General features: G+C 41.4%; 1 protein-coding gene and 3 long non-coding RNA genes across 4 annotated transcripts; all 4 read right to left on the bottom strand.

Annotated features, from left to right (window-relative positions):
• Positions 1-31800: 31800 nt before the first annotated feature.
• Positions 31801-34934, bottom strand: LOC146434944 (uncharacterized). Its single transcript, XR_014853315.1, has 3 exons — positions 34749-34934; positions 32562-32706; positions 31801-32015 (listed from the first exon to the last, which is right to left on the bottom strand). It is a non-coding gene; the product is annotated as an uncharacterized LOC146434944 (long non-coding RNA).
• Positions 34935-52857: 17923 nt separating this feature from the next.
• On the bottom strand, positions 52858-60286 carry LOC146434943 (uncharacterized). Its single transcript, XR_014853556.1, has 4 exons — positions 59805-60286; positions 57801-58003; positions 56263-56346; positions 52858-53036 (listed from the first exon to the last, which is right to left on the bottom strand). It is a non-coding gene; the product is annotated as an uncharacterized LOC146434943 (long non-coding RNA).
• A 19346-nt stretch (positions 60287-79632) lies between these two features.
• On the bottom strand, positions 79633-94335 carry LOC146434942 (uncharacterized). The gene is made up of 2 exons (XR_014853555.1): positions 94177-94335; positions 79633-81187 (listed from the first exon to the last, which is right to left on the bottom strand). It is a non-coding gene; the product is annotated as an uncharacterized LOC146434942 (long non-coding RNA).
• Positions 94336-97072: 2737 nt separating this feature from the next.
• On the bottom strand, positions 97073-137526 carry LOC146434941 (uncharacterized). Its single transcript, XM_085065638.1, has 6 exons — positions 137423-137526; positions 136903-137033; positions 134289-134463; positions 110934-111082; positions 106768-106805; positions 97073-97579 (listed from the first exon to the last, which is right to left on the bottom strand). The coding sequence occupies exons 1-6, from the start codon at positions 137484-137486 to the stop codon at positions 97564-97566; spliced, it is 573 nt and encodes a 190-aa protein (XP_084921764.1). The 5' UTR covers positions 137487-137526; the 3' UTR covers positions 97073-97563.
• Positions 137527-144179: the final 6653 nt, after the last annotated feature.

Here is a 144179-nt window from a genome sequence, read left to right as displayed (position 1 = left end):
TAAATGGCTCTACATTATCTAAATGTTCTAAGTGGCTGAACTTTGGAAAAAGTCACCTCCTGGCTGCACAGCACGGAAGCAGACAGGGCTAGTGAGAATGGAGCTAGAAAGTACCTTTAACATGTGGAGCTAAATGTTACCACATTTTACAGGGATTTTAATTGAGAAAGTAATGTGCACAGAGGCAAAAAAAAAGTGTTAGGTCTCTTTTACTTCTCCCTTGTAGACGGAGAGCAGGAAAAATGGCTGAGTAAAGCAACAGCAATGTCTTTGCATAGTTTTTCTGTTGTGCTTGATTTTGCTGAGTATTTTTCCATGCTTTGGGTTTGCTGGTGTTTTTTACCTTTGGAAAACAGACAGAAACTTCCAAATATCTCTCTGGAAATTCATGGTCTTGTGCAGGAGGTCCTGCTGGCTGTTCCTTCAGAAGAGCACACACAAGAAAATGATCAGGAGCATTTCCTCCTGGCTCTCCCTATCACATCTTTAATCTCTTTGTGTGGTTTGTGCCTGTGGCTTTCTGAGGCTGCATCAGCACCTCCAGTTACAGACCAGAAAAGAGAAGCTGCAAGGTAGGCTGGTAAACCATCCTCACCACACGTGTGACAGGACTGATAAAATAAATAAAATAATATCTGTTTTCACAGTGAACCCTCACCTTTCAGTCTAAGACCTACTTAAGGAAGAAAGGAACTTCTTTGGGGCTTTAGGTAGTTCAGGGTGGGGATTTCTGGCTGAGATGTAGGACAGGCAGAGCTGCATGGTCTGTAAAGAGAGTTGGGGTTGTTGACCACTTGGAGGATTGCTGTGAGGGACTTAAAACAAATTTTGGGGAGGTTATCCCAAAGTGAGGGAGGAAAGTGTGAACAGGGAAGACAGAAGTGAACAGGAGCAGAGGGGAAGTCTCTCACCTCTCTGCCCAGCATGGAGAGTGCTCAGGTCTCACCTTCCTCACCCACACACTGACCTGAGGCTGTGCACAGGCAAGAAGTGACACTCAATGCACTCTCTCAGGGTGGTGGAACAGATGGATTTATTTTTTCCCTGTGGGGAAAAAAAAAGCCAAAACCAAAACCCAGGTCAAATATATAAAACATTTCTCAAAAATACGTAATGTTCCTATTTTCATGTGTTGGGTTTGACACTGAGGTATTGTCTTTGCATGCAGTTTTCAGCTTCTGCCACACTTTGTGTCACAAGTAAAATTTCCTGCTTGGAAACTGGATTTTTTAGGATTTTGCTCATCTGCCCAAAGGCTTTTACTCTCTCCACTAAATCTACTGCTGATCTCTTCAATACAGTAAACACATTCACCTTCTCACAGGGATGGTGGATCTGTATCTGCAGAAGCACAGAAGAGGTTGTCTATTTTAGAGAGTTCACCTTGGAAACTGTTGTGCTGTTCTTTAGGGGATGGATTCTTTCTTCCTTTCTCCCACAAAGCTGTAAGAGAATAAAAAGAAATTACCTTTCACTGCAAGTCGATTTGTGGGATGTAATGGCACAGTTTAGAAAGGAATATTGCAGACAGTTAGACCACTTGGATTAGAAATCTTGAATCAGTTTGTGGGGATATATATTTCCATAGTCCTGTGTTTTGTTGTGTGGGGAATTTAATAAGAGATGTAAATCTGCAAACTGCAATGGTATCACCATAAAACATAAAAGATTCATGTATTATAAATAGGTATGACAAATAAATTATTTATGTGAATGTATATCTGTGTGTGTGTGTACATGAGCTCACGTTCACTTTCTTTCCTTTTTTAAATAATTAGTGGCAAAGTCTTTTATTGTGCTTTGCCCTGCGACCTGTGCAAGAGCTTTAATGACATTTCACACAATGAGCTCAAGGTAGAGCTTGCCCTGTGCTGAACTGGAGCCTCTCAGACTCATTAAGGTGGGAAACATCACAAGGCATGTAAGGAACAAAAAAAATCTCAGCCCAAGGAGGCTGAGGATCCCTCTGGAAGTGTCCAGGCACCCCTGAGAGCTCCGAGCCAGCAGTGTGCAATGATGTAAAGGATTGCACAGTCTCCCTACATCCCTGCTCGGGACGCTTCTGCAGGTAAATTTGAATTCCATCAATCTGCTGCTCGTGTTGTGGCAGGTTTTGGCAGCCACGGTGACAACCTTTCTGTGATGGCTTCTTTTCCCAGCTCTGACTGACACCATCCCGGTGTATTACTCATTGCATGAAGTCACATGAGCTGCACAGGAGGCACTGGGAGCTCCAGATCTCTCCTCAGTAACCTGTGCCATCTATAGATAGCTGGCTACACAACAGCCTATTTTTAAGCCGGGGTGGGACACTTCTAAATTAAGGCATGAGTAAAACGAAATTGTAGGAGAGCTCCAGAACATTAGAGAAAAATCCTGTGTGACTTCAGTTATGTTATTAACTTTTCCACTTTTGCTGCAGAAGTTGTTTCTGTCAATATTTTACTTTAACGGTGCTGAACGGGAGGAAGGAGCAGGGTCCAAGCAGATGGCTGTCAGCAAACTGATGACGGCAGTTGAGAATTAGTGTCCAAATACAGTATTTAAAACTTGCTACAGTACATAGTTTCCTGCATATGCATGCCAAAATAAATCTGGTTTGGAGAACCTTTCAGGATCCTTATTTTATTTTTATTTGGAGCTTATTCTATTAAGATTAAGCAAACAGGCAGAGTACCTTAGCTTAGCAGGGGACTGGATCCATCAAGCAGTGAGTGCAGAGCTGGATGAACCACAGAGACCTTTCCAACCTTTGTTCACTCCAGCTATTGACTTTCTGAACATCACTAAGTACCAGAACGAATGATAACATTAATATCATTAACAGCATTAATTTGTACCCGTTTTTGCCTACCTCATGCACACACACTGTTAAAATCCCTCCTTCTCCCACCAGCTGTGTTTTTTCCCTCTGGAAAATCTTCCTGAAGGAGTTGGTAAGGGATAGTTCTATGACACTGGGAATATCTGGTGTCAGATAATTCGAGGCACCTGAACCAGATGCATTTTGAGCAGGGCAGGACAGCAGCAGGTAGTGGCTATTCCACTCTGCACACGTATTTTGGTGTAAGTGTGACTAATCTGTGGGTTTGGATACCTGGCTGCAGCGGGGTCAGAGCAGGGGCAGCCTGTCTCTGCTGCAGTGAATTAGAGGCTTACATTCATTATCTCCCAATACCTCATTAAAACGACTTTAATGTGGTGAACATTTGATGGTAGACAAAAGCTTTAATCTTGTGAATATCAAACACACCTGTGTTACATTTCCTCTTGCAGCAGTTAGCAGAAACAGGTTAACAAGCTATTTTAACTCCTTAATCTGCTGAATTTGTGTGGAAACCAGACTTTCACCAGTCACCTGAGTTTGAACTCGGAAAAAAAAAATCCTACATACACCCCTAATTTATCAAGCTCTTTTTTCAAACTCTGCCTGCTCTAGACACTTTTAATCATCTGTTTAATTTTGCACCTTTTTTTTTTATCCTGATATATTATATGCAGGTTATACTTAAGGCCCAGATTTGCCCTATTTTTCTTCCTCATCTGACCTAGATTCAAATTTACACACTGTGAAATAGCTAATAAATCCCCATTAAGGTTGTAAAAGGTGAAGGTTCAACCAATGTGCAAGTCATCAAGTTCTAATGTAAAACTGAATGAGCCTTGATATTAGCAGCAGTCTCAAAAAGTGAGGCTGAAAGGCTCTACAGGTTTCCAGCTTTTTTTATGGCAGGCTGTGCTTAAAGCACCTCACCTCTGACAACACTGTTAAGCCTGTACAACAACAGTGACAACAACAGGCCTTAAGAACAGTAAGAAAAATACACTGCCGTCTCCAAAAATGAAATATTGAGGGTTTTTTTTTTTGAGCCAAAATTCTGCAACTGAGACATGTTCTATACTCCACACGTTCTGAATATTTTGCAGCAAGTAAACACAGTTCAATAGATATTTCCCAATAAGCATTACAACCTCTAAATGCAAAAAATTCATATAAAAGCCCTCATAAAATACATTTCTTTTATGTATCTCTCCGTGTCAGTGTTGCCCTGCTGAAACTGGGGGGTTTTGCTTTGCTGTTGAAGTCTTGGAAAAGTGGTTTGTCAGTCCAACTGGAGAGTGCTGCTTTTTTTTTCCACTAGCCATAGATAGTATTACAATGATTTACAGAGACACGCTGAAAGTAAATTATGTTGTAAACGCCTGTCCCTTGGGCCGACAAAGAATCACAGGGAAAAAATGCAAAAAGTTTGAAATTCCCAACAGCAAAGGTTGACAGGAAAATATGGCGTTGTTTTTCTATGAGTAAAAGTAACTTTTATGTTGTGTTTTCCCATGAGAAATTATAAACTTTCAAAGGAATTTTAGTCTCTTGTATGCACACATAAGAGCAATTTATCTGGTACTGCCCCAGTGAAAACACTGTTAAGACTTTAAAGCTGTTAGAACTATGGCTGAACTTCATCTAGGCTGCTACTACTTATTTGTTCTTGCTGCCTCTTCTTGTCAAAACATTTACTCAGACTTCGAAGAGTTGCAAGTTGGCAACGTGTTAATAATATTAGAATGCATTTGTGTCGGCCATGTGGCCGCAATATTTAAGTAAATTCATCACTTATTTAATGAATAATGAATTCACGAGAGTAGCTATGGAGACGTGGAACCATATGTAGTAAATTAAATGGGAACTTGTCAACGTACGGTAACAGTGAATGTCACCAAAGAAGTTGTGTCTGTTTTATAGCAGTGGTGATGCACATTCACCCAGCCTGGGATGGATTTCTGACTAGGTATAGGACAGCCACGTTTTTTCACACCTAAGTTGCAGCAGTGATTTCTAACAGGTGTGGTAATAAAGTGAGAATTTACACGAGTTCCTCGTCGGTGTGTGCAGGAGAGGTGGAAGAATCTCAAGTTATTCAGCCTGTAAATTACTTAGCAGCATTTTGAAAAGGAAGGTAGAGAACTGCAGGAGCTTTTTTTCCGATGGGAAAATGTCACCAAGGAAAGGGGGGTGGGTGTTACTCAGCTCAGTTCTCATCTGCCCTACAGCATAATGAAAATTCCAGACATCAAGGATGATTTCCAAGATAATTAACGGCGAAAATCAGACCTGAAGAATAGTAAAGGATATACAAGAAGCTCATTAACATGAAATCAAGAAAAGAGGGTGGTGCAAAAGTTCAGAAAGCTAAGTCCATCTTTCTGTTTGGCTTCAGAGCCACAAGCATTCTTTTGGACAATGTGTCAGAACTCACCAGCCTCAGAGTGCCATCCTGGTGGAGATGGGAGATGGTGGCATCAGGCAGGCAGGTAAGGAAGGATTTCAGTGCTGGTATTCAGGGAACCATAGAATCCCAGAATAGTTTGGTTTGGACAAAGACCCTAAAGGCCATCTCATTCCAACCCCCTTCCATGGGCAGGGACACCTTCCACTATCCCAGGGTGCTCCAAGCCCCATCCAACTGGCCTTGGACACTTCCAGAGATGGGGCTTCCATCCCTGATTTTGCAATATGCAGATAAACTGTGTTCAGAGGCTCCACTGACGAAACAGTGCAAGAAACCTAATGATTAATGAGACTGATGAGCCAAGTGTAGCTTTGAATTAACAAGAGCCTGATCTTTTGTTGTAATTGTGACTAAAGGTGTTTCACCAACCCGAAAAACATCTCCTGTGCAATCTTGTCAGCTAAGGAGTTTGGGATCTTCCAACATTGAGGGAATTCCACATTTTATGTTTAAGTGCTGTATTTAAGTGGAAATATCCTGCTGTTGGTGCAGCTGAAGATCCTTTGTGTCTGTACACAGCCATTGCTTTGCTGCAGTCAATAAGAACAGATAAGATACCATATAAAACAAACATTGCACTCCTGATTTTCAAAACACAGGAAAGGAGATAATTGTTAGAAAACAAGGGCAGAACTCGTAAAAATTGCAACCATCTTTGTCTGAATTATGTTAGAAGACTACATCCAGCTAAATCCTGGCTTAAAGTCATATTTATGCTTAGGACATCCCCTGAGGTTTCAGAAATTTTAAGAGCTCTGAAACACTTAAAGACATGCAGTCTTTCAGGTCAGAGACAGTTCCAGTCTTGTCACATTTCAGGCATTAAGGCTTATCTTTCCAGCAAGTTTTCTTGAAGAACTCACTTTTATCACCAAGCCTAACAACTGACTCCCACCATCATCAGAGTAACTACTCACTGCCTCTCTACCCCGAGTAACTCAGAGCACACTTTCATGAACACTAAGTCACTCAACTGCCCCATTCTGCAAACTTAGCTCCTGGGCTCTTCCTGAAGCTCATTCCAGTGGAATTTTGGGGATCCATGTCGCACCTACAAAAGTTTCCCTTTGTGTTTTCAGCCGTTGAGTTGCGTTACATCTCGTCGCGTCACGTCGTGTTGAGTGGCACTATTGCCTTCAGAAATGATGGGATAGAGCGTGACTTGATGTGTTGTGAGTGATGTGACACGATGTGACATATGTCATAAAATCATTGTCACCCATCAAAAAAAAGTGACAGATCAAATTCAAACAAAGCTTACCATATACTTTTAGTGGCTACCCAATCAACTAAAAACAAATATTTCGAATTGTGAGCCAAAAGCGTGGGAGTGTGACTCATTTTTGGTCAGTCCTCACATGCCTAACTTGGCATTTTACATTTCTTCCACTTTCCTTCACACTGTATTATCCAGTTGGTGGGGAGGAAACTTGTTCAGTTCATTTATATTATTCAGACTGCATATTTGTCAGACCATTACTTCTAAATATGTTCTCCTAGTCCTTTTCACGAATCATCCCCATTTACCTTCTATTTCTTGATGCATTTGAGTTATTATCATGTTATGAAAGTAATAATGTACAGAAAAGGTTGAATTTGTCATCCTGCAACGTTGTACAAGCCAAACTATCAAGAACAAGCAGATAATTTTCTGTAATTTTACATCTGAAGAACACACTATCTATTCAAAAATATCACACTGCTTTATTTCCAGGCTACATATCTGCTCATTAAACATTTCTAATAAGGAATGTAAGATAGGAGGGAGAAAATAAAAAGCACTTTTGCCTTGTAAATGAGTTGCTGCATCTCTGACTAAACCAATATCAGTGTGGGAATAAGCCCAAACAGCTTTTCAAGACTGGAGCTGGGACAACTGGCAATATGCAGAGAGTGGTACCCAAGCACTACCATTGCTCTAATATTCATGGAGTCAGAGAGTGAATTTCCAAATTTCCCAGGGTCCAAAGGGGACAGGCAGCGCCGTTCCGCGCGGGGATGTGAAAGATGATGTGGGTGAGATCCATCGCTGTGATCACATAAGGGAACCCTGAAATGTCATAAAATCCCACTCGGATCTGTTGTCACTACTGCTGCTTGTATGGAAAATTAACACATTTAATTAACTGCCTGACCAAAGCAGCTGTTACCTTATATAAAACCTTGAGCAGCGATGCCCGGCGTATCCCATTAGGTGTTCCAGTGTGCCAGTGGCATAAGACTGATTATCGATTTGTACCAAATGGCACAGCAGGACTCCTCTTGCAGCACGCTCAAGTCAAGATCTTCCTTAAATTCTTCATGGGGCATAATGATGCTCCAGCCCAAATTGCTTAATAATGTTGTCTTTCAGGACGGCCAACAAGATACACCATGCACAGCAAAACATGTCCTGGCCAAAGCAACTCCTTTCTCTGCCTTTGTTCCTGACATCTGAAAGTGTTCCTGCTGCCTGAGCTGGGGATGAGTTTGGCATGTGATTTCCATCAGAATACTACAAGCACTATTTTATTTATATTCCATTTCTATCATTTATGGCAGATGGTTACTTGCCTTAAATTTTTAAATAATATCTTGGCTGCAGAATTTCAAATTAAAAGTAAAGTCTCCAAGTCAGAGGCAAGGGTAAGTTCAGTTATTTTTGACAAAGTTGGTTGGAGGATTTTTTTGGTAGTGCTTATCTTGTACATGACAGTTTGCCTGCATGTGAGCATCTAGATTTGTGCATATTTTTCTCTGGAAATTCTTTTCTCCAATAAATTTGTGTGTATATAGACTTCAATAATTAAACACTTGAGAGGTAGGCCTTTTCTTCCCAGCTGAAATAGCTACAAGTTATTTCATTATAAAGTAGACTATTTTGTACATATCTAAACATTTTCTAAATGAAATCCAAGTTTTGAATCAAGATTTGGAATAGAACAACCTCTAGACATGGAGAATTTCTACTCTTGATATTTTTGCTCTTAATTATCTTTCCAATACCCTTTTTATGCTGTGATAGTAAAAAAAGTGTTGCGTTTAGAGAGTGTAAACTACACACAGAAAAGGACAGGACAAACTGGCACAGCCCCATTATTTCAGCAGAAAAATTCAGATTTAATATTTGGCCATTAAGAAATACCCACCTTGCACACAGCATTTTCTACCGTAGGTTTCCAATCACTGCGAGAGAAATAGAGCCCAATCCTGCAAACACTTATGTGTGTGTAACTACACATATGGGAATAATCCCATTAAATCAATGGGATTACTCGTGTGCATAAAGTTAAGCATGTGTGTAAGTGCTTGCTGGAGCTTGGCCGGAGGGAGAAGACAGGATTTTTGAACCATTGGTACAGTGGGTGTGAAGGTTTATATTCCATTTGTGTGGCTTCAAATGCTCATTTCCAAGTCAAAAGGTTGGAAGGAAGAATTTGACCTCTTTTGTATCAAACCAGGATGTTTTGACTCTGTAAACCATCCACTGTCATAGCACAAGGACCACTTTTAAGGTGGTCTCTATAAAGCTGAGCAAATTTAGAGCACAAAAATCCCCTGACACCTGTGGTGTGTTCCCTGCCCGCATTCTTCTCACAGGTCCTTTCAGATTTGCAAATTTATGTAAACAAATTCAAATCTACAAGTTGTAAACTGTACGTAGCTGTTTTTCACGTGTTTGGGATTTTTTCCTTGGTGATCTCAGGTGAAAGGATTCCTGAGCTAGATATTTGAAAATGCATAGAAGCAAACAGAAACATGAGTTATGGACTCAGTTAAAAAAAGAGCTCCATAAGTAAAAGAAAACCAGTTCAGCTAAGGTAGAGGGTGCAAAATTTCCTTGTGTAGGAAGGAGATGGTTTAGCCAAAAGTATTTTGAGAAAAGAGCAAAAATACAGACAATACAGTTCTCTTCTTTAAAATGCTTATTTTCTGTCCAAGGAACAGCTAAGGGATCCATCAATTTTGTTTCAGATGAGGAGAGATCTTTTTGCCTAAAACTGCTCTTGTTTACCGTGTTCCCAGTCAAGTTCCTCACACACTAGGTTAGGAAAAGTTCAATAATGGGAAAGAAAAATCTTCAGGTACAAAGCATTTGTCAATAATACCCTGGGGAGAAAAAAAAAAAAAAAGAAAAGAAAAAAGAATTTTTATAACCAAGTTTCCAACCAGAAGAATGTCTAAGAAATCCCAGATGACTATTCCCACTGAAGCTGACTGTACCTAATCCTGGATATATATTCTCAGCCAGGATTTCAGCACTTCAGCTCTTAGGGTTGTTCAGAGACATATTTTCACATACAAGGGAAGATCTGCACATCAAATTCCCAGTTCTGTATCTGGGTGATGTTAAGAACATCTCCTTTATCCTCCACAGATCAAGAACTGGTAACTGAAACTGAAGAAACAGCTTATCCTTAGACCATCTTGTTACTTTTTCACTGAATAAACTGAGAATTTATACCACAGCTTCTCAGATCCTCCGACTCCTTGGAAAGAGTTGTGTTTTTAAAATAAAACCAAAATTATTAATATTTCATTGAATCAGTTAGATTGAAAAGATCCTTAAGATCATCAAGCCCCCATTAAACCATGTCCCTCACTGTCACATTCACACGTATTTTAAATCCCTCCAGGGATGGGGACATGGGGACTCCACCACTGCCCTGGGCAGCTGTGCCAGGGCTGGACAACTCTTTCCATGAACAAATTTTCCCAATATCCAACCTAAACCTCCCTTGATGCAACTTGAGGTCATTCGTCTTGTCCTGTTGCTTGATGCTGAGGAGAAGAGATGAACTCCCTCCCGGCTGTCCCCTCCTGTCAGGAGCTGTGCAGAGCCACAAGGTTCCCCTGAGCTCCTTTTCTCCAGGCTGAGCTCCTTTCCCAGCTCCCTCAGCCACTTCTGCTGCTCCAGACCCGTCCCCAGCTCTACTGCCCTTCTTTGGAGATGTTACTATGAAACATCAAGCAGAAATGTTTCTTGTGCATGTATGAATTCCAATAGAACTCCTGATATGTGGCATTTGAACCCTGGTACTTCACCTTCTTGTCAAAGCTGTCGAGAGCGGCAGAGCAAAGTCTGTGACAGCAAAAAGCACGGGGACTATAACAAGCCTGACCCTTATACATTACAGACATAAAGCTGGAGAATGGTGTGTGGTCTTCCTCTGGTGCCATACTCAAGATTTTTATTGCAAACACCTTCCTCCCAACATCCATTTAACATGCATCCATCTGTCAGGCGATGTTTTCCCCAGCAGTGTTAATGTGCATGTGCCCCTTCCACTCTGGTAGTTCACACCTTTAACTAGGGCTGGAGCCAGAGTGCAATAAACAGCCTTCCACAGTTTGGAGTATAAAAGGCTCAGAATGTGAGAGACACTTCATCAAAAAAACAAAAGGCCAAGACAGAGCAGTTCAGAGCTCTGGAAGGCATGGGGAGTGGTGGGGTTTGCAACCCTGCTTGCAAATCTCCTAAAGTAAGAATTATGAATAATAGCTCAAAAGAGAGGATAGAAGGTAATATCTGATGGGAAGGACACAATCACAAGTTAAAAAGAGAAGCCCTCGCCTGGCTCCCAACCAGGTGTTGTGTCTTAGGTTGTTTAAAAATACTTCTGGTTGTGTTTAATTAGTTATGACAAAAGATCCTCAAAGAATGCATCAGTTCAAGGCTTAAGTTTGCCTGCAATGTTTCACCTTTGTTCAAGGAAAAAATTATCATTGAGATACAAAAACTTGAAAAAATATAGTATGAAAGTTACTGCCTTAATGAAATATTAAAAATGCATCAGGAATACTGTTCTGGCATTAAAAATAAACAATAACATTTCTTCCTAGTTACGGTTCACTTCAATTCTTTAAAAATTAATTATTACCTCTTTAAATATTTGATTAAATTAGATTTGGGTGGGTTATCACTATCCACAAAATCCACGGTGTTGTGTATAAATTTGCTTTCTTCAGTCTCTGACATGTACAGGCACGTTATACAGTTGTTTGATTATTAGAAAACTAAATCCAATGGCTCTGTTTTGGCAGTTTGCAAAATATATACTATTGAATCTTGCCACTTGGAATGAAAATGCAGCACTGTGCTAGAAATCTCTAATAAAAGAGGGAAAGCAAAGCAGCAAAATTACACTCCATGATATTTGGGATTTTCACATCGTATCTTATCCTGCTGCTATATCTCACGTTCTAAAAAGGACACATTATTTTTAATAATGGTTAATTAGGATTTGGGGATAATAGCTTAGAAATCATAAGAAATTTCTAGGCATTTAAAGTCTATTCTGTTCTCAATGCATGAGGATTTATAACTACTTAGATAGCAAGGGAAGAATAAACCCTCCTGCATGTCCTAAGAGAGGTAAGACAATTATTTCTCCAGCATTATGATAAAAGTAATTTAGTATGACCAACTGGATAAATAAGAAAAGTCTCTGGATGAGCACAGGGGCTGATAGTGTTAAAAACATTAATTTAAGTGAACACCTGGAAGTGTCCAAGGCCAGGTTGGACAGGCTTGGAGCAACCTGGGATATTGGAAGGTGTCCCTGCCCATGGCAAGAGTGGGATGGGATGAGCTTTAAGGTCCTTTCAAACCCAAACCATTCCATGATTCTTTCTCTCCTCTTGACCAGGTTATTCCAAACCCAATCTGCACTGGTGGATGTATAATTTTTGATGCATGAATATTTTTTTTTAAATATCATCTGATGTGGCACTTTACCTCAAATCCAGTGTGCTGAGATTCACAGTGGGTTTTTAATTTCATTAAAATTTGTCCAGGAAAAAATGATTGAGTTTGGAGCAAACAGGAACATTTGGGCTTTGGGGGTATAACTCTCTTCTATCAACGATATTGAAAATATCCAACTTAATCCTCAAAAAGCCAACATTAAAATAAAAAAAATAATTTAACCTTCCCTTTATATTAATATCACAATATCACAATGCCAACATCTGGCTCCTGAGCATGTGTGATGGCTGCTTTGAAAGGATAATTGACTTTGTGGGAAGGAGCTCTGCTCATTGTTCAGATATTGTGGATGACACTTCCCCTCTGCTTGCTCTGCAGCCCGTGGGAGTCTCCCACCTCACAGACACTGGGATAGCACAGGGAGTGCTTTCCTGTGGGCTTAGACAGAAGGCTTGCCATGCAAATTGATCATTCCCTCAGACTGCATAAAAAATTGAGACAAACTAAATGAAAAATATTGTAAAAATTAATTACTTGCTGAAGTTCAGGTATTTTCCTTAAAAATTTAAAATGGAAACTTTTATGGATTTTTTTAATAGCTAGAGTTCAGGTTTTTGCTAATTTTATATGCCTCAAAATACTGCATAGAGCATTAAAAATAAAGACACAAAAATGAGGTTTACATCAGAATAAAAATATATGTTTTCAGATAATTGTTCCTCCACATCTGTCATCATGATCCTATCATTTCCTTACTGGCTGTACAGAATTCAGACTTCAGACTTCAAATGTCTGTTTAATTGCTGAGATGGGCAGGATTACCTGATTCATTGGGCATCTTTTCATTAATTAAAATGCCCAAGTGAACTTCATCACTTCTACCTTGAAGGGTGGTAAGGCCCTGGCACAGATTCCCAGAGAAGCTGTGATCCCTGGAAGTGTCCAAGGCCAAGCTGGACAGAGCTTGGAGCAGCCTGGGACAGCGGAAGGTATCCCTGCCCATGGCAGGGGTGGAACACAATGATCTTTAAGGCTCCTTCCAACCCAAACCATTCTGGCATTCAGGAAGTACACTTTTTGTCACCTAAACCTGACTCCAGGACTTAGTTCCCTGCACTGCATCGTGTAGTTTCACTTTTCACTTTTTTTCCCAGCCTGAGATGCTGAACTTTACAGAAAGATTGAATTATTGGCAGGAATTGCTCCCACTCTCCAAGTAGCACAGGCTCCTCAAACTAAAATAGAACTAGAGTGGACTGAAGAGGCTGAACGAGGCATTTATCTCCTCTTCGCTCTGAAGTAGACACATCCAAATTACAACAGTGAAATCCGGAGGAATAGCGACTATCTTGTGGGGAATGAGAAAGAAAGTGTCTGGAAAAGCCATCGTGCAGATTGAACTCTCTTCCTGCTTCAGGAGCCATCCCCGGGTGCTTCAGCTCAACAGCTATAGACAGTGCTGAGGCACTCAGAGCAGTAGGGCAGGAAGCTGGGCACAGGCAATAGTGCAGGAAAAACGTTTGCATGATTATATATGTGGTAATCCAAGCTCGATTTGCATATTTTGATTCTGCTATTCACTAAAGTTGGGTCCCTGAGGCACTTTCTAAGGTCACTTGGGGGGCACTGGGAAGTGGCAATGGGGAGAGCTCGCCCTTGGCCAAGAAACCAGCCCAAAAGTGGAAATAAATTGTTCCTGTTTGGGAAAAAATATAAAGGAAAGGGAAAAAGAAAAAAAAAGGAGCAGCTTTGGATGGGAAGACAGTTTCCACAGCCAAGAGGAATTATTTAAATTGGCTAATACAACACGGCCAGTTGATCCTTTGCCTTTCATATTCCTGCTTGCCTGTCTGCCCCCTCCTTGGGACTGTCTGAAGGAAGGGAAGGAGCAGACAGATGTTCCTGGCCTGTGCTGGTGGGGAATCAGGAACACATCTGAGCTTCTTGTCTCTCTTCAGAGCCACCCAGCTGGGAATGGTGACTCACAGCTGGGTCACGAGGGCCTTGCCATCAACCTGGGAAGATGATGGATTCTCAAAACATTTGCAACTGCAAAAGGAAGTAAAACAGGAATTAGAACAAATAAGCAAAAAAAAAAAATTACAAAAAAAGGAGAAAAAAAGGGAACAAATTTGCATTAAAGGAAAAATTGTTAAATTGGTCACCATGTCTGCCCCTTCTGTTACTTTTTATTGTGTTTGGAGAGACAGGCTGGTAAGGAGATGGTTACCTTGTTTTCAGTTTCACTGTGAAGACACATCCATGATAAGTGGAATAATGCCTTGCACGGTACTTATAGTCTGGATGAATAAGAAGCATCTAAAATTTTGTGGGTTTATTTAATTTTTAAATGGATTTAAAAGTCCTTGGGCTGCTGGAGGAAACAGGATGCAGCAGGTCAATGGGGCTTTCTCTTCTTTTCCCATTACCTTCACATACAAAAGGAACTGGAGAAGAGTTACCAGGAAAAATATTCATTCAGCTCCTCACAGGCCAGTAAATGAGTGGCACTGTGGAAAAACTCACCACATGGCCAATGCTAATGACTCAGGATACAGCAGCTCCCCATTTTTTACCCTCCACTCTCCTCTCTGACTGTTGGTGTGTGAAGCACCAGCCCAGACTGAACACACCATGCCATTCCTCCTTGTCTCTGCAGCTCGTATTTCCTTCATTCTCACATAATACTTAAAATCAACACATAATTATCATTATTATTATTGCTTTTTGTAGGAACCCTTTTGCTCTGCTGCATTCATCCCAGAGAAGAAATTTTTTGATGTAATATTTTCAGACAGTGTTCATTCTCATATCCTTTCCTTTCTGCAGTGACAGGCAGGTTTCCTCTGAACCATTCAGAAATAAAACATAAATGGTATCACATCACAGTTACTAGTATTTCCTTATTGAAATATTTCCTTTTTATGGTCTTTTCCCTTGGGACCTCCTTTTCCAACAACATGTTCAGCTACCTGCAGGTTAGATTCAGGGATAGAAAAACAGTCAAGACACCAGAACTTAAAGTCAGTGGTCTTTAATAGAAGTGCACACAAGGAACTCTGTGTCATGATACACAAGGATTAAGGCATTTTTAAAAATACAAAAAAGGTAGAGCTAAAAATGTTCTTTCATGCAATGAATCTGCAGGGGTTACTCACCACAATGCTGAAGAGATTTTCAACCTTACCTATTTTCTCTTTCCTCCTGTTGTCCTTTCCATCCTTCCCACACACATTCCTTCTCTTTGCTGCAATCAAAACTCACCTCAGTTATTTTGTCCCACCAAAATCCAGCACAAACCCCCAAAACCCATCTGCAACCTCAAGTCCCAAAGGCCATGAGAAGTGTGACCTTCTCTGTTTGAAGGACTGAGATATTTTTGCTTATTTATTTCATTTTATCCCTTTGAGGATGGGACTATTTTCAGGGGATATCACTGAGCGCTGTATTAATCACCTGGGTTAGCTTGACGCAGAATTTTTAATTTTACTGGATAGTAATATTAAAGAATTTGAAGTCAGCTCAGAGATCCAACTCTGTGTCTTCTGGAAGTGATCTAACTGTTGGATCAGTGTGTCCCTGGCACATTTGTAGAACAAACTCATATGTCGGTTTCCACAAAGCACTGGTAGTGCCTGAGCTTGCCAGCTCTGCCGTTCTACTGCGAATGAAACAAAATTCAGACTTTCAATCCAGCCTCTGCACCCTGTTCCAAGACTGAAATTGAAGTGTGGGGATCAGAGGCCACCTCTTCAATGTTGGTTCTGGTTAATCACAGCCTTAAATTGACTCCTTTTTCAGACGAAGATTGGATATTGTTGAAACCTTGCAAGAGAAGTAAATTCTTTTGGAAAAAAAAAATCTATTCAATGTGCCAGAGACGTTTGGAAAAGTATTGATCTCTTGTGGTTTCCATAATTTAAAACACCTCCTGGATCAGGTAATCTCAACAGACTGGCACATCCACCTGGGCCAAAATTTCATGCTTTATGTGTATATATATTGCATGAAATGAAACGTGTTCACAACAGATTTGCTTAGCTGGCCCCACATTAATTGCTGCTGTGCCTGCAGAAACTTCACCAGGCACAGACTTAACACCAGTCTTCATTTAATCAAGCTCCTAATTTGCATCTTGTACAAAGTTTCAACTTATGAGCAATCTGAAAAGGCTGCCCGGTCCCTGGAGGATTGATACAAGATATTTCACAGGGCATGATAAATAATATTTTTAAAACTTAAATAAACAAGGTCTCCGAGTGTTTTCCCCTGAAAAGTTTTATTACATTTATGACAATTTAAATATGCCTCTTGAGAGGCAAACCATGAAGATAAAGGATGCAACAGGGCCAGACAAGAGAACACTGGCATTCTGAACATACAGACGTTTTAAAAGAACAAAAAGCCTGACATTTGCCCCATTTCTGGATGATCCAAAAATAGATAAATAAATTACTAAACAAGCTCATTACAGACTCATTCTGCTTTTTCATATACCTACAGCAAAACACAAACCACATTTTAATGCATGAAAACCAGGTGACAACACATTTGAATTCTGTATAAAATAATGAGCTGTATTTTCATTTGAGATGTGTCAAAATAAAATACCACTGGGAGAAAGTGTGTCTTACTGAATCCTTTATAATAGGCAACATAACCAGCAATGTGTGAAACCAGAGAAATTCAAACCCACACACTCAGAGTCACCTTTAAAAGGTGGCAAGATTGGCTTATATTTTAATTCTTTTTGGCTCTTCCTCTCAGGGAGAGGAGAACCCTCAAAAAGATTTTGGGATCCACTAGGAAAGCAGTTGTTTTATGGTACATATTGGTATTTTGGATAATATAATTACCACCAAAATGTACAAACCCAGAGTGGAGATGCTTCAGGTTTGGGTTGAGCACAGTCAGGCAGATCTTGAAACTCACTCTGATATGACCAAAAGTATTTTAGGGTATTGTACTCATTACAAACTCCACTGATTTTGCATGGGGGGAAAAAGGTGTTGTACATGAACAGGTAACCAAGAATGAATGAAACACGTCTGGGGATCACTTATTTTCTCATGGCAAATGTGTGACCATGGAATACCCCACCGAAGTGGAAAAAAAAATCCAAAAAATGAAAGAAAAAGGAGGAAAAGGTGGTTTATTTTTTCAAAGTTAACAGAAAGGAGCAGAGGTCCACGATAAAATTAATCTAAAAACTGAGCTTTATCTCTACCACCTCCCTGCAAGAGGGACTTTGGCAAATACACCTCATGCCTTTGGAGAGCATCAAGAACTTCCTTTTCCTCTTGATCCAAGTCTATATTTCCAGCAAAAGCTTCAGCCAGTGTTTGGGATTTTGCAGTGAGAGTTCACACTTCTGCAGCAGATGTTGTCTTTAGCTCCCATCACACCTGCACTGCAGGTCACAGCCATACCTGAAAAACTGCTGAACACTTTAAAAGCTTTCTCCCCTGCTGAAATTCTCAGATCAGCACTCAGCAAGTCAGAGTTCATCTAAGAGGTTCACTCAGTGGGAATGAGTTGAATTTTATGCAGTTTGGCCTTCCCATGCAAGCTGCACTGTAAGAACTACCTGTGCTCCAGCTCTGAGCTCTCACCTCCTACTTTCAGTTCAACAATAATCAATTTAGAGTCAGCAAGGAGATCCGAGGCCAAATCATCTTCCTTCAGCATTCAGCATCCCTCCCTTTCCCACCTCTGCTCACCTTCCACCCCTTTTCCAGCAGCCAGGTGTGCTCATGCCTCACCCCACGGTTTTGAGCAGAGCCTCCTGGGCACAGCTGGGCTCTCCCTGTGCTCCACCAGGACACTCCAGAGACATCCCTGCCCCTCCTGCACTCCTCACTCTGCCGTGGCCTCTCTCCAAACTCAGATGGGTGACAGATGCTTTTTCTCCCCCACCCCGTTTTGTCAGCAGGATAAAAATAAGTGATTTAAATCAGTCTCTCTTTAGTACCCAACCAGCTAGCCCTGCCTAATATTTGTAGTCTAAATAATCGCCATATGTGGCAGTGGAATACAAGTTTGTGGCCTTTTTTTTTTTTTTTTTTAAATAGAAGTTAATCCAGCTTTGAGCTGGATTAATTCCCAATGAGGCTTGGGGACAGACAGCTGTTTCTCCTCTTTGGCCTGAGAATACTGCCCTCAAAAATCCACCTATACTTGTCAGCATCCCTGATGGACACGAGTTGTGCTCATTTTCAGACCTTTGCTCAAATTCAGGGGCAGCATTGCACCAGTGCCTGCTTCTCAAAAAAAAAAAAAAAAAAGAAAAAAAAGGTATGACATTTGGAAATGTTTTGTTGACTATTTTGCCATGGAATAAGAAAGACTTCAAAGCTCCCATCTTCATTTGGAGAGTTGGGAAGGAAGAATATTTGCAAAGGAGACATTTGACAGGAAAATCAGTATTAGCCTGTAGGGCAGTAGTGGAGTCAGATAAATCCTGTGCTGGCTCTTAAGGCTGAAACCTCACAGAAACAGTTTTAAGGAAACAAGCCCTGAAGTGCTTATTTACCCTGTGCCACATGACAAGCAGTGGTGAAACAAACAGCAGGAAAGAGAAGCAAAAGAATAAACTAAATAATATTCACTTGTATTTTTCGACCTGTTCATCTTCAAAAAAAAAAAAAAAAAAGTTCTACCTAGGTTATGCATTCCCTTATTATTCTTTGGCCTGAGTGCCCCAAAAACTATACCCACAGAAAATGACATGCAGACCCTTTTTTGGCTGGCAAAAACAGGAGTTATATCATATCCAATATGCACATTAGTCAGGGAATATTATTTCTAAAACAAGGCTAAAAATCATACCTGAGGTCTGAAGGCAAAAGCAGTTGCTTGGCAAGATTTAAATCTCTGTCTCTGCGGTTTTGTTTTCTCACACAGATTATATAAGCAAGTCACCTCACACCTAAAATGTGTCTCAATTTGTGTTTGTTCTGCTTTTTTATTGCCACGTTTGAAAATTAATAATTCAATGTCCTAATATTAGCTGTCATCTTAGCTGTGATAAAATTAATAATTCATCAAACCGAAATCAAACAAATGGCACCTTTTTATGCTGGATGAGGAATATACTTTTCTGCATTTGCGGAGCTAAATTTGGGGAGATTCACCACTTTATTTCGAATGCAATCCTATTTTACCAATTAATATATCATTTTATCATCTTCACTCTCTTTGAAATGATCTCCAAGGAAGGGTTTTGCACAGCCACACAGGTTGTATTTTTACAATGTATTTTTTTCCAGATGAGCCGCAAGAACAGTGGTTCAAAAAGGCAGGGAATTTTCACTCACTTTTATGCCCTTTCCTCCTGATCTTGCACTTCCAGCTTTTCCAGGGAAAGTATCCACTGTACCTGAAGTGCTCTGGCCAAATTCCAACCTGGCTAATTACACTCAGCCTGTCTAAATTCTAGCTGGAGTTTGTTTTTTGGGTTTTTTTTGGAGAAGGAATCTCCCACTCCCTGAGTTGCTGGGGAGTGCTGTGAGTGCTGCTGAGCAGGTGCTGCTCCTCCCAGCAGGAGCTGCCTGGGCTCCAGGAGGAGGTGAAGGGATTTCCAAGTGTGGAGAGCAGCCTGTGTTAAATCTGCAAAGCGTTTGGAGATCCTTTGGGGTGAGAGGTGCTATGTAAATGTGAGGTCACCGCCGTTATCTGGGGTGCAAATGCATCTGGGGCTGTGGTTAGGAGCTTAGGGGGGGAAAAAAAATGTAAGGAAAAAAAAAAGAAAGGAGGGGAAAAAAAGACTATGGAAAAAAAAATAGGGAGAAAAAATAAAAAGAAGGGGGAAAAATGAGTAAAAAAATAAAAAGGGGGAAATGAAGGGGAAAAAAGAGCAAAAAAGGGATAAAAGAAAGGGGGAAAAGAGTGGGGGGGAAAAGAAGAAAATATGAAAGGAGAGGAGGGAAGGGAAGGGAAGGGAAGGGAAGGGAAGGGAAGGGAAGGGAAGGGAAGGGAAGGGAAGGGAAGGGGAAAGGGGAAAGGGGAAAGGGGAAAGGGGAAAGGGGAAAGGAATACACAATTTCTACTCATGCTGTGCCAGACTGTGGATGCCAAAGTTGCCCTTTTCTTGTCTTATTGTAAAGTAAGAGCATTAATCATTAAATTTCTTGGTTTCTGCTTTTTAGACTTTCCCAATCATTATGTGGTTTACAAATGCTTCTCCCTTCACCAGGAAATATCAACTCAGTCCACGCAGAAAACTCCCTACCTTCCACCACGAGTTGCAGCTCAGAAACTCCTGATCCCCCTCTCTGAAGCTGGTGCTACCCCTTGCTGTGAGTTCACCTCCACATTCTTCCATCTTTTCTTCCTGTTTAGAATCAGAAAATCACAGAATAGTTTGGGTTGAGAGGCACCTTAATGATCATCTCATTCCAACCCCTGCCATGGGCTGGGACACCTTCCACCATCCCAAGTTGTTCCCAGTTCCATCCAAACTGGCCTTGCAGGTACAATATTATATAAATCACATTCCATATTGCTTCACTCCCCATGTATCTCCATAACTCACCTGCCTCTTCCCAATACCATAACCAAACTTCCATATTTTCACTCGGTTTTTCTTCCATTTTCATTTTCCTCTTCCTCACCTGACTGGATGATGTGGAATTGTGATTCCTGTCACTTAACCACCCTTAAAGGGACAGACTTCCTAATGGAAATTGAATAGGAAAGGTTGGATTCCGTGGGGAAATTTCAAATTGACAAATTTTCTGAATGGATCTCTCCTAACCTTGTTGCATATAATATATGCATGTATTGAGCTTAATTTTTGGTTAGTATCAAAATGTATTGATCTGCAAGATAAATATTGACTTGACCTCGCTTTCGCTCAGTCTATATTTACTTCTTGAGTCAATAAGTCTAGAAACTGATCTGACAGGAGTCAATAATGGCTTCAAATTCTCAAAACAGCAGCTTTGCTCTAAGGTTGCAATTTTTTATTTTAAAGTTACTGCCTTAAATACATAAAATGCTCAGGAGGACTTAACACTTTACTGCACAAAGCCATTGGGGAAACACTCAAATGCCAGAAGACCTTGATGTGACTTCAGGCCAACTCTGCCATTTCAGCACTGGCCAAGCCATATTGCAAATATTTTAATACTGACCTACTGCAGTCCATCTTTTGCCCAGTGTATCCTCAAAAACTTGAGCTTTGCTCTGGAGGGTATGCCTGAGTATCACTGATTGGATTTGTCAGGGCTAAATTGTCTTCAGCCTTGGGAAAATGCAGAGCTTGCTGTTGGGTAGAGTTTGTCATCATGAGAATGCCCTCCCTGCCTTCATTTCTCTGCTTAGTGAGGTGGTAATTAACCCAGCAAGATTTTTAGTGTCAAATGGGATCATGTTCTTTCCCTTTCCCCCTCAGTGGTGGACAAATCTCCAGCGGATGGTGTCCTCATCTCTAATTTTCTCATAGCAGTGTTACAGCAAAAATCTTCATGATTCAATAGCCCAGTTTCTAATTTTTGGTTTGATTTTCTTGTTTTTTTAATGGAGAACTTTCATTAGGAAGCAGTTTAATAACTCAGTTATTTGAGCACCTGAGAAAATGCTGTAATTTGATTTAAGGAAAACATTGTCACTGCCAAGTATTGCTCTGTCCCCTAGAGATCAGTCACCCTTCTGAGAAGTACAGGAAAAATTATTAAAATGAAGAGAAAACAATAAAATTAAGAGAAAACAGATGAGAAAAAGGCACAGAAGATTGACCTAATATCACTTTTTAGAATGAAATTGAAAAAATATTCGCTTCCTCTCACTGTTAAAGGAACCAAAGAACGTGTCAGATGTTTTTAAGTGTTGCTGGAAAAGGGTAGGAAAAAAAGATCTGTCTATGGTTTTCCCCAGGAAATAATCCAAAATTTGGAATCAGTAATTTTCTTTTAGGTTTTTGCTCTTTTGAGGGTTTTTTTGTTGGGTTTTTGTTTGTTTTTTGTTTTTTTTTTTTTAATTTTTACATAGCCAGCCTTTAGAGAAGGTGTTGTACAAGACTCTGGGCTTGTATTAAAATAGTCTTCTGCTGATACTCATTTATCTGCATGTTTTAAAAGTGGGTGAAGCATGAAGCGAAGCATGTAATAGACTTAAGAACACATAGGTACAATTAAATGGGGAGGAAAACAATTACTTGTCATTCTTGCTGTGCTAATATTACAAAGAAAAGACGACCAACGGCTGGGAAACAGTTTTCCAAAATGAAGGGGGGGGGAAAGGAAGATGAAAAACTCCCGTTTCTAAATTCCATGGGTGCAAAAACCCATGGAGCATGGGCAAAGCAAAATTCCTAAAACTAGAGCAAAACAGCCACGCCAGCATCCTTAAAGAGCCAGGAATCTTTGCATGGATAACATGATATATTTTTTTCCAGGCAACTCGAAGGAAGATTCCCCTCAGTCATCCATCCCAAAACTGTTCCATGGTGCTTTTTTTGCTTTAATTAAACACAGAGTTTCAGAGCTTTCCCAAGTTCCTTCATCCTTGGGTGAAACCTTCAGTTTTTGTATCAAGAGTTAGAAGAGTCAGGAATGGGATGAGTCCAGCTGAGAAGAGGGAAAGGGAAAAAAAGGAGGTAGGGCAAAGCTGAGAGGGGATAAAAAAGGGGATGAGATGGATTTGCCCTTCCCACCAGCCTGCCCTTGAGCTGAGCTGAGGAATCCTTTCCTAGAACTAAAAAATAAAGTAAAATAAAACAAATCATTCCTAGTCAGAATAGGCAAATTTTTATGAAAAGAATGCCTGATTTCAGGAATCTGCAGTCTCCTGATGCAAAAAAATGTCTTTGCTGAAAACTTTCCAGCCAGCCTCTGTGATTTTAATTAAATAGCAAAGACCGTGTGTCGAAATTCACAGTCTCCATCCCCATTTACTAGTGGGTGTTGAAAAATAACCTTAAAAAAAAAAAAGTATTAAAAAAAAAAATTCTTACTCTTTACTCAGCAACTTGAACAGATTTCAAGTCATTTTGTAGTTGGGAGGAATGCTCACAAAGACAGAGATTTTCTTGACTGAGATCATCAGAGCCCAGAGCTGAAGCAATTGTGCAACTGAGAAATGTATTCAGGCTTATTTCACAAGAATTATTTACTCTTTAAACTATTCATTCACACCTACAAGAAAAAAATTATTTAAGAAAAAAAAAAGAGAAAATAAAAAGGGGATTTTTGTCAAACTATCTCCCCAGATATCTTCAAGATGTTTATCAGAGCAGGGACCTGATCTCCAGCAGCCAAAGGCAGGAAAGTGCTTGGCCAAAGCCCTTTAATTCAATAGGCTCCCAAATTGTGCCTTTGCATCCTCATAGCCTGATACTCACTCGCAGAAGGGAGAGGCTGATTTTCATTTTCTGTGCTCTAACTTTCTAATAAACAATAAGCAGATCGCAGCCTCCCTCTTTTGTGCGGGTGAAAATAAGCATTTTTTTATTATTATTTTTTTAAATATTACAAAAAGGGACAATATGCTAAAAATATGCAGCGAACAAATATCATCTGTACAGACTGGAAGAGAACCTTCATAAATTAACCTTATTAGTGCATTACTGTAAGCGAATGCCAAAAAAGCTCCTAATTTGCATTAAGATAGATTTTTCAGGTTGGCTGCATGATTTAATTAAAGAAAAGATTAAGAATCATTAAACAAGCTGCTCTACCTTGCAATAACAGAATTTATATCTGATTCAGGTTAACGAAAACACAGATGGTGATTCAGTAACTGTTGAGTTGCTGTAACAGAATGAAAATGATCCCATTAGTTCTCTGGAAATGTGAGGGAATTTGAAAATTAGCATGCAGATACATTGTATGGTGCTAGACAGCTTGGTCTGCTTGGATCATCACTGATTACTCTTTGTTTGGGTTGGCAACACTGAACTTAATAAATGAAAAAATGTTCCAGTATACCACAGTTGGAAACTGTTCAAGGTTGAAATAGGTGTGCAGACTTTCAAGAAGAGAGAGTTAAGTAAACAAATGTCAATCAATTTGGGGCTGGCAACGTTTTTTTCTTCCAGAATGTCTGTTCTTGAGAAGCAAGTGTCATCAAAATTGAAATCCTTTGCTTGATACATATGTTCATGTGGTATTTATTATTACAAAGGTATTTTAAATGCGTGTCGTTCGTTTACAAAGGAGCCTCGGCAGCGTTTGGATGCTAAAAGTGGAGAAGAGCTCTTAGGGAAATGGGTTGGGGTGAGTGTGGCACTGACAAAGAAACCAAACTTGCTGCAAAGGAAGGTTGTAATGGGAAGAGATGGAAAATACAGGTAAAACACCTTCTAAACATTCCAGAGAATTGGATAAGGCTCGTAAGTGATCAGTGTCACCCGGTGAGGGAGAGCAGAGTCGTTTTGTTCAGCAGGTGACGTTTGCAAGGCTCTGCCAGGGAATGATCCTGGATCCAGGGAATGGTACAGGATCCAAGGAATGATCCTGGATCTAGGGAATGACACCTAATCCAGGGAATGACACCTGAATCCCAGGAACCTTGCCACTCGGAGCAGGAGGTTTGCATGACAGATCTTTCTCAGAACAGTGGACAAGCTCAGATCAACACCAAGCTTTCCAATGTGACTCATCCCATAGCATTAACACTTAGACAGCAGGACAGGAGGGTGTCTTCTCCTTCTAAGAGGTTATTTTTCCCTTTTCTTTCTGACTTCTTCATTTTATGGCAACTGACTTCCAGGCCAAAAGGTTGTGCATAGGGTGTTACAACAAAAACGAGGTTGTAACACTCAGACTTTTAGGTTAAAATGTGCTTTGCTTATCACGTGTTAAGATCTTTCAGAGATGATGTAATGCACCAGGGACTGTGGTGCTACATTTGCAAACCACCTTTTTTTTAATCATTAATTGACATCATATAATAATGTCCAGCTCACTACTCCCAAAGTGATGGCAATTAATCTTGTGGGGAAAAAAAACGACATTTTCAGCTTTTAGCATAGAAAGGTCATAAACAGGTTGTCTTTGGTTTGACTGGATTTTAACCATCTGATCAAACTTTTTTCCTTTAACATTTCTTGAACATTACCTTGTTTTTTTTAACACTTACATATTTAAAGTTTGCATTTAGGAGAGATAGCCTCAGCAACTTGGCAGCATTTAAAAGCACACATGTTATTGCAAACAAGTGTGTCTTAGTTACAAAGGAAACCTTTGCTGTTCTTCCATGACCAACATTTTTTTATTTATTTTTTTTTAGTCTTTAGAAACTGTTTGGTGCATGATGAGTGACGGCACTGCAAAACATTGATTTTTATTTCTTTTTTTTGCTTTCTTCTCTCACTTAGGAGCCAGGATTTGTTCTCAAACAAGGTGAACCACAGGGAAAAATATCATTAAATATTTTCTCAGTACTCCAGCTTGCCATAGACTGGTTAAGCATCCTGTCTTTGTACTGATCACGCTGCTTGCAGTTTTCATATAATTGCAAATCCATCTCCCTCCTTGGCTCCTCGAGCAGGGATGTAAAGGACTGTGAATTGTACAGAGTCTTCCCTGTGAAATTGTACAAGCGAGGAAGATGCTGAGGGGTTATGCTGTGCATGCCAACGTCGAGTGTGAGCTGGAAAGGACTGGATTACTGAGGAAAGAGAATAGATCAGGATATTAACTGCCAGCTATCGAACGATCACAGGATATTTTGGTAGTTGCTGCAGCAAAACTGAGCAGATCTTTTTAATATTCTGTCCTGTTTCTGTGAAAGCTGCGAGGAGTGCAAGAGGATATTTGATTTATATTTGTGCATTTTTGTTTGGATGAGGACTGTGAGAACCCAGCGGTTTTTTGGTTCGTGGGAGATCTGGCACATCGCTCTCTTGGTTTGGATTCAAGCGGGTTCACATCCCCCGAGTTTCACTTTGACTTTTGATTTTGAACAAATCCAAAAAAAGGCAAAACAAAGCCCTGATTAACCAGCTAACTTTCACATGGTTTCCACCCAAAATTATAAACTTTGCCCCCTTCACAAGTGGAAGAGTACATTCAAAACCATAGGCTTTCCAAATGCCATTAACTGGAGCTATTTTTAAGCCAGCAAGGAAGATAACACAAATTCTTTTGATTTTTCCAGGATGATGGGCTCAAACATCCAACCAATCTTCTCAGAAACCCTATTTACCAGAGAGGTAGTTCTATGAGTAGAAAAAAAATCAGAGCAAGAGCTTGAGGAGTCTCCTGGCAACTTTCTTGATAAAACACAAACTTCCCATTCCTACCTCCACCCTTGAATTCGTTGCACTGGGCATTTCAATAATGGGTTAAGCACAGCAGAATTTCTGGATATAACTCTGGCCAGAAGATGCCATTCCCCTAAAAGAAAGCTTTCTCACATTCCATGGGGTCATCTAAGATGGAAGCTTCACAAAGACTTTTGGATGCTTTTCAGGACCTTCTTGTAAATTCTGTGTCCTTGGCCAATTCAAGAATACCTCCCGTGTGAATCTCTCACAGAAAATCAGGCACATGGTTCTGGCCCTTGTTAAGGAGAAAAAAATAAAATAATGAAAAGCAGGGAAATCTCTGAATATTCAGGAATTACTTGCAAATTTCCTCAAAGCAGAATCACGAAATAGTTAGGGTTGGATAGGGTCTCTGGAGATCTTCTGGTCCAACCCTCAAGAAGGTTACATAGCCCAAATCAAACACCTCTGAGACCTTCTTGTCCCAGTGGGTGCTTTTTAAAAAAATATTGATGCATAATAAAAATTTATTATATAATAAAAGGGTTTTTTTAAAGCATTAATTGTCATTTTCAATTTAAGTTTCTGCTACATCTTATTTTATCATTGTGCTTATCTCAGCTGATTGGACTCAAATAAGAGTTACATTTGTATTCTTCTCCTTGTTTTATATGGGATTTATGCATTTGCTCCAAAAATTATTCAATGCTTTTCACAGTGGAGGTTTCTTACTCACATGAACTACCTTACCATTCTTTGGTGTAAAATAATAATGCTGCATTTGCTTCTCCTGTAAGGAAATAGAGGTAAACTCTACATTTTAAGCATCAAACTGCAGTGTTTGGACACTTTATCTTTCTCACTCTCCTTATTTTCTCCTTTACATTTTCCTTTCTTCTTTTGGCAGACCTGTCTTGGTAACTTCAGGGTGTTTGGTACTCCCAAGCAAGAAATTACAGCAGCTGGCAGCTGTACCCAGGTTATCTGCACACATCTAGCACTGGATATTCAGCTGACGTTTCACAGGATGCTGGAATGTGCTCCATTATCTCTGTAGAAGCACTTTGCAAACTTGGATGGGATCCAGTTAAGGAGCCAAAAACAACACCGTGGAAATTACCTGACCAGTCAAGTCTATAAAAAGTGAGTTTCAAACAGCATAAGCTGAAAGCCAATAATTCTAACAAAAATTCCTTGTGCATCCTGTAAGTTAAAATGAGAGTAATGAGGACATTTTAATGCTTTGACTTGGATAAATAACAAAAATATTAGCTTTCTTTGTCTGAAAAATTGTCAGATATTCATACTCAAGCCAGGTTAATTGTAAAATTGGTTGGGACCTTGGATGTTGGCAAACAGAGTGCAGCTTTAAGCTGGACTCTGAACAACCTCGTGGGTGGATTATGAGACCCCCGAGAAGCACCAGGCAGCACAGAGAAGTGCTACTGGATCAGACCTCAGTCTGTGTTCCCATGACACTCAAAGGAGGCAAAAGAGGAACATTTTCCACAAGTTTGTAAACATAACAGCTTCCAGCAGAAGCGGTGAGAAAATTTCGGGGATTTGGTGGTTTTCTTCAGGCATCTACTCGGTGTCACTGGTGGGAGCTGGGAAAGTGGCTGTTGCAATAAAATGGACCATAGGCTCCTTACAAAACAGGATGAAATGTTTATATTTGGCAATTATGGTGATGGATGTTAAAAAAGCAAGCTAAGATAAATAAACATATTAATTATGTGTCAAACCACAGGACATCTCTTAGGACACTGTGATGGGAAGGCTCAAATGCTAGAGATAACTTTGCTTCATTTCAATGTATTTCTTGATGAGCTTTATTAACCTTTAGGGACAAATGAATCTCAGAAATAGTATTTGTTACTGTGACCTTCTGTATTTCCTCCTCATACTTAAAGGCAGGATGAATCCATCCAGAGAAGAATCTAAACAGTGGAAATATATATGATCCTAGTGACTTAAATACATCCCTATGCTGAGATGGGACCCAGAAATTAGTGTCCCTGTGTCTGAACTGCACTGGAAGCTATTTAGTTAAGGAAGGACAAATATTTCTCTCCTTTCCTACTCCTACTGAGAGAATTTTAAAGTCACTCAGCTCATTCCCCATAATTTCTCTCCATAGCCCAATAAAAAGGATAATTCTCTGTTTCTCAAAAATCAAAATTCAGAGGGAAACTGCAGCCACATTAGAAGGGCAGAAATAACTTTCTGATTCCTTGCTCCAGTGTATAGAATAAGTCCTTTAATTAAAGCAACTCTCTGGTCAAGCCGACACTTCCTTTTTTTTTAATTGCAGTCTCCTGTCACTCCGAAATTTATTTTATTTTAATCCGTCAGGGTGTGTGAATGTTTCAGAGTGCCCCAAACGAAATCGGGGCTGTCAAGAGATGCGATGCTGCGTCATCACGGAGCCCATGGCCAGCAGCCAGCTCTGTCAACACTTGGCTTTGTTCTGTCCGGGGGAGAGAAGCTGATTCTTCAGCAGTGTCTAATCAGTTTAAAACAAATCTGGAAGATGTTACTAGAAGACAAGATGAGATCCAGGCCACAGCAGCCTCTGCATACAAAGAAGTGAAGGATTTTGTTTGAGAATGAAATTAAAGAGGTGGAAACGACTCTTGACATTTTCAACAGGGTTTTAGCTGTGGGTGAGAAGGAGTGAACTACTGGTTTGGGAAAGGGGACTGCTGGTACCTAGAGAAAGGACCTTGGTGTGTCACCTCTGCTGTAGCTACAGAGATATCAGGGAAACAGATCTCCTAGGAAGCAATGGGAAAGTTCCTGTATGTTCACAGCATCGTTCCAGTGCACAAAGAGAACTTACAGAAGGCTGGAGAGCAACTTCTAACAGGGGCCTGTAGTGATAGGACCAGGGGAAATGGTCTTAAATTGAGGAAGGGTAGATCCAGATTAGAGATTAGGAAGAAATTGTTCCCTGTGAGGATGCTGAGGCCCTGGCACAGGGTGCCCAGAGAAGCTGTAGCTGCCCCTGGATCCCTGGAAATGCCCAAGAAGAGGCTGGACAGGGCTTGGAGCAGCCTGGGACAGTGGGAGGTGTCCCTGCCATGGCAGGGGATGGAACTGAATGGTCTTTAAGGTCCTTTCTAACCCAAAGCATCCTGTGATTCCATGATTCATCATAGCCTGGTTAATTCTTGAAAGGAATCCAAATAATTCAGAGGGTAATGATGACAAGAAACAGTTACCTAATAAATCACAGGAGGTGTATACAGAAAAGTTAAATACATACTTTAGATTTATGTAACAACTTCCATCTGAGTCCGTCAGAAGGTTTCCAAAACCAAATGTTTCCATTCCCAACACAGATATCAGGGAGCTCCACATTCATCTTTCAGTGCCTCATCTGGAAACCTCCAGCAGCCCTCGATCACACAGGTATCCTTGAAAAACAGAAACTCTGAAGATTTTCTTTGGGATTTGTTCCTGGAAAGCTCTGTTTCCTTCTGACAGCATGCAGTGAAGGAATAAAGGTAGAAAGACAAACTTTTTTTCCTGTCTGTTGGAACCTGACCTAGCCCACAGGGCAATACCCAATAACGTGGCCAAGGCACACTTTACCCTTGCAGGATTCAGCTGCAAGGACAAGTGGGTCATTTCAGCACCCAGAAAGGGAATGAAAAGAGTTGGAAAAGTGGTAGGGGAGCTGCTGGAACATCCTCTTGCTGCTAACTGAGAAGGTGTTGCAGGGGTAAGAGAAGGATGTGTCTCTGGGAAAGTCATGTGCTGGATTTAAAGCAGAAAACAGAAAATTCCCCCTTATATTAGTTTAAAACCAATCAGATAAGGCATTTTATAGAACAACAGTCACTGGAAAAGGAGTGGAGGATGGGTGGGAAGAGTTGTAGACCCACAGGAAATTCCTCCACCGAGCTGAAGGAAGCCTTCAGTATCTATCATGATTGCAAACTAGAGGGAAGGAGTCAGGAAGTAGCAGGAATGTCCTGCCTTTCTCACAGCTGCCAGTGGGACCTGTGAGTTTCCATTGTCTGCACCAGCACAGATAAACCCTCAGGAGTCCAGGTATCTTCAACCCCAACAGATGCCCCATCAGCCCTTTTCAATTCAGTCCTCATCCATGTTAGAAAGATGAGATTTAAGTTATTTTCTTATTATTAAAGGGGAGAATAATTCCCAGTGACAATGCCTTCCTTATTGCAGGAATTCAGAGTACCAGGATGTATTCCTCATCCTTATCATTTCAGAATAAAACCAACATCTTTTCCCTACAATATTTTGTCCTTGCTGTCTTCTCTTGGAGATCTCTTCCCTCATTCCCTTCACTTTGATCCCTACTTTTGTTTCTGATGGTCATTGGCTCCAAGGGAGCAGAGTTCATCCCCTGCCCTATAGGGCTGCATCTATTAAACCTCCCCAACTTTATTCAAGTAAAGCCTGATGAAACATTCTTTTGCCTGGCATAGGAATTAACCCAATATCTGAGTTGAGACAAATTCCTCTACCTCTCTGTAATTCATCTTTTTCACTTTACATGAGGATTTTTCTCATGGTCTGTGAAGCAGGTCAGATTACGTTAGATACTTTGTCAGTAGCTGAATGGATAGGGTATTATAAACTCTAATTTTCAGTCTCCTGTAACTTATTGTGTATAAAATACTGAAAGATTACAGATCCACTTCAGCTAAACCCCTAAATATCTGCAGCTTAGCTGAGTTTGACCACAGAATCATTACTTTTAGGGCCTGCAGGAACTGGGGCCTGGTGTCCCCTGAGCAGTGTGGGCCACAGAGTTTGAGCTCCCCCTGTTTACCCAGTGAGGTCCTGGGTGACACCTGGATGTTTTGGATTCTTGAATCTTCCTCCTTATACTGCCTGACCCCACAGAACATGTTGAAGCTTATTGCAGCAAACTCTACAGACACTGGATGCAAACCTGTTCAGGTCACTGAAAAATTGGTGTTCTAGCACCATGGTGCATTGTTTTAATTAACACAGAGCATTGTAACATTTTTAATAAAGGCTTTCAGCCTCTTTTCTTTCCTAGAATCATGGAATGGTTTGGGTTAGAAGTGACCTTCAAAGGCCATCTAGTCCAACCGCCCTGTATTGAACAGGGACGTGGTTAACTTGACCAGGCTGCTCAGAGCCCAAGGTCCAAACTGGCCTTGGATGTTTCCAGGGATGTGGCATCCACCACCTGTCTGGGAAACCTTTGTTCATTCCTCCTTCCAAATCAATGATTTCATTTTCTTTCTTCTCTTTGATTCTTTCCCCACTTCACTGTTCCATCAGCAGCAATGGACAGGAAGATCTGGGTGGCCTGAAATGCTCTGTTCACTCTTAGTTTCTCTACTCCCTTCACCCTCAGCAAGATTTCACTTTGCCCACCACAGAAGACTCCCTAACAAAAACTAACACCACAACAGACACTGATTACAATCCTTGCTGCTAAACTAAAATTGCTAAGCTAAATTGCATCCTTAGCTGAGGGAGCAAGGAGAGAGCAGACACACATTGTGACAGGAAAACCTTTGGCTGTTCAAGTTCATCTCATCCCAGCTCAAAACTCTCATGGCTGAAGCCATGCCAGCTGCACTGCTTACCTTGGGAAGAGGAAGAGGGGATGCTGCAAGCTTGGCTGCATCTCTCAGTTTGACTTCCACATCTCCTTCATCTTTGGGAGATGATCCCAAGCAGCTGCTGAATTCTCCATGATGAGGAGCATGGGCTGATTTATCCGGCACTTCCCAGCATGGAAACTGGTCTGCGGATAAGGACCTGAGCCTGCAGCATCTTCCATCAGCACAAAGCATACAACTGTGCGAGAAACCTTTTCATAATCATGAGGAGAAAGAGAGAGAGAGAAAAAAAACAACCCAAATTCTTAAACGTATTCAGACTCAGCTGGAATTCGGACCAAGAGATGGACTAGCTACTTACTTATCCCTCAGGCACATTCACCCCTCTCTATAATTAAGCTCTTGGGCTGTTTTGTTAGTGGTGAGAAGCAGGCTTTGCCAAAAGTCATCTGGCTTTCTCCTTTAGAACACTGACAGGTTTTTTCCCCCCTCCTTGCTAAAGAAAGCTTTCAATTTTCGTTGCTTATGTGCTTTAGGTATAATTATTTTTTTTTTACCTTTCACGGTGTTATTTCCTACCCATAAAATTATACAAAAATGGTCATCAGCGAGCCTGCTGAAAAGACCAGCCACCATACATTGCAGAGAATAACCTTAATATTTATAAAAAAAAAAAAAATAAAGACCATATTTCTTTTAAAGATCTTGCTCTAAACAAACTGAATTATTCATGCATAGAATTGTACAGCATTAGAACACCTGTTTTCAATCATGCATAATGTAAAATCACTCATTACCTCACAAGAGCCTCTACATCTCCAGCAATCAAATGGCATTGAAACAGCGGAACAGGTGCTTGGCAGGTGGATCCAAACAGATGTTTTAGGCTTGGTTGTCTTTTCTTGTACAGGTGTGGTGATCTTGTTTTCAACGGCATAATTGCTATTTGAATAGGTGATATTTAATTCTTACATGCTTTAATATTTATTTTTGCTTCTTCAATTCCTTTTTTTTTCCCCACTTTGCGAGCTGCACAGGCTTGAAGCAGCTTATGAGATGTGGGAAAGCTCCGGGCTGAAACGTGAGCGTTGCAGTGGAAAGTACAGTTCCTCTTATTCAGACCTTCATGCCACAAATTCTCACCAGGAGACTCTGTCCTTTTTCCAGACAACTTTCACAAAACCACTGCAGAGACCTCCAGAATCTCAACCAGCATTCCCTTTCTGAAGGGTATTTGAATGTTGGATGTATGGAAGTATGATAAACCTTCACGAAGACAATAAATCAAACAGGAAATGGAGAAGATCTCTGCATGTTTTTCCAGGATTCAGTGATGCACTATTTAAATGTGCCTAAAAACTCCAGCAGACTTAGTACACTGATGTTGTGAAGGAGAAATACATCACTGATGGAGGGCAGGGGTAGGTTAGAGATTATGAAGGAATTCTTCCCTGTGAGGGTGGGCAGGCCCTGGCACGGGGTGCCCAGAGAAGCTGTGGCTGCCCCTAGATCCCTGGAAGTGTCCCAGGCCAGGTTGGACAGGGCTTGGAGCAGCCTGGGATAGTGGAAGGTGTCCCTGCCATGGCAGGGGGTGGAATGGGATGATTTTGAAGGTCCTTCCCAACCCAAACCATTCTAGGATTTGATGGTTCCAGACCTTGACTCTGCTTCTCAAGCTCCTGCTTTTCCTGTGAGCCCCATGGGAGAGGGATGCAGACCAGACTATGACTTTCCTAAACCAGGCTGTGTACCTGGCACTCTGCAAAAGCTGCAGAAAGCATTGAACCCCCAGGGAAAGAAAAAATAAAAAGGCAAAAAATTGACATCTTCCCCTTTGGAATTTAGAGAAAACTAATCAACAGAAAATGAATCAAACAAAAATGAAACAACAAATGAATCAGTGGCCAAAAAGTATTTTGGTGCTCATCACCTTCAAGCACCATTACTGGCTGGGCGAAGCCGACGTGTTCCCACTCCTACTTCAGTTTTCAACAGCAAAGTGGCAAGCCATTAGAAACAGCTTTAAACTTGGCACCCTGACCAGCATCTCAGACCAGCCAAGGACTGCAAACCCACGGTGACAGTTTATTACTCTGACATGTCACCTGTCCCCAGGCTGTGTTTGCTCCTCGTGGTCAAACCCTGCAGGCACAGAGGGGTGAACATGGGTGCAGTGACCCAGAGTGGTGCCACACAGGTGTGCTCAGAGGAAAACAACTCCTGGTGGTTAGAATGTGATGCTTGCAGGCTGTAAACAACTGACTTGTTTTGTGCCAAACCATCATGTGTCAAGGACCAGAGCAGTAACATTTTGGGACCACAATGTGCTACCATTGAATTATTATTCCCTGGGAGGGTGGGGAGGCCCTGGCACAGGGTGTCTAGAGAAGCTGTGGTGCCCCTGGATCCCTGGAAGTGTCCCAGGGCAGGCTGGACAGGGCTTGGAGCAATCTGGGACAGTGGAAAGTGTCCCTGTCCATGGCAGGGGGTGGAAGGAGATGATCTTTGAAGTCCCTTCAACCCAATTTGTACAAACATATAATTCAATTATTATGCCTCAGCATACCATATTAATTAACTGTATTTTTCAGTGTCAGAGATCTCGTTTTTCTTTGAGTGTAAGCATTTCATGGTATTTTTAAGCAAGAATGGTAAAAGAATCTGATTCCCCTAATCAAGGGATTTATTCTGGATTTTCCTCACTGAAATAGGTACTCATTTGCTAGGGTTGAAAGAACAGTTAACGAATCTGTCCTGAACCAAGTATGACAGAATTTAGATGACACTATCACAGTAACAAGTAGGGTATCAAGACTGATAAGGACACATAAATATGTACATGCATATATCTATACAGCTCATACTTACAAAGACAAAAAGTACCTCCAGCATTCATATATGTGCTTATTAAATTTTTAAAAATTCAAAAAAAAACATGTAGGAAAAATATCTGATCAAATGTTCTACCAGTCCATGGTTCTTACCTGTTCAAAGTGAGCACACGCCCCAAAACAGAAACTTCCAGAAACAGCAGGTGCCTGCAGAGACCTCTCTACAACCTCCTTCACTCCAGTACTTCATCCTTCTTCTGGGCTCCCTCTGAGGTAAACAAATAGTCAGAAGGCCCCATTCCCAGCTGAAAAGCTCCAGAAAACCTCCCTCCAGGACATTTCCTCAGAGACTGTGAAATTCTTGTATTTCTGGGTCACACATCCAGCAGGACAGAAGTTACTTCAAATACAAGAACAGCAAAGAGAAACAAAGGATGAATCAGTGTATCCAGGATGAAATTAAAGCTCAGCAAACACTTCCCAAATTCCATTAGGGATTATTTTCTGAACATTTTTCTTTCTTAGGAGAAAATATAAACTCTTACCTTTGACACAACAGGTCCATCTCATAGCTCCAGCACAGCCTCAGCATCTACTGATGTCTCCCAGTGCTCCTCCTTTGACCTCCCATCCAGCCCCAGGTACTGGAGCTCATCTTTAACCCAGGATGAGGTGGTTTGGGTTGTTTTTGAACATTTCCACAAAGAGCTGTTTGATCTGGAGTGCTGCCTCCAGGAAACAGAGCTGCTCTCGTCCTCCTCTTAAGAACTTTTGACCACTTTTTGCTGCAGGATCTTTTCCCACATCCTTGTCTCCATGACCGGGCTTCAAAGGACACCGTGCTCTTCCCTTTTTACAGCCCTCACCAGCTCTACACCTCCTGGCTCAGGATGGGTCTGTGCAGCTTTTCTCCACGATATCTTTCCGTTCGTTCCTCACATTTAGTTTGTGTCTCAGCTAATCACAGAGAAAGCATGGATTGGCCTCTCCAGGATGCTTCGGATCAATTTTCTTCTCGCATGAAGCGTAAATTATTAATAACACCAGGCGCTCAAACCCAACTTGCTCCCAAAGTTTCACGCAGTTTACAAAAAATCTAAATGGATTAATAGCTCTGAAAGATCAGTAAGTCCAAGCTGTGTAAATTCCAGGTGGGAGAGAAACTCCTTGAGATAAAAAAACTTCTAATGAAAAACATCTTTTTTACTTATGGGCCAGTAACAACTCTTTTGTGTCTGAGGCCTAAGAAATTATTTAATATCAGTGTGGCTCTGCATATTCACCAATAAAATGGTCCTGTTGCTCTTCTCAGGCAGATGTTAACAGGGAACTATAAACTAAGGGAAAAAATTAAAAGCTTTTTGCCCAGGTGCAATGTGCTCTCCCGATCTCACTTAACTGAGATGAGCTTTGAGGTCTCTTCCAATCCAAACCCCTCTGTGATTCTGTGATTCTACCAGAGAATGACATTGTAAATTGCTCAGAGGAAAGGTACAATGTTGCAAAATTCAAGAAGCCAGTGACATTCTGGGGTGAATTAAGCCCATTTCCATGTGGTTTAGGCCCTCTGACTCCTGCTTTACCTCTCCATCAGCATGGAGGCATCATCCATGTGGAGACTGAAAGCAGACACTGGGAACAGTTATTTCAACTGCTTCTGTATGCAAAGATATGTTTAAACACATGAGTGTTTATATAGATATACACATGTGCTCACACATATATACAGAACCATGGAACCACAGAACAGTTTGGGGTGGAAGGGACCTTTGAGATCATTCAGTTTCAACCTCCTGATAGAAGGAGACACCTTCAACTATCCCAGGATGCTTCAAGCCCCATCCAGCCTAGGCTGGAACACTTCCAGGGATCCAAGGGCAGCCACAGCCTCTGTAGGCAACCTGTGCCAGGACCTCACCCTTCTCTGAGTACAAAATTTCTTCCTAACCTCTAATCTAAACCTAACCTCCGTCCTAAAGCCCTTCCCTCTTGTCCTATTGACAAGGGGACATTATAAATAAGATGCACTAATCCCACATTTTTACATAAAAGGGAACAGTGCTCAATCCCACACCCCAGGCAAACCCCCAGCACTGACTCCCCCAATTTCCCCTGACGGCAGAGGGGCTTTGGCTGCCCTGGCAGCTCCACTTTCAGCCCGACAGCTGTGGATCCCAGGTGGTCTGACATTTGAGAGAGGGGCTGCAGGGGAGATGGAAGGTGTTTTAGGGGAGAAGGAGGCTGCGAATAACACTGAGCCCTCATCCAGATGGAATCATTCACAGAACAACCTGGGATACTCTATTACTGTCCATATGCCTCCCAGGTCTCCAAAGGCCACACTCCATTGATTTATTAGAAATCTGCTTTCTTTCCCCCCAGCGTTGGTTCTTTCCAAAACAGGGCATAATGTGGGATTTACTACCATCTGAAATGCTCCTTTTTAAAAATCAGCTCCTCGCATAAGCTGGTCTTCAGAAATGCTCCAATAAACACCAGATTAGAGAGCATTTCAGGACGGGAGCCCCCTCTTTATGTAGCCTTTAAACAAATTTCTTCCTGCCACAATGAGTGATAAAACATTTTATAGGGCATTTCTATGATAAGTAAATGGCTGAAGGCACGGCACCAGTAGAATTAAAGCCACCAGATATAACTCTGCTAACAGTCTGCCTTACCCTTATTTCTTCCTTTTGCATATAAGCCTGGAAGAATTATTTTATTGTTTTAGCACTGCAAACAGTTGTTATTAGTGTATCTTATTTATAGTCAGTTCTTTGAGGCACTATAGTAATATAGAAAAATATCAGTTATTTCATCACACTGGTGAATTTAATGAACCTGAAGGTGTGTGTTATTTTAGCACTTGCTGCAGCTCCTGTGAAAACCCAATGGTGCTAAAATCTGTAAACCTGTCACTGCTTAAGTAATAACCTTGTTAAAAGCATCTTCATTTAACTTATTTCAGCTTTTGCAGAATGCAGGTTTTATTTTATCAGTGCAGGGAATAGGTGTTTCCAACCAAACCACTTATTGTAAATATAGTTAATTGTAGTTCATTAATTTATTCTCAGTGTTATTGCTTTTATTTTAACACTTAGTTTAAATTAAGCATTGTCTAGAATTGAGTTCCCATTTTCGATTTTTTTTAAACAAACTCTTAATTTATATAAAATATCTTTGGTTAGAACAGTAAATTTTATTCTGCAATATGGAAAATGCTCTTTGCATTCATTAATATCCCTTTATGCTGCAAGAAATGAGCTTTCTTCCTTAAGAGCAGACAGGAAAACAAAATGAGATTCTTTTTTTAATCTTACCACTGTGAAATTGGGCTTCTTCCTTTCATTTAAAAATATAGAGAAAATGAAATATTGATGGCATGTGATCCAAATTATCAATTGATCCCTGCAAAACTACATCTACAATTATCGAAATCCTGGCAATAAAAAAATGGGAACTCCCTGCTATTTAGCACCATTCAGCAGAAAGACAAGTGTAATTTGCACCATCACTTTTTTTATAGCACCAATGATACTTCCTATATTATTACACCATGGAGTTGTTTGTGACAAATGATAAAAGTATCAGGTTCCCAGTAAATTATCACAAGGTGGGCAATTATCCATCCATTAGTATTTTTTGTCTTTGAGACCTGCTGTGCTCCCTGGCAGACACATCTTGGGGATACAGACCTCAAAAATGGTGCTGAATGCCAAAAGGGACCCGAGCTCTTCATGGCAGAGGGCCTACAGTAAAATCCCAAATATGCTGGCTGCTTTGAAGGAATTATCAGCATTAGCTATCCAGGATGCTTCCTTTAGATTGTCATTTCATTGGGAGGTTTGTTGGTTTTTTTTGTCCCCATAATTTAGCTCTCCTACTCGGTGTGTTTCTGTTTCAGTGTTTATTGATCTGTGCTTTGGAGTGGGGCTGTGACTAATTTAAATCAGGGCATCGTCATCCAAGAGAGTGTGACATCCCCAACCAGGCACAAAGCTGACCTGGGTTATTTCATCACTCCTCATCACAGCTTTCTGCCCTAATCAGTCTTGATTTAAGTTTGCAAACAAGTTAAAAATGTAATTCTCTCTATCCTTTCTTGTGGTTTTGGTGCCAAAACCCCTCAGGGGGGTGACAAAGCCATGCAGACCCCTAGGTAGGTCCTACACAGCAAACAGGAAGGATAATGCAGGAATTACTCCATACCTGGATGCTGGAAGCAAGGATGGGTGAGAGCAGCCAGCAGGCAGCCCTTGAGATTGAAATGAGGAATAGAAGTGGGGCTGAAGGCATCAGCATCCCCCAGTGCCTCTCAAAGCCAAGGTGGGAACACCCAGACCAGGATAAAACACTCAGATCTGCTCTGCTGCTGGCCAAAGAGGTGAGGGGTAGGAGGAGGAAATGCACACTGCCTACATTTTGTGTCTGCATCTGGGTCATTCCACCCAAAAATCAGTCTTGTCTCAAGCCAGAGCAGTGTCAATGTGCCCTGGGAGCTACAGCAACAGGAGGAAGAGGAGGGAAGCCAAGCTGCCTTGCCTGACCACAGCACCAGGATTTAGGGCAGAAGTTAGGATGCTTCAAATCCCAACAGCTGCAGTGTGTCTGCAGGATCTGAGAAACCAGACAAAGCAATTGAAAAAGAATCCAGTTGTTTAAGCTTAGGCTGGGATTGTGTTTGTGTTTGTTTTGCTTGTAACCTTTCGTTTCCAGCCTTCCAGCTAAAAGCCTGACCTTACATCTTGCTTAATAAACCTTTTAAAATAGCTTTATTTTATCATCCAGCCTGGCCCGTGCTGCAGGGAGGATGGATGGGAGGGAATGGGTGAAGCTGTGGAGGTGCAGAGGCACATCCCAAGGTGCTGGGTGGAAGCTGAGGTGTGTCCTGCTCTGCTGCCAACAGGAGCAGTGGGGAAATGCCATTCTAGAGAGCCATGAGCACCCCTGTTGAGGATTAGACAGTCAGGAGAGATTCTCTGCTAAATCACCTCAGAATGCATTCAGTGGAAGGAATACAGATGTCTGGAAGTGTGCATAAAAGGATCGAGCTGATAAAGATCAAATGTGATTTAGATACAGAAGCAAACCTGCAAATGCAAGGGTTGTTTTGGAGCCTGGAGCCCTGGGATCTTCCCTGCTGCAGAGCCAGAGCTCCATGAGCCCAGTTTGGTGTGGGTCAGCATCACTGCACCTCTGGAGCTCCTGACAAGCTCCTTCATTCCTCCCTGACTCAGTGGATGAAACTGCATCACAAGCTCCTTCCTATCCTGGACTCAGCTATGTCTGCTGGTAGAAGAAATTTTGAGCCTTTTCTGCTCCAACCCCAAAAAAATTTCCAATAACAAACATCCCTCCTGTCTCCAGGAGTCCTTGTCTTGCTCTGACATCCTATGCTGCTGCCACAGTTCACAGAGAGTAAAGGAAAGCCAAGCCCAACACACACAAGGTAGCTCCCAGTTTGATGATCAGGTGCTGAATTCAGCAGTGGGAGAGAGGATGGGGAAAAGGAAAACAGATATCACCATTCCTTCGGACTCTGCAGCACAGGGAAGCCCAAGAGAAAAGCTGGGAAAGGAGATTCTCCTTTCTGAAAACCAGCATAAACCAACCCAGTGATGGGTTTTATACCCTTTTATACCATATTGATTTCAGGTGGTTCATAGCTAAACCTATTTATCCCCAGAGCTGATAAACAAAATAATTCCAGGTAGAATTTCACATTATTTCTTTGCTCTTTTCACAATCTAAAGGCAGCACAACATATTTCTCTATCCATCGCTAGTACCAAACAGGAGTAAAGCCAATATTATGTTTATGGCTGTAGTGCTAAAAATGTAAGATTAAATTTAAAATTATGGAGCAGAACATTTGAATTTAAGAAGATTTTTCATTAAGCCAGCATACATTTATCCCTCACACTGACACAGTGGTAATAGCAATTTGACCCACATAACTTTTTTGTTTCTTAAGTTATACTATTACAGACCAATTACACGTCCTTTAAAGAAATGTTATTAATTATTGAAACATTAAAAAGCTGAAGTCATTGTTTTTGTGCACTTAGCATAGCTTTTAAGACAGATTATAGGGAGAGAATCTTTTGGTAGATAGTCTTAAAATATTCACCAGTGCTGGAACAATTTAATGAAATTCACATTTATTTCAAGGATTTTTTTAATTAAATCTATTGGTTGTTGGTATCCGTAAACCCTTAAGAATAAACACCTGCAGTGTTTTATTATGTAAAAAGGTAGTTTAATTGCATCATATTTATCACAGACAAATCAAGCCCTATTCAGAAGATAATAATGACACAGTAATTGGACCAGTAATTGGTTCAGGATGATTCAATATTGTACTAATAATCATAAATACAACTGTCTCCTGCTTTGGTACAAGGCTGACACTATATTACAGATTGGATTTGGTGCAATAAATATCCATGAACTGGGTCCAGTAGTGCCCAGGTCTTTAGTTCAACTGCCTTAGTTAATAACAGGTATCTAATAATGCATCCTACATGAGCAATCGCTCCTAGGAGGGAAACACAGGGAATATTGTTTCTTTCTGCATATAGGAATGCCTGGAAGAGGCATCCTGACAGCAATATTCCTTTGCCTCCTTGTGTTAGGTGTTGCCATTTGTTCAGAGATGTTTCCACTCCAGGTAAAGCTGGTCATGCTCAGAGCCAGTTGTAAAATAGATCTGTTTGGTTAAATCCTTGATTTTCTTTGGCTTTTCTCTTATTTATTTGCATTCCTGACAGCTGGAGAAACGTCACGCTCCAAAGTGGCACAGTTTTTCAAAAATTCCCAACATTTGCCCTCAAACCTCCCTGGAGAAACAGAAGGTTGGGTAAGATAACCCAAAACTGGGCACCCCAAAATCCACAGCAGGCAGGAGATACACACACTGTGGTTTGTCCCACTGGGCCATGGACCTCTGGGGTGGCCACTGATGAGCCCCTGTGGGCTACCAGACCCCAGCAAACCCCTGGAATCTCCTGGGCTTATATTCCTCACAGAAATCAGTACTGATGTTCCTTGCTTTAACTCTACTTTTTTCCTGCATTTTCCATACTTTCCCTGTCTGATCCAGAGAACCACCATCCAAAGTGAGGGGTTTGCCTTACTCCCTGCTGCCTGCCTGGCACCACAGGGGTCTTACTGCAGCATTTTGGCAAGCCATGCTTCCTATTTCAAATGGGAATGGTTTTCCCTTATAAAACCTAAGATTTTTTTTCTTATGTGAAAACACATATTGAAAATAATAATAATAAAAAGACCTTTTTTGGTTCCTTGGCTTCACTGAATGTGACATGTGACAATTAGTTCAGAGCTTCCCAAACACAGACAGTCCAAAATAAAATTACTTACAAAAAGAGTGCTCGTATTTGTTTTTCAGCTGTTAAAAAGAGATGTCAGCATTTCAAAGACTCCACAGCTTCACTGGGTTTCACCTGGATCTTTGACCACAGTTTTCCAGATTGTCCTGATATGATTTGAGCACCTGCTTAACTTTGTGTTGTCATGATTTCCTTATCATGTTAATTAAAATGTTAATTATGGTATGACATAAATCGGCATATTGGTATCCAGCTTTAATCTACTTTTTTTTTGCTCTGTGCATGAATATAGAATTTTTGGGAATATGACAATATAGAAATAAAGTATGGGAATGGAAATTTAGAAAATATTGAATTTTTAATTTCTTGACTAGTGCAAGGAGGGGGGAGTGGAAATCTAATGAAGCCAACACAAGAGCCTGGTGGCAAAGGGCAGCTGGTGGGAGGTGGCAGCCCTGTGGCCAATTTCTTGTTTATGGAGGGTTGATACAGTGAAAAATGGAGCTCAAACCCACTCACATGGCATTTAATGATGGCTGTGAAAATCGGCCCTGCCACTGCCGCATTCAGCACGCGCTCCCCGGACCCTCAGCACTGCTCCCTCGCCAGGGCAGGGCCTTTCAGAGGGAGCCAAAAGGGAGTGGAGCCTCATTATCCCCAAAACAATGATCTTTATTCACCAGACACAAAAACTTGCTTTTCATCAGCGCATTGTACGGCGCTGAGCTGGAATAGAGATAACACAGCGCCTTTATGGTCAGGACAAAAGCTCAGGATCTGTGCTCCTGGCTTGGAAGGATGCCCTCAGCACCCTACACCGATGGATTTGTAGGAATTTACCTCTTTTCCTTTAATTTCTCTGCCCTGGAGGGAGGAGCAGCCAGGCCCAGGTAGCAGCCCAAGGTGGAAAGTGTGATGCTGATGCACAGACATGGCACCACTGCCTGATTCTGCTTCTCCTGGATGCTCCACCCTTCTGGCTGACCCCTCCACCCCAAAACACAGCACCTGAAAGCTGCAGGGAAGAAGGGATGTGAGGAATGCAGGCAGAAGAAGAGACAACTCGCATTACAGGAAGTACTTGGGGAAAACTCTGAAGACACTTCAGCAGAGCAGCCCTGGTGTGAGCACTAAGGCTGAAGGCAACCTGTACAAATGAAATTCCATTGCAGGATGGCACTGGGAGACCAATTCCCCCATAATGGAGTCAAAGGGATGGAGCCCAAGCACACCAGTAAGGTGGCAACCAGGGGAAGGCACACAACACCAAACCATCCCTTTTAATTTTTTTTTCCCTTGATGCTCCATCCCCAAGCCATTTCTTTTCCTTTCGCCTGAGTCTCTCTTACCTTAGCCTTGCACAGGGAGGAGGGAAAGGTGAGAAGACAGGAGAGCTATCGCTGTGCACAGCCAGGCAGGCAGGCAGCAGAGGTAGATGAACAGAATGTGTTGAAAGCATCATGATCCAGCGCCAGGAAATAACAGTTAGCATATCCCTGAATGACATTTACAGGAAACCTATGTTTCCTTTTCAGGGCCATAAGCTTCAACAAACTGGTGTGTTCAGTCAGCCCTTCCCCATGTACAGTATGGATGCCACAATTTTCTCAGCATATGCTCAGCTGCGTCCTTCTGATGGCATCCATGTTGGCGCCTTTCCATCTATAGGCATGGAGGGATGTCTTCATCTTCTGCAGGAGTCTGGGGCTACTGCCAAAGGCAGGGATCCAAGCACCGCAGGCAAGGAAAGTGGATCATTTTGGTTCCTGAATAAGGATTAGGCTTTGCAACACCTGAGCAGCGAAAATCCTGCAGAGCCTTGGTGGCCGGAGCCAGGAAACGCCGCGGTTCTGCGGAATATTGCTGAGCCGAGCCCTATTTAACCAAGGTGAATGTTTGCTGAAGAGCAAATTAGAGGAAATTTAGGAAACAAATGGCAAATAGGCAAGCCACATGTGATGTCCGTGTAAAGGCTTCGGTGGGTTTGGCTCTGGTGTTTTCTCAACGTGTAATAGATAACACCTTAGTTATCTTAGCCCTCTTGCAGCTCTCACCTAAGGAAAAACCACACAGCCTTCACTCCAAGAATTCCTTTGCTTGTGTGAGGCAGAGATCCCTTTGATCTTTTGTTATATATGCTGAGGAGCCCAGTTATACACCATCCTAAGCACCAGCACTAGTCAAATCCTTTTATTATTTACTTCTTTATTTTTAATCACAAACAGAAAAAAATCATCTTTCTATTTTCCCCCGGAAGCTTATCCATTTCTTGTGTTTTCAGAGTGTGGGCCAAAATGTACTTTTCTTGCTGGAGAAAGGAGGATTTCACTGAAGTAAACAGGATACCCAGAATTAAGGGCAGGATTTTGTCTACACACTGTTTTATCCAATCTACATTTATCGTCTCTAATACACTTAGGAGAGAAGAAGGGAATTTATTTGGATATTAAATGGCCCTGGAAATCATTCTCAACAAGGAATAAAACATTCCCTTTACATAAAATCACATTATAGAAAAAGTGTTCAAGTTAATTTAAGGGGGAAATTTAGAAAACAAAAGCCAAGTCACAGCCACACACACACACAAACTCGCCTCGCTCCTGCTTGGGGAAGAGAACTAAAATATTTCCTCTCCCCCTCTCTGGCCAGCTCGTTTTACAGAAATGAGAAGGTAACCTTATCGATCAGCAGTGCATAAAAGCCAGGCATACACAAAGCAGGGAGAGGTGGGTGATATAGATGAGAATTAAAAGTGTTTTTATGGCTCTGCACCTGATCGGGAAAAAAAAATATCTTTTCGGCTCAAACACATGAAAGTTGTCTCCTACTCTTTAAGCCATTTTTCACCTCTTTCTTCAAACACGTGCTTTGCCCAAAGAAATGATGACAACACATGGCTAATTAACAACAAAGAATAATTGAACTATGGCTCTAACTATCTACCTTTAAATCAAAGGAAGAAGGCAACCAATACTAAAATTTAATCTGTCCTCTGGGGCTGGAGACAGCTTACAGGTTCAAGTCAGATAGCAAATGTAGCTAAATGGCAGTCAGAAAAGATCATGTGACTGGGGGCTAAAAACTAATTAATCTCCATAAAGCTGTAAGTGAGGTAGGTAAGATGACTTGAAATCTGATTACATTATTGCATTTAAGGAGGGAAAATGCAGCATGTATTTTTCATGTTGATTTTAACCACCTGAGCCCTTAATGACATTTTGTACCTTGAAAGAAAACTCATATTTCATTTATATTTTAAAAGACTTACAAAGATGCTATTGTCATCTGAACAGAATTTACAAATTTAGTCTAAATAATGCTGCTATGAATCACAGGGAGTGGATTTCTAAACTTTTTATATCTGGTGTCAGACAGAAGATTCCATGTAACTATGGGAAGCCATAAAGCCAATCATTTAACAAAAGCTGAAATAAATCTAAGGGAAAGAATAATTTTACTATATACTCAAATAGAGGAGGAAAAACGACTTTGCATTCTGACTGCTGAGGATGCACATGCATTGCTCCTCTGATTTTTAAACAATTTCCAATGCTAAATTCTGAATTAGTGGGAACACAGCATTGATTATGATTTCTATTATTTATAAATCGCTACACAGAAAAAAAATAACAAACAAGCAACAAAAAAAAAAACCCAAGCAAATTTAAAAAATCTAGGTGGGAGGGAGACCCAGTTCAATGAATTTAGTCAAATTATGCATGGAATTGACACACTTAAATATAATATTTTTAATGGTGTAGGACAGATGTTAGAATATAAGATAGAGCAAGGGGAAATGGCCTCAAGTTTCTCCAGAGGAGGTTCAGGTTGGATATTAGGAAAAATTTCTTCTTTGAAAGGGGGGATAAACATCGGAACAGGCTGCCCAGGGCAGTGGTGGAGTCAGCAGCCCTGGAAGTGTTCAAAGCACGAGTAGGTGTGACACTTTGTGACCTGGTTTTGGAGGCCTTTTCCAGCCTTAATGATTCTGTGAACAGAAAGGAAGAGAGAGAGGGAACAGAAAACTGTCACCACGTACCAAGCTGAAACCAACCCTGAAGTTAATTTTGGAGGTTTTAGTCATGGCTATGGACCGCTGTGCATAATCTCTGCTCCTTGTGCAGCAGCATCCATGTTAATATTACACACTGGAAAACACCACAGACACACCAAAAAAAATTAAAACAAACCTACAAGCAGAGGCATTATCAGACTCAATTATATGTTCTGAGATTCAGTACCAGCAGTACCTGACAGCCTGTGCAGAAGGCTGAGACAGGGACAGCTTTACGTGATAAAAACCTGTACTTTTAAAATGTTCATAAAATACTTGATATATACTGCTGAACAAGTATATAGTGGCAATAAATAAACAGCATTTAACTTAACAAGCACACATTTATAGGTATAATAATGGCATTTTGCACTTCTGCAACACCTTTGATCCCAGAATTTCCGAGTCCTTTGCAAGGATTAATTAATTAAGCTCCAACACGCCCCTGCACCAGATGTCATTAAAATACTTTTTATGGCCTACAAATTCTACGAAAGACATGCTTGTATTTCATGTCTTATTGTGCCTCCTACCCAAAGCAATTACTTTTCTCCTCACTTGGCTGTGTGGTGGATGGGAAATGATGATGGGGTCCTCCTGCCCCATTGGGCTGGGAGATTCCCTGGCAAATTTGAGTCTCTTCTTGATGATCAGGAAATTCAGGAGGTTCACACCTGTGTAAATTTGGGGAGTTCATGCCATGCACCCTTCCTTCAAGCAGCTTTGCCTGTCTTGCTCCTAAAGCCTCAGATTTTCCTTCCCTGCCTCTTGTGTTGCTCTTCGCTGCGACTGATCTCCCTGAAATGCTCAAGGATTTTGCAATTTTGCTATTTAGAGTTAAGAAGACATTTTTCCCACATGGTGAAACTGCCATGTGGCTGTAAAGTGCCCCCACACCCCACACCCCCTCCCCTTCCCCTGCTTTTTCTCTCAGGAACCAAATCATTACACTTCTTACATCTTTATCCCCGGTTTTGCCAGAACCCAACATGAATTACAGTTCAAACCCTACTTGCGAGTGATTTAAGGTAGAGCAACTTGGCAGTAAAACTTGCAGGGTGAGAGAGTGTGTTTGTAAAGTCTGGCACAGATGGATTCACCTCCTTGCATGAACCCTTAGCCTCGATGGGAAGAGACAGAACATGGAATCAGCTCCCAAAACCCGTCCTCTGCTTATCATGCTTATCTGGAGCTGGCAGTGCATCCTTTCCTGGACTGTGATTAGGGGAAAACTCCCACACGGAGCAAAGTTTGGCTCTGTGACTTATTAGACTTAGGAGAAGCTACACAGACAGCTGAATTAAGGATTTTATTGCTGTTGGGCTCTTCCTAACACCTCTTTCTCTTCCCTCCTGCTTCCAGCAGTGGACTGTCAGGTACCTAATGAGATCACAGTGATTGTGACGAGGTTGATTCAAAATGCTTCTCTACCTTATCCACTATTTGCAGAAAAAGGTTGTGTCTCCTGGCCAGCAGCAAAATTTGAGCAAAATTAGCCAATGGCTTAAATTACTGGATCATATGAGTAAACAAATCCATAGACAATGACAAGCACATCAACTCCTAAAAACACACCTGACAATATTTTAATGTCACTTATATCAGAAAACCTTAGGCTGATGGCCTCCTGACCTATCTATATTTTGTCCTGAAAATAAAACCCTTAAAAGGAGCTTATAAAAATACAGAGACTAACTTTTTAAATAGGCAGGTAGTTACAGGACAAGGGGGAATTTTTTAAACTAAAGGGGGAAGATCTGGATTAGATGTTAGAAGGAAATTCTTGACTGGAAAATATTAGAAAAAGTTTCCCAAATTCCTCAAAACACACAGAGAAGGATCTCGAGACCCACCAGTCACTCTGATGGCAAAATAACCCTCCCAGGGGGACAGGACTGTGGTGACTTGATGATTTGGTGACACACATCCACAACTATCCAGGACATTTTTACCACCCCTCTGGTAGATCCTAGGCTCTCACCGAGCAGGTATCTCCTGACATTTCCTTCCCTGTATAATTATTCCTCATGGTGGTGGGCACAGTCTGAGCATTCCCTTCATCTGAGCTGCGTTTTTGCTGCTGTAGGAATGGCTCACCAGAAAACAATTTCAGCTGTCCTGTGCTACCCTCCAGACACCAAGCCCAGACCACGTCACCACTCCTTCTTTTAGCAGATGTGCTGTCTCTCAGGAGCTGCAGCTCTGCCTCAGACTCAGCATTTCCTCTGTCACTGTACTCGCTTATTCAGTCCATAAAGAGCAACTGTCTGACCAGTGGACAGACATAACTCAGCTCAAAGCATGGGTTTGTTTGGCTTTTCTATAGCCCTGTGCCATAATGTTTTGTCACGCGAGGTCTCGTGCCAACTGCTTTTGAGAAAAGCCCTGCTGACAGGCACCGAGCAGAGCCTGCTCCTTAAAAAAGGTACTTTGTGCATTCCTCTTTTGGGGAAATTAGTTTGTTCCTTCCACAGTGGGATGAGAGGGAATCTCTAGGCCAGACTTCAGATTCCTGACATAATTCTCCACCTACTCAACAGGAGAATGAGAATATTCCCAACACGGTTCGAGGACGTTGCATCTTCCATGTGCCTGCAGAGAGCAAGACAGGCAGGACTTCACACAAAAAAAAAAATATTTTCCTTAAGAGAAAAGAATCCTTTAAAAGTAAACCATAATCTTACCTTTTTCAGGTCACTGAGATAATGTAGCTGAGTCCAGCTGGGCTGAAGAAGTATTTGCACCATACGGACGTTGATACCACAGCTCCGGGTGCTTAAATATTTAATTCCACTAAGGTACTGTACAACCAAAATACCTTGGCTTAATTTAGGTTGCATCTGGAAACATGTCATTTCAGATGCCAAGAGGTAGCTTTCTAATTTTTTCCTTTTCTCTTCTCATAAATCTACAATTTCTACTCCTAAGTTTAAAGCGTGTAAAAATTCAACTTTATTTTTTTTAGATAGAAAGATAATGTTGCAATCCAAGGGTTGGCTCTTGGTCTGAACAGTCCTTGGTTTCGTATACTGGAGGCAAAACCTGAGATACAAACCTGTCTGAAGTCTCTTTAATGAGAAAGATGGCAAGTAAATTCTGGTTTAATATAAAAACCTATTCAACTATTAATCATGATTGCAGATAATTCCTAATGTGGCATGATATTCTTTAATTTCCAAAATGCAGAGGAAGTGACAGCATGCATTTTCTTGAACCCACGTGATGATATCATGTAAAGAAGTCCTCTCTAGCCATTTCTGAGCACAGGTCATAAATTACCAATCAGACACGTAGATTCTCCCTTTAATATTTTAAAGTCTCATTTCTGTGTATTCTTTCCTCTTGTTCATGCTTTGTCTTAACAAATACTCTTGGCCATAATGAAAATAAACCTGCTGAAGTCTCTGTGGCCTGAGACAAGCTATAACACATTTCTGCACCACGGGGTGGGCTCATGGGATACCTACTGAGAAAATGCATCCCCTCTGCGCATGCCCAGACTATTAAAATGAATTGACATGTTAATGCTGACAGGAAAAGAGCACAAGAGAGCTTGCTAAATTACTGCTCAGTCAGGCACTAGGAATTCCTGAGTGGCTAACTCCTGAGCAAAACCTGCAGCAAGGAGACAAGGAGAAAAGAAAAAAAAAAAATAGAGAGGAGGAAAGGAGAAGGGGGGAAAAAAGAAGGGGAAAAAAAGTGGGGGAAAAAAAGAAACTTTATTGTCAAATGCAACAATACAAACAAACAACTAAGGGTTTGTCATGTTAGCAATGCACCTACTCATAAATCATATGGATTTTAATCATACCTGCCACCTCAGCCTGCTTCTCCCCTGAGAAATTGTTTTCTTTTTGCTCCCTCCTTCACTCGCTTTCAATTATCTGGAAGCTGTTTCTCCTGTTTATTTATTTATCTAAAGTTCACATACAGTATGCATGCACAAATTTCCTCTGGGGGCCTTGAGCCCAGGCAGATCATACAGGGATGCGGTGGAGCGTGGCAGCTAAACATCTCAGATGAATGTACTCAGCCCCAGAAAACCTGCTTTGGACCACGGTGACAAGAGGAGGGGAGGACAGAAAGTAATTAGTGTGTGTACAATGATGGATTATGGCTTAATATTCAGGCATTTCACCTTTGCACTGTTATAGGTAGGCCTGCAGGATGACAAACGGAGTCCACATTCTTGCCAGTGAGGGGAAAAAAATAGGAGAAAAGGGGGGGAAAAAAAGCCCCTCAGGATTTTCACTCCTTTAGCCATGTCTTGTGTTCAGTGAATAAATTGGCTTAGCTGTTTTAGTTACCTTTCAGACCTTGCACAGTTTGGAAAATGCCATATATATGTACATATGCATCCACGAGGAACCTGAGGGGCAGCTGCTCGGTGAATTTCTGACAAGCTGGCACAATATTGTTTTTATGTCTCACAGCTTCTATATGTAACTTTAGTACCACAGAGCAGCTCACTCTTTCAAATTTTAAGGAGAGAGTGAACTGCCAGTGACCTTTTCTCAGCTCTGGGAGGTGAGTGTATAGCACAGATCCATCATGAGAGGAAGATTTTATAGACAACTTTAGGAAAAAAAAAAAAACAAAACAAAACACATCATTTTTTCAAGCCAGACTGAAGGAAAAATAGATGAGGAAAGTTCAATAAGGAGTTACAACTACAGGTTAAAGAGAGTTTTAACACCGAAAATGAGCTTAAAGTCTAACTGAAGCTCTGTGGGTGCATTAGGTCTACAGCAGCTTTTTCAGGAATGTTTGAAACTATAGTTGCTATGCAGGGTATTGCTCAATTAAAGGAACATCTAGACAGCTCTCCCGTTTGGAACACTTGTAGAAATTAAATGGATCACATGCAGTTTGACATTTTGCAAAATAAAAGAATAATTGGGGCACCGTATTGTTTTTGCCTTTTAAAGAGAAGAGTCAAGCTCACCCCGTGAAGCTTAGCTGGAACCAGGATCTGGAATTTGGGTCCAGATTTCTTCCCCCCACTGCTTTCTCAGAAAACCACTGATGCTCCAGTTAACCCTTGCAGCACCACACAGTTCCCATTGGATATTTAGTACACCTCTAGCCTGGTATTTTGGAGCAGTCAGAACTTATTTAATCCAATTCATATGAGGGGAGGTAGTTCCCTGCTATGGCAGATTCTGTAGTTCAGTACTTCCCTCTGAAGGCCATGATCTGGTTATGAAACAAGTCCTGTGCTTCATGTTCTTTGAATAAAGACTTCTTGGAGGAATTCAGCTTCCTGCCAAGGTGAGGTGTGGGGTGAGAGTGGGTTTCTCCAAACCCCCACCTTCCCCTGCAAAAGCCAAGGGGACCACAGGCTTTCACATGTTTTTTTTCCTGTGCAAACTCTGCCAAAAGCTGAAAACCTCTAGATCGAGGAGTTTCTGGTGTCCTGTGGTACTCCAGCCCTCTCAAATAAATCAAGTTCATGCTGTGGTCAGAGCAGATTGTTCCCCAACTGAGGAGCCACAAACACTTATGTATGTGCCATCTTTTAAACATTTCAACAGCCCTGTTAAATGTTGTCACATAAGCTAAAAATTAACCATGAAGACACACTTTTTCTCACATCCACTACAGCTGAGCCTGAAACCAAATCCCAGATGTTCCCAACAAAAGCCATCTTGAGTCACTACTTTCCAGAAAAGTGTTTCAAACAAATCCAGGGAGGTGTCCTTTGTCCTGATTTCATGGAGAGTGCCAGAAGTGGCAGTGGCATTGAGGGACCTTCAGTCCAACCGACCCACATTTAGTCCAGCTCAGAACAGTCACTGTCACATGTCTACACATGAGAAGACTTTGGGGTGATTGAATTTCAGCCTTCAACCTGAAGGGAGCCCACAAGAAAGATGGAGAGAGACTCTTCACAAGGTCCTGGAGTGATAGGGCAGGGAGGAACAACTTCAAACTGAAAGAGGGCAAGTTTATATTGGATATTATGAAGAAATTCTTCCCTGTGAGGGTGAGGAGGCCCTGACACAGATTTGCCAGAGAAGCTGTGGCTGCTCTTGGATCCCTGGCAGTGTCCAAGGCCAGGCTGGATGGGGCATGGTAGAACCTGGGATAGTGGAAGGTGTCCCTCCCTATGGCAGGGGGTGGAACAAGATGAGCAAAGAGCCTGTTTCCCTCTGTCTCTGTGAATCATCTGAGCCAGAATATATCCCAGGTGTTTTCCTGGGATCACAGCTTGGTTTTGCAAAGCCATCAGTGCTTTCTGCCTGTGGTCTCTCCCACCTGAAGATCAAAGCCCTGAACGTGTGCAGTTCACTCAGAAATTCCATCTTCCCTGGTATAAATGACATACTGCATATTTGGTGCAACTTTCACTTCATTTTGTATTTTCATTTGCAATCTCAGATATCAAAGAATAGCCAAACTGACAAAAGCCAGCTTGTAAACTCATTCAAGTGGAGTTTTCCAGGGTTTACAGAAATCAACCCACAATCTACTTTATTTAAATCTCTGAGTGCATAAAAGGCTGCAGGTTGCCAGAGTAAGACAGAAACATAAAATCATAGAACTGCTTAAGTTGGAAAAGATCTTTAAGATCATTGAGTCCATCAATTTCCCAACACTGCCAAGGCCACCACTAACCATGTCCCCAAGTGCCACATTGACACAGCTTTTAAACACTTCCAGGGATGGGGATTCCACCACTGCCCTAAGCCTCCTGTTCCAATGCCTGATCACCCTTACAACAAGGAAATTTTCCCTATGTCCAACCTAAACTCCCTTGGCACAACTTGAGGACATTTCCTCTTCTGTTCCAAGGAAATCCTGTTCACTCAGCAGCAGTGAACCATCTTGGTCTGGTGTCCCCCTGCAGGGATGGACAGTGGGTCTGAAGCATTTATTTCAGCACAGCAATCACCCACAAATGAACACCCAGAATTAATTGGAACTTACCTCCACAGGTGTTTCTTCAATCTTTATTTTTTTTTATTTTGCTTTAAGCTCTTCTACCAGCCAGTGCTCCCAACATCACCATTTTTTGGGCTGTTTTGTCCTCATGAATCTGTAAGGGGTTGTTTTTTATCAGTCACCCAAATTTTTGCAAAAGAAGCATCTCGAGAAACTAGTCCAGGTATCACCAGCAATAAAATTATAGAGCATAGAACTTTTGTGACTTACATGGACCTGGATATAGTAAAAATACTTCACCCTCAAATTCATGTTACTCCAATGACAGGAATTAGTGCCAAAGTTTTGACAGACCCTAAATTAAAACAAACAACAGACAAGACAAACAAACAAAAAATCAAACAAAATCCCCAAGCTCTTTAGTTTTCTGCAGTTTCTCCCAACCTTGCAGCAATGTGAGTTTTCCTTATGCAGTTGGGGTGAAAAATGAATAGTTACCATGGAAATTGCCACAAATCTTTTTCTTTCAGCCTCCTTCAAGCTACAGAGCATGTTTATAAAGACACACACAGAATCCACTTGTCATTAAAGAACTTAGGCAGCAATATAACTACGTTTTCCCAAGTTTTACAACATATTTCACAATAATTTGCTCTGCTCTCGTTCTCATTACAGAGGCAATATTAGAATGAGAATGACTTACATGCTCTGTCATAGTTTACTACTCTGACCTTTTCAGTATTCTGCCTTTTGAAAGCTTGACAGGGCCACCTCTCCTGCTCACGTTAACATGGCACAGAGCTGGGACCAAGGAAAGAAGGGGAGAACAGCCACAGACACTGCCAAATTCTCTTAAGCTTTAAATACCTTACTCTAACTCATAATTTCTGAGGTGTATTTAAGATTTTCTGTCTCCCTCCCAGCACTTTGTGGCCCTGAATTGCACTGGTCATCCAGATCAATGAGTTAGCCACAGCAGGTGCATTGGGAAGTGAGAGGTCTGCACCCACACTTCACTACTCAGACATCAGTTTGGCACTTTGAATTATTCATCATCTCAGGAACAAAGTCAGATTTTGGTCCCAGATGAGCAGATTTCTCTTTTCTCAGCATGCGGAACTTTTTTGTTGTTATTTTTAATGTGTATTGCAGACCCCAGGCCCTTCCCCTCAGACACATGCAGCACTTACTCTATTTTGTAGGACAGCAGACTTTTTCTATCTGTATTTCCTGCAGCCAATTCCCCTATAAATCATCAGGAGAGTGAAGGAAGCTCCACAGGGCCAGTGCACAACCTGGTGCACAAGTGTGGAGTCACAGGTAGGCATGCTTGCATCAAGTGCATTCCACCCACTGCCTCATTTCCTAGAGCATAGAGAGTCAGAAAAAGGTCCAAAAGAGAGTCATTGTTGACTCTCCTTTCTCTTGTGTACTTTTTAAAGTGGTACAAAGCCCTATCCTTCTTGAAAGGAGGGCACAGAAGGGCAGGAGCCTCTTAAACCAATGGAAACCTTGTGGTGGAGGAAACAGTTGCAGGGATCAAAGAATCACAGAATGATTTAGGTTGGAAAAGTCATCCAAGATCATCAAGTCCAACCTTTGACCAAACACCACCCTGACAACTAGTTCAGAGCTCTAAGGTTTGTGGAACATCCCAAGGACTCCACCAGCATCCTGAGCAGCCCTTTCTGATGCTTAACAACCTTTTCAGTGAAGAAATCCTTCCTGATGTCCAACCACGATGTGCAGAGCGGATCATGCTCCTTGTCTCCTGACAGGGTCACTCCACATCCCAACCTTTTGATGTGCAGCACTGAGGAGCAGCCAGGCTGACAGTAACCTCTGGTTCTAGTGATTCAAAGGGAGCTCTCAGCCTCCTGCTGCTCAGCCTGACCTCCCTGAAACACTCCCCTGATGCTGCTCCCTGCCTTCCTGCAGCTGAGGTGGGGATCAAGACACTTTCACCCTTTCTCATCTCCTTCTCACATCTGTCCTCTCCAATATTGCTTGCAGGTGTTTTGAGAAGACCCACACACACTTCAGGCTGCCTTTTCTCCCCCCTGCTCTGAAACAGGCTGCCCTGTACATTAGATCTGCAATATCATGCTCCTTGAATACACCACTTCAATAAAAACCAGGTGTTCCACCGCTTTCCTGTGGGATCCTCTCCCACTGCCAGGCATGTGCTCTGCAGAACGCGCTGATGTGGTGACGGAAGAGTTAATGGTCTCTGAGCCTACTGCTGAGGATTATTTAGCACACCAGGTGCCTGCTGCACTCTCACTGGCGAGGAGAGCATGGGAACAGAGATGAATCAGGGCTGCAGCTGTGTGAGAGAGGGGTGAGGGAGCTGGGGAGGGAGCAGGTGAGACAATGGGGGTCTCCCTGGGACCCTCGGCTCTTTGCACAAACACAGAGCAAGTGCTGAGCAAACCCCAGAGGTCCCCAGCCAGCCCAGCACCCACCTTGTGATGGCACAGAACTGAGGGTCTCACCTTCCTGGGGAACACCAGGACCCTCAAAGTCTAAAGGTCCTCAGATTTGTGCAGATGCTCTTCATTACCTGTCACCTGCTGCTTGTAAAGCTGCTCTGCTCAAGTACAAAGACTTTCCACGGCTTTAGGGAAATATAAACTGCTAAGATTTTCACTTCCTTATCTTCACAAGAGTCAGACTTCTAGACACCTATAATCTCTTATTGCTCTTCTCAAGAGTCCTCTTCTCCAAGTGCAGCTTTCTCTTCCTTTGGAGAATGGCTGGTTTGATTTTGGGGGGTTTTGGGGGGGTTTTGTGTCTGTTTTCTTTTCCTAAACAATGTGTAGCTTGATACCATAAGTAACTCTTATTTTGAATTTTCATTTCACACAGAGGTACAAAAGCAGGGGACAACTTGCCACACACAGGAATGCAGGGGAGACCTTCCCTTGGCACCTGGAAGAGTAACTGGAATTGGAAAAGTCACAGGAGATGATATCTGTCTTAACTACCAACTTCAGGCACAAGGAGCTCAAGAGAGAAATGAATTTCAGAACTATCCCAGGGCAGTAGGACTTTCCATTATCTTTTCATATGAGTCAGTGGAAAGCTATCCTCAGATCCAATCATCTGTTGTTTGATTTGTGTAATTCATAAGGTAAACAGCAAATAAATATCTAGGGTTTCAGCCAGCTTGTCAAAGAAAAGAGAGATTTTATAATGAAAGCATTAAAGGAAAATCAATATGGAAAACACCTTGTACCACTCCCAGGGAAGGAAATTTTGACCCATCCTGGTACCTTTCCCATGCTTAACTGTATCAGAAACATCCACAATAATAAACTCTGTATCTCTATAAAAGTTTTGTTCTGAATGAGATAATTCTGTTTCCTCTGGTACATCACCTCTCCTGTCCCACAGAAGACATTGCAGATCTCCCTTGCACAAGTGGTCTCGTTACAGACATCTCCATGTCCAGCTCCCCCACCCTGGAGGTAAGAAAAATCATGTGAATGCATCAGGTGGGAGGGAAGCTACAAGACTTAGAATCATGGGCTGGTTTGGGTTGGAAGAGACCTTAAATCTCATCTCATTCTATCCCCTGCCATGGGCAGGGACACCTTCCACTAGACCAGGTTGCTCCAAACCCTCTCCAGCCTAGCCTTGGGCACTTCCAGGGATGGGATGTCACACTTCATCTCCTCTCTTTTTTTTTCTTCCCTGACTTATTGCATGGAAAAAAAAAATAAAAATTAAAATTACCCTACATTTACTTCACTCCAGAGGCTGAAAGAGCAGAAAAGAAGAAAGCACAGTGATGGAACACTTTCCCTGGGACTTGCAGTCCATGCAAAGGACTGCACATACTTATCCCCAGTGTGCCTGAATGACGTTGTAAACAGCCCTCTTTTCCATGTTTGATACCCCAGGACTACCTCAGATACCCCAGAGTTACTGCCTCCCCACTGCCCCCAGCTGCTGTGACATCAGCTGGTTTCCCCACCCTGCAGAAGTGAGGTAGGTCCTCCCTCCAGCTACAGCTGGCAATGAGGGAAGCATTCGTGGTACACCCTAAAGTAATCCTTAAGTGACTCTTACTACCATGTATCCCATATCCAACTCTTTTTCCTTCTCTGTTCTCTGCTCCATGAGTTTCTTTTCATTTTCCTCAGTGTTTACTGTACTTTGAATAGTTCTGTGGCTACCATCCATTGGAGAACCATGGGAACTGGCAGGCAATGAATGACTGGCATGCAAAAGGGGTTTTTTGGGTTTTTTCTTTCCCCTTCTTCTTCTACTTCTCCTTCTTGAAAACAACCTTGGCGAGCCATCAGATGAAAAAATCTATTCTTCTGCCAGCTCCTGCCCGGTGCCAGTGTCAGGCTATTTAAAGCTCTCTGAGAAGTGGTTTGGGGGAAGGTAGCACCAAAGCAGCATATCGAGCTGCATCTTTTCCATCCATATTATTAAAAAAAAAAAAAAAAAAGTCAAACCAGAGGTTGCCGAGCTCTCTTTGCTACCAGGCTTGACTTAAGTCAAACATCCAAGCCCCTGACATAAATGTACTCCGTAGGAATCTGTAATAAGGTACTGCAGTTAAAACTAGCAACTGCATTTTCGATGCGAGAGCATAATCCCCATTGTTACTGGGGAGTCTGGATCTTGCCACAACAGAGGGGTTTTTGTTATATTACATGCCTACCAACCAAGTCCTTTTCTTTTACAGCTCCCTATGGTAGGGAAGGGGAAAAAGAGTGGATTTAAGTTTCCAGGGAGCTGTCGGCCTTTGTAATAAGGTACATGGCTCACTGCTAGTTCACAAAGGGGGTTAGCACCAGAACCGCGGTGAACTATTCATCCTGCCAGCGAGCTCAGGTGAACGCGGCGCTCGCAGCCAAACAGGAACGCTCAGCCCCATTCACCCGGTGGCTGTGTAATGTACCACAAGCTGAAAGCTGTTCATCGAGCCAGCGGGAAATTCAGGCGTTTAGCAAGCGCTGGAACCGGAGCTGCTGTGATGGATGGTAATATCCAGAGCTCTGGAGCTGCGAGGCGATGCTGGGCCAGGAGAGAGAGGGTGGCTGCCACGGCTCAGGAGATCACGGGAGGATGGGCTGAGGTGCTCCTCTTCTCTTCCCTGGGAAACTGTGAGCAAAAAAAGATGAATTTGATTTATTTCCCATTGTCAGCTTCGGGGAAAAGAGCAAAACTAAGAGCAGAATACACAAACAAAACAAAAGACTTAACTCTAGGAGAAAAAACGCCTTTTCCCAGGGGAGAAATGTGATACTCCCCAGCTTGCCCACTATCAGCACTCTGAGACCCACTCCCAGCTGCTCTGCATTCTTGGGTTTCATCACTCAAATCTGCATTACAGGAGAGCATTGAGGCTGCCCATGCTGCTCCTGCTGTTCCACTGGTGCTGCCCCTCAGAGAGATGCTCAGCCACCACCAGAGCAATGCAACCTGGGCAGGTCAGAGCCCATCACGGCAGCAGGAGGCAGAGAGTCACAGACACCTGGCAGGGCTGCTGACACAAATCCATAACCCAGGCGTCCCAGAGCATACAACCCAAAATTTAATTCCTAGCAAAATAGATTTTTTAATCTAAAATTAGCCAAATAGGAAGTTATTGTGTTTGTCCCTTTGAGCCGTTGGGTGCAGGTGAGGAGTAAACTCATCAGCTGCCCATTGATCCACCCCAGGAGCCCTGAGGCAACAGGGAGGAGCAATTGGCACATCAAGACCTTTCATATTGAGATCACAGAATGGTTTGGGTTAGAAGTGAACTGAAAGATAGCTCTTTCCAAACCCCCTCCCCAAGGGCAGGGATACCTCCTATTAGACCAGGTTGCTCAAAACCCTTTTCAACTTTCCTCACATTCCTCCAACCACTTTTGACACCTCTGCTTCATTTGACAGCTCATTAATAATGTAAAGACCGTTAAAAATATAAAGGTTTATACATAGTAGTACTTTACAGAAAACATGGCATCCTGCCCTGTATTTCCAGGACATTTATTATTTGATGAAATCAAATAACTTGTTAGTTGAGGAAACTGAGGCCCCGTTGGATGAAGAGGCTTGCAAAAGAGAAAGGACAAATCCCTGCCTATCCACAGAGGGAGTTTGGTAGGAGATGATATTCCTGATTTCCACTCTAATTTCCACTCTACCCCAGCTACACACTGCCCAAAACCACCGTGGTGTTCAGAGCTATTAGTGCAGCATGAGCTCTCAGTGCAGAGCAAGTCCTGTTGATAAAAGGACAATAAACTGCTAAAGCTCTGCCTGAACTTTCTCCCCACCTGCTGCTCTTAAGGCTTTCCCTGAGGACTGGGAAAAGCATCCCTGAAGCTTCAGCATCACCTCTTCAGTGATTTGGCATGGCCACCTCTGTGTTCCCAGATATCCCGTGGCAGCTGAGAGGGGCAGGGATCACCCTGGCTGCTCATCCCCACTTGACCTTCCTGCCTCTGCTGTCACAGCTGTCCATCGCTGCCAGCTCCCAACAGCCCTTCATGGAAAGGGGACAGCAAGGAAATCAGTGCCCCAGAGCTGGCAGGGAGTGGGGGGGAGCACAGCTCCAACTGCAGCCCTGAGCTTTGGCTGTGGAGTGGGATTTACATAATAATTAACTCCGGTATTCTTGGACAACTCACTTTCTGTGCAACAACTGCAGATGATTCCCCCGTACACCCTTAAAAATCTGTCTAGCGAACAGATCCAAAAGCCCAACACCTGTGTGTCAGCACGAACAGCTGTACACTTGCCACTGCTCCTCTCGCTGCAGAGGATGCCACATGCCAGTTGCTTTACTTAGAGCGTGTGGGGAGGCCAATCCATTAGAGAGAGAACACAGCATAATTAAGAAGCAACATGCTTTCTTGTTCCTGCTGCCCTAATTTTTTTTTTTTTAAGGTTTTTTTTCCCTCCCCCTACTTACTTTGTTTAAACAACTCCATCCACTTTATTCTGCTGATCTCCAGGCTTGCAGGGGTAGTGAACTTGGGAGGCAGGGGCCGTTTTCCCAAGTTCTCACAGCACTCATCAGCTGGCGTGTTAGGGTAGAGAAGCTTCCAGTCGAACTACATTTTTTTCTCCCCCTTTCCCTGAGAAATATCCTCAATAAGAAAGATCCTGTTGGAATAAATAACGGGAGACACAAAGAGTGCAGAATCTAAACACACACATTCCGCACGCCGTACGACGGCAACAAATGATTACATCCACCCTGAAACATCCACAGACGGTCATGTTTGTTTTCACTGCATTACAGATATCAGTTGCAATCACTCTATATATGTTTCTTTCTCTCTCTTGCTCGTGTGTGTGTGTCTGTGTTCCCTTTATGCACAGAACAGAAGAAATATTTTGCTAAACTAAGCTTTATCTTCAAAACCTGTGCTCCGTGTGATGCACAGTGTATAAAAATGACAGCTAAAAAGGGGGTTTTAAATCCATTTGGAGCCATAATGTGAATTTATCTTCACATGAATAATTTGCACTAGTATTCCTAATTTGGCAAGCAAAGAGTGCAGCATAGCTTCACAAGCCATAGTACCTTTGTGCTCTTAATCCTCATGGGGCTACCTATACTTGTCTTTCTGTACATTGGATCACTGCTAGTGGAGGTCTGAAAAGCATCTCCAGCAATCTTTAATTCATGTGATTAAAAATTCAAAAGAAGCCCTTGTACCAGCTGTTAAACTATGTTAGTAAGCTGTAATTCAGAGTTCAAATCCCAGCAAATTGAAGGTTAGGTTAACAGGATCATTCAGTGGAACTGCATTATATCGTAGCAACTAGAACAGTAGGTGGACTGTTTTATACATGCTCATTTGCAGAAGATAAACTAAGGATGAGCAAACTCAGAGCACTGCAAACCTTGCCTTGGATTTATTTTCCCCCCTTCTCTTTCTGTGACATGATTTTTTTTTAGAGCCTGGCAGATGAAACCAACTGTGGGTTTTGTTTAATCTTTGCACAGATAGAAGCAGAATAAAATCAGCATGAAGTGTTTTGTTTAAGATTATCTGGAATCTGAGCAATGCGTTTTTCATCTCTGAGACTAATTAGTTTAAATATTACAAAGGTGAAATGAGTTTGATGGTCTTAAGTCTACTGTTCATTGTCCTTCAGCAAATACAGAGAATATATACGAGAAAAGAAATCCACCTTATTTAGCACAGTTTGATATGATTATTTTTTGCTCGGGCTGGTCCTAAGGTAAACTTGCAGAAAGTCTGGAAGAATCAACCTTAAGTGCAAGTAAAGCTGAAAGACTTATGTGTGATTACAATTATTATTTGTTATTAACACCGCAATAGTCATTAGTCTTCAGCTGAGACTGAAATACTATTGTGGGGAGTGTTGCATAAAAAAATGACATTATTTGCTCTACAGTGCTTACAGGCTCTGCAGCTTTACAGAGCTTGCAGGGAGAAGGTGAGAAACAGGATGTAATATCATCTTTAGTTTGCAGATGGGGAGTTATGGCACAAAGTGTCTTTCCCAAAACCACACAGGAAGCGTGCAGAGCTAGAAGCTGAATCCTGATCTCCTGGAGGCTTTAACCAAAATACCATCCTTCCTGTCTATTGAAAGAATCACACATTATATAATAGGCTGTAAAGCAGACCTTTAAGGAGCCCAGAATCCCCAGCTAGATGTGGTGCTGTGCCTGTGGTATCCAGCAAAGCAATTAGTCCATTTAAAATATCCTCATAACATCTCAAACTCCATGATCTTAGAGGTCTATTCCAACTTTTACAACTCTATGATTCACCCTTGTGTTCCTGGTGAATTTGCTAAGGTGAGTTTCGTACAATAGAGGGAAACTGGAAAAAAAGAAGAAACCGGTGGGAAAGGCTTGGAAGGGTTGATAAATTGCTCAGGATTGCAGGAGGGAGAGGCCAAGTGACCTGTTGTGGTTACAGGGTAATACTGGGGGACAAAGCTTCCCAATAAAAGCAGTCAGGAAAACTAATCAAATTCAGAGGAAAAGATGCCAAAGGAGAAAAAATGCTGTGGATGAGGGTGGCAAGGATTCTGGTAGAGGGAAAGGTGAGCTGAAGAAACAGGTGAAGAGAAGCTTGGTAGGAAGAAGGGACAGAAGTTTTAGGGATACAGCCCTCCTGTCAAAGCATAGGAATTTTTTCATAAGTTGCAAAGGAATAAAAATTTAAAAATTACGTTTGCATGTTTTCCTTCTTGCTGTTGGTAAGATAGCACCTAGTGAAAGCCCCAAACTTTGCACGTTGTCCTCCCAGGGAGGTACTGACGGGTTGGAAGACAGAAGACATCTGCTTATGCATCTTTTGGCTGCGACGCCTATGAACTTTGATCGAGCAGTTCCTTTTAATTTCCCACCTGAGACAGCATTTCTCCTGAAATAACTAACAGTCCTGGCCATTCTTCCCAAAAAACGTCTTCAAATAAATTGACAAAAACCAAACCAAACAAACAATTAAAAATTGCTTGTGACCAGCACAATTGCCTGCATGTGGATGCTGTGGGGTTACTTGCTGCTATTAAAATCCTCCAGTGACAAATCCCTCCCACTGTGGGTCAGATGTCATGTCTATACACATGGCACTCCCCAAACAATTTTAATGCTACATCAAATACAGCATTTAAAAATAGCTTTGTCTAACCAAGGACTGAGGAAAACTTGTGAAGGACTTGGCCTCATAATTTGGAGTCATCATCATCAACAGGCTTTCACTTGGATAGCACCTTTCATTCAAAGATCTCGGAACACTTAATTTAATTAAGCCTTTCAACAATGCCATAATGCAGCCAAATGTTATAATAACTGCTTGTAGAGGTTTGAATCTGAGACAAAGAGAGGTTAAACGAGTCTCCCAACGTCCCAGAACGAATTAATAACATCGCCAAGAAGAGGCTGCAAAGCCTCCCTGCAAGCCATGCTCCTTCCCTCCTTTCCCACCCCGACACACGTGGGTTTCTGTGCCCCCCGGGCTGTGCTGAGGGTGCTCTTGGATTTCTCTCTGTTTCCCAGGGAGCCTGGGAGCAATCTGTGTGAGAAACAAGCAGCGATTGCTCAGCAGGGTTAGCTGCACCCTGAAAAAGAAGGTGGTAATGGGAATGTCCTCCCCCCAGGAACAAGATGAGAAAAGGTCTCACAGTGCTTTCCTCCACGCCACCACTTCCTCTGGGTTACCTTGGGAAGTGGGACTGTTTGCTGTTTTCCCATGGCTGAGAGCTGTGAGATCTTTTATGATGCATTAGTGGTCTCTTATAATCTGAGTCCAAAAAGCTATGGCTGGGAGAGCACAGTCACCTTAGCCCCGTGTGGGGAATTGCTTCAGCCCTGAGGGAGGAACATCCTGTCCTCATACCGGCAGAAAAAGCTGCACTCTGACTTTTTCTAGGAGGTCCCTTGCATTCAAGCACTGTCTCATCCCGATTCCCTTAGCCTGGGAGATCTGAGGAGCATACAGGCTGCAGTGGTATGGCTCCAGGCCATACAGCACACACTAAGCATTACCATATGTCACAGAGGCAGCTAGACAAAATCTTCCCTGCAATGCGAAGTGGATTCATGCGCAACTCCACTAGTTAAGACCAAACAGCAAAGGTTTTGTAAAACAAAATCGGTTTGGTTTACTGCTGAGCGTCAGCAGCTGCTTTCAAATTTACAAATGCATTTACTTTCTACAGAACATAAATGAAAAGCAATTGATTTCCTAGCTGCCTGCCAAGACCTGAGATGGGGATTTGTTTTTTCCCAGGCGTTGCTGCAGGGTTTCAATCACCACGACCCACAGGTGGAGTGACCTCAGGAGCACTGAGAGCTGCAGCTCCCCCCCAAAAGGAAAACCAAAGGAAAGCTGGATCTCATGCAAGTGAATCACCATGGGCTCTCAGAAAGGGTTTGCCCTTTATTATAACCAGGACTTCCCTGGCATGGAGGAGCTCCAAGACTAAATATCTTGGTTGTTTTGTTTGGGGGACCAGTACTAGGGAGGAGGCATTACAGGAGATGCATCATGAGCAGGGAAAGAAAGGCCACATCCCATATTCCCCCAACTCTACAATCTCATGAACACAAATATTTAACACCCATCCCAGCCCCAGATTTATAAAAGGCCATCTGTTATCTGCTTCCTGTGTCTCCAAATTAAGTCATCTCCGTGGCAAGATTGATGCCACTCACAACTGATATGATACCTTCAATTTGAGGGTAAGATAGTTATTTGGACTAATTTCCTAGTGGAAAAGCCCAGTGTAATTGAACAGTGTTGAAAACAAGCGGGGTTGGGCAGAATTACAAACAAGGTCTGTACTGCTGATGGTACCCATTTCACCAGGCCATTTAACCAAAGCCCAAGCTCCAGGAATAATATAATGCTTCAAAACATCGACTTTGGCTTTTAAAAACAAGCCCCTGGTCCTTATTATTGAGAAGTTCAAAATGTGTTTACTGCTGAAAATCAAAAGACAAAGAACAATTCCAATTGTATTTTTGAAATCTAATTATTTGAAGCATGATCTTGGAACGTTGGGAGCTGAATGCAACAGTGTAAATTACACACAAATTCCTACAAAAAGGAAATTATGTGGGTTTAAATGACAGTATAATGGCTTAAGCTTATTTATATTAATTAAGCACATCAAAATAATATGTGACTGTTAATACATGAAACAACATTAAAATATAATAGCTGTTTTCTCTTAAAGGTTAAATGGTCTTGATTCTTTGCATGTGCAAATGAGTGTCATTGTCATTAATTGCCGTCATCTTGCTTGCTCACATTTCTTGGAAATGCAAGGCTGGGCACTTTTAGCATGCAAATTTAGCTTTAAACTCATTGCCATGAAAGACCCTGGTCCCAACAGGACCCAGACAGGTAGAGCAGAGCCTGCAGATGAGCCCTCAGCACTGAGCACTGCCTGGCTCATCTCGCAGGCTCTCTGGAAGGCTCCGAGCTCTGCAGATATTCTCCTCCTGCAACCCCTCACAGTCCTTACAGCACATAATGAAACTAGCATCTTAAATTCATCTTAATGAGCTGAAATCCGCCGCCCTAATTGGTGTACACATGGCGCGGTTTTAGTTACGAGATAAACAGTTTATCCCAGTATCAAGGAAACATCGGTTAGGATTTTACGAGGCTCCCAAAAATGTTTGATAAACCCACCCTTCTGTTTGTTGCAACAGCCAGGGTAAAATAAACTCCCAGCACATCCCGTGGTGGTCAGGCTGAGCTCTTTGTCTCATCCCTGCTCCCACCCACCGCCCACCATCCCGCCGGCTTCGCACCCAGCTCGGCCAAAACACCGCCTGGGCTCCTACAGGTGTTACATTTTTTGTTCCCCCCAGGGACCATTCCCAGGGCCATTGGACTAAAATAATATCTCCAAAAGCAATGTGCTGGCATGGCTGAGAACATACATATAAGGCCACTGAGGTCCACACAGCAAGGATTGCACAATAACCCATTAAAATAAACATTTGCAACCACAGATAGCTGGACTGAAATCCCTGCTCTGATACAAATAACATCTGGACAACTTTTGTATGCATCTTCCAGCATAAAACACCCTTGAGAAAAAATAGAAGGCAAGCTAAAAGACAAAGGACCACTAAAGATTTTATTATGCTATGGGTGTGGTGCCATAAATTTGAGGGGATTCAGGCAAGAGTTGCCAAGCTTGAATTTAAACAGCATGTTGTTTTTAAAAGTTGTAACATTAGTGACGAACAAGTCAGTATTCTTACATAATTAATCCAGTGTGAAATAGAGTGACTGGAAGACATCCAGTGGTTTAAAAATAACTCAATCATCTTTAAGATCCACAATGCTATAGGATTTAACATTAAGGCACAGGAAGTGAAGGCATCTTGGTACGGAGCATGCTGTTTTAATTCCACTAAAGCTTTATGAATTCAGCTTAATCGAGCTCACTGTACAACAGCCCTGTGCTGTGCAAAGCCAGGGAGGTTCCTCTCAAGTGAATCCCAGGTTTAATCACCAGGATTCTTCCCTCCACCAGAGAGAAATGTCTCTAGCTGGTGATGCCATTAAAGAGACAAAAATAGGAGTGGGATTTTTTTTTGCAAAATAGTAATCCTTAACTGGGAAGACTGGGAGAAAAGACAAAGATATGCAGGGAAGGTAATGAGTGTCTTCAGAAGATGTATAATCACGGGTTGGATTTGAATGGACTTTAACATCCAGGGTTATTCCTTAGTGCTGTGTCCAGCTGGCAGCAAGCACAAGTGAGTGCAAAAAGGAGACACAGTGTGAGTGGGGCTCAGTGTAATGATAAAGAAAAACAGCCAAATAAAACCCTCATTCAACCTGAAGTCACCACTTACATTTGTAAACCAAGGGCCAAATTCTTTAAGTTGTTCCAACAATAATCTCCAGGAAAGTCACCTGCAAAAGTGAGATATGCTATAGCCACTGTTCCTGCAGGCTGGATAAATTCTAGTGAAAGGTTCCCTGGCCATGGTAGTGGGGTTGGAATTAGATTATTTTTAAGGTCCCTCACAACTCTAACTATTCTGTGCCCTTGTGTGTCCAAAATTGGCCCTGCTTGGAGAAGCACTTGTCACACTCTGCTCACTCTGAAATCACAGGAGGCACCAAACACTTGTCCCAAGTGAATTTCCATATCAGAAGCATCACAGGCCTGCCCAAAACCCCAAGTCTGCAGAAGGATATAGTGTTTCTTGTGGCACAGAAGTTGGTGGGGGTCCAGAAGAAGCTAAACCCTTAATTTGAATTTGGTCTTCGGGAAGCTGCTGGTTTGGATGAAGTAAGATCCAACCAATTTTGAATCATGTTTGAAGAGTGATGCTGCTGAGCCAGATTTTGGGCCAACTCTCCCACATCTGAGTCTAGTTACAGAGAACCTGTGTCACCTGGGGCCACCAGCCTGGTACAACCACCATGTCATTCTTCCAGGGCTAGCTGGACATTTCAATGACATTTCATTATCCACTGCATCATCCCACTGTGAAAACCTACCAGCACCAGGATTGTCCCAAAGAATAGGTGAATTCCTGACAAAGGGAAATAAAGACTAAATCGATAGATAGAAGGTGACTCTCCCTTAGCAGAGCATTCCCTATTTGCCTGGCTTGACATACAGGATGAGAGCAAATACATCAAAATTGTAATCTTGAGTGATCAAAATAAATCACATACAATTGATTTTGACTAATGTAAAACTAACTGAATACATTTCTGGAAACAGTAGTTATGAATTAATAATAGTGATTAAGATGAATTAAACACACAGACTAAATTCTGCCCTACAACATGCTGACTTCCATGGAAACTGTGCGTGCACTTAGGGGCTGAGTCTAGCAAGTTAATTCTGAATTATTTTTATCTGTTGATTCAAAGTAGTTTGTTAAAAAGAGTTTATGTGACTAAATAACTTGCTGTACCTATCAATGTTTATTGAGCTTTGAATACAATTTTCTCAAATTAACTGTGTATTTGCTTAACTATGAAAAAAATGGCTTTGTAAAACTCATTATTGCTGGATTGCTGCAAGTCTTAACTAAACAAAGGTGCAATAAGTGTAACTCAAACAGTAACTTTATTTCAGTGGATAAGGTCAGGTTCCAAGAATCATTAATCCTATCTCCTGTTTTGTTCCCATTTAGTGATCAGGAAAAATCCAATCCACAAATTCTCCCTCCACTCTGACAATATTGTGTCCCAAGTCTGACCCAGAAATATTATGACAACTAAAATTCATTTCTATTTTCGTTATATATTTTTCTATAAGCCTTCCCTTCTCAAAAATAGATATATTTATATATAAACACATATTTTTATATGAATTTTATTTCTCTGTGTGTATACAAGTGCATTTTCTCATATGTATTTGTCTATCCTCATAACAGATTAATTCATCATAACAAACTTGTTCTTGGACTAGAAACTGTAAAATTTAAAGAAATTGAGTCAATTGAAATACACCATGTGGCATTTCCTATGAGGATTTACAGAGGTGCATTTAGGAAACAGAAAAGATCATCTCAAGCAAGTTCAAGCAGATCAGGTGGAAAAATGGTGTTTAAGACTGGGCACGAGAGCAGAAAGAGGGAAAAACTATGGATGTGGAAGAAAATACAAAATGAGCTGTGTTGCCATATGGGTTTCTGGAAGGTAGCATGTGTCAGGTTAACCTGGTATCAGTTCAGATTAATTCTGATGAGAACATCTGCAAGGAGGGACTTGTAGGTGAGCACGGGAGAGGCTGTGTTATCAGAGGGGATTAAAGGAGCTGGGCTCACTCAGCCCCAAAAATCAGAGGCTGAGGTGTAATTTCTGTCTGTACATAAACCAGCGGGCTTAAAAAAAGTGGGGAGAAGATTTGTAATTAACCCGAATATGAATGGATATCATCTGGCAGTTAATGAGCTTTGGGAGAAGCCTGATAAAGGGAGCTGACAGTGTGAGCTCTGCCACAGCCAGCACACAAGAACATGTGGATAAGTGATGGAAGAGGACAGCAGCCCCAGAGGCTGCTGAAGATGGATTCTGATCAATCCACATATGGAATTATGAGATGTGAGAGTGACCCAGTGCTCAGAGGATCCCTGCTAATCCCATCATGTTAACTTTTTTTTTTTAAGTGCAGATCTGTGAATTTTGAACATTTACCAAAAAAATGCTGAAGTGACAAAGTTTACCAAGAGTGATGAAATCAAAATTTTCCCATCAAAATATTCCCCCCAAAATGGAAGGCTTTGGGGGGTCTAATTTTGGCCTTCCAGTGTCTGACAGAAGCCTGCAGTGATGGGGAGAGACTTTTTTACAAGGCCATGTAATGACAGGACAAGGGGGAACAGCTTCACATTGATGGGGAGTAGTTTTGGATTAGATATTAAGAAGGAATTTTTCCCTGTGAGGGTGAGGAGGCCCTGGCACAGGGTGCCCAGAGAAGCTGTGGCTGCCCCTGGATCCCTGCAAGTGTCCAGCCCCAGGCTGGACAGGTCTGGGAGCAACCTGGGATGGTGGAAGGTGTTCCTGCCCATGGCAGGGGGTTGTAAGGAGATAATTTTAAGGTCCCTTCCAACCCAAAACATTCTATAAGCTAGAAACTATTTTCTTTTCAGTAGAAAATGCTCTCCTGTAACAAATTTCATTTGTTTCTAGAGGCTCAAGACAGAAACCAGGATGTCTGGAAGGGACTCAGACATGTATGCCTCACTGGTTGGCCTTCTCCAGAGAGCTCAGGACATGCTCAGGTCAGGCTCAGCCTTCGTGTTTCTGGTGATTAAGCAGCTCTTGACTCACCTCTTGCTAAATCTCGGTGGCATGCAATGTGGTGTCTCTCTGCTGGATGCTCTCAGGAAAACAAGCTCTTTCCTCATCCACAGGGAGGTCCCAGTCCTCCTTTTTGCCACAGACTGGACAAGAATAAGGTCTGGCTCATGGCAAGGACGTTTGGAATCATTTCTTGGAGACTCTGATGGCTCTTCTCTGTGTGATCTGAAACAATGGGTTGGGCAAATGTTGCTCCATACTTATAGCTGCTCTTACCTTAGGCCAGCTGGGTGCACCAGATGCTCTAATTAGTCGACCATATCAGAACTTTTCTGTCAAAATGGCTTTTCTAATAGAAAATATCCTCTCCATGAAAAGAAAAACAGTAGTTGGCTTGCAGAGTTTTCTCTCTGTGCCACTGAAATACAGCTTTCTTTTTAACTGGTTAAATTTTTGTAATCAATTTCAGTTTTATCAGCAACCTAAATTGTGAATTTCTAAAAAGATGATATTTTTGGAAATCCTTTCATATGAAAAATGTTGTGGTTTTCAATTTTCATCCAAGAGTTGGATTAATTTCTTTTCTAAAAAGAGAAAATATGTAATGGGAAGGGATTTCCACTTTCTAGCCAGCCATGGCTTTTAGTGGTATTATTATAATTAGTTATTTTCATTCCTTTTATTTAGAACCATTCATAAATACCCCAATTTGTAGTAAGGAGTACACACAACTAGATTTTTAAAGAACAAGGCAATGAAAAGCAGAATCCTATTTTTTAACAGGAAAAAAATAGTAAATTAAAACCTAGGTTTGAGATCAGAACTTGTACACAACTGAAATTACAGGACAGGGCAGAATATATTAAAAGTAAAGATTTATAGTGAAATAATGAACCTGAAAATAACTTAAATGCTGCCAACTTTCAAAGTTGCTATCAGGTAGCATAAAGTAAGTTCAACTTGGCCCTTGCTCCTCAAGATGTTGAAGGCTTTCCTGTACAATTCCTAGATGGATACAAGATGTGTCTGACACAGGAGCTTGCTGCTAATTAAGGCCAAATCAGAGAGAAACATCCAACATAAAATAATCTGAAGTTATCAAGGCTCTGATTTTAATTGCTTCTTGGAAACAAATATGGATGAAAGAATTTGCAACAGCTATGACCTGATGCTTGCAAGCAAACAGGAGAAAGGGACTGCTTGGAGCTGAAATTCTTAGATTTGACCTGGAATTAGGATTCCATCATTTGAAATTTCTGTTTCAACAAGAAAAAGAAATCCAGAAGGAAGTTCCCAAATGCAAAAGGCATATTCAGAATGAGAGAAAGGTATGTTGTGGGTATCTCAGGTGTTAATCCAAGCACCCACCATGGGAGCCAGTGACAAGCCAGATGTTGATACAACATCTGGGTTCCCCTCAGCAGAACATCTGCCCTACAGTGGTTTGGTACACAGTATATGAAGTCAAACATGCTAGTCCTGGAACAGGCTGATAGGTGTCATTAACATATTTATATTTATAATTTAATTTTCTGTGACATTATGAGTCCACAAGTTAGGTAGACTTTGACAAAATATAAATGTTTTAAACTGAAAGCACATGGTTAAAACGTTTGCTGGTGAAATTTCCTTTCCTCCTCAGAGCAGTATTCATCTATGGTGTCTCTGAATAAATGTGGCTAATGCCACTGAGGGAATCAACACTCCAGTGCTGACACTGGTTTTGGTGTATAAATTATTCACTGAACTTCACATAAGCCAGGATCTGGTGCTGACAGGGTTTGTGTCCAGCAAATATGAGTCTGAGAAGCTAATAGGGAACCAAACATCTTTGGAAGATGAACCAAATTTCATAGAATCACAGTCTCCTAGAAATCTAGAATGGTTTGGGTTAGAAGAGAAGTTAAAGCTCATCTCATTACAAACCCTGCCATGGTCAGGGACACCTTCCACTATCCCAGGTTGCTCCAAGCCCTGTCCAGCCTGGCCTTGGACATTTCCAGGGATCCAGGGGCAGCCACAGCTTCTCTGGGCACTCTGTGCCAGGACCTCACAACCCTTTGAGCAAAAAATTTCCTCCAAACATCAAAGCTAAATCTCCCCTCTTTTAGTTTAAAACTCTTTGCCCTTGTCCTGTCACTACGTGTCCTTGTAAAAATTTCCAGAGTCATGAGTGAAGGGGAGAAGTAAGAACGACAATAGTTCCCAGGATACAGAGGAAAAGAATTCCCCAGATACTATATTGCCTTCAAGATTTACAGTAGGAAGCCACATGATTCACCCCATAGCATTCCCACATACAAGTTAAATGTTCTGCCCCTAACCTTTGCTGAAACCTGAAGGAAAAAGTTTCAGTCCAACCATTTACAGGCCATTAATGAGAAAAGTGATTATTTGCCTTTAGAGAAGATACCCACTGAAAAATGATGACATTATGTGCTCTTTGCAGGGATGCTGCAGCTTTTATAGATGCTCTTGGTACAATTCATTTTACCATCATCATTGCACAGAAGTGCTATGGCTGGGCTGGGAACTCTGCAGCATCTTTGGGGTTTCATCCCCTAAATTCGGCTGAAGAACAGCTAAAGTTAAGCTGAAGGTTTGGTGGTGAGACAAAATGATAAGATTGTTTCTCCCTGGCTGAAATTGAAAATCTGAGAGCTCTGGGCAAAAAAAGTACACAAAGGGGAAAGAGCTTGGCCTTAGAGTTTGCAGATCAAACCAGCCACTGAGACTGCTGCACCAAGAAATTCAACAGTATGACACACCTACTTACTGCCTGTGCAATCTAATGCTTTGTTTCTATGAAATAATAAAAACACCCTGTGTTTGTGAATTATCTAAATCCAAATTCAAAATTACATATAAGGCTTATATTTAAAACTGCCCAGGAGATCCATGTAGCTCTTTCTAAAATGACAACATTTTTTTAAAACATAACTGCATTACTTACTCATATTTAATAACCAGAACAAGGTTTTTTTTTCCCACTTCAACACTGACATTTTTTACACTCTCAGTTTTCACTAATACCAGAGTCTAGACTTGCTCATCGCAGCTGAGATGAAATATTTCATGCGATATCAGCTTTTTGGCAGCCATTGGATTTGTGTACCCATCAAAACTTCATCTTCTGAGAAGAGAAAGAATTAAGAAAAAGTCATTTACCCAGTTAATTCTGTAACTATTGATTTCAGTGTAAACCCCTTCCTCTTTATAAGATTAATTTGGTTCTTCCCATGCCCCACAGAAAAATTCTGTGCCCAGAGAAAAGCTGCTATGAAAGGGATACAAATGAATCTACTTAGATAATTGTAATTCCAGTCAGACACTGGCACCATGTAGTTCATGTTTTATCATAAGAGACCAATTTCTAAGATTTAGCCATCAGTCTAAAGAGAACAAGACAGAATTTTACCCCTGGTACTGCAAAGAAGTCAGGGTTGACTCCAGTCAAAGAGATTGTACCTGCGAGTTGCAAGATCTTTGAATAAGAGGGAGTTTTTCCGAGTAAGAATAAAATCATCTGCATCAGTCCCGTGGTGCAAGTACTGATTTATCTATCAAGTGAGGACCTCTTGCCCCTTTGGTCCTTCGGTGATGGGTTTGGAAGGGTAACCAAGCCAGCAGCCATGAAACCCTGAGCACTGCATTACAAATGCCTGCCCTGCATTTGAGAAGAAACATCAAACAAAAACCTCACCAGTTTCATGTATTTTTGTAGTGGAATCACAGCAGAAGGATTTCCCCCTCCTCTTTTTTCTAATCAAAGACTGATTAATTAATTCTCATTATCTCCATCTCTGTCACAAAGATAGCATGGTGACACTGTCAGAAAGCTGTTGTAATTTGCCTCAGGCATGGCTGTAATTTGGTGGTGGTTGAAGTGATCACTCGCTATTTTTGTGGGTCTCATCACCCCCATGTCCACAAAAAACACTCCCAGACCAGAGCTGTGTGCTCCAGCAGGATGGAAATAGGTGGTGACACCAGTATGAGTCTCACTCTGCACAACCCTCAAATGAGAAGTGCTCAAGAGAACAACTCCCAGCCTCAGATATTCCCACAATTGAACCAAGGCAGCGTCAGAGCAAGTGAGGAAAGGAACCAGCTCAAAAAGGAAAAAAAAAAGCCCTTTTCCACAGTAAAATGTATTCAGGGAAAACTTCTCTGCAGCTGCTGCTATTGGGACAGAGGGAAGAGTGAATACAAACCCTCTCCCAGCAGACTTGCAGAGCAGCTTCCTCTGAAAGGACCACATCAGGAAACAGAGCTCACCACAGCCCATCAGGGTGAGCTGGGACACCACCACGGCTGTGGGAGGACCAGGAGGAAGGATCATTACTGGCAGTACGAGCTGAAAGCATCCATGGACAATTGGAACCACATGGCACAAATCCCCCTCCAACCCCAAGGTTAGCGCCGATCCAGCTTTCAACTCAGCGAGCTACACAAACCAGACGAGGTGCAGCGAACAATGGCTCATGAGGGTGTCCCAGTTTCCACCAACAATGTCAGCCACACTGCTGGTGACTCAACTTGTTTCCATCATATGCTCTTCAGAGTCGCCCCTGGCAGCCTTATTTTTCAGGCTCCTTTTCCAAGTGAACGTTATCCAACGGCAGCAGGATGAGTTGGCACCCAGCAAAAAGCTCCAAGTTCAGATCATACCTCACGATTCCAGGTTGGAGGGTTGCTCCTTCTCCTCCTCCCAACCCTTCTGGCTCAGTTTTGGTGCTCAGCTCAGAGCATGACATCTTCCCATACTGCTGTTCTGTAAGGCAAAAAGAATCAGCAATAGCCATATATAACATTAACAAAGAAATGGGCTAAAAATGTATATTTATCCTATATATACATGTACCTGCCTTTTATGCAGAGCTGTACTACATCATCTTTAGTGTAGAAGCAGCAAAGCACTCAGAGGAAATAAAATAAATAAATATCTGACCTCAGAGGAAAAAATCTTCTTTCTCAGTGTAACATACAGCAACTTGAAGTTAGCTCTCCCAGCATTATTTGTTTAATAGAAATATTTCCTGTACCACCTTCTTCTGGCAGAAAGTCAGAATTTGCATTTATATGAGGTAGTTTATCAAATATAACATACAGAAGTCTGTTAAGTACACATTGCATTTTGTTTGTGAGAAAATCTGTTTGTATTTAATGTAGTTTTTAAATTAACCTTAATGAAAGCTTCTGAAAATTGTTGTTCTAAGCATTTGAAATATGCAACAAGAACTGGTGGAAGACATAAACATGTTTTCCATTATATATTATCAGATAGTCCAAAATTACTACAAAAAGAATGTGGGACTATGTTAAATTAGAAAGATAAGCAAGCATTTAGTTAAAAGGCAAAGGTCTTTAGAAGAGTAAAGCATCTGACAGTTAACCCCAACATCTTATGATCTCCTACCAAGAGGAGGGCAGCACTCGCAGAATACAGTAGGGTGTTTTAACCACATCCATGGCTGAGAGGGAACAAAAAGGAAGTCATGTTTCACTGAAATTCTGTGGTGGATGTTTGTTCAGTCAATATTTAGAGAGTGGTAGCAGGGCCATGGCCAGTTTTAAAGATCTTATTCAACCAGTATCAAATATGGTTTGCCCACAGAGTTTATCATCTTTTGAAAAGAACCGACCTAAACATATGAACATTACAAATGGCCTTATAAAAAAAGAAAAGAAAAAAGTATAATCCCTTCAATTATCAAAATAGCATTTTTAATTGTCCTCTGCTCTCTGCTGATTTAATTTTGTCCTTTGACAGCCTGCTTTCTGTTGATAGTCACAAGGGTGGCTTTATGAAGAACATAATGTAGGGACCAAAAATCCCATTGGTATTATGGCTTTCTTCCCATCTTTTCCTCATATATCCAATTAAATGCATTATAAAGCATAAAAGGGCAGTGTGGAAAAATTGCCAAACAAGGACAGGCATCAACAGGACATTTAACATATCATGTGAGGAGTGAGGCAAGCGGCACCTAAGTAGCTCGTGGATGAGTTGTTGTGACAATAATCATTCAAAAAACAGCAATAAAACCATCACTGGTAATGATCAAGTAAGGGAAGGAAAATCTGACTAATGACTTTGTCTTACTATTCTGGTAACCCTTTGCATAGAGAAAACTCAGTCAAATCAGGTTTTAATCAGGGCGATATTTTTCTGGAAACTCTTCCTTCCCAACACATTCTGGCACTTAACCAGTGCTCGAATAACATTCCCACAGCAAGTCTCGAGTCAAGCTTCGTTTTCATAATCAACTGCTCTGGAAAACAGGGAAATCAAAGGGCTTTTCTCAGAATGCTGTTAACTTCTCTGAGATATAAAAAATGGGGTAATACCCAGTTAGCAACCACTGTTCTCGAGGTAAAAAATTCTGAGCTCTAGATACCAGAATTATGTACAAATCTGTCCAACATAAGGGCTACCTCCACTGAGCATCAAAAGCTGCTCTTTGACTTCCTTTCACTTATATTTTCTCACTAACACATTGGAAAATTGGATCATTTTCCATTTTATTTTGGAGCATAATATAGGCAGGTCAATCCAGCTGTCATCTAGGTCGCGGAATACTGGAAATCCTGTTTTGGATCACGTCCTCAGTGTCTTGTTTAAAGGGAATGATTTCCTATAACTGAGTTACAGATTGCTGTGCTCGTAGGGTGGTCACAGAACTCTGGCTCTGCTTTGCATTAAAAGTGGAATTTTTAATAGCCAGGGAGGAAGAAGGAGAAAGAATTGAGAAGTTGCAGTATGAAAATTTTGCAGTAGAGACCAACCCTAAATATCATGCAGGCCTGTTGCCTGTCATGTGCAGGGCTCCTTGGGTTCTTTTCAGTTCTATCAGACAAAGGGTGAGCTGGAAACAGAAAGTTTGGGACAGGGAGCTGCCCAAAGTCCTCCACCCTTTGGCTTTCCTGAGTTTTCTCAGAGTTTGTTAACCAGACATTTACAGCTGTGAGAAGCGATAGAACCTCTTGGATCCTGCAACTTCCACGTTAAGAGGACAGAAACCCTGAAAGCTCCAACATTTCATGATTTTGGCTTCCTAACTGAGCCTGGAAGGTTTAAAGGGCTTGCCTCAGTTTCCCACATCTGCAGGCTCCACACCATAGATGGGACGTGGGACGAACAGAGCTGTTGCAGGAATGCTGAGAAGCCAGACTGGGCGAGGGGAAAACGTCAGAACAATAGCAAAGAGCTTGGGGACATCTTCCACAAATAAGAAAGTTCTTGGCATACACAACAGCCAGGCTTAGGAAAGTTTTCTGAGCCTTTCCTAAATAGCTAAAGGAGATTCTTTTTAGGCTTTTTTTTTTTTCATTTTCAGAGCTGGAATGAACAGAATTGCATATTCTTTGGACGCTGTGGGGAGAGAGATGGAACCAAGCTTTTGTGGATAGGCCAAAAGATAATTAAGGCAATTATATAATGTAAAGGAATATGTTATGCTACTCCTAAAGGAGGACTTTTGGCCAGATAGAACTGATGAAAAATATTTATTTTCTTCTTTTGGCATTAATTGTACTAGTAGGCAGTATTAGGAACACTTATCAGTATTCATCTATGGTATTTAGGGTGGCATTTTTATTATTTTTAGTGAAGATTTTTTTTTCACATGTTAGTGCGACACCCATTTGTTTTAAGAAGATATTAGAGCCTGTCTAATGGCAGAGTGTGGAAAATAGAATGAACAGAGATTTGGGGCAACTTCAGGAAGATCTGGGGTTGCAACACTAAATCCAAACCAGTTTAATATAACGGGGAAAATTACCTGGGAAAAACACTGGAGCTGCAGGGTGACGGCCCATGACACAGAAAGGATACAGAGATCTCTGAGCAGGAAGCTATTTGGCAGCCTTTCTGCCTTAGCTGGCGGGGAGCAGCCGGGAGCTGATTTAGTCAGTGGGTAGGAGAGGCAGCTCCCAGCGAAGAGTTGAGAAAGCGAAGGCGGTCCCAGTGAACTATCAAGAAATACCGATGCGGAGTCATTATGTAACATTAGGGTCAGAACTGGAGATAAGAGGCTGATGCATCACAGCATTAGCAAACAGCCAGTGTTAATATGTTTGCATAGATAAGGCAGATTTGGCGTGGTGCGCGGGCATAAAAACGAGGAGCCAACACGAGCTGAAACGGAGCTCAGAGCACCACTGCCAAGAGATGTAATTCTTGTCTTCATCTCCTTTGAATATCAAGGTTTATTTAGTTTACAAACATATGGGTTTTCAAAGCTATTACAACTGTGACATCGATTTAGAAGCTACAGACATGCAAGAGGTTAAGATTAGAGCTGGCCAGGAATTTTCTTACAAAACAGAATTTTGCGTTTTAGCCAGGATTAGTTAAGACAACTGAGCCTTACAACATCATCCTGCCAGGTGAAAAAATGACTCACTTGACAAGCACAGTGCTGCTGGGATGAGTCCTTTTAAACTGTGTATTTACATAAACATTTATGGGGTGTTATGATTATTAAGAAAAGATGTGATAGGGAGAATTGCACCTTTCAATTGCTCAGGCAAGGGGAGGATATTTTGGGAGCCACTACTTTCCCTGGATTTGTTAAAGTGGTGAGGAAACTCTTGCTTCTCTGTACAATAGGGTAGGTTATGCCTTCATGCCATGCCCTATACCCACTGTAACCTGAGGTTTTTCAAAAGGGCATCAAAATTGAACGAGAGATATTTTATGTTTTAACTTAATTAAAACTGACATCTCAAAACCAAAATAAAAAAAAAAATAATAAGCAAGAAAAAGATTGTTTTACAAAAGAATTCTTTACTGGCTATGGAACAAATGCCCAAATATTAAAATTAGAGAATCACAGAATTATTTTGTTTGGAAAAGACCTCCAAGACCATCAAACCCAACCTCAATCCTACTACAACTACTAATAATGATAATGAACAACACATCTGTCCTTTTATCACACTAAAGCTCCTGCTACAAAAAGAGAAAAGCAGTAGAATCCTGTGCCAAATCATCACTACACTCTCAATCAAAGAATTTTGAACTTCAGCTCAATTCACTCAGACGCTGGGGATTATTTGGGCAGAACCCGAGATTACAAATCAAAGAGCCCTGAGCAGCACATGTATATGTTCCAGTTATGAAAGCTGCTTAATGATTAAAGTCATCTATGCTTAGAGGGAAAAAAAAAAAAAAAATAAAAAGCAAAACTGATGTTGAGATCTGAAAGTATGTCTGTGGATTGACAGGGCAGAGGTTAAATCCAGATGAGGGTCACTCAAGCCTGGTGTTAGTCTAAATGAGTACAGCATTAATGCTGAAAAATCCTGGCGCTGAGCTCACCACCTGTCTGCTGCAGAAATCCGAGGTTCAGCTCAAACTTGAGGTCTACTTGCATTTACAACACTTCTGTGCTGCTAACCAGGGGGGAGGCAGTAGATAGATCTGGCTGTTGTTTCAATCACTGCTGCTATCATTAAATTGCTTTTGTCTGCTGCCTTTTAAAAAGGCACCACTTCTCACTGCAAGTGCAACAGGATGCTTGTACTCTGAAAATATGAGAGAAGTTTCAGTGTAGCAGGGCTTGAAAATTATGAATCTTTTCAGGAAAACAGCACAACCTTTCTACTTCTCTTTTTTTTTTTTTTCTTTCCTTATAAATTTTTCTTTTACATTCTTATTTGCATTTTTTGCAAAAGAGTTCTGAAAAAGCTAAAGGAGAATTTCAAATTGTCAATCCTGGCAGTGTGGTCAATACAAACATTTCGGTCCTGATCTCAACTAGAAAAAAGTCTTACTGATTCAGAACTGAGCTTTGAGTAACATCAAAGGGTTAAAATAACCAGCACTCCAAGGAGAGAGGCATAGATCACTTGCAACACATATTCTATTATTTGCTGAAAACTTGTAGGGTGGATGTAAGCTCGTTATCATTCACCAAAAGATAAAATTTTGCAGCAGAAGGTACACACTTTGCAAGTGTAGAACAGCTAATCTCAGACCACTAATAGATTTAACCTTGTATATTCACAGATATTTAAAAGTGTTATGGTTTGAAGGTCAACTCCACTGTCTCCGAGTACAAGGAAAGCAAAGAAAGGAATAAAAATTAGAAAGAATTAATTCTTCAAAAAGTTTTTACAAATCAAAACCCTGCAGTTTCACACTGAGAACAAAAGAAGCATATTAAACACCAAAGTTTATCAAGACAAATTAGGTCCCAGTTTCAAATTTTCTTTAATCTTTTGCATCTGAACGTTTTTTTGCCTCATGCTGTTTTCCCTAGTTAAATGTTAAAATGAATTCTAGCCAATACCATTGACTTCCTCCCTTAAAAATATTGAGACACATAATAAAAAATTAATTACTTCCCCTAATTTCCGTGTGATTCTTTAAAAAGATGTAAAATTCATTTAAAGTAAGTGGTGACTTTGTCTTTGAAGATCACGACAATTAACATGGATCAAAGCTTAGGTTCTGTAACGATGATAGCTTATTAGCATAATGAAATTAACTTAGAGACAAGAATCTTTAATAGGTACAACAAAAACGCTTTAATAATACTTGAAGAAAATTATGTATTTGCTAGAAGTACAACAGTTTCAGACTTTCTATCCAATTAATAAGTTGTTAATTAACTCCTTTTCCAAACAATGTGCACTTTAAGTTAACATCTGCCCATTGGATAACACTTTCCAATGGTATTTTTTTTTAATATACTGTAGAACTGCAACGCTGTTTTACTGGGAATTCCTTGTAGGACTATTCTTATACTAGGGAAACAGGACCCAAATATAGTAATATGCTTTCTACAGCCAACCAATTAAAAAAAAAAGAGAAGGCTTCTTTCAGAGATGGGGAGGAGGAATGGGTAATTCCTTAATTCTGCCTGCATTGTTTGTGTGGAGTCTCAGATTTCTTTGCATTTTCAATGGAAATTATTTTCTGCAGTTTATATTCCCCTGCAAAATGGCTCTCTGCTGACTAGTGCCTTATATAGACCTGATTTGGGAGCAATTTTCATATCTTTTTAAAATATCTATTTATAGCTCCATGGTACGAGATTTTACAGTCTTGTTTTATAAGATTGTAAATCAATATCTATTGGTTTTGAAGATACAGAGAGGGAAGGTTGTTCACGAAATAGAACCTTGTGTACGAAAAGAGTATTTTTGTAGACTTTGCTTCGTAGCGCAGAATAAAAAAGGTTTTCAGCACTTGAATTTTTCATTAAAATGACACTTTTTTTTTAGGTGCTTCTGCCTATGGAGGGGTGTGGGGATCAAAAATTTCACAGAGCGTTTTCCAAGTGGATTTGGAGAACACACGTGATTGTGAACTGCCTGGGCTGCTCAGGCCAGAGATGGAACCATTAAAGAGGCCTGATTTGAAACAAATGAGTTATTATATTCTATTGGGTCAAGGATTCATGTTTTAATAAATCCCTAATTACAGTAACTTTTCATTTAATCTGGCAAATTCTAAGCAAGTTAAGAATTTATGAGAGTTGGAATCAGCAATAAAAAATATGCCTGTCTGCCATTGTGCTCAGGGCCACACAGGTTGAACTCATTTTGAGGAGCTTGGAAGCCAGAAATGTATCTCCTGAGCAAGGCACTGTGACATTATTACATCTATATATATGTATAAAATAGTATTAGGTATGTATAAAATAATATTGTGCATGTATAAATTATATTGTGCGTGTATAAAATAATATCGTGAATGTATAAAATGCTTTGTATATTAAATTATGCATAAAATTGTATATAGAATTGTTATGTTATCTTCATTATTAATAATAACCTGGAAAGCCTTCGTTCCCTTTTTTTCAGAAATAAGAAAAGAAATAACCAAAATCAACCAAATCCCCAGCATAACCATGAAAGCAATTTTGAGGTGTTTTTTTTTCCTTGGCAAACTTTTCTACCACAAACCTGTGACTGCACAAAGCTTTTTATGCACCATCCAGCCAGAACTCTTCCAGTCACTACTGGCTGAGCTCAGGATTTCTATTTCTGATCATGTTTGGCGCTGGCCAGGCTCCTCTCAGCTCCTGGTTTGGTGCTGTCAGAGTACAGACACCTTTGAAAAAAACCCAGAATTGAGTATTATTGAACATTTTCTCATGAAATTTTAGAGTTAGAATTTTAGCATTAAGATTTGCTGATTCAACACCACCTTGACTGCATCTCTACCAGTCAGAGGCAAACTTTTTCTCCTCTAGGAAAACACCTTTATGGGAATTAACTAAATAATACTCAGCACACAGGTGTAGCACAGGCTTTACCATCCACTGAAACACCTTTTTCTGTGGGATTGAAACAAGGTGCCACCAATAACTCACATGGAAACTGCATGGCAGTGGAAGGAAATCAAGGAAACTGCTGTTTTCTGCACACAAACAGGCAATATGTCTGCTTTTCCAAAGTTTGTGGACTCTTCACTGAACATAATTATGCAAAGTCCTGTGAATTATATCTGTAACTGGCTGAAATTCCCTTTTTTGTTGTTGTTTTGAAAGTTGCTGGGACGGTTTTGGTTGGTTGGGGATCTTTGTATTGCGAATCAGAACTGATAATTTTTCAAAACTTCTCCCAAAATATCAAACGCTGAAAATCCTTGCTTAGAAACAAAATAGAGCAAGAGCTGAGCCCTGCAAGCCACTCTCTGGGGCCTGAGGTGCCCAAGAGCAATGGGGACAGCACAAGGGACATTGGTTGGGTCCCAGTTTGCTCAACAGCTTCCAGATCTGCCTTGTTCCCTGTCTCTGGGGCAATTCTGCCATCAAAATTCCCGCAGGGATTAGCAATACGAGGACCCCTGCAGGCAGAAGGTTCTTCCCAGAGGAGGCTGACCCAACCCTGGCAGGATCTGGGGAGGTCCCCATTCCCTGGGAAGGTCCCCATTCATGCCCAGCTGAGCTCTCCATGAACTGAGTTCACCCACTTCCAGCAGAATCATTCTAAAAACAAAGACACTTCCTCTAAACTACTGGATTTTGGCACACCAGGGTTTTTTTGAGGTAAAACATTTCCAAATTGTAAATCCATCAGATAATTCCCCAGTTCCAAGTTCCTTGGTATCCAAGAAACATGATACAACCTTGGCTGGGAAGTGCAGTTGAAAGAACATCATCACCTATTGCCTTTCCTGCATACTTCCATTGCATACCTATTTTTCCCTGGATGACTCCCAAGATGAGAAAAGTCTCTCTCCTTGCTCAACAAAATCCAGTCTTTTAGCTGTACAGGATACTGAGTGCAGGCCAGAAACACACAGGTTCTTCTAAATAAGACATTATTATTCTTTACGGGAGGAAAAAAGAGATCAGGCTCATCTCTAAGCTAAGAAATGCACTTACTGTTCCAAATTTTGAGTCAATATTCAGAGTTAGTTTATACATAAGGCTCTAGTGGAGATTGATACAACGCCAGAAGACACAAAATTCTCATTTTTAGTGAATGACCACCATGCAGAGTTGCCAGCCGTGAATTTCCTTTATGATAACAGAGAGCTTGCCAGGAAAACCCTCAGTACAAAAATGGTGCTGATAAACACATCGATTTAGAGATAACCAGTACAGCACTCCCATTGTTCACACATGGTTTCATTTTTTGGTCAGCAGAATATATTTCCCTTGCCCAACTTCTCCTTCCAACAAGGTATTTCAGCTTTTTTCCTGCTTTGGAAACAGAAAATTCTATGACTAAATCAGGGTTGCACGATTTAGGTTGGCCTGATTGGACACACACAAAACACCAGGACTTGGCTGTTGAGAAATGGTGATGTAGCAGGTTTTTGAAATTATATAATAGCTTTCTTCATCCATCCTATTCCAAATTATCTCCATAAAATTAAAAAAAAAACAAAGTGGGTCTATTTTTCATTGATTATTCCCTTTGAAACATCACCTTTGCCCATCAGTGTGATGGTGTTAGTCCCAGCTTTCTGTGATTTCTCTCAGTTGTGCCCTGGATTTGGGATTCTCTTGATGGCCCTGTTCTTTCAGTGATGCTGTTCCTGTCTGCTTGCAGAATAATTTCTCTTTCACACTTCATTTGCATGTTTTTCTCACTGCATGGGAAAAAACCCCAAACAAGCACAAGTTTCCTTGTCTCCAGCTTCACAACTGAGCAAAACATACATTCCCCTTCTTTCCCATTCCCCCTACCCTGCTGTAGGGTTGGAAATGTTGCTTCAGACGTTCGTGTGCAGCACTGTGGAAAACCATGAGCAAAAATCCTGGCTGTGAATTGGGAAAGTCTGAGCTGAATCCCTTTGGATAATGACTTGAGGGTCACATTGCACTAAAAGGACAGAAGCTACCCAGGCTTCAGGTAAAGCCATAATTCCATCTTTTTCAATTCATATTGGTTTAAAACATTGAAGTTTTACTTGCAGGTTTGGTTAAGTACCAACTAAATTCCACCTTTTTAAACAGGAAGTTCTCTTCAGTGCTTTTGCCTTCATTGAAAAGGACTTCTTAAATCTCAAGGGCAACATGACAGACAAACTGACTCAAAGAGCTCCATGGTGGGGTCACCCCAATTAGGGTGATTTTACTCACCACTTGAAATTTAACTCTTTCTCCATGCAAATGTTGCATCACACACTGAAAACTTCAAGGCAGAAATCACTTTAGAAATTTACATCACCTGTTTAAGAAAAAAAACAATCTAGAAGCTAAGTTATAACGGAGGTGTTCCTGCCCATAACCAGAATTATGCTGTGGCTCTGGCAGTGATGCTTTGCCCACTGTCATTTAAAAACAGGTTGAGAAATGAAGGACATAACTATGAAAACAGATATTGTCAGAAACATTGCCTGATTCCTCTTTTATAAACCTTAAGCATCCAGTCTGAGCAGAGAATAAAATCATGGCACATCCTGAGCTGGAAGGACTCACAAGGATCATTGAATCCAACTCCTGTCCCTGCACAGACACTCCAACAATCCCACCCTGTGCATCCCTGGAAGTGCTGTCCAAATGATCCTGGAGCTCTGGCAGTCTTGGGTCTGTGACCATTCCTTGGGGAGCTGTTCAGTGCCCAACCATCCTCTGGGGGAAGAACTTTTCCCTGATACCCAACCTAATCCTCCCCTGACACAACTTCAGGCCATTCCCTCTGGTCCTGTCACTGTCACCAGGGTAAGGAGATTGCCAACTGCCCCTTCTCTTCCCCTCCTGAGAAAGCTGTAGACCAGGATGAGTCTCCCCTCAGTCTCCTCTTCCCCAGACTGAACAAACCTGGTTAACCCAGCCACTCCTCCTGTGTCTTCCCCTTCTTCTTTCACCATTTTTGCAGCCTGAGTTTCACAGCTTAGGGTTTCAGGGTCCTGCTCAGCTATTTTTATTTGTAATTTGTATTATACCAGCAAGAAAAGGCAGCAAGAGGTGCTCCTTGTGCACCTTTGCTGCTGAGTTCCAGCCCAGCCACAGCCCACAGCATTGCCCTGCTCCTCTTGGCCCTCATTACCAAGCACTCAGCATTCTCACCCCGCTTGTCTGCTCTTTAATAAGAAATAAACTTGTTTGTTTATTTTATACCTATTTAACTTGTCATTTAAGATTTGCAGAATGCCATCAATCTCTGCCTCAGCACGCTGACCTCACTTTAATTGGTGGGGCTCTAAATTCTGCACAGATGTTATTACTGTGAATTTAACTTTATATAGCAAGAAATTCGGGGCTGCCATATGCTGTCTTTTATGAGCTTGCAGTTTGCAATGAATATCCATGACTAATGCTTGTGACCCAGGTAAGCCTGTGATTAGGGAAGGTAAAAAGTTTACCAAACTTTATTGCAGCACTTTCAGTAATTTCACCGACAACTAATGAACAAATCTCCCCTGCCTCTGCGTTGGTACAAAAAAATTGCTTAGCTCTTCTTAATATATCTGTCAACATCTACTGCCATTCTGGGACTCTCATGAGTCAGCCAAAATTCTCTACATTCATAGATTGCATATCAGAGGGGATAAGATGATTTCCTCTGATATCCAGCATAAATCAGAGCTTTTAATGTTTTTTCTAGTGGTTTCTAGTTGTGCTTGGGCGGTTGGCTTCATTTGTTGAATAAACTGGGGCAAAACTTTCTGAAGGTTAGTAGGATTTAGCCAGGTGCTAAAATTCAAACACATCTATTAAGTCTAGACAGAAGTAGAATAACCAGAGATACGTGGAAACTTAGGAAAAAACTTTATGAACTCTGATCTATCTTAAACTTATTATATTTCATTCCACCTAACAGAATAGCTTCAGTTTAGCTGAAGCTCCAGGAAAACCTGTTCACTGTTAGTGAACCTCGTGGTCTAAAGGCCAGGGAGAAGAAAACATTATTTCAGCTAAAGGGAAAGCTGTAGAGACAAAAAGTAGGAAAAAGTAAAAGCCAGTGGGTTTGAATTAGTCATACACATATTTGCAATGCAAAGTAGGTGAAAACCTTCAATCAACAGAGAACTGAGGGTGTGGTGCCTCCTCACTGCAGAAATGGAGTCAGAAAACCTCACTTATCCCAAGACAGAATATTCAAGTTTTCAAAAGTGATTACTTGGGGTGCAGCAGCAGGTAGAGGCACCTGTAGATCAGAAGTCCTTGCTCAGTGGTATTTCCATGTCTCAGCCTTACCCCTGCTAAATACTTTGTTCAGCCATCAGCTGAAAATAATAAATTCCTTCTCACTGTCACAAAGTGTATCACAGACAGAAGCACAGAAAAAAACCTGAAAATATTACTAAGTCTGAAGCACCACAAAGTTAAAGTTGCTGGTTCATAAGCAAGAATATGTTTGCAGCAGGTCCTGTGTTCCCAGCAGCTCTGTTCACATCTACAGAGTCAGCTCATGAAACAGGAATCAGAGCATTGCTCTCATGAGTCACTCTGCTTGGAAACCTTTATATATTTTTAAAAAAAATAAAATCCCCAATCAAAAAACCCCCATGTGTTAAAAGTATCTTAGCCAAGCATGTTATTTCTCTTAAATATACAACAAAACACAACCGTCCTCAAGGTAAATGTCCTCTGTTTTATTACTTTAGATCACTTTTCAGTGCTGTAATCATGTCATTAGGATTGCAATTCCTGGCTCCAAAAGAAATAACCACCTAGCTATAAAATTCTGGTTTCCCAGTCTATTTTGAGGGGACAACCAGAGTTCAGTGGGTCTGAGCCCCTACCACTGAAACCGATGGCAGGAGGTTCAAGTCCTCCTCATAGTCCATGGTGTATCCCAAGGAGAATTTTTTTTTTTTTCTCAGCTGCAGTTTCTAACAGATGTTCAGGCAGCTCATGTCATTTTTCTGAACTGAATTAGAGGGCTGTGTCAGGAAAAAAGTGTGGACAGTCTGTGTCACCCACAGATGCACCAGCAACATTCCAGCTGGTACCACTGGGGGCTTCTGTGTTTCTGGGGTTTTCTTTTGCAGCCTAAAAAAAATTGAAACTTGGAAAAAGGGAAGTTTCTTCATTTGGCTTTTAGGCGGAAATTATTTGAACGATAAATCGTTGAAATCAGTCTTCTACAGGTATGCATGGGGCCACCAGAGTGATTCCAAGGATCTTAACTTTTCCTCTGAGGTTTTGTACCTTAGTGTGCAATATCCTTAAGAATAGGAGCTCAAAACCTTTGGTTTCAGCCTATTATAGCTAGAACAGGCTTACAGTGTGGGAATTCCATACTTCATATTTCATAACATATTGTAATGCACTATATTTTATTTTCACTACCTCTGGAGCCAGGAAGGTTGCATCTGTCACAAGTAACTTCTGTAAAAAATAGGATAATGGAGAATAACAAAGAATAACAAAAATTATTTCACACTTAGAGGCCTCTCCCTGCAACAACAGCATTCATCAATAATGGTAACAGCAAGTGGCAGCAAGACAGAAATGTCCTTAAACTACCTTTATTTGTCTCCACACTGTTTTCTTGTCCCATCCTGCAGACAAGGTTTGGATCTGCCTGGTGGGAAGGTGCCCTCCCAGGTGGCCCAGATGTGTGCAAAAACTACACTAACAAGTGTTAAATACCATGTCCATAGACCAAATCAGCTCAGCAGAACCCCAAGAGATGCTCAAAGCTACTTTTAATCCTGAGCACCTCAGCTCCTGCTGGTCTTGACAGGCCTGACCTACCATGGATGTGCAAACTGGGACTCCAGTGGCCCTAAAATAATAATTTATTTATTCATTCTTTTTTAAGAACAAGATTGCAGGTATGAGGTGACACTTAATCCCCTTTCAAGGTAATTTTTAGCCCTCCTCTATATGTTTGCTGTGTTTCCTGAGGTCAAATCAGTGGCAGCTTTAATTGCGCTTACAAGGAATGCTGCTAAAATGGGCACAAAGTCCTAAACTCAATGTTTTCTTCATTATTTTGCAACTTTGGGAGCCTGCCAACATCGTTGCGAGATTTGGCATGCACTTACCTGGAAAGAATGAGGCTTAATATTTCATTTCAGCCTTGCAAGGTTTTCTCCTCCCGCCAAAAAAAGAGCAAGCAGAGGAATCAGAAACACAAGCAAAGGGCAAGGCTGGTTCCTCTGGTATGGATGGATCCACATGGCTCTGCAAGATTTTGGGGAACTTTCCTGGAAATGAAGAGCAGCTCCACCACAAGTTGCTGCACCTTTAGCAGCTGCTTCTCCACCCTGAAAATTTGTTTGCACAGGGAATATTTTTACCTCCTCCTTCCTAGGGCTGGATTGGTAGGTCACAGAGTCATTAAGGTTGGAAAAGACCTCTAAGATCATCAAGTCCAAAAATTAAGAGGTGAGAGGTTTGTCATGCCTGGAGGTGTGAACTGCAAAGGCCAAGCTGAGAGCCTCACCTGCAGCCTTAAAGCCAGAACTGTTTAACTCCTGCTTTAGACCTTTAATACAGAAAATAATCCTCAGACAGCTGTTACTTGGTGCTTGGAGCCCATAGATTACCTTGTGTTGACTATTTTAATGTAAAATGTTTTAACAGCCCCAAAAAGGGGTGGAAATAAAGGTTACAACCATCCACATCCCACAAGAGCTGCTGTCCACCATAGAACTATCCAAGTTGTTATTTCCTTGGCATGTCAAGGCCAGGTTGGGAGCAACTTGATCTAGTGGAAGATGTCCCAGCCATGGCAGGCAGGTAGGAACAAGATGTGCTTTAAGGTTCTTTGCAACCCAAACCATTCTGGGATTCTGTGAAGTCAAGCTTCTGCTTTCCTGGATTACATCAACAAAGATTCAACTCACTCATGTTAAGTGAAGGTTTTCCTTTTGCTGGTTTAAAATAAAGGCTCCCTGCAAGGGCTCCCTTACCCCTGACTCAAGCTAAAATCATCTACCAGGCCTACAATTTAAGCAAGACTATGTCAGAGCCCTTCTGTGGATCTGGTTGTCCCTCTGCAGCCACCCCACAGAAAGGCTTCAGCTATTTGGGAAATAAAGCACTGTTTGCTGGGAATAAGGATGTCAGTGCTTCCAAAGGAAATGTCTCAGAATATTTTGGTTTAATATTGCTAGGTCAATGACGCTGGTAGGAAATGGGAAAAGGTAAAAGCTCTGTGAGGCATGTAAAGTGAGCATTGCCAAGGAATGGAGTGTGACAGTGGGGACAGGCTGTGTGCCAGCAGAGGGGGTGGCACAAAACATTCCCTAAGGACCTGGAGCTCTTCTGGCACTCCCGACCCGAGGAGTTAAACTTTGCTGTTCATCTCTGCAGTACAAATCCGTAGCTCTTTGACAGAATCCTGTAAAAGTAAATCAGCATAAGTGAGGCCAGACCGTGGCAATCCTGCAGGACCAACGCTGGGAAAAAGGGCTGGGAGAGCAGAGAGCAGCAGCTCCCAACGCGCTGGTGGCAGAGCACGGAGTCAGCCAGGGAGCAGCTGGGAGGCAGCCAGATGGGCAATGAAAGGGGCACAGCCAGCGCCTCAAAAAAATAGCTTTTTAATTGTAGGAAATTTTGCAAGACATAAAGTTGAATTATTTTCATTTTTGCTCCGGCAGCAGAAATGTAAATGCTGCCGTTTGCACAGAGAGGGTTTTTTTTTTTTTTTTTTAAGTTGTTGTTGAGAGGCTGCACTTAAAAAGGGGCTGGTATTAATCATCTCTACGTCAGGCAAGTTTAAAGGGGCACAGCAGCCACTTCCTTGCAGGAGCTGATGGACAGGGGTCTATTTTGCTGGCTGGTGTTTTTTTCAGAGCTGGTATCAAATGGGTCCACGTGGCATGAACAGAACATAGCTCCAGATGGGAGAGCAGCTCCCATCTCTTGCAGAGTAAATCTGCTGTTTGAGACGATATTCTATGACTGAAATTTTATACATATGACTTTGTTGGAGCTGGGATCTCTTCCTTTGAAAATGTGCTACAATAATAATTGCATTTACCAGTTGCCAGTCCTTCTCGCAAAACGTGGGGTTTTTTTTTTTGTTTTTTTTTTTTTGTTCGGATTGTGAAATTAATTGTCTCTAGCTAATATAATTAAAAACAAACACTTCGGATTTCAGCGGAGGGAGAGAGGAAGGGAGAAAGAAGAGAAAAAAAAATAAAAAGCAAACTGCAGCAGCCCTGATTTTCTATTGACAACAAGAAAGCTCTGCCATCCCTGAACTGTTTAATTATTGAAATGAACTGTAACAGTACACTGGATTGTTGCCGAGGTCACCGAGTAGTACTGGATGTCAAGAGGAAAGCAGCAGCTCCAAGAGCCCTGCAACGCCCCAGGCTCCGGGTGAAATCCCACACACTTTTTCTCAAGCATTCAGGCTCTGATAGGTATCCCGATAGCGCAGCCGATTTGCTGCTCTTGCAGAGGTCCAACGGTGCTTGCTTGTTTTAAGAGGAGCCAAACTATGCTCTGGTGACCACCGTGACGCTGTGATTCCCATGCCCTATCGCATTCCTCTTTCTCAGATCCCAGGCATTTTTTTTTTCCCCTACGTGCAGTCCAGGATGTAGACAAATGAATTCCAAGTGACCTATGTGGGGGTGGACTCTTTGGAAACAAACAACAAAAATAAGATATCTCCTGTCCTCACTTTTTCATTTGCTCGTTCCCTGGATACAGTTTATTCGTGGCAATGAAATACACATTGTGTCTCTGGAGTTAGATCTAGCAGCAACATCTTTACCACCCCCTAACCTTGGCTTTTTTATTTTTTTTTCCTTTTTTTTTTTCTTTTCTTTTCCTGATTTCCTATTTAAGTCTTTACAAAAGACATCTTGTTTAACATTATCTGCTCCTTTGGAAGTCAGGCTGCCCTTTAAAGCCTATCATATCAAGGCTTGTTATTGATTTAAACAATGTTTTTTTACTGGAAAAAAGTTTAGGAAACTGGAAGTTTTGTAAAAAATTCTTGTACGTATCTGCACTGGCAGGAGGATCTGCTGGACAAATAATCACTGTTTTCAGGAAAAGGGAAAAACTTCTTTTGAGTCTTTCATAGTGAAGAAAATCCCGTCGATACAAAAACTGCTAAAAAGAAATAAAACTGCAGTTGAGGAACAGACAATAAACATTTCAGATTGCTTTATGGCACACTATTACAGGCAACTATCTTGCTTAAGTAGGCATAACATTTTTCCCAGTATATATTTAAGGTTTTTTTATGGGGTGGATTAACAGCAGGGAAACATAGCTCTTAAAGGGAGGGGAGAAATAATTTCTGCCATGCCAGTGGCCTGATAGGTCACCAAAAAATCTTTTAAAGAAGACTTTTGGGATCAGTTCAGCACTGGGGAGGCTGCCCTGGTTCCCAAAATCATTGCTGGGACACCTGAGGAAGATGCAGCTCTGCAATCAGGTGAGAGCAGCACTGAAAGAGATTCCTGCTGGCAGACTTTGCTCCTCTCCCAGCACTCTTGGAGTGTCAGGGTCAGCCTGCCTTCCTCACCAGAGCCCCTGGCTGGATTTAGGGGCAGATCTGAGGCTGTTTGGGGCCACCACAGCCCCTCCATGGACCTCAGCCACACTCCAGAGCAGCTCTCGAGGACAGCCAGCTCTGCAGTGACATCTCCTTCCAGGCTGCCAGCTCCTGCCAGCTTGAAACAATGGGACAGAGAATAATGGGAAGAGAACAGCATTGTGCTGGATTCCCTTTGGCTTCGTTAGGATTAGTGACGTCCTTCAGCGCTGGGTGCTGCAGAGCTCTCCTGGCTGTGCACAAAGCTGAGCCCAATGTGCCAAAATCCTGCCTGGCAGAGGCTGCTCTGCACTTCTCCCCTGCCCCTTGCTGACAGCACAGGGCAGTGGGGTGGGTTTGCCAGCTCACAGAATCCCAGAAAGGTTTGGGGTGGAAGGGATCTTAAAGCCCATCTCATTCCATCCCCTGCCATCCAGGGACACCTCCCGCTATCCCAGGCTGCTTAAACCCCATCCAACCCAGCCTTGGACACTTCCAGGGATCCAGGGGCAGCCACAGCTTCTCTGGGCACCCTGTGCCAGGGCCTCAAACCCTCCCAGTCAGGAATAATTCCTTTCTAACATCTCATCTAACTGCTCTCTGTCAGTATAAAACCATTCCCCCTTGTCCCATCACTCTGTGCCCGTGTGAAAAGTTGCTCTCCAAATATTTAGATAATTTTTTAGCAGTCCAAAGGAAATGAGAGAAAACTGATTTTTATTGTTCCCCATGGAGTAACAACTTGCCCTGTTCCCCAGTTTGCTTTTACCTCCTTGGAAACACACACTATTTACTCCAGATGCTCCCACCAGTGGCTGGGTCCTCATGGGACCTCCTTCACCTTCCCTGGAACAAGCAGAGTTTCCACAGAGGCAGAGGAGCTGATCTCTGAGTAAATTATGTGCCCTGAACAAAGTAATTTAACAGTTCATTCCCCCAGGTAGCCAATGACCACTGTAAGTCCATGTTACTTAATTTGATAGTTAACCTTTGAAAGGCACCAGTCATTTTTAGATTAATTTTTTTTTAACTTAAAAATTAGTAAGCAATTTCCTTCTGGTTAGTTTTTATTTTTATTCATTTTTTATTCGTTCTTTTTATTCGTTTTCCCACATATTTCCAGTGGTCACCTCATCTACTAAATTTGTTCATCCTTTTCAATGCATCATTTTGTGAGTCAGAGGTAGGGGGGAAGAGGAAGAGTTGCTAAGAAATTGGAAAACATTTTAAAGTAGGTAAGATTAAGTGTTTGTGCCATAGTTTACAATTATAATAAAATAAATCTAGAAACTATTTCATGTATGAGAGCATGTGCATTAGAAAACATATTTCTGTAACAGATAACCATCTCCTGAACACTAGAATGTTGGTAATTTGTCAGTTTTTCTTTTAATTAAAACTGTGAATATAGTTCATGCTCTGTTTGATTCAGTGTCAACATTTTGGATGGGGGCTAAAACTGATTTCCTCTTAAATCTTTGCATTGCTCAGGACAACTGATGAAGTGTGCCTTAACATTAAGCTCACGAACCCATGAGGTTTGCCTGTTTCAAGATCAGTAAATCAAGAGATATTAGAGCAACAGCCCTGATAAGACTCAAGATTTCTAACACTTCTGTAAATGCTCTCTTTACCAAAACTGCATCCATTTTTCCTCTCAGACAACCTGTTTTAATTCATTGCATCATTACCAAGCTGGTCCACTGTAAGATGAATTAAAATTATGCTAGTTAAGAATTCGATTCTGAATATTTTTCTCAATGCAGCCCATGAAACATTTGAAGTATTTAATTTTTTTTTCTTAACAACAGAAAAATCTGCCTGGTGTTTCTCTAAATATTTTTGAAAATATTTTCTTTTTTTACATTTTCAGTCTTTCTTTATGAAAATATGAAAACTTTCATGGTATGGTTTGGAAAGGACATTAAAATCATCCAGTGCCACCCCCTGCCATGGCAGGGACACCTTCCACTGTCCCAGGTTGTTCCAAGCCCTGTCCAACCTGGCTTGGACACTTCCAGGGATCCAGGGGCAGCCACAGCTTCTCTGGACACCCTTAACCAAGGCCTCAGCACCCTCACAGGAAATGATTTTATTCCACATAGCCAACCTTAATTTCTCCTTTTTCAGTTTGAACCCAGCACTCTGTGTCCTGTCACTACATTCTTGATGAAAAGTCCCAGATCTGGGTAGTTTGGAGCCCAGCCCTCGTGCTTGCCACACAGAGAGTGGAAAGAACCATCACATTTCTCAAAAACACTCACATCTCACCATATTTAGCTACAAGCCCCAGTTCCTTCCACCTTGCTTATTTTAACAAATACTCGTGGCACTCAATAAAATTAAAACATCAGTGAACAAAACAGATCCATATGAATTTTTCCTCAGGGATTAGGCATGGAGAGGAAGCACATCTGGTACAGGAGAGTCGTGTTGCTAACTATGCTCAACTGCTCCACTGATAGGTGAGTACAGTGATAATCTCATTCATCTGCAATGTACCTGAATGCTTCTTGGGTCAAAGCCTGGGAAAGGCAAAGGAAAAGACTGAAAAGTGAGAAGGTCCACTTTTCAGAAAAAGAAAAAGATGGCAACTTTCAGGTGTAATCACCACGGCAGTGAGGTACTCAGCTCCCTGGGAATTACCTCAAGACAAACATGGTGAGAATTACTTTGGAGAGGATGTGAGGAAAAGCAAACCCTGAGAAAGAGGAGCAGATGCATCTTTGGAGCTCAGTATTCCTCATGCCTCTAACTTCACATGCCCTTTACACAGCCTTCTACTAATTTTTCCACGCTGATAATCTATAGAACCTAATTACACGAAGTCTAAAAAAGCTCCTTCTACGAAAGGCATAATGCTGATATCTGAGTCACGAGCACAGTTAATGTAATCTAACACATATTGCGGGAACCTACTGCACACAGATATTACCAATTAGCACATGATTTTAACAATCAACATTCATGCAATTAATAGAACACTTCATATTCCTTCTAATTTTGAGCTCTGCATGAGCATATGTTATCATGACGGAATGTGGGATCATTTATTTATACTGGAAGCAAGGCACCACATAGAAAGCAGAGATGCTGAAAGTTAGCCTGAAAGTGAAATAGGCTCAGCTTTGCCTTGAGGAAAGAATATTATTGGTCTGACTTCTAAAAGCTGAACCTTTACCTTACCTTCTTGTTGATCCTTGCTGGTTGTGAACGTCTGGCAGGGAACCTTATCCTGATTACAGCTGGGGAATACAACAATCAGTTCATCAACAAGCACTTCTCTCTAAAATGGAAAACTATACCATAATCAAAACTCAAAAATATATATATATCTTGCTTAGATATTAATATATTTATATTCAAAGATAACAATAGCTGAACACCTCATTTTCCATAATGAATTTATTATTTTATTTTACTGTGAATGGCGAAGAATCACTGTACTTATAGGGTGGATCAAGGCCTGAGGCACATAGAGATTAAAACCAGATCCCCACAGCATTTAGCCACTCATATTAAATTCCATAAAATTTAGGCATTTGATACCTTTAGGATCCAATCCTGTCTATTTTTCTGGCAGCAGAGGAAGCAGAGTACCAAATGCCTGTTTCCCAGAGTGGTTACCAGCCTACCTTATGCATCTCTCTCTGCTTCCTCCTTGGTTCTGACATCAGTAAGTAGCAATGAAACCTTGCTTTAATTACTGAAACCATAGATGTGTTACTGGCTCATTAAGGAGACAAGATGCTTAGTCAAGAAGGTGTTTTTTACACGTAGACTGCAAGGACTCACACTGCACTGCCTCAGTGGCTGGAGCTGCTGCATTCCCTGTCTGTCTCTGAGAAGGATAACGTCAAAACATTGGGACTGTGCGAGCCTTCGCTCCAGAACATCCTCACATCTCCAGCTGCCTTCCTGCAGAGATGTCTCACACATGGTTCCTACCACTGAGGCCATTCCAGCAGACCTTCACTATCCAAACACAACCTCCAGGAGCTCCTGCAGGAGCTTGAGTGCACATGGGTCATGCCAGCATCACACCATGCTAACCTTCCCTTCAGTGTGGGAAACTCTCCCCTCTGATCCTGCTCTCATTAGATTTTGGAGAATGTGGCAAGGGTTGCTGTCACCAGGGAGTCCCTGTCCCCTTGCAATGGAAACTGGTGGCTGTCCCCTCTTTACCTTTCCAGTGGGTTAGGAACAGCATTTGATTCCCCTGGGCTTCTGCTCTGGGAAGAGCTCTAAGGCCAGCATGAGAAGGCTGCTGGTGCAGGGAATTCTCCCCAGCAGCAGGTACCAAAGCAGCTGTAGAGCTGCAGATGTAGACTCTAAATCATCATGTCTTTCCCTCTTTCAGGACAAGCTCCTGGGAGAATTTGGTTTACCACACATCTGACGTGTATTTATGAACAGGAGAAAAGCAGCGATTCTCTGGGTATAACTGTTTTCCTAAAAAGTGTCAGAGGAGTATTTATGTCTCCCATTGCTGTTTCCCCCCTTCACAGAAACATCACCTCTGGGGCTGCTGCTGTTTCAAACAAGGGCAGATTACAGCAATCTACAGGTTGGTAAAGAAAAAACATTTCACCTGTGGCTGCACCTCTCATGTTTATCCCAAGGGCTCTCCAACCCAATGTTGGTAAAACAGGGCAGTGAAGGCTCTCTGAAAGTCAGGGTCTGGTTGTGCAAGATGCACACGTGGAAATAAGGATGCACTTCATTCTGTCCATATTTCCGTGACCACCAGGGGAGATACACAGCTATAGACAAATAAAAGAGGGCAAAAAACGAAGGTCTCAAATTCAGTTTGCCCCAGGTAACTTCAGTAGTGGTAATAGAGCATCATGAGTGTCACTGGCAGGGAGGTAAGCTAAGCATAATGGTTTTTACACTGATTAAATATATTAGCAATGACCTTCCTGCCAAAAAGAAATCAAGAGTTACTTTTTTCCACCAATATCTTCAGTAAACTTCCATTTTTCTTAACCATTATTTTTACTGAAGGCTTTGCTGCACAAAGAATCCAGGGGGAACAAGAAATCATGTAATGGTGCAGGTTGGGGAATTCTCTAAAAATACGTAACCATGGCACCCTTGTCATTACCAATCAAGTGTTCTTGATAAAAAGTAAAGTAATTAGCCTTTGAGAGGAGCATAAAGCTAATTAAAAATGACAACTTAGTCATCTCAACAAACAACAGCACAGAATCAGTCCAGAGTTCTAACTATAGCAAAACGTGATAACCTCACCTGCCACAACCACTTGCCTTCAACCCCTTACAAGAAACCACAGTTTGTGAAAGTGAAACTTTGATAACCTTTTCCTTTGCTGCAAAATTTAGGTTTGTCTCATCTACCATCCAATATTTCTGTTTGTTCTCTGAGTTTCTACATCTATTTCTAAGGCTTTGCCCATCTATCAGAAATTTTTGTGAGTGAAATGATGGAAATTCGTGTAGTCTCCTAAAAGGAGATGACAAAATGTGAAGCACGAACATATGCATTGTCAAAAAAATTCACAAGTTGCAAATGAGTTTAGTCTCATAACAAAGTTGCTTGCTCAGAATTTATAAATAATAACCAGAAACAAAAAGAAGCCACTGGTCTCTCACTTACAGAGCAGTTGGGGTTCTGTCCTCTTGTAGGTGGTAATGACAAAATTTTAATTCATTTCTATGGAACAAGAATGAATATTTCTTCTTTTCTTGCCCCACAAAACTCCTTGAGGAGGACATATAATCAGAAAATTATTACAGTTGTCTGCTTTTTTCTTAGAAGATATATTTACTCATGTTGCAGATACTGAAGAAAACAAGTTGATGTATTTTCATGGAACAATAGAATGGTTTGGGTTGGAAGGAACCATGAAGATCATCAAATTCCATCCCCTGCCATGGGCGGGGACACCTCCCACTATCCCAGGTTTCTCCAACCTGGCCTTGGACACTTCCAGGGATCCAGGGGTAGCCACAGCTTCTCTGGGCATCCTGTGCCAGGGCCTCATCACCCTCACAGGGAAGAATTCCCTGCCCTCTGGCAGTGGAAGCCATTCCCTGTGTCCTGTCCCTCCATCCCTTGTCCCCAGTCCCTCTCAGCTCTCCTGGAGCTCCTTCAGGCATTGGAAGGTGCTCTAAGGTCTCCCTTTTCAAATCACCAGATTCTACAAAATATTTTCTAACATAGATATGCATGTGTATTTCATATATAATTAAATACATTGACTGCAGCCAACAACCCATGGCACTACATTCCTTACAGCTGAGAGCTCATTACCTTTAAAAATTAGAATTATGGAATTATAAAATCATTAAGGTTAGAAACAGCTTCTGAGTTCATCAAGTCCATTACTCTAACAATGCTGAAGTGCCCAAATCTGTGTGCACAAACCCCATGAAGTTCTGACACATCTCCTGAGCTCGTACTCACAGGGTTAGATTTAAAAAGGATAAATCAGTGCTGGGATGGGCCAAACCCAAACTCTGTCTTCTCAACAGGTCCTGCTGAGGGATGCTGATACATCATCATGTTGACAGACCTTCCTCAAGCCAGCAGGAAACAGAGATTCGATCCTCAAAATAAGGATTGACTGAAATAGGAAAAGAGGTAGAAGAGATTATGGTTAGGTTTTGAATATCCCACGCTAATCTTTGACTGCAGTTTCAATTCCTTCTTGCTGGGAAGGTCAGAACAGTGACTTAGAGAAGGCCTGAGGCTGCTGAGATGCAACACATAGGAAGCACCACGTGAAACAGAATGATTGCAACGCCGTGCGAGAAGTGAAAACTTAAGCTCCTTTGACTTACAGTATATATGAACATATGAGAGGGTAAAATACTTACAGATGAGTATCAAGACCAAATGAAAAGGCCTTGTAGAGACGGAGAAAATATGTATCTTGTGCTACGCTGCTTCCACTCTTAGGAAAGCTCGGAGCAGAAATAAAATGTTTGCTTATATTCCGAACAAATGTTGTATGAAAAGAAATTCCGAGCAGCCGTGAACTGGATAAAGACCTTGATCCTGCTCTGTAATGCTTGGTAAGACCCAGCTCAGGCAGTCCAGCTCTGGCTTAGGACAGAGAGTCTCCCTAAGCCTCCTCCAGAGCTGTGCAGAGAGGGATCATCCATCCCCGGCTGCAGGAAGTAGGCATCGTTCCATCCCAGCCCATGGAAGCAAACCAACACATACAGGCTGAACATCTTAGGCTGGGATCCCAAATCTACAGATCTGCACCTCTTAATAATTATTCACATGCCAAGTGTAACAACACTGGACAACTTTCCTGAGCCCTGATTTACAAGCTTTTCATTGAAAACATTTTCAGGGCCGAATATTCCTCTGGCTGAATTTTGTATCGTGAATTTGGTGCAATTTTGGGTTGTTCCAGTTTGCTTTTTCAATACTTTGAAGTGTTTTCTCAAACATGTTTGTAAAGATTTGTGTCTGTCTTAACCTGTTTTCTCTAAAAAAGTCTTTACAGGCCTTAAAGGAAATGCAGTTTCTTTTCAAACACCTACAGGACAAGCAGGTGTTTTGGTCTCAGACTCCTGCATGTTACAGGACATCAGGGAAGATAAGAGAAGTGGTGCTTTTCTCTTCCTTTTCTGCTTTCCCCAAGCAGAAATTAAAGTTTTACAGGGATGAGGTAGTAATCTACAACACCTGCAAGGAGCCAGCATCTACTTGATCTTTTGACATGTCGTTTCCTTGTGTAGGGACGGTGGGGATGAAAATTAGGAATTTGTCTAGTAAAGAAAGCAGGAAGGAGTGAAATCTCCACTTTCTCTTTTACCTCTCTTCAGACCTACAGGCTCTTAAACTTAATTCCAACTTTAACCTGGAGAAAGAGATGGAAAAAGTACTCTGTAAGGAACAAGACCGTGTTGGCAGTGGAGTGCATTCAGTCATCTAATAGTTCTTTTTCCAGCTCTGATTTCTTTGATACTATTTATAAAAAGCAAAGAAAAATGATGGACCACTCCAAACAAATTGTTACCATAAACCAACAGCAAACACCAGAATTGGCCCTTTAAGAGTTGTGTGGAGAGAGGGAGAGGACTAATAACATACCTTTCCTGGTCCTGGGCTATGTTTATCCCCCTTATTTATTTAAAAGCAAATCAAAATACTTTTAAGCAAGTCGGCTGGTTCCAAATTTAGGAACAATTGAACAAAGAGGAATCTGCTAATTCCAGATGGAGTGCATATAGTCCCTTGGCACTTATTACTTACCAAATGTTTCAGAAAGCAAACACATGACCTAAAAGATTTCGTGAGTGTGGGGTCCTCAAAAAGCTTTTAACAAGTCATGTATTTCCAACCATATTTACTTTACCCACACACAAAACCCCACTTCGTTTTCTTTTCATTTTTTTTCAGGCAGACAATGCTGCCTTTAAAGACTATTTATGGATGATTCAGTTATCCCACGAGGGCAGGAGCTCTAAAGGTGTCTCCTTTGAAAGGCTTCAGCTGTGGAGCATCTGCTCCCTGTGAGGTTCACCTTCCCCAGCTGGCACAGGTGTTCTGCTAAAGTGGGATCCTCCTGCCCAGAGGTGCAGGAAATGGGCACCCACAGAGGGTTTCTCATCTCAAAGAGACACAAAATACTTTTCTGTTGTGGGTTTTTGTCTTTTAAATCAGGTCCTCTGCACGCCGAAGTTGTCCTCTGCACATCCTGTGTGGGAGTGCCACTGCAACAACACACCTCTAGGCAAATTAATAGAGGGATTATTTTTGTGTGCCTTTCATATTCATTACTGAGGTGTTTTAAATTAATTTTGTAGGAAAATGAGACTAATGAATGCAAGTTGGAATTTTTTAGGGAGTATTATATTCCATTATTGTAATTGTTTCCTCCCCAAATTAAATACTTCGGGGGAAGAATAAAGTAGATATTCTTGATTTTTGAGGCAGTTTGATGAATGTCAGTGGTTTTTCAGCAGCTCTCTCACCCCAGGAGCACAGAGGTGGCAGTGATATTGCTGTCTGTGCCTTTCACAAACCTCTGGAGCCAGAGGCACATGTGGGTAACAATCCCACCTGGGTGGCTGCTTTGGGATATCTTCAGTAAACCCTTCAGTCTGAGAGGGCAGAAAGGTTTCACTGCTGTTCTAGGTGACAATTTTCATCACACAGACCACAAAACTGTCAAGATTTCTGCTGTTAATTCCTTTCTGCTGGAGAGACAAACTCAATCCTGCAAGAGGGCCTGAATCAAAGAGAGCAGAGAAAAATATTTAATAAACAATTATCAATTGAGGTGATTTTTTTTTCTATCCTTGCTTTCAACATGTCTTTTCTTAAAAATCAAGCTATTTCTATGACTCTCAAAGGAAAAACAATCTAAAGGCAGTGAGTTGTGACTAAAGGAGACCAAAAAGAAAAATAACTATCCATGATGGCATAAACAGGTAAATGTAATTTATTCTTGAGTTATCCACTACTGATACCTCTTCCCTTTAAGCTTTTTAATCTTGTTTTTTTTCCCTCTCTTATTTCAATAACCTTCCTCCCAGTTATGCTGCAACCCTTTCCTGAGGACTTCTATGGTTATCATTTTTTCATAGCCACAGACTCAGCCCAGAAAGAAACTGAGGGCAAACATTGTTATTTCAATTTGTGTATCTACAAGGTGAAATTTATCTGCTGACAAAGCCTCTCTTTGTTCAGGAGCTCCTCTCTAACTGTGTGCACTCTGATAGTCCCCAAAGTTTTCCTACTGCCGGCATTTGCCTGCAAATCCTTAAGCTGCACCAGCAAACGCAGCCGAACACGTTATTTTACATTTTTAACTGAAATGCTTTTTGTTTTTATTTTAATGAATCCCCTAACTCCAAGTTTAATTAAACTCATGTTTTTTAATTAATTACCAACAAATGCAAATAAGGCAAACTACACAAACATGTATTCACCGTTCCCTGATAGATACGTGGGTGGGTTTTTTTTAATCCTGAAGTGTCAGGATTTAAAAATCTGAAAGTCTTGAGGGTTACAACCCAAAAATTCTTTTCATTTGGGGCTTTATGAGAATATCTTAGCAGTGTCTGACAGGGAGCTCGTCTGATTAAAGGAGCAGAAAGCAAACTGCAGGTTCTTTAGCTTTACCCATGTTCTTGCTAAACAACAGTGACACTCAGCATATTCAGGACTGTGCATACATTATTATTTTAAAAAATGTAGAATAAAAGTATTTCACAGAATTACAGTTATGTTCAACTTCTCTGAATGCTGACAAATGTGGATTCATGAAATGCTCCCCCTGGTTATTTGAGTGCAGCTAAAATAGAAATCCTAAATGAAACACATAAGAGTTCGAGCATCAAACTCCAAAGCTCTGAAGCCCAGGAACCCCAAATTTAACACGTAATATAATTGTGCTTAAAAATTGGAAACTCTCTCTTGTGAGGACGAAACACAGTTAAATTACTTTTTTTTACAATTTAAATACTATTCTCAGGAGCAAATATTTCAGATCTTGTGAAATGTCACTCTGAAGAGTTGCTTAGAAATTTCTTAGCTTCTCTGATCACTTTTTTCAACCTAAACCCTGCAAAAGCAGCCTGTCCCTAGCACGTGGGATTATTTAAATCATTGAAGCAAGCAGGAATATTTGTTTCTGCTCCCTTCCTAGGCTTGTCATGGATGAATTTGGCTGTGTCCACATGTCTAGTTCAGCTCAGTCTCACAGTCCCAGGGTGACCTGAATCCACACACTGAGATCTCAAGTTTGCTTAAAGCCTGAGCCCAGAGCTTGAGCTCTGGCCCTGCTGGATCCCAGCCCAGAGTCCTGGCCCTCTACACCCTGGACATGAACTGAAGCCAGCTCTGGAGTGCTCAGCGAGTTCCCTGGGTGCTGTGTTTTCCCCTTAATCAGCAGGTAAGAGCTGCTTTTCCTACTTGGCAAAGGGTTTTCTTGTTTGCAGCAGAACCACATACCTATGGAAAACACATTCTGCAAGTGTTTGCAAGCATTCATGCTTCCACTTCTTTTTGTAGTCATTTTTAGATTACATTCGGGGCATTATACAGTTATATATTTTCATAAATTTGATATATATTTTTATACGTATGCAAAACTATGTCCATATCTATAGAACCTGTTCTTCTCCTGTTATTATCCAAAATAACAGGCAGATTTCTCCATTGTTTACCACGGGCTGGAAAGAGCAGATCAAAGGATTAACACTAAACTGTCCTTACCTCCACAGAGCTTTTCTGCCCCCAAAAATGCAAAAAGTGAATGCACAAATTTATGGTGCCTCTGCCCCCACCAAAAGAGCAAATAAATAACTTAAAAAGGAAATGAACAACTTTGAGAGCTGCCTATCTAGATAACTTTTGGGCTAATGGGAGTTTTTTCAGCTCTCTGTCCCTCGGTTTCCCCGGATAAAAAATGGGAATAAGCTGCCCCTAACGATCTTATGAAAAATTTAATTATGTTTAGCTTATCTAATTGATGTATTTTGAGGAGCTTGGGTAAAAGATGTCATATGTGCAAAGCTATTTGTTGTGTTTAGAGATATTTATGCTCCCATCCTTGGGAAAATTCCTCACGTTCCCTGTCCTGCTGCACTCAGAAATGATCCTATCTTGATTGTGTTCCAGTTACCCAGTGTCAAAAATAATCAGGAATAGGCAAGATAAAGCACGAGAGTGTTCTGTGGAAGGCTGTGAATCCAGTGGCTCCTCTTTCCCCTCCTTGTCCAGTCTAAACACATGCAGTCCTTTGGAAATAATAAATAAATAATCAAGCCAGGAGGGCAATGTCCACTCGTCTCCTGAACAATTCCTGTAATTCCATAGTCCTCAAGCAGGCATGAAAAATTCATCATCAGAATTTCAAGGCTTGAGAAAATCCTTAAAATATCCCACATCCCCCCAGACATCTCCTCCAAAAAACGAGGAAATAAAGATATTCCCTCTTTTGCTTTTTCTCGGTTTCCTTCCAGCCCACAGGTTGGCGAGAGGCTCAGGGACCATCAAAACCAACTTCAGCAAAAAGGGGTTTTCCTCCCTTAAGAAATATTGCAAACAGAAGATTCCCATGTTTGAAAGGTCAGAGGAAAAAAACATAATGCACTCATGAAGAGACAACCTCATTAATCCTGTTGTTCTTGGCCCAGTCAATAGAAGAAACATAAATGCTGTCAACGCTGAGCTGCTAGATAAAGGATAAAAAGTGGGAATGAAATGTTTTACTGCAAGGACTGCTCTTATGGTTTGAGAACATTTCTGGAAATAACCTGAGCTGAGAAAATGTTCCCTAGGAGGAATACATTCTGTGGGAAACTGTGTGGAAGATAAAGTTTGGTCAGTGACCTTCTCACTATCCTCTAATCACACAGCACACACTGCTCCAAAGAGGGAAAAAAGGGATACAGTGCAGCTAGAGACACTTTACCTTCTCCACATTACATGAATTGAAGTGGAAAACACAAGAGTATCATAAATCTCTATTTCATGCTTTCAGATACTGTAGTGAAATAATAATCTACTGTAACTCACTGGGAAAAAAAAAGTGACTTTTGGTTTAGGGCACTGTAATAACACCAACCCTGATACACCTTCGGTGAGCATAAAAACAAATGACTGGAAGTTGCTAAAAGGGGAATTTGCCTTTTCGTCTGTGCAATGTTAGAGAGAGAGAAAGAGCTTCACATTTCTCATCCAAAGGCAGGAATGACAGAGAGGGGGAAGGTGAGAGGAGAGACCTCTCCTGTGCAGGCAGCTCCCAGGGATGAGGCAGAAAAGCTCCGTTTAAATACTTGCACGTTAATGCAGCAGCAGCAGCATTCAGATACTGTATCTGTGCAGACAGAGAGAGTAAATATTGGCTTATGTGGTTACTCCTGGGAAGATTAGGGAGACATGGAATATGGATGTCCCCAGTGCTCTGTACACTGAGAGGATATTGGAAAACTCCCACCTTTAGATATTTGTGGGGAATATCGCTTTTCCCCTTTCTCTTTTACTTTTTATTTGTCCTTTGAAACCAGAATTACTGTAATTACTGTCTCCAAAAGGTGGTTATTTGAAGACTGGTGTTACACGCACGGAAATGTCAAAGCTTTTTTGGTTTCTGCAGCACGAATCTCGGGAATGCAGTGTGATCTCCCTGAAATGGCATTGCTGGGGTAATGCCACAGCACAGGAGTTGGGTAAATATTTTCCTTGTGCTCATCAGTTAGTGGCTGTTGACAAATACACTACCTAGAGCAGTAATGCAGGGTAATGATGTCATTACTGGGGGATAAACATCGCAGCTGCTGAGCGTGCCTATGGTTCTTGCAAAACAGAGCTGAGGGTGAATTAGTTTGTGTGCTCCACATCTTTCAAATATTTCACTAATCACCATAGAAATAATTGCAGGAGTGATTGGGGAGCTAATTCAGACGCAGGCAAATCTGAGCTGCTCAAGTTCAAAATTACTCTTTTTTTTTTTTTTTCTGATGAATCCTTAGAGATAAAGAGAGTGGAGTGGACAGAATGAAATATCTTTGTGTCTTTGTCTCTTGCTGGTTTGCAATGGGACATGAAACAGCAAGGGTGCAATAAGATATTCTCTGATTTTGCTTCCATCCATCTGGAAACAAGAACTACCAGAAGTCTGACAAGAAAGCCTGATCTCCAGCCAGATTTCTAGAAATGTTAATAAGAGTTCCTTATTCCAAAAAACACCTTCACAACTTCTTAATCACCAAGAAGAGAACCTCAGATGTCTCATCAGCTCCCACAATTACTCGTGGAAAAAGACCAAGAAGTGCCCTACAGAATTCTCCTGCTACCAAACCTGTGTATGTAAGCAAAGCTACAAACATCAAATCATAGAGATACATCATACATATACATGATAATTCTGGTGACTACAGATCAGGAACAAAACCCTTCAGAAAACATTCAAGAGATGGACAGAAGGGAGCTGCAATGTGACAAATTTTCTCTTGGGGAGTTTGTTCAAAATTAATTTCTGTATTTAAGTGTATTAATTTATATGTTTAAGAAATTATTCCCTTTGCTTAGGTTTTCTCTTAGAGCTTTCCAGGTGTAAAGCAGAAACATCTCAGAGACTCACAGAGGATGGAGGAGCATTTCCAGTGCTCTGGTCAGGTACATATCAGCTGCAAAATGAGCTCAGGACCACACAGGACCTGCAGAGGCTTTAGGGGTGGTTTATGGCAATAGCAGAGAGTCACCAGCAGAATTTGCTTGCTCCATTTTGTGCAGGGTAACTTAATGGCATTATCGACATCTTCTGTGATATACATCCTGTGATCAGTGCAATTACTGCATGTCATCACCACTGTAAATTTACCCAGCCTGAAACCATTTTAAACTTAAACTGCATACTTAAGAACTACTATCCACCTCCTCTTTGTAAATTAGCTGTATGATTTATCTGTGGGAACCATTTCAAAAAGTATACATTCAGAAATACATATACCACATGATGTCTTTTCCATATGGCATCTCATAATTATTTTGCTGTGTGTGAACATGATGAAAACAGTTTCATAATTCTCTAAGGGTTAGGGTAAATTATTTCAATTAGACATATTTCAGAGCAAACATTACCTTAGGGTTTATTAATAATAGTACCTGAGAAGGAACAGCTGCCTTTTAAGCAGCGAGAGCTGTCAACTTCTCACTGCCCCCCTGTAGCACCCCTTTTGTGACTCTAAAAAAATGGTAGATTTTCTCATGCTTTACCTAAACAGAGAACTTGGCAGCAGAGACCTGGTTGTAATCCTCAGCAAGGGAGCTGGTGGGTGGATTTTTTTTCTCTATAAACTCTTGTATAAACCACACCAGTCTCCTGGTATTTATTTTGTGTAATGTTGGAAATCATACACAGATCCAACAGGCCATGTAAAGGAGTTTTGTAACTTCCTGAAACCCTTTCAGACAAAATCTTTTCTCCAACAGCAGTCCCAGGTTGTCAGGATAATATCATCATTTTTTAAGGGCAAGGTTACTCAACTATTTGTAATAGGATAGCTTTGAAAAGATGAAATGCAAATCTAAATTAGGTCAGCTAATTATTAGGAATTGCTTTTGGAATTATTAAAAAGAAAATTAGCTCCATTGTCAGAGTATATGGACTGTTTTGCAAGCACAGGGCTTACAGGCAGCTTGCCTTGCAGATTTCTGTGCTGTGCTCCTCATTTAGCTGGTTTTATATATTAAAACTGTAAAAAGATGTACATTGATTTTGAATGACCAGTTGTGTGCTGATATCCCTCCTCACAGGGAAGCCCACCTGCTCTGATTCTCCACACAAACGCATCTCCCTCTTTGCAAGGAATACTTCAATTTTACACACAAATGCCTAAGAATCCATGTAAACCCCTAAAACCTGGAGCAGAAGTGTGCTGAGAGCCAGCCAAGGAACAGGCATGGAAAATCCCTGCCTCTCCTCACCCTGAGGAGGGCTGAGTGAATTGACCCTGAATGCACAGTCACTAAAGCTGGGTTGAAAAAAAGGGGCAGAGTTAGGTCTGGTGGCTAATAAATAATGCAGGTACAATGTCACAGAGGGCTGGTGTGATTGAACACTTGTTACAACCTGTGGGATGGAGGAAAGGTGTTGTGGAGCTGGAGCTCTCAGTCAGAGTGGAAGGTGAGGGCATCAGCCCTTCCCCCTGCCCTGCTTATTCCAACCTCATGCATGGAAGGGGGATGGAAAGAGAAAATCAAAAATTTAAACCAAAATACCGCTAGTAAGGGTAAACTTGTATAGTTTTAAAATTACTATGTTGATAAATCAGTTCTTACCTCGGCTGCCAGTCTTTGATCCAGCAAGGCTTGTGTGCCTGTGGAGAGTGGGATTCTCAGCCATTTAATTTATCAATTCCACCACAAATATTTACATACACACACAAAAATAGCACAAAGAGAGAGAAAGAGGATGTAGTTACATGCATCATTGTAGGCATTACACACAGAATCTCAGAATGGTTTGGGTTGGAAGGGACATTAAAGACCATCCAGCCCCACGTTCTGCCATGGGTAGGAACACCTTCCACTATCCCAGGTTTCTCCCTGGCCAGCCTGGCCTTGGACACTTCCAGAGATATGCAAGCCCATGAAAGCCAAAACCAGGCTATCCAAAATGCTCAGTTATCACCCAGCCAAACATGACTCTTCCAAGACATCATTATCATACTTTAATATTTTCATCTTGACCACAATAGGAAGAAAACATTTCCAAAGGAGAGAAAAAAATTGATAGGTAAAAGGCATTCAGGCTATAAAATATTTCCTTCTGGTTCAGGTCCTAGTGTTTTTGCCTGGCTCAAGTTCAGGAAGCTCTATAACTCTGTTGAGTAATTTCCAAAGCCCCCTTGCCTGTGTCTTTGCTTGGGAACACATTTAGCCTTGACATTGCCACTTTAAACATGAGAGAAGCCATTTTCTCCTCTGTCATCTCTAGTGTAGTGAATCCTGTGGATTTCTACAGAGGTTTTTGCCTGTCTCTTCTCCAGGAGGAGCCCAGGCAGATCCCAACCCCACAGGGACCCACAGCACTGGGTACTCCATTCTCAAAGGTTGTGGGGCAGACTATCTGTGCTCTGCTCCAGTGTGTAGAAACCCATGTGAAGTGAAGGAATGAGAGCCCTAAGCCCGAGATCTCTTTAATAAATTGAATAAACAAGCTTTTGTCTGATGTTTAGACTTTGAAACTGCTATTTCATTTTGGGGAGACTGGATTCCCAATCATGGAAACTTCTAATCTCTTTCGCCATGTCATCCAAGGAGGGGAATGACCTCTGACCTTTGCTTTCCTCTCTGCTTAATTCCTTTATTTGTTCTCTTTCCCTCACTCCATAGCCAGACAATCTGTGTTGCAGTTCAAATGCTGCTATACTTTTCAAAATCCCACTCTTTTCTGAGTTCAATTCTTTTTGGGCAACTCTCCTGAAGCAATGAAGCTTTCACATTGGCCCTGTCTGCCAGACCTTTTCTTCCTCAGCCATTTGCCAATTCATTGGCTTATTTCAATCCAATTTAATAGAGAGGTAGAAGCCCTGAAGATAATTAAATTCCTGTAACTTCTGCAAACATTGGCAGCTGGAGACAGGTAGGGGATTGAAAGGAGAGCCTCTGCTGCAGGAAAAACTGCGGTCATAGGTTTAGCTTGGATGTAAGAAAAATTTCTTCATCAAAAAGGTTGACCAGGGCAGTGGTGGAGTCCCCATGCCTGGAAGGATTTAACAGTCATGGGGATGTGGCACTTGGGGACATGGGTTTGTGGTGGCCTTGCCAGGGCTGGGGAATGGTTTGGCTCAGTCATGTCAGAGAGATTTTACAACCTTAACATTTCTGGGAGGCTCTAAAAGAACATTTCTTTTGCCCTGGGCTCAGCCAAGAGTCAAATGTGAGACAGAACACCTCGGGGGAAACTGAGGCACTATAGATGGCCATATTAGGATCCTTCATACCAAAAGATGAAGGATCCAAATACTGAATCTGCAGTGGCAATGAGACTTCGGGAATTCTGCATCTCAGGGTACAATGTTAACTTTGCTCCTTCTTTCCACAAATGCTGTCTGTCAACTCCTTGTTTCACTTAATTTCTACAGAAGTGTATAAGAACTGATGTGGTACGAGATACCCAGGGAGGATAATCTTATTCCAGATTCAGCATCTGTGCATAAAATCTTGTCTTCAGCCTGTAGTTTTTAAATCTGGAAGCTAATAACAGCAAGACAGCGAGTGTTTATATTGATATTTGTCTTTACAACCACTTCTGGCATACGACAGGGATTGTGCTACTCTTGTACCTGTTCACAACAACATTGCATGAATGGCTTGGGTATAACTTGTGCTCAACAGTTGCACAATATCCTTTATTGGCAATGGGTCTCAGCTGGGAGTCAGGAGACAGACTTCCATCTGTTTGCAAAAGGTTGTGGGACTGTGGAAAGTTATCTTTTTTTTTTTTTTCCTTCTCTGTCCTTTTTTTCTCTCCCACATTTTGCCTTTTTCATTAGCTCAAGCTAAAAGTCCTTGAGCAGAAAGGCGTTTTTTTGCACCAGATGTTTGCATGAGCCTAACACATTGGGAGCATTTCTGAGTTCAGGTCCAGATGGGCTATTGCACAGAAGATAATAACAAGACTAGCAAATACTGATGTTCTTGTATCTATATGACAACATCACCTTTGAAATGGGAACACTTGTCTGTATATGTTACGAGAAAACATTTTTACTTGCATATTTAGCTGTAACAGCCCCACTGAAGTGCAAACAGAAGATCTTAAAAGTACCTCCATCAAAATTAATGGACAGCCTGACAGAGAGCAAACTTGTTTTCTGCAAAGAGATTAATAATCTTAAAGCATCTGAGATTTTGCCATGCCTGTCTTGTTCCTGTTTCTCCTGCTCTGAGAGAAAGGCTGGACCTCTCCTGAATGTTGTCTACCACCCACAAGCCTGGCTCAAGACCCACCTATAAATTTCATTTGCCTTTTGAAGAGACGAAATTTTCCTTGACGAAGGTGATTATCAGGTATTAAAGGCTAATCTTATAATAAATTTGTGAATTAGTAAGCTTATTTCTTAACTAGTCAAAGGCAAATCCCTCTTGCTCATACCTTGTTACGCTGTGCTATCGTATCGCTGGAATTTAATCATTTGTCAGGGAAAAAAATTCCCAAGCAGAGATATTTGCTCACTGAAATGAGCCAGGGTGGCCAGGTTACTCCCCGTGATGTGGGAGCTTTTTCAGACTTTTTTTTTTTTAATTTAATCCCAAAGGGCTTTTATTTTGTGTCAATTTGTACAATAAAGTTCTCTTTTATGAGACTGACTCTGCTCATGTGTTGTTAGCGCACTTAATTAAATTCTGAGATGCTTAATTCTTTCTGGGGCCCTAATTCTGTTCTATACAAACAGTGCCATGTGCCCTCAACGAGGGAAAGGCAGTGTAATTCAACACAAATTTCAAAAACCTCCCCAAAATGTTCGTTTCTGAGTTGAGCAAAGGAGAGAGGAGGGAAAGAGTTGAATCCTGGCTTTGGAATTCCCCTTTTTTGGAAGGTGAGGACCATCTGAACTGCTTGGACCTACTTCTAATACCCCTGCAGCCTGGAAGCACAGCTTCACTCAGGTCCAGCTGTACCCAAAAGCAGGCATAAATTATGGATGTGAGGGGCTGCAACAGCCTTTGCATTAAATATTGATCTGCTGGTCCTGTGCCACGCTGAGCCTGAGCATCTCCAGATCCACCTGTCTGCTCCATGGTGATGGCAGCTCCCCCAGGGCCACCTCTGACGTGGAACACAAAGCCTCTCGCTTTAAATAGGTGGGTCTAGAGCAAATTTCCTGAGCGTAATTTATTCCACACCCTTGCTAGCATAACAAGTGTTCCTCAGCCTCTGTGGATGTGTATTCGAGAGGGAGCTGTCTGTCTACATTTGATTTTACATTTCCTTCCGCTGGTTCAGAGATCCATAAGCAAAACTTGGCACCTGGGGACATCCGAGAGGATTGTGAATTCATAAACAATAAATGGATTACAATCAGACATACCTTAACATTTTAATCCCTGGCAGATAGGGTTTGGATAAGTGCTTTTGGGTAGCACATAGGCTTTGTGTAATAGATTTATTCACCTGTATGTATATTGTACTTGACCGTTTCTGAGAAGGATTTTGTGGGAATGAGAAAACAAAAATCTTCCTCAGAGGGTGTCTACCTGCACTCTCCCATTTCTGGCCTGGCAGTCTCCATCAGCTCCATGGCAGCCTCCAAAAATGGCTATTTTTTCATCTGGAGGAATTTCTGGAGCCACAAACCACCTCTGACCTCAACGGGCGCTGCTGCCCCAAGAGATGGGCAAACCCCCACCTTTTTTGCCCTCCAATGTGACCCAGGTTTCAGGCACCAAATAAATATCCTTCCTGAGCTCTCCCTCCCATCCTGCAGGAGTTCTCCTACCTCCAGACTCAGGTCCTCGAGGTACCTCAGAAGATTGGAAGCAGATGTCTTCTCCAGCCCACTTGCTCGTCTCATCCACTTGTCAATGTGCTCCTTGTAAAGGTGCTGACGTTTGTTTGAGACATCAAAACTGTAAGACTGAATCAGACCTGTGAAGTATACAAATAACTGTGAGTGTTAAGTAATTTCCCCAACATGAAATAACTGTAAGCAGTTTTCCCAGCATTCCATCATTATATCCAAATTTCTAAGTTAGACTGAGTCATCAACCATTTCCAATTATTTTCTTATTAGATGCTCTAAACAAGAATCTGAGCAGCCTGACCATGTAAGAAAGGCTGCAAGGGTTAAAGCCAGGAACTCAATAGCCCACTTTAGTTAAATATTGCCAGTGAAGTCACATAGTGAAATTTTGCCACACCTGAAAACATAGACCCTTTCTAAAAATTACTTGGTAAAAGTTTAGTGTAGCATGCCTATTGACTTGGTGTTCCAACCAAATGGAAAACTCTTGCTAGCTCAGCCTTTACTATATTTCACTTTCTTTTTTTCCTAATTGCAACAAAGCCAAGAAGGAATAAAACTGGAGAAAACAATGCAATAAAAAAAATAGAATCATCCTTTCTTTCTGTTTTCACAGAGGAAGATTTGCATTTAACTCTTGGGAGGAGACTCAGCTCAAATGACATTTTCACATAACCAATACATCCTCTCCTATCTGCTGCGCCGAGCTGGGTTCAAAATAGCTGAATAGCAATAACTACCAGGCCAGTTGTGGATCTGACATTCAGAATTAAGCAGATGGCAAGCACAAAAATACAGTCTGGGTTAAATACTGACCACATTTGCCAGAAGCACAGACAGAGAAACCCCAGCCACATCCAGATCATAGGCAGAGCACATCCAGATCTACCAAAACAGTAAGAGCAGAATTCAGTATAAATTATTCTGTGCTAATAGTACACGGACATCTGACAGTATTTTTCTTTTTCTGCACTACATTTTTTTTTTTCCCCTTTCTTCAAAAGGATGGAATTTCACTCTGTACCGGACACTTTGGCCAAGAGCTTTCTCCCAAATGGCTGCAATCCCCTTTCTGAAGTGAGTGCCTAACACCAGCCTCCTACCACTCCATCCAGACACGCTGCCCCCGCGGCGCTGCGGGTAGGAGGTGATATTTCAAGCCATGCCAATGGAACACAACAGGGGATAGGCAGAGCACAGGCAACAGAAGGAGGATTTTGCAAGAGCTCGCTAGGTCACGTCAAACTCCTTCTCTGGCCACATCCAGTGTCCAGCCCGTATGGCTGAAGATCTTTGCTGGAAGGGCTTTGTTATTTATTTGGAAATTTACTGTGGCTGTGGTTTAACTCTGTGTTTTGGAGCTGTTCTTTAATTGATATCATGCACTTCATCCTTCATAAACAGCAATCAAAGGAGGACAGGGAGGCAGGTGATCAATACCAGTGACCAGTCTCTACAGGAATGTTACTTATACATCAAAAATTTCTGCTGAAGAAGAGAAAGCAAGTGCATAAGAACTGTATTTATGAGGTTAAGAGACTCCTACCTTTGGCTAAGCATCAGTAAAAGCCTCGTAGACAAACTTCTTTGTTTCTGGCACAAATAAATATTTATTATTGCACTGGGGAAAAAAGTACTCTCACAAAGCCTAACTATTTTAATAAAAAATTTAATATGTTTATTTCTTCCAGACAGGAGATAAAAAGCTGTCAGAGAAATAATGGTTTAAATTACAGTGAGATGTTTCCTTGCTTAATCTTTCTCTTTTTTCTTTCCCAAAAATCTACGTGGCATGCTCAGGAATTTTATTTTTAGTAAGAAATGTCAAGGAAGCACTTTATGGTAAAGAGCTTCTCTCTATTAATTCTTTTGTTATTAAACGTGGGAACATTAATTACCATTAATCATTTTGGCTCTAGTATAGATTTCCCACAATAAATTCTTTAAACACATATACAAACCCTATAATCTAATCAAGTAATTTTCTTCTACCTACTTGGAAGGGAGAAAACAGCAAGACTGTTATTGTTATTTCTATTTTTTTAATTCTGAGAAGGAGGAGGAGAAACTGGCAATGGGACCTCCATAAAAACAGAGAAAAAAACCCCAGTAGCTATTCCTACAGACAGTGTGTGTGTTACTCAATAACAATCATGCCTAATTAGAGGTAAGGTACCTTACTAAATGTAAAGAAATTCAGGGAGAGATTTATGCAGCTCTAAGTCATCAAGGAAATATATTGCTCAGCAAAAGCAAAGATAATAATGAAACTTTTTTTTCTCAAGAACATAGATAGTAAAATAAGCAAAAAAACTAAAAATCAATATCTAAAATAATTCTGCAGCAATTAGCATGGTGCTTCCTAACGTAGCTGTGACACAGCCCAAATTTCCAGTGCTGACAATGAACGTTCTCATTTGGCAACATAAAAATAAGTTCATCAAGATAAAGAAGAAATTTAAAGTTACAAATACTGGTTGCTGTTGTCAAGGCAGTCACGGGAGCTTCTGCTCTGTTGTTTTTCACAGGGTAACACTGGGCTGCTGAACTCTTTTTAAACCTGCCATCACCAGATTCCCTGATTTTCATGCTGGCAGGTGCATTCTTTAAACCCCAGCGGATAATTCTGAACAATAACGTTGTCATTACTCCTCAGAAGCCCTAATTTGAATAAATATGATGAATGAATACACCACATTTCTCAGAACAAACAAGCTGCAAGCTCCATCTTAAGCACAGAAGCCACCGTGTGACTGATGAAGTATGGACGCTGCTTGCCAAATCTCACTTTCACTTTTAAACTTATAATTGTTCTTACAGTGACGTTTCCATAATGAACAGTTTAAACCATTTATCTCAAATATTGATTTACAACTGGAGGCCTTACATTAATATGTGTCTTGGCCACTTTGGGCCTTTACCACTAATCGAGGTTTGTGCAGGCAGAGAGTAACTCCATGAGGATTCTCCCCACTGGGACATGATCTACAGATTGCACTTCAAAATCCAGACTCATCCATCCAAAATCAGCAGCTAAGTAATGCAGCCACTTTCCAGAACTCCTCTCCTCTCACCTCATGTCAAACTCTTGGTCATCCTTGCACAAGTTTAACAAACAGGTTTTAATTTCTCAACTCATGCTTTTCCCCACTCCAGACAGCTCCCACTGTTTCTGCCTATATGCTTCAGCTTTTCTATAGCATCTGACCTCCTCCACAAATTTCCTTTTGATCCCCAGGACCCTGGTGTCCTTTCAGCCTTCTTACGAGGCATTTCAGACACACAATTGTTAAATATATAACACAGCCTTCTAAGGAAATATAGCCAAATATTACTTTTTTCTTTTTTTTTCCTCTTCCAGAAACTCCCTGAACTGACATAACACTTCACAGATGGGTCAATTCCTATATCATATCCTATTTCCTTTCCTAAATCTGTTGCCTTTACAGACTGCAAACCACTTTTTCCAGCAGGCAGCTCTAAAGTATTTTTAAGTAACCTACAGCAGCTGCTGAGCTGCTCCAGGGGTTCTAGACCATCTACGTGAGATGGTGCATGGATATTCCCACATTCTCCTTTATGGAATACTCTAGGGGGGAAATAATGAGGGTCATCACAGGTTATATAAACTCCTTACTGATGGAAATATAGTCAAGAAGAATAGTTGTTCCAGTAGTTCCCAGATATGCACAACAGCTTTTTGGAGAACATCAACAGAGATGCAGTGTGCAATCCTTTTGGACATTGGAATAGGATGCCCAGGGCAGAGGTGGAGTCCCCAGGGGACTTGGGGACATGGGCCAGTGGTGGCCTTGGCAGTTCTGGGGGAATGGTTGGAGTCAATGACCTGGGAGGGCTTTCCCAACCTTAATATAACAATAAACCCCACGATTTGCCAAAGCATTGCTGGGAAAACCTGACTTCCCATCTGCTCGGCAGATAAATCACACCAAGGCCCCTCCAGCAACGTGCTAGAGTGTGGGTCTAAAAAGGCAGGAATGTGAAAACCTCCTTTTCACCCCTTCCATCCACCAGCAGAGCTGAGGGTAACCTACTTTCCCCCAGGAGCCCCTGTGTTTGCAAGGAGCACAGGCACAATGACACGGAGCTCTCAGCGCTACCTCGCACACATTATTTGATAACGTTTTAGCACCCAACTACCCTGCATCCCACGGCTTTCCCTTCTCCCAGGATGTCACCAAGTTATTGACATTGACAGAACCAGGTTAACAGAGACTGCAGGAGCACTACAAATTCCTGCCCTTAGCATGAGGGATTGAATAATTGCTTTTTTCCCTTTCTGCTTTTTTTTTGCTGGTGTAAAAGTTCTCAAGCTCTGGACAACAACAGGTTGCAATACAGGTTGTTGCTCAGCATGCTGAAAATGTGCTTTGCATTTTGCACCCTGACCAGGTTGCCTTGACCCCTCTAAAAATGACTCAGTAAAGAGGTAAATTCTGAGACATAATTTTCTTCAGCTGCATAAAACCCCAGCATTTTTAAAAAAGATAATCTGAGAACATATAGCATACCTGCATGATAAGAAAAAAAAATTAAATCCAAATTTTGAAAAGAAATACAATTTTCTTAATTTATCAATTTATCTCAATTTTTTCCACAGATAGTGAAAATTAATTGATACTATTCAAACATATCCTGAAAAAAATAAAAAAGAGGACTGTACTATTTTCCAGGTCTGCATTTTTAGTAATTTTTAGTAATTTTATTCAAATCTGTTTCATTAGATTATGGTCACTTTCTGGGGAAAAAATAAAATCAATAAGAAAAGAGAAAAATCCAAACATTTTCAGCTTCTACTACAGAAGAGACAAAATGCCTGTTACTTAGAGAACCTGTCACAAGTTATAAGCATAAATAGCACAGTTTTATATCTTCGGGAATAACTTCAAATACACACAGCAGCCCCCTGGTTTTAATCTTATTTTTTCCCTTAATAATTGACCTACATAAGCAACCAAATCCTTGGTACATTTCAGTGGCATAATTTAAATTTCTCTTACGTGTACTGTAGAGTTGTCATTGAAGTCCCTAACCAATCATTATGGAAGACTGAGGACTGGAGTGATGCTTTAGTTGCCGCAGTATTTAGGGGGGAAGAAAAAAAAAAAAGAGAAAGAAGAAAAAAAAAAACCCTCCAGAAATGAACAACCTGGTGGAGGTTTCAATCCATTAGCAGCATCGAGCTTGCCAGTTCTGTACTGCAGCATTTGACAAGGCTCTGAGCCAGAGATTAAGGCACGTCTCCTGAGGAAGGAAAAGAACAGGAGCTTCCACACTTCATTAAGGATATGTTTTATTTGCAAACTGCCAACCCACAGAGTGGCACTGACTTTTGGGTCATGGAAAAGGTTGCAGTTGTGCACTTGAGCCGTGCCAAGCTGAGTTGGATAATACTCTTAAAAAAGCAAATCAAAGAAAAATGATAAGGAAAAAATAGGGAAATCCACGACTGCAAGCCACCTAAAATAGGACTTGAAATGTAACTTGTGCTCCAGTTAGGATTTTCCTCCTCAAAAATCATACTAAAGCAGGACAAGAGCCCAAAACAACAGGGAACAGTTAACTACAAAATGCATATTCATGCTGTATTTTTTTATAATTTAAACATACATTCTCGGATTTATTTCACATTGATTGCTTTAAAAAATGTTAATATCCCTATAGAATCGAGACTTATCTTTATTTGATCCTTTGCCAAAGACTGTACTAACATTCCACAACTGTACACATTTTTATTTTTGTTGCTAAGCTATTGTTGTTTTTTTTCCTGGCCTATTTTTCAAAATCCAAATAGAAATACATAGTTTATATAATTTAGAGCATAAATCATAAATCACTCGTCATAAAGGGCCAATTCTTGGAGTCTTTATTTGTTGTTTGCACTGGCAATTTCCCAATAATTTTCACAAGGAGCAGCATTTGAATAAAGTCATGGTTGCCAGTAAAGGTAAATTTTCTCTATTCCAGGAAAGAGAGCTTTAACAATAATATTCTGGGTTAGCTCCCAGATTCTCCACACTGACATCAACAGGATAGTTTGCAATGAAAGGTGCTCAATGGTTAAAGGTGAGGAAAAAAGTGCCCATGGGACCATTACTGGGAAACTTGCCTGAGAAGAGGTAAATTATGTTGTTGGAATATCCATGACCTATTTCCTTGGATTTGAAAAGTGCCAATAGTTATCACCAACGAAGCTGGGAGTTTCTCTGCCTGTGCATCCACCTGGTGCAGCTGCAAACACCACTACAGCCACTGCAAAGGTGGCAGAGGGGAAGGCACAGCTCTACCAAGATCGAAGCTTATGGCTCTGTATCATCTGCAGTGACCAAAGAAACCAAAGCAATTACTTTTGTTTTTAATCTGTAGCTGAAAGAAGACCATTTATGGACAGAAAATGTTCCTGCTGTGTGTCCTTCAATGCTTAAGAGAATATGAATTTGATAACTTATTGCTGCACAGAACAGGAATTTTTAAAGTGCTTCAAGCTCAATCATTTCAGTAGAATTTTTTTGTCTTTATTTTTAAATGTATGAAGATCACAGGGTATTGTCATTTCACATGTCCACACATGGGTTTACCAGCCACAGTTGACTGGTGTTCTCCCCTAATGAACTTCCTGATCTTCCCCATTTCACCACCTTTAATGGTATTTTCAGCTAGAACTGGTACTTTCTATAGCCCAAAATGACAAGATGTCATGGGAGTCAAAATTGGCAGCAAAAGTATCACCCTGGCTCAGCCCAGGCAAAGGCTTTGGGAAGTGTCTTTAATGAGATCAATGGAATATTTGCTCTCCCTCTCCTCTCTGTTAGAGTCATACAGAGAAGGGAAAGTCAACAGCTGCAAAAGTATTGGTCTTTCTTGGTCTTTCTTGGTCTTCTCCATTCAGGATAATCAAATTTGTGACCTTTGAAGGAATAGTTAAACTATTTGTGAAGCTGAGATGAACAAAATCAGCCAAAATAGAATGTTCATCCAGAGGAGAATCATGGCTTCTCCTTAGTCTTACGAGTTGAGAGAGAGAGAACCAGTAATTGGGAAAAATATCAAAAGCTTACAAGAGAGAACTTTTGAACTGTTGGCCAATTTTGCTTTGCTCCTACAAATTTTCTTCACTTGCCATGCTCCTTTTGCCTGAAAAAAAACAAAAAGAGAAACAACGAACAACAAAAAAAACCAAACCTATAACCATTAGTTAGCTCTGTGGTGAGGTGTTTGTCTGCCAACCTGAGGTCAGAAGCAGAGCTGGGATCCCAGGAACGAGGCTTTGTATTATAGCATTGTATTTTTGATGCGGTAGTTGAGAGTCAATTACTGTTTCCATTATAAACCCTGTTTCCCAAGGGTTTATACCTCAACCATTTTCATTTTCACCATGCTGAACTTGGCATACGAGCATTATGGGTTCACAATTTTTAAATAGACCAAATGAGGTTGGCCCATTTTTAGATACAGAGTAGTCAGAAACTGTTTGTCAGTTGGTTTTGATTTTTATTCTTTGAATTTCACAAGCTAAACTATAGTTTCGCTTTTAAAACTAGATTACTTCAGAGAATTAGTCTCTGAGGCTGGGTCTCATACCTCTCAGCACTTCTAAGAAAAATTTAATTGCATTTTTTTTAAAAATAAAAAAGCCTGTTGACAAAATTCTCCCTTTAAGAGCCGATTTTCTTCGTGTAATTTCAGATGCTGAGGCTCCCAAGCCATATGTCCCTACAGAGGCTGGTGCACATCAAGCCACTTTTACAGCTCAGAGGTGGATTTTAGCCGAGTAACTTACCTCATTTTGGAAAACTGGGGGCAATGCATCAATTCAGAGGTCAACACGTCCAGTCATAATCTTTCCGGTGACTTCAGAAAGCTTTGGACCTGAGAGACCTGGAGGAGTTTTCTCACTGTTTCCCCCACCAGTGACTCAAGGTTGGCTGTGCAGTGTGGGGCAGAGGGAGGGCTGTCTCCTGGGCCAGGTGAAGCCCAGAACAGAGTGTACCCTTGATAAAGACCGAAATCCAGATGGCCACTGGCTGCTGAGCCCTCCATCTGGGGCTGCGTGTCACTCAGTAATTGCACACAGCAGATGCTAATTGCTTAAAAGCTCCTTCAGCTTAGAAAACTCACTTTGCCAAGGCCACAACGAATATTTTTCTTTGACTTCAATTTCCATGCATTCCTTCCACCTGAATTTCCTGCATTTTTTTCTATTAATTGAAGATAGCTGGAATCACAGGGCAGTGACACAAAAGTTTCACAATTTGGCTGCAGCACTGTTAGACTGACTCACATTCAGTTCATCCCTGTGAACGCCTGTTTCTGGAGAAAAGGTTTGTTTCCTCTGAAGTATAAAGAACTCAAAGTTCATTTTTACTACAAAGGGTTCTGGTATTTTCCCCCCAACAGAAATGCTCTATAGTCTGAAAGCAAAGCAGAGTCTGCTCTCTGTGAGCCACATCTCTACTTTTAAGGTGACCAGTAAAACCTGTAATTTCTAAAACACAATTCCACTTATTTTTTTTTTTACCAAATCATTCTTAGAGTACACCGGTAAGATCTGTAAGTTGGATCATACTAATTTTCTTCATTGGGAACATGAATCACAGCAAAATTGTGACTCACCCAGAACCACACAGAGGATCAGGGTCAGAGACAAGAGGAGAACAAACATTCCAATTCCCACTGCCATGGGTTGCTTTCCCAACACAGAAACTGAGCAAAAAGTGATTAGATTCTATTCCAAACTTTTCTGTAGGTAATTTATTTCAATGAGTTTTAGGACAAACCCCTATTTCTCCCTCATTCTGGAGGAAGAGATACACAAACCTGGTCTAAATTATGTAACATCACCCAATTTTGTCACCTGTCCTTACATCCACCACCTCAGCAAGGTGAGGCACCAAACCAGTGGACAACACCAAGCTTCATCACTACTACAGTTTACATCACATTGTCAGGTCAGTCCAGTTTTTCCTACATGTAATTGATAGGATATATTTCAGGGGTGGAATGCAGAGTTTTGGGCTGCCATCTTTCACCATGTAGGATCATCACGGGATGTATGAGCAGACAGTGCTTGCCCAGATCATGTTTTTGTGAACACTGACAAGAAGAACTTTCCTGAAAGCTATCAAAGGCATCCTCATTACCCTTTATGGGCTGTGTAGAAAATGTCTCCACTATTAGACATTTAACTGGAGTGCAGCAGAATGATTTTGCTGGCCCCCTCCAGTTCTTCGGGTAAAAGCTCTGTTCATAATCAGTTTCTGCTTTTTTTAATGACCCTCAAGAGGTCCCTTCTGGTACACTTCAGTTCCCTTTCTAGTGTCCCATTGATTTTACAGACTTTAGGAACTTGCTCTTAACCTTCTGCTGTTTCCCTGGATCACTGCTGAGTGATTAGGCACTACACAGCCTTTTGTTACCCAGTACACTGAGAGTGATATCTGGAGAATTAAAACACCAGTTACAATAACATTTGCTGGGGAAAGAGACTGTTCTTCTCTCAGGGCTATTGACCCCATTTATGTGCATGATTTTCTAAGAGGACAAGAATGACTTCAGACTCAGGAAAAAAATACAGGATGATCTGCTTGAGCACAAGATTGAAATCCACTCAAGAGCCTATGCTTGTACTGTGAATTTTAGCCAGCAAAAGTGGAAGCATTTAGTGTAGGGAAGGGTAGGCCAGAGCCTGGAATATGGTGGGCAGTGTGCAAGAATAAAAAAATAGAGATTAAAGAAAAGGATTTTAAAGGATTTTCCAACTAAAGTGTTTCCAGTTATCTGATTTGATTCACATGGAGCAACAGCAGTGCCAAAAATGCATGCTTGTTGGGTTTTTTTGAAGTTGGAGAAGTTTGAGAATTACTTCTTAAGACATGCCAGGTAAATTCAAAGAGAGGGATGCTTGGTGCAAGGACATCCTCCTAACCACAGAACAGCAGAGCCACAGGCTGTGATTAAATGTGCTGTTCCTCCCAGAGACTCTGATCCTTCTCAGATGCTCTCATTCCACCCCAATCCTGGTGCACGAATCACAGAATGGTTTGGGTTGGAAGGGACCTTAAAGTCATCCAGTTCCAACCCCCCTCCCCCCCACCATGGGCAGTGGCTTTCCCATGCAATTTTAGGACCTTTTTCCTTTGCCATGTCCTCCCCAAGTACCACATCAAACTTTTCTCAAGGTAGATCAGTTCCTTGACAAAGATAAAGGACCGAGCTCTGGTGTCATCCTGCAATGCTCCCCACCCTGCCCAGATTTTCCCAGGAGGGTGAAGTCCAGGAAACTCCATTTGTATCAACAGGTTTGAACCAGAGACTGCTGCAGCCCAATTACCACCCTCGGCTGCCTGGCTGAAAGATGCTGCGAGGGGGGAAAAGAAACACCCAGGCTTAAAACCAGAGCAAGAAATCGCATCGCTGCTGTGGTGGTTGAGATGCCAGCTGAAAAGGAATCATTATAAAGAGGCTGATACTTTCGGGGGGAGGCAGAGGACTCACCCGAATGATCCCAGTTAAGGGCCTTAACAGAGAGGCGGCTTTAAGGGCTCTCTGGAACTGGTGAGTCTCCCTGCTTGGCTGGGTTTGAATTGTGTGTTACTGCAGTAACATTTCACAAATAGGGACACCCCTCCTCGCAAAAAATGTTTGCTCCCGGAATAGCAACACAATTTAGCAATATTTTGTATCAAGACAATTACATTGTAGTATTATTGTAGTCTTAGTACCTCATTAAAACAAAAAAATGTTAAATCCTTGTTTTGTTGAACACAAGAGATGAATAGTAAATATTGATTTAGAATGAATGCAAACATTTCCCTAGGAGTGGATAATTACAGCCTTTCTATGCAAAACACTTATATTTGAAGAAGCACTTCACTTACTTTGCCATGTGGTATACATTCTTTAGTACATTTTAAATTATACGTTGTCCTGGACAGTGTCTGCTCTATAATTTCTTGTGTCTCTACACCAGAGTCAGTATGTAATTTTAAACTGCAAACTTTCTGCCAACGAGAAGGGAAGAACAAGCTTAACTCTTTCCCTTAGCTGGGCTCAGAAATCAATTCAGACTGCACACAGAGTCCTGCGACCAGCAAGCTCAGGGCTTGAGCAGCAAGGAACAAGTTCAGTGTAGCTGGAATTTAACAAAGATGCTGCTCCCAGCAGTCCTCGTTTTCACACGGCATTTTCTGATTACGTCCGAAGCTCCATGTGCTCACTTTTCCAGCCAGATCACAAGGAGTCCAAAAGTCTGAACAAAAAACTCGACTTCCAGAGAATTCACAAATGAACTGAACATGTGAAAGAGAGCACTGAGGTTGAGCACATTTGAATGCATATCTGGAGGAAATAATTTATTCTACTTATTTTGGCATTCAGATGGGCAGTTCCTTTGCAGACTGACATGGGAGAGACTCTGCTCTTTCCAAGGAGGGTCAGGCATCCATATGGTGCTTCATGAAAGTAGGAAGCAGAGTTTATACTCCAAACCTATAGCCTGTGTCAGCCATTTTAAACTGTGTATGTTTATTAGGTTGAAAAACTGGAATATAAATCCATAATCAGCCTAAATGAATGTGAACACAATATGCCCCTGTAGTAACTTGAGAGACTAATCCAAATGAGTTGTGAATTTTGTTATCTTATATAACCACAAGCACCCTCACTGCATATATTTTATGGGCCAAGTTTTCCAAACCTGGGACTTTGCCCCTAAATAACTTTATTTTCATAAATATTCACACCCTCATCTCCCCATCCCAAACCAGAGAAAAGCTTAAATGGATATTTAAACTCATCCTAGTTTAAGCAGCATTTAAGGATGCACTTGGAGCCCCTTGACACATCATGCAAGCAGAGGGTTCTGTGCTGCTGGATGCAGAAACTTTAGGCCCCACAGAAGATTAGAGACTGTGGTTAATTCGTTGCAGTAATGAGCAGTGCAATGGTACTCAGAGGAAGAGCAAACAGGCGTTGAATGTGATTCCAGACATTGACCACAAATTGCATCAACTAACCCAGCACTGGGTAAAAGCACAGCCCTGGCAGGAGGCCTTGACTTGTGCCATATACTCTGGATATCTCAACTTTTTCTGTAAAACTTACAAAGCAATGGGACAAGAGGAAACAGCCTTAAGCTGTGCCAGGGAGGTTCAGGTTGGACATTGGGAAGGATTTCTTCAGTGAAAGGGGGTCAAGCTGCCCTGAAGGTGGAGCAGTCACCATCCCTGGAGGTGTCCAAGGAAGGGCTGCATGTGGCACTCAATGCTCTGGTTTAGTTGAAGGGGTGGAGATCAGTCAAATGTTGCACTCAGTGACCCTGGAGGTCTTTTTCCACCTTAAAGATTTTATGTTCTATGATTCTGCAGGTCTTGCACCCACACATGTACACTTACACACTCATGTATGCTCACAATGCACATCTCGGTGTTATTCCTGCTGGATTTTTAGCCTGAGAATTCATTGAGAATCTACTACTGTAAAAAGAATTAGATACATGTTTAAGGAAATATTGTAGTATTAGGAAAGAGGTGGAGGGAAGGGGAAAGAAACTAGATAAATTTTAAATAAAATAGATTTTACTATTTCAAAATAATTCCCTGGAGCGGGCAAAAGGGGAGAATGAAGAAGGAAAAAAATGTATCAAAATACAGCAAGTTTTAACTGAAACAGCAAAAGATTGCTGGGAAAAGCAATGAAATGCTGATGCCCCTTGTTTTCTCCAAGATCCTTCTCATGAGCCTCACACTTCACCCACCACCAAACCCTTTCCACACCGAGGTTTTATCCGGCAGCTGATCCTATGGAGATACATTTCCCTAACGTGTGCTTCCTTAGGCACAGCTTTGTACTTCCTGAGAAGCTTAGCAGAGCATTAAGGCAAGAGACTTCAATCCTGTGGGCAAAGTTATGCGTCTGCAAGGAAAATATTCAACCTCCCCACTTGGCACCTACCCCTGTGCTATTTGGAGGCAGCCCCATCTCCACAGCAGCACCCAGGATAGTCCTGCTCTGAGCAGCTGAAGAAAACTTCCACTGGAATTTACTGGCTTTAAAATTGCCTCTCCCCTTTGCCCCCTATCCCAAGGATTTGCATAACCATAGGGGAAAAGACGACACAAGATAAAAATAAATGTGGCTGCTGCGGATCCGAAATCAAGGGGAAAGTGTCAGGGCAGTATTTTGCTTTGGGTTTCAGTGGAGACAAAATAACTGAAACTACTAGGAAAGATAACGTATGACTAAGAAAATTCCCTGAGCAATCAGAGGATGTGTTTTCAGCTTTTTTACATTCTAGTTTTATTTTCTCACAGCAATGAAATAGGATGAGATTGGAGTCCCATGACAAAGCTGGCGCAATCCACGCACCCTACCTGGATAATCACGGACTGTAAATCATCATTTTATAAGAATTTAACTTTTCAGCTTCCAACATAATCAAACGTAGTGGTGAGGGGGCCACTAATCATGACAAAAAATATACTTCAGCTTCTTTCTTGAAGTGCCAACTCCAATAAGTTCTCCGAGTGAAATTAAATGCATGCTCTTATTCCAAACCACAGTTTCCCCCTGGGATGGCCCAATCTCAAGTGGGGGCTGAAAGGCCAGTTGTACCACAGCCCAGGGTTACACCCATTTTTGCAGTTTTTTTAACTACTGCATGTAGTATAAATTGTATCCCAGCCCACTCAGTGACTGTGCTTTCCAGCATTGGTAATAAAAAAAGATGTCTTCATAGTTTCCACATTCCAGCACTAACGAGTGGGCCAGTCCATATCTTCCCTCGGTTTCTCACAGTTTTGTGTTTGTTTGCTTTAAAGGCTTCTCTGCAAAGCTAAGGGCAGAAAAGAAAGAAAGATCTGGTGTGTGGCGTAAGTGACGGTTGGCGCCGAGTCTGAGAACAGTAACAAAGAGTCATTTTAGAGCAGAAATTAAAGTGGAAAAGACCTATTAGTCCATGTGCTCCGTGTCCCTGCCAAGGCAAGGGTGCTCTGCGGAGTGATGCTTTCCCGCAGGCTCGGCACCGAGCTCCCTGCTCTGCCACCAACGCTGAAATCGCGACATTTCAGTGCAAAACGCAGCCCTCGACATCCCAAACCCTCCAAGAGGGTGTTCCACCTCCTGAAACCTCCCAGAGACCCAGCATCTCCTCTCCAATGCCGCAGGGGGCTGGGAGGACCCTGCCCTGGCCAATGTCGGTTGCGGTGTTGGCGTGCCAGCTGCTGCCCTGCCGCCACACCGGCCAAAGCAAACATCACACCATGCAAATTTATAACAAAGAGTGGAGCAGAGGCCAAACACAATGCCCTCCTGGTGGGAGGAAGTGTGGAGACAAGACTTTTTCCTTTTTATTTTTCCTTTTTTTTTTCTCCCCCTTCTTCTTGGAAAAGAGGAGAAATGTTTCTTGGCTCCTCACTGTGAAATGCAGCACTGGCAAGGGAAAGGGAGCAAATCCAGGCACTGGCTTCTGCAGATATCGATCTCTGTGCACTCTGAAGTGGATTGTGACCTTTTGCAACCTCACCCCCAGCCAGAGAGTGGGGTCAGGGAGGACTGTCTGAGATGGAAATAGCCATTTGAGTAACTTTTTAACCTTGCAGTCCCTCACAGGGTATGAAATCCTGGAGATCATACAGGTTCTGCAACACAAGGCAAGTGCTGCAGCAGGGTGGGCAAATTGGAAGGAAAGGGTGGAGTGGGGTCAAGTTTTTCCATCCCAGTTCCCAGATCATCTCCAGAAAGCTGATGGCATAGAGGGGAGTCAGAAAGGGTGAAGTCCTTTGCCTGTGGCATGAGTCAGATGTAGAGGCAAAAGAGAACAGTGGAAGCACGAATAGGCTCACACTATTGCAAGAAAAAAATTTAAAAAAAAAAAAAAGGAGTAATTTTATGCTTTAACAATACTGGCACTCAGGAAAGATGCAGTTCTTGAAAGCTGTCATGTGTTTGGGACTCCAGTATTCCCCTCCAGACACATCCATCCTCCATTCACAGCTCTGATGGCCAACGCATTCAGGGCTAACTCGGCGCATTCCTGATCCCTGGGACCCACTCTGCGTGTGCAGAAGAACTTCTCACAATGCAGGCAGTTGATCTGCACACACTGCAGGCTTTGTCCAGGACTTCTCCATGTCAGGCATCCAAACTGGAGCTGCTGAAGTCCGGAAGCAGCCCAGACAAATAGCAAAAACACTATTTCTCTGTATGCAGAATATTTTCAAGCAGAGTAAGGGCACTTGGATTATCCTGGCTGTGAGGGGAACAATCTCAAAAGTCCACGATGAGAGTGTAAGCACTCATCAGACAGGCCAGCCGGGGAACAAGCCTCTGTATCAAATGATAATCATGGCTAGGAGAAGCAAATCCGAATTTCCTAAGCACAGAGAAGGCTCGCAGGACTGGTGTACTTACCATACGAAAGTGTTAACAAGCAGTGAAAGAACTGAAGCGCATCTAATTAAAAATGCATACCAAGGCATAAAGACAGAGTATAAGAGTAAACAAATGGCAGAGACCAGATTTGTTTGCAATAAATGAAGAGGAAAACACCACACAATGCAAACTCATCCAGCACAGAGGATATGGAGGGAGGCGGGCAGGGAAAGGCACTGCTCTGCAAAAACCTCCCAAAGCAAGGCACAAGGCAAGGGAAAAGCACATGGCACATGGATGAGCAGGATAAAGGGGTGGAACTGGTTTCAAGACACAGTCCTTGGTAGGAATATTTGCCATTTCCAAACAGGTGCTACATTTGCAATAGGGTTAGACCAAAAGATGTTGCAAAGCAGAGCTCCAGCTCAGTATACAAACAGTCCACCATGGGACACCAACCAAAACTAGGCCTTCTGGAAAAGAGTACATTTTAATATTTCTGCTGTAAAATATCTAGAGATAGCCAGGAAGATACTGAGTTGGGCCAGGAGGTTGGGACTGCCCTGAAAGAGCCATTTCTTTTTTACCGGCTGGATGCACAGAGCTCAGGGCTATTCACATGAGTGGCACTGTCCCATCTGCATTGGATTTTCAGAAATAAAAAGATCATCAAGTCCTAGAATGGTTTGGGTTGAAAGGGACCTTAAAGTTTATCTGTTCCACCCCCTGCCATGGGCAGGGACACCTTCCACTGTCCCAGGTTGCTCCAAGCCCTGTCCAGCCTGGCCTTGGACACTTCCAGGGATCCAGGGGCAGCCACAGCTTCTCTGGGCACCCTGTGCCAGGGCCTCAGCACCCTCACAGGGGAGATGTATCATTAGAAGAGCTCTTGCACACAGGAAATACTGTCACCCTCTACTGCTGGTGTGTTCATCATTCCTGATTCTGAACAACACTGGAAAACAAAGCCCAGATGCTCTGCCAAGGCTTGTTGTGTCACACCTTAACCACACGAGAAACCTGGGCTCTCCAGGGCCACCAGGAGCTCATTGGCAGCAGCCTGTCCTGTCTTCCCTCACCCCAGCCACAAGGCCACCTTCCTTTCTTCAATAATTATCTTTCTTTTAGGTCCTGCAGCACTGAACAATGGCGATCACACCATTTCCCAGAAGCAGCGTTTGCTTGATTACTGCAGAGCACTGTCATCTGTTTGTTTTTTCAACACATGATAGGCCACTGCCTTCATCCCCTTGGGATTCCCAGCCAAGCGCAGTTCCCATCCAAATGGGGATAAAAGTTCAATTTTATTTCACGGTTTTGTCTTCCTTACAACAAATCTTTCCTGACAGTGTTTTCTGACTGCTAAACTGTTCCGTTTTGAGCGATTGATCTAAAACATCTGTCTTGGAGATTAAAAGCAACATTGAACGGATACTGCGACACTATTCCAAAGGTGTGGATGTTTTTGAGCACCAAACTAGCAAGCAACAGGAGGAAACTTTTAGGCAAACTCATGCACCTCACCACTTGGATTTTGCAGTGTGCATCTTTCCCTGGAAAGCTTTGCCAACTGCCACATAATACAGGAAGTCATGCTTCAAAATATTTAAGGTTGCATTTCTCACCATTTCCTCCTTATCTTTCATAAGACTCACATTTTAAAATGTCAGCTTACATATGGGAATGTTTAATCTCAAGGATGCTGATCCATCGGGAAACTTTTTTAATCTTCTCCTAAAGTTGGGGTTTTGTTGGGCTTTTTTTTTTCCCCTTTTGCTTCTCTCCTCTCTTAATGGTTTGCTTCTGTTTAGGCTCTACCTGGTTTCTTAGCTGCTTTAAAACCCCCCAGCCTCAAGGTGTTCTCCCCTTAGACTGGACTTGTGTACACTTTTGTAATACAATTGAAGGCAGAAATATCACATTCCCCTGATACTTTAGTTTTCCAAGAAATACCATAAAATGATAAACCAGCAAATTTCATTCAGAACATTTAAACTGTGAAAGTTTGTGTGCAGTGGATGCACAGTGTTAGTTCTGCAATGGGCCTGAACACCAATCCCAACGTTTGGCATTACATTTTTGTTTAAATTCCATTACTTCCGCTTGCCCATATTACTGCATTTATTTTTAGTGCGTGTGCTCCTTACTGCCAATTTAAATTCATTTAATGTTAGGCACACAAGAGTTTTTCAATACCTTTCTGTTATTTGGCTGTATAATTAGCTTTCCAAAAATATGATTTATTTTAGTTGAGTTAAGTTTTGGCAAGAAAGCAGGGGGCATGGGGGGTTCCTCAAGCACAAATTTACTACTGGCAACACTGCTATGAATGGCATGGAGGCCAGCATCAGAAATCCATCTTATTCACAGAAAGGCCAGATCTACTGGGGATTAAGTGTAGCCCCTCTCCACCCTCCCCTTCACCACCCCCCTTGGCTTCCCTCCATTTACCAGCTCAGACATGGAACTGAGACTTATTCCTTGATTCAGAAAAAGGAGCTATTAGAAGGCAACACCAGTTCTGAGCGTGCTGGACTCTGTCCAGGCAAAATTTGTTCATTTCTTAATAATAACAACATTGCATTATGCTAGGTCATTAATAAATAAAGGGTTTGGAGGGGCAATAAAAAGATTTTTCTTTTTTTCCTTTACTAAATGAAACTATTGCTATAAAGGCCCTGCATAATTCGCAGTAACCTGTGGTATCATAATAAAATGTGTTCTTTGGCCCTAAGCTCATACAGTGCTTAAGAATATGTTTAGCTGAGAGAATGAATGTGACTCCCATTTGGAAAAATAAAAAGAGATGTTTTCCTGACTTTCAGAAAGAACATATGGCCAATATGTCGGTATTTGGGCACCTGTGCACTTTGACTCCTGGAAACAACCATGGTGAGGTCAGTGACAACCAAAAGTTCCAGATTCTGCACATTGTAGAGGATATTTAATGCAAAACTTTCTTCAGAAAGTTCCTAATCACACCAGGAACAGACTCAAGACATCTTTCCCCACAGCACCAGTGGACCAAAAAGAGCAACCGTCTTTGACAAGTGTTTTAGACTTTCTTCTTCAGGCTACAGGACCTGTCTGTGTGGATGGGAGCAGTCTTAGACACTTCCAAAAAGCCAGTATCACACAAAAAAATCCCATCAGCAGTTTCAAAAGCTATAATGAAATAAATTCCATTTATATATATATATATATATATATATATATATATATATTTCCGTGTAGACTGGACATTAACAGACAGCCACCCCAAATACCAACTCTGCCTCAGGGGTTATCTCTAGAACAGATCCTTTTGGAGGAGACTTTTTTCTGGGAATAGTTTTCTGTATCTTCTGATAGGGACCTTTAAAAGCCATCTAGTCCAAACCTCCTCCAGCAAACAGGGACAACTTAATTAGACCACATTTCTCAGAGCCCATCCAACCTGAGCAGGAACAGGGCAGCCACTACTTCTCAAGACAACCTTCTACCACTCTTGTTAAAAAGCCTCTTCCTTATTTCCAATCTAAATCCACCCTCTTTCAGTTTATCCCTTGTCCTGTCACAACAGACCCTGCTAAAAGTTTGCCCCTATTATTGTTATAAGGGAAAATATACACAGTCTGTATGACACCCTTTGGTTTCTGGCAGCCTGAGGATATGGTGGACATTTCCTCCTGTGATGGAGCACTAATGAATGCAATCCTTTTTTATTTTTTTTTAGATGATTAATCTACACACAAGAATCAAGTCCTGATCCTTTAAAAAAAGCCATCACACTCATAGTTTTAAGATACAAGATGACCCTGATGAATCCTGCCCTGCATCCAGCTCATCAGACCCTCCAGGAAGAGGTGAGGTTTCATGGTGACAGTGTGGCTGTGGAATGGGGTCATTTGCTGCCTCTCCCAGTCTCACCTTTCCCATGTGGAAAGCAGGATGTCACTCAGTGATGTCTCATGCCTTTCCCCCATCAGACTGAGAAACGGGGACACTGCACATCCTCTTACACCACTCAGCTGCAAAACTGGTGTGGGGCTTTGAATAATTAACAGGAACGACCAGCCTTGGCTGCTTACAGAAGTCATCAAGAGAGATTAGCTGGAAGCAAGTACTGATGCTCTTAAACTTCTTACGTCTACATCTGGCCTTGTTTTTTTCCCCTGTTTCATTTAGCACCAAATCCTCCAGGTGCTTACAGGGCAGGGCTGTACCAGGAGCTGGTCCCTGTAGCCACCCTAGAACTCAGTCCTGTTTAGGGACTGCAGGTCTGTTCCCCACGTTGGCACAACTCCCCCACCTCAATGGCATCAAATTCAAATTCCCTGGGTTTTGTTTGTTGTGCCATAAAAAAGAATATGGTAGCTGCAGTCCATCATGCTAAATCATTTTAGCACCTCCTTTACTCTACACAGACTTACAGTGTTGAGAGCACATTTGTATTTTTCTTCTGCTACTTTGGATTTATACAAAAAATGCCCCAATTTCCATTTATTTGTGACAGAATATTGCCTGTCTTCTTGTTTTATCTTTTCAGCTTAAGAAAAATAACATAGGACATGATCACCACTAACAAGACAGCACATTCTATATAACTTTTCCTGCTGTGTTGTTTTATTTACCAGCTTTCAAATCCCTAACCTTCCTCTCTCCAACTTCCTTTTAAATGAAAGGATCCTCTTGTCTCTGTGAAGTTCATATCATCTGCACTGGTTTGCGTGTTAAAGTTTCAGCATCCATTTAGTCAGTGATGGTTATTCTGCTTAATGACTCCTATACCCTTGCTAATACTCTTTTATCTGGCTCTAATATTTTAAGATCTTGTCTAATATTAATGCTAAATGCTAATATTAAAGATTTGCTACTAATATTTTAAGCTCTAGCTGGTAGTGTACTAATGTTTGGGGAGGTGCTTGGGAGTTCATTGTATTGGAAGGACTGCTGGACTTTGAACGTAAATTTTAACATCCTTTATGACTATTGCATAGAAACCTAAGCAAAATAAATGGAATACAGGGACAGGTTTTAGCAATTTATTTATGGAGTATCCTGCCAGCAATGAGCTCAGAATCAGGTTGAAAATGTGTGTGTGTGTGCGGGCATATGAGTGTGTGCCTCTGTGCATCTCTCCAATAAACCAGAACAGAGAAAAATCACCCAGTGTGAGGCAGAGGCTGGGGACACCTGCAGCCTCTCCTCCATTGGGTCACAGCCAGTGCTGCCACTCCAGGTGATGCCACAGGGACAGGGAAGGAGGTGGCTCTTGTCCCACAGGAATCCCAGCCCTGAGCTACAATTCCTTCAGTATTGCTAATTCACCGATTTTTTCTACATACCTACAGACAGCCATGTTTATCCCTTAGCAATAGAATGTCCTAAAGATTTACAGGGGACTGGGAAAAGAAATTTTTAAAAAGAAAATGAAATTAAAACCTCCCGCATTTCAATATCAGTTTATTAACACGAACCTCTGCCACATGCAAAGGGAGAACAGAATCCACCCTGCCTCTGAAGAACAACCTCCTCCACTAAAAATAAAATACAGAGCAGCATTTATTTCACCACGGTTTAAGAGTTAATGAAAGATTTGCACCTGTACAGCTGTTGCAGACTGAAACGAGCTTGTGGAGCGAATGTGTTTTCTGGTTGAGACAGTTGTAAATGCCTTGAGTAAAAACACTGAGGACTGCTAATGGATAGGTTTATTTTAAAGCATGCCATCTGCTATCAATCATAGAGAAGTATAGGAAGCAAGTTTGGCTGTGCTCCCTCCTTGTGAGCCTGATAAAGATAGGGCTGTGGTACTCTGGAACATTTAGTACTCAAGAGAATAAAACATCAAACCTACTCAGCAGCTCCACTAACAATAATAAAAATGCCTCTGCCTAAAGGTGACATTCTGAATTTACGATTATTTGTGTCTATAAAGTGTATTCTTTGGCTCCTGACTCATTCTGACTGTCTCACTACAAGAACAATACATTAAGCCTGCCTGAAGTAAATGGAAATCCTATCCTTTTATTAAACCAGCAGCCAGTACCTGAGATGTTCTAATGCCCTGTAGGACCCAAAGAAGGTTTTCTGCTCTGAGTGTAAATTCTTTTGCTAGGATTAAAGTCAACTGCAGAGAAAATGCTTATTTTGTGCACTCAGAACTAAGCCCTTCTCCAGGTAAATGTAGTTTTAAAAGAATTAGAATAAAACCAAGAAAACCCAAGGCAGATTCTGAATATGCAAATATGCCACGCAAAGGCTACAAAAACTGCAATTTACCCCGTTAGCTCATATTTTATGCTACTTAGCATTTGAAAAAGGAAAAGCTTACGCTGTAAGAACCTGCCCAGAAAAACCATGCAGAAAATTCCCAAAAGGTGTGTTCCAATCTTCCTTCCTAGTGCTGAACTTCACATCTGCTGAGATTCTCCAGAATTGAATCCAGGGACTTTTTTTATCTAATTTTTTTTTCCTCCTTTTTTCCCTACACTGCATTTTCCTCTGAAAGAGACAGTTGGAAGACGCAGAGCTCCTTCCCCGAGATACACGAGCATTTGGTTAACTTCAGAGGTATGAATCATTCCCCTGGCTAACACCACATCCCTCTCCTCTCTCTCTCACACTCTGGTACCCCACTGATCAGGGGCTCTTGAGCCTGCCTGCTGAAAAATAATTAAATATATAGCACTTCCTGGCAAATTCACCAGATATAAAAAACACTTAGCAGTGAAGCACACCGGATCCGATCACATTAGGCTTCTATCTCCTATCTGCAGCTTAACAAAATTCCCTTGCAAGCCTGCTGCTGATGGAGAGCATTGCTGTGGAAGCTTGGGGAAAACCCACCTGGTGATCAAGCTCATGAGCCTAATTAAAGTTAATAGAGAAATTAAAAGTGGGGAAAAAAATTAGAACGGCAGCATGGAAAAAAAAAAAAGAGTAAGCACTATGAATAGAAAGAAGATAAAAAGCAATGGGAAAAGTGAGTTTTTCTTTGAAGTCTGCACTGGAAAGTGATGGTGATTTCTTTCAGTGCCCCCCACACCCTGAATTCTTTACACAGTGGGCCATAGGTGCAAGCAGAAAAACAGAAAGCAGAGATTTAGACTTTTAAAGTTCACAGTAATAAATCAAGGTTGATTTTGTTCCTTATTCACCACTTCGGTCCTCAAGAGCTTCACTGTCTCTAAAGTCCATGGTCAAATGACCACTGGTTTCAAAGAATATCTTTAATCCCCTTGTCTGAGGAGCAAAAGAACTGAGAAATAAGTTTCTAGGGGAGGATCAAAACTAGAACATACTTGGAATGAGTAAATGAAAGATTATAAAAAAAAAAAAAAAATAGGAGATTATAAAGGCAGAGGAAAACCATAAAGATAGAGATTGTTCTACAAGGAGGTGGATAAGCTCTGAGCAGGTTGGGAGGACTCTGCATGGTCACTTGGCTGCAGAAACACAGAAATACTGGAAACAATGCAGGAATGTAGGAAGGCAAAGCTCAAGTAACAGGAAAAACTGGAAAACAGGCAGTGGTCAAGACTTCCATGCTCAGCAACACCTGGGAAATAACTCCCTGGAGGTAATTCTCACCTCTAGGTGAACATTTCCAAGTAACTCCCTTTCAAGAGCAACACCCCAACTCATAAGGAAATAAACATCCATGACCATCTCTCATTATGACCTCTGTACCAAAACCAGTCTGTTCCATGCTACAAGAGGGACAGTAAGTCACACAAGGGGACATCATAACACCGAGGTCACAGACCAGTCACAACCATGACAATCTCCAGCAAAAAGAGTTCACCAAAACTCCAGTGATCAAAACATTATAACAGCATTGAAACTTTCACAGAAAGGTAGCTGTTTCTCAAAAAAATGTCATTGCCAGGATTTTAAGTCTGGGATGAGAGGTTTGGATAGCCAGAGGAAAGACAGAGGAAGCCAATCCAGACTCACCCATAGCCTGATGGTTACACTCCTGGGGATGGTGGGAGGTCCAGGTCCAAATCCCAACTCTGAAGACATTCCCAACATTGCTGACAGCATCCAGGAGGAAAGATGTGCTCCACAGCCTTACTCCATGACATTTTGCAGGAAAAATATTAATTCCCAAGGTTTTCTTTCCTGTCTCCTGAGAAAAGGAGACAAATTAAAAGGCTTAAAAATTTTTCATGGCACAGACTCCTTTTCCATGGCCATCCCTAACCTCTCACTGCCCAGAGGTTCAAAGGCATGCTGCTCCTACCAGAGCTCATGTGGTGAACTCCCAATATTTTGCACAAACTTAACAGGATCCTTTTAGGCTTGTAGAGAACATTTTCCTGTGAAAGCTCGCAGGCTCGGAGCAGCTTGCCACCAGAGTTCAAGTCCCTGGCACACAGTTCAGTGCAGCTCTAATGAAAAAGCACAATGATTGGGCCTGCGTTGCTAAGATTAGACATTAGTGGCCGTATCAAGAAGAGAAATACCTGCAGATTAGCAGAGCAATTTGCTGCTCTAAATCTGAACCTTCTAATCTCTTTTTTTTTTCAAAGTAAGTAGCAGCCCATGAATATGGGAACGGAATTAAAACTGCATTTACTAAGTGATTTCTAAAATACTTCGGCATGTGTTTTAGAAAACTGACAAGTCATTAAAATATAGTTAATAAACATTATTCAGAACTCATTGCTTTAGATTAACACTGCTTTAAAATCACAGACATTGATTGGTTCAGTACACTACTGCAAGAGGAACTGCAGCTGCTGTCCATGCCCTGTGGAAGGAAACATGGTGGGCAACTCCGAGTTTAGCTTGCATTTGTATTTTCTAACTGAAAAAATATTTCAGAAATATTTGCAGAAGACTTTAAAACTTGGCATCCTGGCCAGTGGGGCCATGCACAGAGACTGGAATCACAAGTAAAAACTATGGAGATTGAAGGGTGGCAACAGACTGAGATAGTTGAGGGTGTTCAGCCTGAAGAAGAGGTTTTTGGAAGGCTTTAGAGCCCCTTCAAGCACCTAAAGGGGCTCCAAGAGAGCTGGAGAGGGACTTGGGACAAGGGCCAATGGCTTTAATCAGAAGAAGAATAGATTTAGATTAGATTTTAGGGGGAAATTCTTCCCTGTGAGGTTGGCGAGGCCCTGGCACAGGTTGTCCAGAGAAAGCTGTGGCTGCTCCATCCCTGGAAATGTCCAAGGACAGGTTGGATGGGGCTTGGAGCAACCTGGGATAGGGAAAATGTTCCTGGCAGGGAGGCTGGAATAAGATGAACTTTAAGGTCCCTTCCAACACAAAGCATTCTATGATTCTAAGGAAACTAAAATAGGAGCAGAGGTAGCAGCACCATTTTTAGTGACCAATTCAAAGGACCCTGAAATCATGAGCCATTTTTGATCAAACGTAGGTGAGAACCATCATGCGCAGCTTTCACTGATGACAACTTTTTGAAATTTATTGTGTGACTGTCAAGAAATCTTCCCTTTTAGAAGCTCTGCCCTGAGCCAACTGGAGCTGACTACTTTTCACATTTCATGCAACCACGATCAGCTCAGGCACTGTGGGGGAAGCAAACTCAGGCACAGCTCCTGACTCTGAACCATTGCTGATGACCCAAAGCCATCAGGTGAGCACCACCACCAGGTGCTCTCCCTGCTGCAGTGGGCAGCAAGCTGGTTTTGATGATGTTTGCTGATATTTTGATGAAAAGGGAAGGATTTGGTGAGGGTGCTGGTGTTTTGAGAAGGGGTTGATCAAACTCTCTTTCTAGTACACCCCTTCACCCTATTTTATTTTTTCTATCCAAGCACTGCAGGTCAAACTCTAACAGGAGAGGGCTGAAACTGAGAAGAGAGACAATTTATCTTAAAAATGAAAACATTACTATTCATAGTTGACTTAGCTAAAAGGAGAAAAAATCATGGCTTAGTCAAAATTGTGCCCATCTAACTTAAGCTAAGATAAATATTTACAAATGTTCTTAATGACCATTTTTAATCACTTGCAGGATTTAGTGGGCAGCTTTCTTTTGTTTCGTTGGTTTGTTTTTTTTTAAATAATAAACTATTTCATATTCAGAGATGTCTGTAACCTGGTGCATGGTTTTGATTTATGACATCTCTCAGACATCAGAATTTTGGATTTGAACGCTGAACCATGAGGGAGATCCAGATCCTCCAAGTGGTTTTATTTTTCAGTCTTTTATAGTGACTAGGAGTTCAAAGTCTTTCATCCTTTCATACTGCTACTTATACAGAAACAAGAATAACACTTTGCACCCAACTGAGATCATTTGAGTGACACCAGAAAATTTATGCTTGAAGGTTCTCATGAGATGGGTGTGATTAAACCTATTTTACCTACCCTGATCCAGGATGTCCTATTTTGGGGCCGCCAAACTCTGTGAAACTCTACAATCCTGCTCATTTCCTCCCTTCACCATTGTGGTTGGAAATATTTGTTCCACAGGGCCGAGCAGGGCAAATCATGGAGTCGTGGAGTATCTTGAGTTGGAAAGACCCACAAGGAACATCAAGGCCAAGATCAAGAAGCTTTTGCAGAAGGGGAATCTGAGAGAGAGGTTACACACATGAGGATGCTGGGATGGGTCAGGGAGTGAGGCAGCTGGGTGAAGGGTGAGTCCTCCAGTGACACATCTAGAAGCAGCAGGGACTTTTCGAGGCTGTGAGAAGCTGCTCTGAAGAATGCAAAGAACACAGCCTGTTTGAAAGGAAAAAAAAAATATAAAAGGAGAAAAAAAGAATCATTAAGAAACTCAGAAGTGCAGCTCAAGGTCTTGTTTTCCTTAGCCTAGTGGTGAAGGAAAATTGTTGTCAGAAATACAAGTATTTAAACAGCAAGGAAGCAAACGACTACTTCTGCCAGTGACGGAGCAGAGCTCAGCTGCTGCCTGTGAGCCAGAGGGATTCTCATCCAGCCTGGAGCTGGGAACACTCCCTGGAGCAGACACCCCTCTCCTCAGCCTCCCCAGAGCCTGTGGATCAGCCATGGCCCAAACCTCATCACATGAGTGATTCCCACTGGGATCAGTGCTCCTGGTCCCACAGGGAGGGTGGCAGAGGGACCCACTCGGCGTGGGGCTGACTCACCGTCCTCCGCCGTCTCCTGCGCCGCTGCTTCCAGCTCTGCCAAACGAGCCAACAGTGAGTGCATAAATATGTGAAAATATTTCTCGCCCACTCCCAGCCATGTTGAAAAGAAACCTGTTGTGGTTAAATGACTCGGTCAGTTCTTCAGGGATTTTCCAAAGTTTCCTATAAAAAGAAATCTGTGGGAAATGAATGATTGCATAATCACTAACACATGCCAATTCATCTAAGCCTATTATCTTTTATGGCATTTTGTACTCTATTGTCCTTACTATGGTGAATTTCTGTCTTACAGTTCTTTTCCTTATTAAATTATTTACACATTTTGCTCTCGCCGACCCTTTTGCATCGGTAGGATATTTAGCATCTACAGGAAAGAAGGCAAAGACAAATGGTCTCTTCGCCTTTTCTCACATCATATTTTTCCCACCTTCACAGGAATATCGCAACAACAATCTCTTTGAGAACAGGAAGAACTTGCTGAAATGAGAAGTTGTATTAGCTGGGTCTTGATGTCACAAAAAAACCAGTTTTTTCTTAAGGGATATGCATTTTTACAGAGGTTTGCTAAGGTCCTGGACAGAAATGACCAGTATTCATAGTTTTAAAATTACATAGTCCCTTGAAAATGCTGCAAGTTGCCTACAGGTCATCATTTCTTAGAAACAAACCCCAAGTGTCTTGGAAATCTTAATTACACTGCATTTCAATTGGGTTTAGGCTGCTAAACCACAGATTTTAATAGGAATTTCAGATCTTTAAAAACCTTTTGATTTTTGACTTTAGGAGCCTGACATTGCCTGAAAGCCAACCAGGCGTTCACCTTTAGAGTTAATATTTAATCATGTTTTGAGTGGGTTTTTTTTCACTTTTGAACACTTCCCAGGTGTTCATAAATGTGTGAATCATGGCTAAACACTCACCTCTCCAAAAGGTATTGCCTCCAGCATGGCTGCACTTTTAAATAATGGAAAAGTGGAGATTATCTGTGTGATTGAGGAGCACAATGCTTTTTTTTCTAAAATCCCAGATATTGAGAGGAATTCTCACTGATGACTACTAACCACAGAGCTCTAAGACCAGGGAAGAGCACACATTAGCTGCAATAATCTTTAGATTAAACTAAGAGGTAACTCCAGATAATCTTAATGTGAGAGAGGAGACTGCAAAAATGGGCTCCAGGATATGGCAGGCAGAGAATAAATGAGCTGCAGGTTCACTGCAAAAACTCCTGACACTAAATATGAGGTGGGACAGCCATCCTTTGGTTATACCATTCATCTCTGTATTGAAAAGACCAAGTCTTCGGAGCAGAAATGCATCCCAAATATCTCAATTCTCCATCTCCCAGTGCAGGGCAGATTCACCTCAGGAAAAGCAGCAGATTTGGAAGGGTGGTCTAGAGGTCAGATGGGAGTTGAGTGGGGATCAGACTGGTGATGCTGAAGACAGGGAAGAAGGGGAGCAATGATCAACTATTGAGTAACAGTGCAAACAGGAAAAGGTTCTGTTGTTACACAGCATCCTCCCCACCATGCAAACCCTCAGAGTTCCTGCAGCAGCTCCAACAACTGCAGCAAAAATGCACTGCAGCTCTGCCCTCTCTTTAGCCATTCTTGAGATAAAAATGTCTTAGGCTCCATTGCCCACTGAAGAGGGAAGCAACAGCCAGCAAGTCCCTGATTTATTGACAAGTTTTACCAACTCCATCAAGTCAACAGGACCTACTCTTAATTTACCTCTGATTCCCCACAAGCAAGAGCAGAAAAGTTTTATATCACGAGCAGAAACATGTCAGGCCAACAATATCCCTACAAACCAGATCAGCTTTTCCAGAAAAAGGGATTGTTTCCATTGCCCACATGAGCAGGTTTTCACACACAAAAATACTCATTTTGGTTCTCCTGAATTATTAATTTTATTTTAGGTGTTCCTTTGACATTTACCTTTCTGAAACCAAATTAATTTTTTTTTAATCAGAAATAATTTTCAAGGCTATTTGCCAGCATTCACACCCTGCAAGTGTTCTCTTGTTGTCGAGGGCTCCTGAGGATCTCCAGCACCTGTCATCCTCTGCCAGCACCAACCTTTCCATCTGGGCAGGCCTCCAGAAAAGATTATGGGCAGTGTAAAATCCACCCATCTTAAATCACCATTTCTCTGATATGCATCAGGGGTTCAGAGAGGAGAGTCCATTCGATTTTGTAGCTCCTCAAGCATCTGTATCTTTCTTGAGTCTCTCTTCAAAAATAGATTTATTTGTACTTCTATTGGTCTTGTAAGATCTGCTTTGGTTTTTTTCTATTAGCAAAATATTCAGTCCATTGGTAACATTTTAAAGGACTTTATCAGCCTATATAATTTTATAATCATTTTGTTGTTTTCACTAAAAAAAAAAATAAATGTAACTAGTCAGACACCTAATTCTACTTAAGTGCAAATAGATTTTTTTGTGGTTGAATAATAACATCTGTTTTGATTTTCCAGCCACAAAAGTGCGTTTTATCTGGCCTTCCTTTATTTGAACTTTTCACATCTGCTCAGGCCTGCTTCCCATAAACTAAATACCAGATCCTTTCACAATGTAGGAAATTTACCTGCACCAGTTGTTGTCCCAGCTCCAAAGACTTCTTTATAGGAGCCAGATAAAAATGTCAAAAGACTAATAAATACAATCTTAGTGCGCTGCGTGTTTATTAAACATTGCTATTTATTTTCTCCATCCCAAATGGTTGGTACTCACAGACCTAATCCTGCAAAACTTATTTTAATGAATGAACTAATTTACTTTTATGGAATAAAGTATGTTGTGGGCTGGTGCCCCATGTTCCACACAAAATTTGGAGATAAACTTGTCTCAACACTCTGTGTTGTCAGCTAGAAATTCAATCAGAAATTACAGGGATGGTCAGTTACATTGTGCTTTCAGCAAATAAAAAAAGTCTTGAGGGGAATTTTGTAAACCATTTTCAGGGTTACCTGCAAAGATTTGGTAGTGAATTTTGAATTTTGACTTATTCTGGTCTCTTCAGAAGTGAGCAAAATCAGGAAGGAAAACGGTGTTAATCAAATATACTTTTAATTTTTTTCTTTTCACTTTTTTTTTTTTAAAGTAGATATTTAGTTTCTCATTGTAGTTCACATCCCAAAACTTAAATATGTTTAGCAAAAGGAAAAAAAAAATAAAGAGAGGGGGATGAAACTTCAACTGAAGCAAAATAGGCCAAGGGGTTTGGGCACTGCCATCAGCAGATTGGAAAATAAATCCTGGTTATCAGACAAATGTTAAGGATCATTCTTTGAACTCAGAGCTAAGACACAGGAGAATTCTGCTCTGCTGATGTGACCAGGAAGATATGCAAAAAAAGCACCCTCTCATCAGCCTCTTCATAATATCTGCATCTATTCAGCATTTCTTTCCAGTGATAGAAAGATATATCTGGAGAACTCCTACGTCCCTGGGCCCCATGCAGCTGCGTCTGCAGCAAAACTGCAATATTGGGCCACTTTCCACAGACAGATAACTCAGCAAATGCTCTGCAGAGCAGAGGAGAGAGCACTGATGGCAAAGCTGAAAAACCAAGTTTTCTTCTCTCAGGACACCAGGAGCATCTCTTCTCTCAAAGCATCTAACCTCTGTTGTAGGGAAGAGACATGGTTTTATTCTTTTGTGTTGTTTTAAATCTTTAGCAAATCTTGGGCTCTGTGGTTTGGCATTCTCATCAAACACAGCTTTATCAGCCCAAAACACCCACCAGTACCAGTGTCTTAAATAGACGTGAGAGAGGAAAGTGCAAGGAGGACCAGAGTGGCTTTGGGAAATGTTGGAAAGGCAATATCCATGCGCTGCCCTTGATTTACACCTTGATTTTTTCCATCTGCACGAAGGATTAAAACTGCGTCATGATGGAACAGTTGTGAGAATCACAAAGAATTTAACAAGTCAAAAATGGATTAAAAAGCACTTTATGGCTTGTTAAAGAAATCCCCCTGTTCCTCAGAAGCATTTTTAGCATCTTATTAGTGGTATTTGATCTGACTAACATATTGACTCGTCATTTGAATAGGAGATGAATCCTTTTTGATGGACCACAAAGGGAGTATAAATTCAAATGAGGCACTTCTCCAAATTTTTATTTAAGCATAACCCCAAAGAGCCCATAACATCTGTAAAGGTTTTTTCTGTGCCCCACAAAAGACCATCCTAATGATCTTTTAAATCATGCCTTTTTTTTTTTTCCCCTTAGAAGTAATCATTGCATATGTATTTAACTCAAATAATAATGAGTTGGAAGTTCTCTTTTACCTGTTTTCTGGAATGCAAAGCATTAATTTGACTTAGGAAAATATTCTAAGCCAATAGAACATTTTTTTTAAATCTGTCATAGAACTTTAGCATGAGTTGAATTCATCATAAGTCTCTCTCATACAAAGTAGTTCAGAACTTGACAAAATGAAAAACATAAGACATATCAGAGAAATATGCAAAAAGCCTCATGTCTTTCAATCAATCTCTGATCTGAAATGATTTTGATCTATCCAATCTATACTGTTTGGGACAATTTCAGTGTCACCAGAACAGACACTGCTCTGGAGTTACTAGGCAGACCCACAATTGGCTACCCTTTGGCAAAAGCCAGAAAACTTGCTCCTAGTCATTTTTTGGAGCAATTTTATACCATCTAAGAATTTGCACTTAGGAATAAGTTGGAGACCTCCAGCTCATTTTGAAAACAGTAATTTATAGCTACACAGACATTATGATTTTACAGTGTTTTGATAGTTACGCCTTCACTATCCACATGGAACATTTAAAAACGGATTAGAAGCCATTAATCTTGGAAATATGAGGGATTTGTAGCCTGAAGAGGAACTCAGAGCATTTGCAGTCTAAGTCTCTTTCTGCACCTAGGTGTATGGTGTTGTTAAGGTATTTTATCCTTTTCTAGAACAGGTCAAGAATTATACTGAGGCAACACAATTGTGGTAAAAGTACTGGATAATAAATCAGGGATCTCAATACTTTATCACAGATATTCTTATTGACCTTGGACAAGTATTTAAGCTGGAAACCATTTTAGGCAGTTCCTGTCTCTTGTTACCATCTCCAACAGCACTCAGTCAATCGGATCCCCATATGCAATTTCATCCTTTAGGCACAACAATAATCACAGCCTCCCACTTCATTAAACGTCTTTCATTTTAAAATTTAAATACCTTAGAGATGGGTCGAATCAAATCCTTGTATTTTCCACAACTATGCCTTGAAATGTGGGGGTGATCCACTCAATCCAGCTCTCTGCAGCAGGCCATTAATTCCACCAGAGCCTGACCTCAGATGTTGGGTTCAACTATTCCTAAACTCTGATAAATGTCAGGTCCAAATCCAAATCTGGATCCCAAACTTGTGGTATGGGCCCATCTGTACTTGAAAGCAACGATAAAAAAAAAAAAAAAAAAGAGGAAAGCGAAGATCATGAATATTTCTATTTGAATACTGCATACAACAGATTTATGAACTTAAGCAGTTACTTTTCCTCTTTGTAAAATCAAAACTACCACAGGATTTCCCGTCCATATATACCATATGCTTTTTCCAACTTTGTTTAAAATTCTTAGCATCCCAATATGCTGAAGCTTCTGAGCACTACTGAGGTGTTGGGTTTTCTTTTTTTTTTTCTTTTGCAAGCTTTACCAACTTTGCAAACTACACTACAGTTCAAGAATTAATTTTTATATAGGAAAAACGATTTTTATGTATTTATTTCTGCAAAATGATAATGACTGGTGAAAGTATCATATGCAATGAAAGCCTTGGGTAACAGTTTGAAATAGGATTAATTCTCCTAAATGACAAGAGTGTTTATTTCAGAGTAACTGACTGCATTCATCGGGTCAAGACATGCAAAACCAAGTCCTGCCAGCACAAGCCATGCAGGGTCCTCTGAGTGTAATCTTCATTTAGAGCCCAGTCAGAGGCATGACAAGTGAGACACCAACAACACTAAAGGAAACTTATAAATGTTTGCAAATTCACTTTATGGATTAATGACCCTACACATAAGAATTGACATTTCCAGGACAAATCACTTCTTTATCCTACTGGTATTTCAGCAGTTTTTGCTTACGCCAAAGCAGAGGCGAATTTTTCCTTTTTCAGATCAAACGAGATCTAAAATCTGGGAAGATTTAACAGTAAAGTAAAAACAATGGGGATGTAAATGTTAACCATCTGCATTTGTCGCTGCTGTTTCTTATGATGTGATATCTCCATCAATGGCATTATATTTTTACTTTTGTTATCTCTCATAACTTTTCAATCTATTATGGTTAATCATTGATAAACAAACACTTTGACTTATAAAGTGGCAATCATCTCATCTAAATTTAACTGTGTAAAAGTCAAACACCTACTCCAAGCTACTCGTGAAGGCTCCTTCTATAGATAGTGGTGACAGATTGGCATTTTCAGACAGAGACTTATCCTACCTGTCTTACACACTTGTTTTAAGATGGGATTAATCACTCTGTGGAAGTACTTTCTTCTTTTTCTTTCCTTGGACAGACTTCAGTAAAAAGCAGCACACAAGTTTTGTTTAAAAAAAAAAAAGAAAAAAAAACCCCAAGAGATTATTTCAGGCCTTGAACTTGAATCCACAGAGGTATTTAGCCTCAAAAAGCACAGTTCCTCTAGGATGCAGAAAGTTTCCTCCTAAAGGCAGATGGGAAGAAGGAAGGTGGAGAGAGACAGGAGCAC

Source organism: Lichenostomus cassidix, chromosome 7 (assembly GCF_008360975.1).
Source record: "Lichenostomus cassidix isolate B80296 chromosome 7, HeHo_3.0, whole genome shotgun sequence".
NCBI classification, from domain to species: Eukaryota; Metazoa; Chordata; class Aves; order Passeriformes; family Meliphagidae; genus Lichenostomus; species Lichenostomus cassidix.
This window is presented reverse-complemented; position numbering and strand designations above follow the sequence as displayed.

What these genes read in the sequence shown, in the direction of transcription:
- LOC146434941 (XM_085065638.1), bottom strand. Translation starts at nt 137,486, where the DNA reads ATGCACTCACTGTTGGCTCGTTTGGCAGAGCTGGAAGCAGCGGCGCAG. An exon ending in GCAGGAGACGGCGGAGGACG is followed by an intron (nt 137,034 to 137,422) that starts GTGAGTCAGCCC and finishes CCTTTCAAACAG; the next exon opens with GCTGTGTTCTTTGCATTCTT. An exon ending in ACCCATCCCAGCATCCTCAT is followed by an intron (nt 134,464 to 136,902) that starts GTGTGTAACCTC and finishes TCCTTTTCTCAG; the next exon opens with GAGACAGGAAAGAAAACCTT.